The following is a 144179-nucleotide window of genomic DNA, read 5'->3' as shown; positions in this document are numbered from 1 at the left end:
TTGGGAAGTTATAAGCTTAGATTGTGTACAAATCTTTGTTTAGTTAATTTACTTCTGCAAATCCCTAACAGAAAAAAAAACAAAAAAACAACATAGATTTAATTGTGCCCCCGGTATACACATTGCCTGTATGGTAGCAAACATCAATATAAAAGGAAATAAATATTTAGACATAATTACACAAACATTGTTTCTTTGAACTGGAATAATTTCTCTAGGAAGTCACACACAAATGTTGTATTATTTGCCATGTCATATAAAAATACTAAAATAGTGTATTTGAGGTCTGCTATATGGTTCTATTTTAGTTATATGATAAAGCAATAATATTAAGCTAAAATCTCCATTTGTAAAGAAAAGCTCTGTAAAGTAACATCTGTCTACTGAAGTAGAGGTACGAGGACAGTTTACAGTGAGGGAAGAAGGTTCTTTTTGTAGTAGAATGTAACATTGTGGGGACAGCACCATGATACAAACTAATGTAAGGTCTTTACATAAACCTGACATATGTATATTGTCCATATATCTCATGTATCTATAGGCTGCTGATGGTGTGAGGAGTTCACATGTTCCCAGGATGGTGTTTGCTGTTCCGGAAATGGTCAGATTGCTATTGAGTCAGAAAGTCTGGGATTTATTGGATACAAACATAGTAGATGTCCAGTTCAGTAGGCTGGCTTTGCTCTGTGGGAAGGGACATTGTTCCCATAGTGGAGTAAATTCCAAGTTAAATGTAAGAGATTTCTTAGTGTGTCACAAACCTCAGCTTTACACTTTGGGGCCGGAACTGTGCTCAGTGTGTTGGGTAAGTGAGTAGATTTTGGGGTGGCATAAGAAGAGGTTTCAATACACCGTTGTAGGGCTGTGTATGGTGGTAATGCAAAGCTTGAATTTGGAGAGGGAACCATATTATCTGTAGTCGGTAAGTTCTGTGTTAATGTTTACCATTTACTATGTATCACACATATTTTCCTGAATTACCCATTGCAATGCCTTTGTCGGTTTGATTGTCAGGTCTTTTCTTAAAGACTTGTATTTCTGTCTAAATGAAAAACATTATCGAAACGGTAACATGCTAATCTAATGTATCTTAATCCTTTGTCTTCTTGGTGTATAGGGGTATTATTTGTGTGAGATGGAAATTAGAGGGTTAAAAATGTCCTACTCAATAATTTAATTTGGAAAGGTGCTTAGGACCAGCGTGTAGAAAGAGGGTTCAATTTATTGTTGGCAGTATCAATCTCCCAGTATCCCATTTCATTCTATATTATTAAGCTTTCAATCTCATTGGAGTTTATCTTTGGAGATACTTTACTCCAGTCTCAATAGGTACATTTATTTCACATCAATAATATACAGTAAGGAGAATATTGTTCTGTTAGGATAGAATCCAATACATGATTGCTGGATTCCCATTAGTAAGATATTTGAAATGCAAGTTAAATGGTTATATACATTGTATATTTAACTAGTGCAATACTCAAGGTAAATGCAATTTAGTCCATCCCGCCAATAAGATATTTAGAGGTTCAATATATAATATTCTGTTGTTGAAGTGGAGATATCAAGGCAGTTTGGAGTTGATCAGTTTTTGTGATGAGGGCAGATTATTATTTTTGTAGTAGAATGTAACATTGTGGGGACAGCACCATGATACAATCTAATGAAAGCTCTTTACATAAACCTGCCATGAGTGTGTAGGGCATGTATCTATATAGTGCTCAATGCCATATGTATGCAGAACATAGACCATCTATCTACAAATGGCTGGGTGTGTGTAGAATTCACTTATCTGCAGATCAGTTGTCTACCAATTGTTCAATAACTGCTTAGAGTGATATTGAATGGGACAATCTGGGATCTACAGAATCCCATCCTGACCAATGTTAAATGATGGCCTTTATATAATTGGAGAGACGTTCTCCACACTGGAGTATATAATAGGTTATCTGTAAGGGATTTCTCACTGTGACCAACACTGCTGCTTACTTTGGATCTGGGACTGTGCTCAGTGTTCTGGGTAAGTACATTTTAATTGGGGAACCGGGAAAGGTTATTATACACTGATGTGGTGCTGTGCTAACAGTGCAAGTAAGCTAGAGTTCGGAGAGGGAACTGTATTATTTGTGACTGGTAAGTTATGTGATATTTTTAATATCTCATCATAGTATCATCTTATATAATTCTAGATGCAAAGCTTGTTTTTAGTGTACATTTTGATTGTCAGCTCTTGTCTCGCAGTTTAGCATTATATGAATCGTCATAAAAAGTCAATGTAAATACTTTATCAGGGCTTCTTAAAAATATCCCAAACTGGAAAAGCTGGTAAAGTTTAGCAGACAGTCCTCAAAACAGCTAGGATAGTATGATGGCATGAAATATATTTTTCAGAATAATGAGAATGTGCTTTAAAAATTCTGTGAAAAGCATTATTCATATTTATTAATCTAACATTAAATTAAGCAATCTAGAAACCTCAGAACATTTTAAGTTTATTAAATACTGATATTATTAAAGATTTGCTTAAAACACAATGGTCCACCAAAAAATGAGCTTAATAGATGGCAGAATGTTTGGATGTTAGATAGTAAGACAGAGATTCAGTATAGAGGTTTGAGGCTGTGACCAGCGAAAGACAATATTTTGGATCTGGCACAATCTTGGCTGTTTTAGGTAAGCGAGTAGCAAATTCTGTTTGTGCTATTTTATAGCCATTCTAGAAGCATGTTAAGCTATGAAAGTTAATGGAGCAGACAATCACTATAAATTAAATAAAACCATAAAAATAACTTTAAATTCCCAATTGATGCATTCATAAAGCCTGCATTTAGTTTTAACATTTGGAGAAAAATCTCTGTTACAAAGTTCTGCTAAAATACAGAATAAAACAATATTATCAAGTTTAGATTGTGTACAAATATAATGCTGTTTGGTTGACTTGCTTCAGGAAATCCTTAACAGAAAAAAATCCAAACATAAATTGAATTGTGCCTTGGTACACACATTTATGGTAGCAAACAACAATTTAAAAGGGAATTAAATACTTAAACATAATTTATTTTAACTGGAAAAATGTATCTATGAAATTATATACACACAAATGTTATATTAATTTGCAAGGTATATATAAATACTAAAATAGTGTACTTGAGGTTGTTATACAGTTCTATATTTGTTTTATTATATAACAATATGATTAATCTAAAATCTCCATTTGTAAAGAAAAGCTCTGTAAAGTAACAAATGTTTATTGAAGTGGAGGTACGAGGACAGTTTGCAGTGAGGGAAGAATGTTCTTTTTGTAGTAGAATGTAACATTGTGGGGACAGCACCATGATGCGAACTAATGTAAGGTCTTTACATAAACCTGCCATATGTATGTAAGGCATATATCTCATGTATCTATTGGCTGCTGATGGTGTGAGGAGTTCACATGTTCCCAGGATGGTGATTACTGTTCTGGAAATGGTCAGATTGTTACTGAGTCAGACAGTTTGAGATTTATTGGATACAAACAGAGTAGATGTTCAGTTCTGAAGGTTGGCTTTGCCCTGTAGGAAGGGTCATTGTTCTCCTAGTGGGATACATTCCAGGTTATATGTAAAGGATTTCATACTGTGTCAACAACCTCAGCTTTATACTTTGGGGCTGGAACTGTGCTCAGTGTGTTGGGTAAGTGAGTAGATTTTGGGGTGAACAGTGAGAGGTTTTAATACACTGTTGTAAGGCTGTGAATACTGGTAACACAAAGCTTGAGTTTGGAGAGGGAACCATATTATCTGTAGTCGGTAAGTTCTGTAATAATGTTTACCATTTACTGTGAATATAATCATATACTATATCTAAATTATCATTTGCAATGTTTTAGACAATGTGATTGTTAGGACTATTGATAATGATTTGTGAGGAATTTCTAAATGAAAAACAGTATACAAACAGCAACATGTCTTTATCTAAATGTAGCATGTGTTAATCTAATGTATGTTAACCTTTGCATTCTGGGTGTATGAGTGTATTTATTGAGTGATATAGAAAATAGAAAGTTAAAAATATCCTGCTCAATAAATTTATTTGGAAGGGTGCTTAGGACCAGCGTATAGAAAACTGCAATCAAAAGAGAGTTCAACTTATTTTTGGCAGTATTAATCTCCCTAGACACATATTAATTTTGTATTATTAAGATTTTAGTCTCACTGGGGTCTCTTGTTGGAGAGACTCAACTCCAGGTCTTGCCTTACAGAGTCTTAATAAGTACAATCATCTCATGTCAATAATATACCTTAAGGAGAATATTATTCTGTTAGTATAGGACCCAATCCATCAATTCTGGATTCCCATTAGTGAGATATTTGAAATGAAGATTAAATAATAAATGTATATTTAACCAGTGCAGTACTCAATTTAAATGCAATTTAGTCCATACCACCAATCAGATTCGCAGAGGTTCAATATATAATATTCTGTTGTTGAAGGGGAGATATCAGGGCAGTTTGGAGTTGATCAGTTTTTGTGATGCGGGCAGGTTATTATTTTTGTAGTAGAATGTAACATTGTGGGGACAGCACCATGATACAATCTAATGAAAGCTCTTTACATAAACCTGCCTTGAGTGTATAGGACATAGATCTATATAATGTGCAATGCAATGTGTGTAAACCATAAACCATGTATCTACAGACTGTTGATTGTGTGTGGAGTTCACTTGTTGCTTTTCATGCTGGTATTGAGTGGGACAATCTGGATAATGTCCAGTGTTGAATGGTGGCCTTGTGATATACGTTGAGGGAAGTTCTCCTCACTGGAGTATATTCTGGGTTATCTGTAAGGAATTTCTCACTGTGAATGCTAATGTTGCCTACTTTGGATCTGGGACTGTGCTCAGCGTCCTAGGTAAGTGAGTACATTTTAGTGGGGGGACAGGGAAAGGTTATTATACACTGATGTTGTGCTGTGCTAGCGGTGCAAGCAAGCTAGAGTTTGGAGAGGGGACTGTGTTATTTGTGACTGGTAAGTTATGTGATATATTTAATATCCCATCATAGTATCATCTTATATAAATTCTACATGCTAACTTTGTTTTCAGTGTACCAATTTGATTGCCAGCTCTTATGTCAAAGATGAGCAATAAATGGATTTTCATGCTCTATAACCTTATTCTCTATGCATTATTTAGGTATACTACACTCAGTGACCATAATCCAATAATGTTTTAGGTATCAAACACACTTTAACTGTCTCTTTAAAATAATGTGTTGACCTGTTAGCCCATGTGATAGTAGACATCCCTTATTTGTAATGGATACAAGCTAATAAGAAAAAATATTAAAAAATTACATTGAAATTCGATTTATTTATACGTTTTATAAGTGCCTACACATACTGCTACAAAGTAAATAGAGGAACCTAACCATGATCTTACAATCTAGTCTTTGTACAATAATTTACTCATAGTTAGGGGTGTATAATTCTTTAGCTTAATATCTAAAGGAGATGGTGTGGATGTACATTATAGACCAGTCAATATATTGCATGTTGTTACTATATATACATATATATATATATTCTTTGCATAGAGTTCTTAGCAGAATATTAAGTTTCTCTCTGAAATGGTGTGAGGATAGAAAACTCTTTATTGTAGCAGAGTATAACAATGTGGGACTGGGGGAGCACCATGATTCAATCCAATGCATATGCTTTACAAAAAGCTCCCATGTATCTAGAGGCTGAGTTTTGCCATGTATATGTAGAGCATATAGTACGTTTCCATAGGCTGCTGAGTATGCAGTGAGTTCACTTGTTCCCATGTCCATGCTAGCCCATTTATACTGTAACTGGTCAGGTTAGCATTGAGTGGAACAGTGTGTGATCCATAGAATGTAGCAGAGGAGCTATCCAGTGCTGAACACTGACCCTGTGTTCCAATGAAGGACAGTTCTCACCATTGGGTAAATTCTAGATTTTCTGTAAGGGGTTTTCTCACTGTGACAGGCTCAGCTCAATACTTTGGCGATGGTACTGTCCTCAGCGTGCTAGGTAAGTGATTGCTTTTTAGGATGGCAGTATGGGGAGGTTATTATACACTAATATATGGCTGTGAATACTGGTAACAAGCTAGACTTTGGACCAGGGACTATATTATCGGTGATTGGTAAGTTGAAGGTTAATTGTTGCCACTTACTTCAATTCGTATATAGTGTAGGCTCAGGTTTTGCTTACAGTTTTTGTGTCTACCTTAATTACAGAAGCTATACCAGTTTTATTTTTTTTATGTATATTAACCTTAGTGCTTAGTGACAAACAATAAAATGCTTCAGTCGACTAAATAATAAGCCTTATGAACTGTATTCAGAAACTTGACAAAAATAGTAATTCAGTTAACATAGGTAATCTTAACAGGGTAAATCCAAGGTAAATTCATTGTGAATTTCAAATTAAGGTGAAAATAGCTTTCCCATAGTTTTGAATAGTATATGGACTTAATCATTTGCTTATGGTGATAATTGTTGTGTTTGGGGGAGATGTAGTATTGTGAACTCTCTGGAGAGACTCTACTCCCTGGAGACCTCTTATTAGATCGTCTATCTTTTTTTAACCATATGTGGAAGATTTTATACATAATACTTTTTGTGTAATGGAGATATATAACATATGTTTTTATTCATGTGAGTTTGATTGATTTACATCAGAGAGATGTATTTATTAAGCAGTCAATAACAGGAAATGGAAAACAAACATTCAAAATTAAGACTAAAAATCCAGGGTAGCTATTTTTCAAACTTGACTTTTTTTTGACACATATTTGGATATAAATTAAAATCCCATCATACAGAAGACCATACAACTAGCTCTTTGAAACAAGTACAACTAGTGATTTATGACTCGGTCGCATATGTTAAGTTTATGGAAAAAAATAAATAAAATGACATCAGGTCTTGAATTCATCAAAAAGTTATTTTAATAACAGAAAAATGTCTCATGTATTTTTTATATAATATGCTTACAGTGGAAATAGTTATTAAAATGTTTAATATCGCTACTCCAAAAATACGTATTGGTGAATTTTAATATTCACACTCTGAAAATACATATCACATTGTATAAATGAATGCCTATACGTCTTAATTAAACTGTGCAATATAATAATAGCCCAGATATATTTTTTGGTCAGTTAAAAACCTGCCTAATAATGCACATTATTTGTACATTATTAGGCAGATTTTTCACAAACCAAAAAATATATCTGGGCTATTATTATATTGCACAGTTTAATTAAGACGTATAGGCATTCATTTATACAATGTGATATGTATTTCCAGAGTGTGAATATTAAAATTCATGGTATATTGGTATATCAGTAAACTGTAAAAAGAGTTTCTGGGGTTTTACTAAGCAACAATTTGTGGTGAGTTGCCAACTGACTTACAAAATATCGGCTAAAATATCTAAGTTGGAAAAAAAATTAATTTCACCCTAATTGGAGATTTTTGTTAACAGTAATTGTAACCTACATTTTACAGGTTGTTAAATTGTTTAGTGAATATATATATATATATATATATATATATATATATATATATATATATATATATATATATATATATATATATTATAGATACACACACATATATACATAAAGAAATAAAGAGTCCTTGGAGTGCATCTCTTTATTTCTTTATATATTTTCAACGTGGGATTGCACCCAGGCTAAACTGGGTGAGTGCGAAGAAATACTTTTTGAATATATATATATATATATATATATATATATATATATATATATATATTTGTTCTGTAATATAGCAAAACTTTATTTATTAGTGATGTTCTCTCTTTATATCCAATCTCCTTCATAGGCATCCACAGCACATTGTATTACTGTGTGAACCCGAAGGAACGTGTTTGCTTTTCTTTTATATAAGTTGAGCATTCGTTGAATATGGAATCATAAGGGCTGCTTACATTTATTTGCAAATGCATACCACATATTTACTGTAGTATGAACCATTGTTTACTGTATTGTGAATAAATAATTAAATATTGTGACTTTTATAGTCTGCCAGATAATGGACAAATACAATATTAGAATAAAATTAAAGTTAGGGACATAATATGTGGACAGGGAACATAATTCTGTTCTACATAAGGGTATATGCAGAAATCCCTGGCACACTACTTGTGTATAAGTATATTACTACTATATTACTATATTACTACTATGATTAGTTATTTAGCAAAGGTTGTTCAATCTTGACAATTTCCTCCTGTTCCCCGGGTCATTACATGATACATCACTGACAGTAACTAACACGCTCACCAAAACTAAACAAAAACAGAAAAGAGAAACAATTCGTAGGAATCTCTGACAATACAGACGCATGTATATCAACATCATCATACCTCTTGCTAATGCTTTTATGGGCTCTAACAGTGGTGGAACATGAACACTAAACATAAAATAAATAAATAATATTAAGACTTTATATAAAAGAAATAAAAATAAAAATTTAAAGAACTTGAGATATCATATATGTTTAATATTAATATAACATAAAATCTTCATAGTATACTGCTAGTAACAGTGGGAAAATATAGCGATTTTTTTTCTGACAGTAAATAGCATAAAAATACTGCAGGACTGTAAATGGAAAAGGCTAAAAGTCTTGTAGAGCGTATCTCAGCATCTGATCTCTACTATTAACAGTAATGAATTAAGCTAACACCAATCATGTACAAAATCTAAAAAAAACAAAACAGTTTCCACATAACAGAAATAGGGATACTGGGGGTATATCTGTCATAATTAGGAATAATACCATTAATTGCTGTAGCATAGGACCAGCATGTCTCTTGAATCCAGAGACTAGATACCACTTTAGTAGAGGGCCTGGATTTTGACAAGGATTGGGTAGTACACACTGTATTGTGACAGTCTTGCCATGTCATCTGTCATAAATGAAGATACATTATTAGTCCTGAACTGGTATTATGTAAGAATATACATTTTAGGGAACTTATTATCCCCAGAAAAACTAGATGTCTTATCATTTTCCGAGAGTGATCCTATCCTAGACAAGTTTCATTACCGATCCAAGATCAGTTACCAAGTTCAGCCATTCGATTTTGGCTTGCTTGTTTTATTTTTAGAATAAATAAATCACTGTTATTTTTCACTTCTTTTTTTATTACATTACATTTTGTACAACTTGTTGTGCGGGTATTTTGTCCCTGATTACAAGTTTTATGTCTTGTGCTACCTATTTATATAGCTCACAAAAATCACTTTTTTTTGTCATCCAAATTAATTAAGTCACTGTTAGTCTGATAGTCAATGGCACCTGTATAACTCCATATGTGCTAATGTCAGTGCTAGTTGCATCTAGCACAGGTACAGGCAACCTGCAGCACTCCAGATGTTTTGGACTACATCTACAATAAAGCTCAAAGCATCATGGGAGATTTAGTTCATAACATCTGGAGTGCCGAAGGTTACCTACCCCTGATCTCGGATATGAAAGAAATAAGCAACTCAGTACATCGGAGTGTGATTTATAAATAAATAAATAGGAATCAATCACCATAGAAACCAATGGCAAGTCTCTCAACATTTAGCCCTTTGAACTGAGAATAGCACACATTTTAACCTGATAAATCTCCCGATCTCCTGTGCAAATTTATAATATTCACTGCAATAGTTTATCCAAGGTTTATACACAGAATACAAAGACATCTAAATGACACATTTATTGAGAGAGCTAATATTTATTACATGCTGTTATTTAGTACTCTTTAAATCCTCATCACTTACAACCTTCCTCTGCTGTCTCCCATCTACTGTACTCCCTACTTCCAAACATCCCTCCCATCCTTTCAGGGACATACAGATCATTTGATTCCCTCACTTCCCTCTGTGTGTTTGTCCCTCATCCTTTTAGAGTGTAAACTTATTTGGGCAGGGCCCTTTTCACCTACTTTTTCCGTATGTCATAAAATTTGTTAGAGTTGTTTGTATTGATTTACCTATTGCACATCACTGTAGAATGTATTGACAGTATAAAAAATAATTGCAATTGTAACTGTTTGTTTGGGCTCGCAAAATTTATTATAGGAACAGTAGATAAATTGAGAAATGGGTAATTAAACTTCTCCTTTCTTTCCTTTTCAGAAGCCGGTAAGGTGCGGAAAGAACCCGAGGTAACAATCTTCCCTCCTAACCTACAAGAATTAAAAGATAAGGGCTCTCTATCGCTAGTCTGTGTTGCTAGCGGTTTCTACCCAGAACATGTGTCTATTCGCTGGATGGTAAATGGAGTGGTACGGGTTACTTATGATCAAAACAAGCCAATTTTACACGAAAAGGACACATATTCAATCAGTCGGCGGCTCATTCTGACAAAAGAGGAATATTATACCCCATCAAACATTTTCCGATGTGACGCCAGCTTCCCGGGCTCGGAGAACGTGACAAAAGAGATTAACGGAGAAAAAAGTAAGTGGAAAATGTTTGGTCAAATTCAGTAAATGAAGCAAATTATTGGGGCCCAGGAAGAAAACAAATAATAGTTATCCCAAATTAGACGTAAATCTGTGGGAAGTGTCAGAGTTAGTTATGAGTTATTGAGAGAAGGGAACAAAATAAGAGGTGACATTTATATTTTTATTTTAAACATATATGTGGAAGATGTTATACTTAATCATTTCTATTTAATGTTTAAGACTGTTGACATTAGTATTACCAATGGAAGACTATCATAAAGTGATATTATGATATTTTAACTGATGTAGTTGGAGACAGTCCTGTGAAGGATTCAGCAATTCAGACCACTTAAACAAAAACAGAGATCAGAGCAGGAGACTGGTGAAAAGGGAAAAGCCATGTGATTTAGAAAGTATCAGGAATAAGAGGATGTGGGGACAGTTATAGTATATTCTGTGAAAATATTCTCATGATAACCATATATCTCTTCTTATCTCTTCTCAACAGAGTGCACTGGCGCTACAGGTAAGTCTGAGATGCATGGATGAATAGATGGATGGATAAATGAATACATGGATAGATGGATGAATAGATATATAGATAGATAGATAGATACATGTAGATAGATAGATACCTGTAGATAGGAAATATAGATAGATAGATAGATAGATAGATACCTGTAGATAGATAGATAGATAGATAGATGGACCGGTAGATAGATAGAATGGTAGATAGATAGATAGATAGATAGAAGATAGACAGATAGATTGACTCAGGCCCGGACTGGCCATCGGGCACACCGGGCAAATGCCCGGTGGGCCGCGGTGGCCATGGGCCGAGGCCGGCAGGGAGATCACAGGATCTGCCCTGCCGGTCTTAACAGAGCCGGCACTATCCGAGCACCGGCCCTGCAGTAGTCCATGGCGGGCCGGTGGGGAGATCAGAGATCTCCCTCACTGGCCCACATACAGTATACTGCGGCCGCCGGCGGGGAGAGAGGGAGGGAGCCAGGAGAGGACCCGGCGGAGCTCCTACTTACAGCTCCGCCGGGTTCCTCTCGCGATATTCGGAGCGTTGCCATGGCAACGCTCCGGGTCTCGCGAGAGTGAACTCTAGCCTCACAGGCTAGAGTTCACACCACTGGACCACCAGGGATGGATGCCAGCAGCAGGATTCCCCCTCCCAGGCATAAGGTAAGCAGGGAGGGGGGAAATAATCACACAGGTCACAGCAGCCTCACTTACTCAGACACCCTGCACCCTTAACACACACTGCACCCCTAACACTCACAGCACACACACACACTGCACCCCTAACACTCACAGCACACACACACACACACACACTGCACCCCTAACACTCACAGCACACACACACACACACACTGCACCCCTAACACTCACAGCACACACACACACACACACTGCACCCCTAACACTTACAGCACACACACACTGCACCCCTAACACTCACAGCACACACACACACACACACACTGCACCCCTAACACTCACAGCACACACACACCCTGCACCCCTAACACTCACAGCACACACACACACACACACACTGCACCCCTAACACTCACAGCACACACACACACACTGCACCCCTAACACTCACAGCACACACACACTGCACCCCTAACACTCACAGCACCCTCACTCACACACAAACACACTGCACCCCTGACACTCACAGCACCCCTAACACTCACAGCACCCCTAACACTCACAGCACACACACTGCACCCCTAACACTGTAAAGAAAAAAAGAGCTTTAATCTACATATTTTAACTTTCAGTCCCTTGGAGCAGCCGATAAACACAAAAGGACTAATTATTACCAGACTTTTTCATCAGCCCTCTTCACATTATGTAACTCATATAATTATCTTCCAACCACACATGATCTGTACAGTTTATAAAGGCACCATAACCACTACAGTGTCTGGCGCCAGCAGTCATTTTGGAGTTGCTGCCATGATTTTGTCACAGCCACACCGTTGACTAAAAGTTTTCTACGGGTTGTGCTATTTATTTATTTTTTCTGGTTTTTATTTTTTAATTCTTTATAGATTTTAATTGATCTGCTTTGTGGGACAATAAGCTAACCCGTATGGTGCCACAGGCATAGTATACTGTGTGCCCATGTATACAGCCCTGCTGGAGAAAATACAGAGTGGGCATTGCGTTCATACGGAATATCCCTCGTTATGCCCATGTTTATGTGAACCTCGAGCATCATGGGGCTGCAACCTTGCTTTAGGCAGGACAGTCCTGATTTCATGGTCCTGTCCTGATCTAATTCCCTGGTGGCCCAAATTTGCGTTTTTTGCTTGGTCCCTGTAGGTTAGAGGCCGACTGGGCTGTGGTGCACTAGCCCTGCATGCCTAATGCTGGGAGGACACCCAGCACTGCACCCCTGACACTCACAGCACCCCTAACACTCACAGCACACACACACACACACACACACACTGCACCCCTAACACTCACAGCACACACACACACTGCACCCCTAACACTTACATCACACACACACACTGCACCCCTGACACTCACAGCACACACACACACACACTGCACCCCTGACACTCACAGCACACACACACACTGCACCCCTAACACTCACAGCACACACACAGGCACAAACTGCACTCCTAACACTCACAGCACACATACACACTGCACCCCTAACACTCACAGCACACACACACACACACACTGCACCCCTAACACTCACAGCACACACACACACTGCACCCCTGACACTCACAGCACCCTCACTCACACACACTGCACCCCTGACACTCACAGCTTCCTCACATGCACACACTGCACCCTCACACACAGCTTCCTCACACGCACATAGCACCCTGATGCAAACACAGCACCCGCTCACACACAGCACACACACACTGCACCCATCACACACACAGCACCCTTACCCACATAGCATCCTCATGCAAACACAGCACCCATCACTCACACACACACACACACACACTACACCCATCACACACACTGCACTCCTCTCGCACACACAGTACACCCCTTACACACACCCTCACACACACTGCACAATATGCTTTCCTAGCATTTTTGTCTCCTGGTATCCCAACTATGGAGACACCAGAGACAAATTTCAAGCAAACACAGTGCAAGCATGTTATTAAATTTGCTTGCGCTGTGCAGAACAAATACAGGGTATTTTTCTCATGCCAGAGCTCTTCAGTTTTAGTGGGCCGCTGTAATTAAAAAATGCCCGTGCCAAATTTTCTTCCCAGTCCAGCCCTGGATTGACTGATGGACGGATAGAACAAACAGACTGGTAGACAAACAGACTGGTTTCAGTTTTTGGAATTGACTTTTTACTGATATTTTTAGGATAAAGGAACCAGATAGGTTTTCATGTTAGTGACCGCACGAGGAACTAAGAAGCATTTATCTTTGTCAGATAACTCATGTATATTTTATTTCTTTTCATTTCAGAATTTGTCAGGAGGAAGGTAAATGAAGGGAAGATCTCCTATATTCTAGTGTTGTGTAAAAGTGCATTGTACGGAATTATTGTAGCAGCGGTCATTTTCCGGAAGAAGGTGGGTGTGGTTGGTCCTGATGCAGTTGTACTAAAAGAAAATGCAACAAATATTGTACTGGCACTGGTAAATAGGATGTAGACCACTGGCTCTTAATCTTTTTTGGCAATGATGCAATTTACATAAATGGCAGTAGCTTGGCAAAATATTCTTTAATTTTACAAAGAGCATGATGAGGCATTTGTATATAGTACTATAAGGCAAACATATATTATGCAAAACATTATTATTAGAGTCCTCTTGTTGTCCAAGGGGTCTTCATTATATTGGGGAAAGCAGTGCTGCTGTGAGCAGTTGTTGGGCACTTAATGTGTCTCTTCCAGTGTGGATCCACTAAAATGAAATGAGAACGAAGTTTTAGAACCTGGAAGAGGAGTTAGGAACCACTGGTTAAGACAAAGCCCAGAAATACATGGTCATGATAGTTGCAGGAAATATTTATTTCCATCAAAGTGACTGCAGCAAACTACATTATTAAAAAAAATGGAAAATACTAAAAAATTACAGTACAGAAAATATTACCAGCTGAACATTTAATGAATGCATTAGCTCAATGTTTTTGACTCCAACCTATAAGGTATTATAGAGTTCATAGGGCATTAACCCCTTAAGGACACATGACATGTGTGACACGTCATGATTCCCTTTTATTCCAGAAGTTTGGTCCTTAAGGGGTTAAAGAGTTTGATCTCTTCAAAGCATCATTGGTGTTGTAATTGTTCGGAGCTTAGGCTTGTGATGGGTTGGCAACTGACTTGCAAAATTTAAGACCAGCCACAAAAGGTCTATTTCTGAAAATAGTGATCAACTTTTAGTTCAAGAAAATCCCAAGTTATGTGAGATGTGGATGTTGGACATTTCATTAGACATATATTTTGGTAGTCTGTAGCTTCACTAGTTAAAGATTGTTTTATTTACTGTTTGTATCTCTTTCAGATGATAGGAACTTCCTACTAATCTCTACGTAGAATCAGTGATTGCACAGCAGCTTCAAGACTGAATCTTACCTTTCACATTCAAAATTGAACTGTATCGAAATCTGGCAAAAATGAAGAAATCTTTGTTCTCAGATGACAGAGAATGATGAAATTATATATTATAAATGTATTTTTAGACAGCTCTTTCAATGTAGATAAGAGTATATATGCACTTAGCTCTATTTATTTCTGCATCTAGCTTTCTATAAATGTGTTCTGATTACCTATTAGCCAATAAATTCATATTTTCAGAAATAATGCTTTGCTTTTTGAGTCTGTTCTATTTCTCACAGGTCCATCCAGAAATCCAGATAGTGATATAAGCACTATACGTACACACACTATAATAATGAATCATTTTGGATACATAACATGACAAACGGATCCCTAGGAGCATTTATAAACATGCATGCTCACTGATAGGAGTTTTTATTTTAATGGAGACCACATGCTTCCTATTCCACAATAATTACTTGTGTATTTGTAAATGTCATAGAATGAACACAGTTAACATTGGTAGCCTAGAAGCTGAACACTACACTTCACGTGATGCTCAAAAAGCCTATATTCCAATATTGTTGAATGGGTAAGGCAGTGGCTGAGTGACAGACAACAGAGGGTTGTAGTCAATGGAGTGTATACAAAGCATGGTCTTATCACCAGTGGGGTACCTCAGGGATATGTACTTGGACGCATTCTCTTTAATATTTTTATTAGTGTTATTGCAGAAGGTATTGATGGTAAGGTATGTTTTTTTGCTGATCATACTAACATATGTAACAGGGTTGATGTTCCAGGAGGGACAAACCAAATGGCAAATGATTTAGGTAAACTAGAAAAATGGTCAGAGTTGTGGCAACTGACATTTAATGTGGATAAGTGCAAGATAATGCATCTGGGATATAAAAACCCAAGGTCAAAGTACAGAATATTTGATAGAGCCCTAACCTCAACATCTGAGGAAAGAGATTTAGCGGTAATTATAGCAGATGACTTAAAGGTAGGCAGACAATGTAATAGAGCAGCAGAAAATGCTAGCAGAATGCTTGGTTGTATAGGGAGAGGTATTAGCAGTAGCAAGAGAGAAGTGCTCATGACATTGTACAGAACACTGGTGAGACCTCACTTGGAGTATTGTACGCAGTACTGGTGACCATATCTCTAGAAGGATATTGATACTTTAGAGAGAGTTCAGAGAAGGGCTACTAAACTGGTTCATGGATTGCAGGATAAAACTTACAAGGAAAGGCTAAAGGAACTTAACATGTATAGCTTGGAGGAAAGACGAGGCAGGGGGATATGATAGAAACATTTAAATACAGAAAGGGAATCAACACAGTGAAGGAGGAGACTATATTTAAAAGAAGAAAAACTATCAAAATAAGAGGACATAGTCTTAAATTAGAGGTTTAAAAATAATATCAGGAAGTATTACTTTACTGAGAGGGTAGTGGATGCATGGAATAGCCTTCCAGCTGAAGTGGTAGAGGTTAACACAGTAAAGGAGTTTAAGGATGCCTGGGATAGGCATAAGGCTATCCTAACTATAAGATTGTCCCGATTCGGGAACCTAACACGCTAACAGGTCACAGAAAGTAAAGGGTGCAATACCGGTCCTTAGAATGGCCGGGATATTTACACCTCCCACTGTGATTATGGTACTGTGGCTTTAACGGCGGGTCACGTGACTGACCCCGGCGTTCGCATAAATGTGCGGGCTCCCAGCGTGCAGCTTTATACATGCTGCCGCTGGGAGGCGAGGAGGAGGACGTGAGCGGCGCATGGAGCTGTGAGGACGCCGCTCGCCGACAGGTAGGGGAAGGCGAGACCGAAGGTGGCGAAGGAATGAGGTTGAGTGCTGCAAGTGTATTGCAGCCTCCCCTTACAGCCGCCCGCGGAGCCCTGACATAACCCCCCCCGAGGACCGCCCAGAGGGCGGTAAGCCTAAGGCTTCAAAGGAAACCGTGCATGAAAGGAGCGGATCAAAGAGGGTGCGTTTAAATCAGAGACAGAAACCCAAGACCGCTCCTCAGGGCCGTAACCCTTCCAACCACCAGATACTGCAACCGACCTCGAGAGAAACGAGAATCAAGGAGAGCAGCTATTTCGCACGCGTCACTGGAGACCACGCGGAGGGAAGCGGGACGCCTGAGAGGTCCAGAGAACCGATTACAGAGCAAGGGCTTCAAAAGGGAGGTGTGAAAGGTGTTAGGTATACGCATGAAAGGATGCAAGGCCAGGGAGTAGGACACGGGATTTACCTTACGCAACACCTTATAGGGGCCAAGGAACCTGGGCGCAAACATTATCGAGGGAACCGTGAGGCGGAGATTCTTAGAGGACAACCAAACCCTATCACCCGGGGCATAAGAAGGAGCCGCACACCTACGACGATCAGCAAATCTCTTCTGAGCAGCAGCCACAGGAGAGAGAGCAGCATGGACCTGATCACACATCCTCCGTAAGGAGGTGAGGTGCTCGTCCAAAGCGGGCATTCCCTTGTCGGAGAACACACCGGGAAGGACAGAGGGTTGGAACCCATAAGCTACCATAAAAGGACTAAAGCCAGTGGATGAATGAGTCACGGTATTCCTGGCAAATTCAGCCCAGGGAAGTTGATGAGACCAGTTGTCCTGGTGTGCATTCGTGAAGCAGCGTAAATATAACTCCACAGATTGATTTGCCCGTTCAGCAGCCCCATTAGATTGTGGATCGAGGAAGTGAACGACAAGGAGACCCCCATCTCAGCACAAAAGCCCCTCCAAAACCGAGAGACAAATTGAGGACCACTGTCAGATACGATATCCTGTGGTATACCATGCAAGCGGAACACCTCTTTAGCAAACACCTGAGCCAACTGAACCGCAGAAGGTAGTTTTTTAAGTGGAATAAAGTGTGCCATTTTAGAGAACCTATCAGTTACAGTCAAAATTGCTGTCTGTCCATCAGATGAAGGAAGATCCACAAAAAAGTCCATGGATAAGTGGGTCCATGGTTTCTTGGGTACAGATAGGGGCATTAGGAGTCCCGGGGGTTTAACATTAGGGGACTTGCACTGTGTGCAAACACGACAAGCCTGCACATAATCCACCACGTCTTGTTTAAGTGAGGGCCACCAAAACTGTTGAAGGAGACCCTTGTATGTTTTGGTAACCCCTGGATGACCAGCAGTTTTGGCGGTGTGAAATAAAGCTAACAACTTCTTTCTGTCTTTCTCTTTCACGTATAATCTACCAACAGGTGTCTCAGAGGGTGCTTGTGATTGGTATGTCTTGATACCATCGAGGAAAAGAGACAAAACAACCAAACGGGTAACAGCTATTATCTTAGATGTAGGAATGGGTTCAGGAGCGGAGGCAATCGACTCCAAAGGTTCGTATTGTCAGGAGATAGCATCAGCTTTGACATTACGTATCCAGGCCTATATGTGATAATGTACTGAAAGCATGAAAGAAATAAAGACCATCTGGCTTGACGAGGGAACAACCTTTTAGCATCAGCTATATAGGAGAGATTCTTATGATCAGTTATAACCAGGATTTTGTGTCTAGCTCCCTCTAATAAATATCTCCATTCCTTAAAAGCCATCACAATAGCCAATAGTTCTCTGTTCCCGACGTCGTAATTCTTTTCAGAATCAGACAGCCTTTTAGAAAAGTAACAACAGGGATGGAGGGGTTCGGCATGCGTTTATTATACATTATCCCCCATAGCCAGTAACCTGTGTTTATTATACATTATCCCCCCATAGCCAGTAACCTGTGTTTATTAGACATTATCCCCCCATAGCCAGTAACCTGTGTTTATTATACATTATCCATCCCATAGCCAGTAACCTGTGTTTATTATACATGATCCTTCCATAGCCAGTAACCTATGCTTATTACACTTCCCCCCCCCCCATAGCCAGTAACCTGTGTTTATTATACATTACCCCCATAGTCATTTATCGTTGGACCTAGACAACATGATGTCTTAGGCCGGCCCAGAGAGTGAGTAAGTGAGTGAGTGAATAATATAATATATATGTTCAGAAACATATTAGTAATATATGTAAATTGGGTTCATGCAAAGAGGGTGAAAAGGTATTAAAGAAAAACACACTTATTGCATCAAATTTACAAAGCCAGATTTTAAAAGCTTTTAAAAGCTTTCCTCATTTCTTTCTCGGGATGAGGAATATATCGGTTGTAGACTGAGGATTTCCATCTGCCCAATCTTTTAATAATATGCACTGTAGTGTCAGTTTTGAAGGAGACCGAAGCTGCCCCTATTCTAAATGAAAGACCTGAGACATGGATACAACCCAATCTTAGGAGTAGTGTTCTGGTGTAGAAAATGAATTTAGCCGTAGTCAGAGGGATTCAGAGGGATTCAGTGAGAGTAGTGGTGAAATGTGTGTGGCATGACTGAGTGTGGGTAAGTAAGAGTCAAGTATTTCAACTGGGCACTAGTTCTAGGTGGGATAAAGTGGTATAGCGGATGGATGAGTAGTTTGGTTCGTTTTAGAGGTTTGTAGAGAAAGTATATAGTGATCATGATTTTTAGCGATATCCAATATTTTTAAGGTTGCCTCAAACAAACATAAAATGCTATATAAAATTTGTTGGAATATCGAATAGTCGTGTACAGTAAATCAGAGAGGGCTCAGAATGTCGAACCATGGGGAGTTTGCGATTGTGCAAATGGACTGTTTGCGGTTGTTTGCGTTGCTTTAAACTGGGAGTTCTGTCTGTCACTGTGAAGCGGGCGTAACCCTTACACTACCTGATCGATACAACATCATACCTGATGTTTTAAAGCACGTTATTGCAAACAATTTAGGAATGTTAGGTGATTTATGCCCTTTATGGATTAAAACCAGACTCTGCATCAACTATGTAATTTTCCATGGGAGTTTTGCCATGGATCCCCCTCCAGCATGCCACAGTCCAGGTGTTAGTCCCCTTGAAACAACTTTTCCATCACTATTGTGGCCAGAAAGAGTCCCTGTGGGTTTTAAAATTCGCCTGCCTATTGAAGTCTATGGCGGTTCGCCCGGTTCACCGGTTCGCGAACATTTGCGGAAGTTCGTGTTCGCCGTTCGCGAATGGAACATTTTATGTTTGCGACATCACTAATGTTTGTAGCTAAATACCTTACTTACATCACTGGTTAACTGCTCAAAGCAAACCTCCCACCATGTTAAAATGTACCATGAAAATTTTTAATAAGTTAATTTTTAAAATGAAAAATGTTTGTTATGAACCTTTTAAATTCGGGTACTTTGTAAGTTGTAGTGTGCTTAACACAATGCGAATATGTTTCAAATTGTTCTGAAAAGTGATAGCTAAATAGCATCATTATTTCTATTATATGTATTTAAATGTTTCAAAAGTGATATTAAAAGTGATGGTTATTTTCACAGTAAATGCAAATATTGTTTGCAGAAAATTGAGAAATTAAATAGAACTGGTTTCTGTCAGAAAAAGTAGCATCAAGATTGATAAATCCATTTAGCTGCCAAATAAAATGGCATATATTAACCGCTTAGTGACCAGACCCTTTTCAATTTTCTTACCGTTTGGGACCCGGACTGTTTTTACATTTCTGCAGTGTTTGTTTTTAGCTATAATTTTCCTCCTACTCATCTACTGTACCCACACATATTATATACAGTTTTTCTCACCAATAAATGGTATTTCTAAAAATATTATTAATTTCATAATAGCATATAATTTACTATAAAACAAATTATAATATATGATGAAAAAAATAAAAAAATAAACACGTTTTCGAACTTTGACCCCGAAAATCTGTTGCGCATCTACAGCGGCCAAAAAACACCCATGCTAAATAGTTTCTAAATTTTGTCCTGACTTTAGAAATATCCAATGTTATAATTTTGCTATTAGCACTTTGCTATTTCCAAACCATTTTTTTTCTAAATTAATGCAAGTTACATTGTAACATTGAATCCCTGAATAACTCTTCACATGTATATATTTTTTTAAAAGACAACCTAAGGTACTAAACTTGGGGTATTTTGACATTTTCACTTTTCATGCTCTTTTCAAGCAACCATTTTACCACCAATCTATGCCGAATTTAAAAAAAAAAAAAAAATGGTGATTTTTTTTACACACATAGCAATTTAAGAATACATGTACTGGGAATTTTAAGGGTTACTGCCAAAGAACACCCCAATATGCGTTCAGCAACATCTGCCGAGTACAGTGATAGGTTTTGTATAGGTGTGTCGGTTTCTCTGGGGGCTAGAAGACCTTATTTGGAGGGTGCGTATTCCATTTTTCCAACTTGGAGTTTTCACAGCTGGTCATCATGCACACATGTCCTATTTGGGAATTTTTTGAAGCCGGCCAATGTAATTTACCCCCATCAAACCATATATTTTTGAAAAGTAGATGCCTTAGGGTATTTAAAATGGTGGTATTTTAACACTTTCCATATACTAATTCTACCACCAGTCTTTGTCAAACCTTTGGGTAGTAATTTTTTTGTGTTATTTTTCTCTCACATTGCACTTTAGGCATGTATTCGCAGTTCCTGTCTGTTATATGTTACTGACAAAGAACACCCCAATATATGTTCAACAACATCTCCTGAATACAACAGTGCCCCCAATGTACAGGGTTTATGGGTTTTTGCAAACTTAACAGGGGTCAAATGTAGGGCTTTCTCATTTTCCATGTTTGCACATTGAAATTTGCCAGATTGGTTTGCTGGGTCAATGTTGCCTTTGAGACCGTATAGCTGCCCAGGAATGAAATTTAACTCCATCATGGCATACCATTTGTGAAAGTAAACAACCCACGGTATTCAAAATGGGTTATGTCTAGTCTTTTTTTATTAGCCACTTAGTCACAAACCCTGGCCAAAATTAGCATTTATATATATATATTTTCTCATTTTTCACACATAAACTGCCATTTCACGGATGATATTATCAGTATAATACATGTTACTGCTCTAAAACACTCATATTTGTGTTGAGTAATGTCTCACGAGTACAACAGTGCCCCTCACATACAGGTTTATGGTGATTTGGAAAGTTACAGGGTCAAACATAAGATTTGCCAATTTCTGTTTTTGTAAATTGCTATTTGCCAGATTGGCTATGTTGCCTTTGAGACGGTATGGCAGCCCAGAAATGAAAATAAACCCCACCATGACATACCATTTGAAAAAGTAGACAACCCAGGGTATTCAAAATGGGGTATGTCCAATCTTTTGTAGTTGCCACAAACGCTTCCCAAATTAGCGTTCATATTTGTTTTTTGCATTTTCTTACACAAAAACTGCACTTTTACTGGTGGTTTTATCGTTGTGATAGATTTTACTGTTTTAAACACTCATATTTGTGTTGAGCAAAGTCTCCCGAGTATAACAATAACCCCCATGTACAGGTTTTATGGTGTTTTGGAAAGTTACAGGGTCAGTATAGGGCTTGCCCAATTCAGTTTGTCAGATTGGTTTGCAGGGTCTATGTTGCCTTTTGAGATCATATGGTAGTCCAGGAATGTGAAATAACCCAATCATGGCATAACATTTTCAAATGTAGACAATCCAGGGTATTCAAAATTGAGTATTTCCAGTCTTTTGTAGTAGCCACTTAGTCACAAATTTGCATTTTTATTTGCTTTTTTGCATTTTTTTACACAAAAACTGCACTATTACTGGTGATTTCATCCTCGTGATGACCCCACAATCACATGGCCCAGGTGAGCTGATCGGGCAGAGGGGGTCTGCCTGGGAGCTCAGGATCGCGATTGCCGGTGGGGGAACGCCAGTGATCAGGTAAGTTGGGATTTACTAATGGACATACCAGGTACGTCCATGGTGGTTATTGTCCGTTTTTTGTCAGACATACCTGGTACGTCCATGGTCGGGAAGGGGTTAAAAATGATGGGTGTGGAGCAAAAGAAGAAACAGATGAAAAGAACAAACAGAGTTTAATTATGTATTGGCTTTAATATACGTAGCTGAATTATGTTGTAAAATGGCAGTGAATATCCAAAGTCTTATCCCAAAATGGTGTAATTCTAGTGTATTTCAACTGTATTTACATTATTTTATAATATAATAAACATTGGGGTATTTTTGTGTACTTCTGTACAGTAGTCTTTTTTTTCAATTCTCAGTTACAAAGTTAACAACAACAAGTTTAAAACTTTGCCACATTCAAGATTTTTTTCTGAGGTTCCTTCAGATTGATGAGATAGGCATCTAGGCCCGCGGCCCGGAAGGAGGAGGTGGCGCAGTAAGTTGCAGGTACTTTTTACAGAAAACAAGACTTGTTGTTTATTTTAATTGTTGTGACCTCATTTGAACAAAAACGCTATACAGAATAACTGACACGGAAATCACACGCTGAGTATAAGAAGCCACAGCACCCACATGACAGAATAAGCAGAGATGTTCGAGCAGGTGTGTGTTTTACGGAACACATCCTGCCTGATTCAACCTACAGACTGTTAGCTCTTTGCAGAGCATCTCTTTTGTCTGCAAAATGCTCACTAAACACAATGATCTGATAAATTTAGACTGGGTCAGGCGTTTTAAAAAAACAGGTGGTGTGGTACAATAGTTGCTTTAATGTGGGACTATGAATATATATGTACACAGAACAGAAACAAAGGTTTTTATGTATGTCACACAATGAGTAAAACTAAAAACTGGTTTAGTCAACCATTTTCATAAGGAAAGTAGACCAAAACACCAAATGCAGACTGGCTCTAAAATGGCAGATTTTGGAAGCATCAGAGAAACAAAATGTCTTCCTGGCAAACATTTGATACTGTGTATTTATCAATTGTTTAAAATATTTCATAAGAGATAAAGAGGAACATATAATACATTATCATTTGATTGAAGTTAAAAACAAGATAAAGCAAGATTGGCAGGTTTAAAATCGGCATTTAAATTTGTGACACCTATGCAAAATAAACAAGATTTAGAAGAAGATAAACTTTGCTGGAAATAGTAGAACCATTTTGTATAAAAGAGATGTGGTATTATTCCAAATAATCAAGAGCATAGAGTTGGCCACTTAAAATATAACTTTTACAATCTTTGGAAGGGGAAAGAATCGTGCTGCCCATATCAGCTTTGATAAAGCTGTTACCAGAGAAAATATGTGCTAATAAAATGCAAAGCAACTAGACAAACAAAATATGTACTTATTTATTTACTAGCAATTTGTGCTAGTAGTCATTTAATAATTTAAAACATTCCTAACTCTGTTAATATATCCACACACAAAATATACATGTATAGAACACTGATTGAGCTCACTATAAATGATATCGTAATATATTATGTTTACATTCTGCAAATATTTTCCCCATGTCTTCCTTGCACCACAGTTATATTAATATAGTATTTTGGCACACTGCACCCCACACACACTGCACTCCTCACACAGAAACTTCACCCCTCACACACACACTACAGACCCTATCCCCTAATATAGCCCCTACAGTTCCGGTGCCGGAACTAGTAACTGATGCCACCGAAGGCGGCAGATTACTAGCCCAATCGGGGTACAAGATGAAATCTCCTGCAAAGGGCCCCAGAAGACAGGCGGAGATCTCCCACGAATAGAACACTGTTCGCCAATCAAAATCTGCGGGACACATTATGTGATGTAATAGGCAAAGTTTGTGACCCACGCTGAATAGGTCTTGATTGTCTGAATGTCACCTTTTAATCTAAACATATGTTACAGTGGTTAAGTATGCTCTGCACGGAGGGCTGTGGGTGGTGAAGGATACCTAAATTCTCGACAGCTAGCTTTTTATTTTTGTTTCTTTGTTTTTAATTGTTATGTTTCTTAAATTATATAGTCCTATACATCACTCCTACCTGCTTGCTTGAAAAGAAGAGTGTGCCCCCTCAGAGGCACAGAGCGCTATCACCTTGAGCCAGTTATTAAGGACTCTGGAATAGGTGAACAAGATATTTCTATTGTATATCTGTTTTATCATACCTTATATACTCTACCAGAATTCTACTGGTTTCCCCACTTCTTTTTCGTTTCATATACCATATTTAAGTGAACAGAAGAGGGGATTGTGTTACCTAGTACACTTCTGCCTATACGATTTGAGCTGGTCCTGGAAGGTTCATTCCCATGTGAGTTGGACCATTTTACAGCTTAATCGCTACGTCCCAACAAAGGGTAGGTGTATCCTATAGTACACCTTTCACGCTCCACTTCTCTGGTTGGTGTATTGTACACCTTCCTGTTTTTAATTGTATTAAACACCTACCGAAGGGCAAAACCCCAGGCCCGGATGGATATACCAATCTATACTACTCCACATTTAAACACATACTATCCCCCCCAATTAGTGGAAGTTTTAGACCATGCATTACAGGGGAAATTCCATTCTAAATTCCTGTCAGCACAGGTCATTATCCTCCCAAAACCAGGAAAACTGCCAACAATATGCCAAATGCCCCATCTTACTGCTTAATGCAGATGCCAAACTTTTTGCAAAAATATTGGTGGACAGACTGAAATACTCCTACCCAAACTGATAGTAGATGACCAGGTGGGGTTTGTCTCAGAACATCAGGGATCTGACAATACCAGGAAGGTAGTAGACATTTTACGGACGATAACACAGGAGAAAACAGAGGGACTGCTGCTCTTGCTTGACAGAGAGAAAACATTTGACCTCTTAAACTGGCAATTCCTAGAGGAAGTACTTCTAAAGTATAATTTCCATAGTGAATTTGTGACAGTTATGTCTTCATCAGTAATGAACTCAGGCTTTCTCTCAAACCCCTTTACCATCACAAATGGAACCCGACAGGGATGCCCCCTCTCCCCCTGTTCTAAGTTTGAGCCCTGGAACCCTTTGCCCAAGGCATCAGAAACACCCCTGACATCCATGAAGTCTGCTTTGACACCAAGGAATACAAAATAAACTTGGTTGCAGACGGTGTCCTACATCACTCCCAAATTTCCAGAAAGAACTTCACAACTACAGCCTACAGTCGTACTACAAATTAAACATATCGAAAACCCAATCGATGGGTATAGGCATAGACAGGGATATGCTAGACAGCTTTTAACTATGATTGGAGACAAGATCATATTACATTTCTGGGAATCAAGATAACACGCGACCCACAATCATTGTTCAAAGTGAACTACCTAAAATTGAAAAAAGAAATAGAAAACACGTTGGCAAAATGGAGGGGAAAATTCCTCTCGTGGATAGGGAGATGCGCGGAGGTCAAAATGATACTGCCAAAACTCTTAGATTTATTCCGGACTCTACCAGTCCCAATATTGAGCTCATACTTCAAACAGGTGCCATCCATGCTGCTACGGTTTTGTTGGAACTACAAAAAACCAAGGGTCCCTTGGAAGATACGTATGCAAAGTTTCAAAATAAGAGGGTTCGGACTTGCTAACATACGGCGATACTATAGAGCAGTCCAAGTAGCGAATATCATTGAATGCCATTCGCAAACCTACATCCCCCAGTTGGAAACTATAGAATCAAACAGACTGGGAAACATGTCACTTATAAAGTTCCTATGGATCCCCAAGATCCACAGAAAAATCCCTACAAGTGTCCTCCCAACTACTAAGCTACTGATTTCTATATGGGATAATGCAAGACTTAAACTATGCTCAATGAGGTTGTGGTCGCCCGGGACCCATTGCTCTCATACATGCATCCAACCTGACTTTTAATTATAAACTATGGGCGCAGTGTGGAGTGTCGCATATACACCTTTTGACAAACAACACTCTAAGCTCATACCAGACTCTGTAGAAGTCTTACTATTTACATTCGCCGACCTATTTCTCATACATACAGCTGAGTCACATACTCACAAACACACCTGCTCGCACAATAAATCAACCAAACACATACAACTCATGGAATTCAAGCAAATGTGTATGAATAAAATACCCCCCCCCCCCAAAAAAAAAAAAAGAAAACTGATATTAAGAAGTTATACAGGACTAATGACGAACCACATAAACATACTTGGAAATTCCAAGTAGAATAGCATAAAGATCTCGGTAGAGAACTATCACCCGAAACATGGGCAAAAGCGTTCTGGTCCACCAAGGGTCTATCTTCATGTGCTATGTATATGGAGATGTCCCATAAACTGCTCTACCAATGTCACCTGACAACCGACAAGCTGGCAAAAATTTACCCCAATGTAGAGAACACATGTTGGAGGTGTAGTGGGGCAAAAAGGTATAACACTACATATCTGATGGACTTGCCCGAGACTGGATACCTACCGGCAAGGAGTAGAAGAAATTGTTAATCACTGTACAGGCATACTTGTACCTCCAACGGCAGAGAGCTACATATCATACATCTTCCCAGAGGACCTATCCAAACGCTTTGGTAAAATCGTATACCATACCCTAAGGGTAGCTGCCACATCACTAGCCAGGAGATGGAAGTCGTCAATGGTACCCACAGACAGGGAACTAGTGACACAAGTCACCATAAACATGAAATATGAGAAAATAGTCACATACCAATTAAGATCCAGTTTATCCTCCAAGGAAGCTGAACAAAAATGGTTTTCATCGATGGTGACATACCAGTCAGACAACACCACTAATTCAGTGTTACCTGGAACACAGGCCTGGGGGTAGAGGGATGCTCAGCTCCCAAGAAACATTTTTTTTTTTTTCGTGAACAAAACACATGCACTAACATCTCAGGGATATAGAACACACTATAGAACCTATGGGCAGCAGGGGGTAGAGGGAGAACCAGCCCAAAAGTGATCAGAAAACCTTGGCGAGAATGGTTATTGTTATGTTTTTCTGTTTCAATGTTTGTATTTCTGTAAATATATACATGCACCCCAATTTCTACTATGTGCTATAAAGTTTCCTGCCATGCATGCAGATCCCAACCCGTCTAAGAGGGGGCATTGAAACAACAATGTTTCTAATACAAAAATGTACACCTAATTGTACTGCATACACAGCAGACTGCAATCCGGCTGACTTTACGCACCGTACTGTACGATTGTTATACTGTTGTAACCATGCATGAATATTAATGAAAGCAAACAAAGACAAAAGTAAATCAATAAAAATTTCAGTTTTTTTTTGTTTTTTTTTAAAGGGTAAAAACCAAACCTTGCCTGATACCTTGGCATAACAAACTGACAAAAATGGGTAATAAGAAAATATAATTAGTGTATGTAATTAGTAAAATTACTGCTACCAAAATATAGTGTGTAAATGCAGATATATGCATTAGATGCAGTTGTAAATTGACACTGAACCAATGTGTGTTTATATTACAATGTTTCATATGGCTGTAGATATCTGGGGGTTCATTCATATTGGACACTCTCAGTAATTTATCATCTGACAAACACCTGGACTGATTTGGCTTTTGTAGCAAAAAACATGCAATGCCGAAAAAGCGGACATATATTGGTTGCATGCTTTTTGCACAATATATGGTAACTTTATTTTTATTTCTCATTCTTTATTGGTGGGACATCTTTAAGTTTAATTCAAAAATTTTTTTGATTTGAAAAATCTCCAAGTCTACTAATTAGTTATTTTTACCATGTTGTGGAATATGCACCCAAAAAGCCAACGCAATTTTTTTCCATGTTTTCTACTCGAGATTTGGACATAGTACTCAGAAAATAGATACATTTACTTAATGGTATTTTCTCAGAGTTGTAAAATACACAATACTAGTAGAGTGTCCAACTCAATCTCCAACAGCGCAGAGCTAAAGGAAGTGAGGATCATTTGCTCAAGAATCCATTTCTATTGTGCTTGGCAGGCGTTACTTGGCAAACCTGTAACATAATAATAACTGATAACTGCTACCCGTGGGTGCTACAAGGTGTTACTTAGCTGCAATTTAATAATATCACACTCTGGTAAATTAATGATCCCATTTATATGTAGAACTGTCTTTAATGGTGTTAAATCCTAACCTAAATGGGTAGACCTCAATGACTGAGGATGATGGGAGTTGCCCCAGACTAGTGAAATCCTAGAATGAAGATTACGAAGAGGCTGGGTTTGATCATCTTTGTCTAGCTTATGTTTGAGCATGAATGGTGTTATCCCAACAGACAATAGCCTATACCCTTTACCCTATGGCTAAAGAGTTACCCCTGTGTACTGCCTCTACCCAGTATGTGGTTTTAACTTATGGCTTTATCCGTGCAGACAGCCTCATTACTGATGGATGGGAATGATGGGAGTTACAGGGAATGGTACATTTCAGCCCTGGAGTTGTCTGTTTCTCTGTCAAGGAGGCCGAGAGTGTTTGCCTTTAGTTTGACTCAGATTTTTTAAGGACTATAAAAAGTGGAACATCGTAGCTTATTGCATGATTCAAGGTGGTGTCACTGTTTAAGAAAATGCAAACTTAGCCCTCATAACGTTTATGATGTAGGAGGAGGAAGTGAGTAGCACTTCTAGACTGAAACTATTGTTGGACGTAGGAGAGAAAACTGGAAATTGCATAGAAAACTAAATTAGATGAATGACATTTTAGTGGGACAGAAAAGTGGCGAAGTACTTATACAGTACTTGAAAGATACAAGGAACAGAAAAAAACATGATTTACAGTCAGATCTAGGAGGGCTATTTACTAAAGGGAGAATTGGTAGAAATTCAAAGTGAGTTTAAAGTGAATTTCAAATTTAATGCCTAAATATGGGAACCGGAAAAAGACAGTAATGCTCGGCCATAAATTTGAAATTCACTTTGAATTTCCACCAATTCTCACTTTAGTAAATAGCCCTGTAAGACAGATTAGATCACTGAGTGGAAAATGTTCAGAAGTTGTTTTTTGGGGGCAAAGTTAGAGTTTAGGCGGAGGTGGTAAAATAGCTCACAGCTGCAATGAGCCTCACGTCAAACGTGCCCACATCCCGTGCACCCGTCCTTGAGTGTCTCATAATCAACATTATAAAGTTGTTATGGTTACCTCCCACAACATCAGGTGTCTGCAACAAATAAACATTCTATTTCTCCTGTTTTGGTGAAAATATAGAGAACACCCTCCCCTCCTGCCCCCCAGCGAAATACCTTACATTTTATTTTCATCATGTAAGTGTTTTATGCAGAACCTGAGCATAATTTGATTTTGTCCACATTTCAGATTTGGTTATACAATTATAAAGATCATTTTCTAATTTGTTTATAACGTGAGCATGTCGTTATTTTATAAAACTTTTTTCTTTTCTTTTTTAAGCTGCAAAAACACTAAAATATTTCTCCAACTCCACTATGGAATGCATTTTCTAAAGAGTTAATTGTGGTGAAATATATAGTAAGCACATTTTAAAACTCGAGCCAAAAACATTGAAATTGTAAAACGCTGATTTGACCAATTTTTGCCATTTGAGTATTTTGGCCTAAATTTTATGATTTACTTGTTTCGTTTCAATTCAGTGCTTATTGAGTAGAAAGCAGGTATATCTGACCATAACATCATCCTGTTTGGGACTTTGTATATCCAAGGAATTTTAAATTGGTTTTATCCCCATCACATGATTATTCTTTACAGTATAGATAAATGTATGATAATCTTTGATTTCTTATTAGGGGCTGTTGTTCACAGAACCTCATAAAGAACTGCATTCCTACAGGTGATAAGTTAAAGGATCACTATAGTGTCAGGAAAACAAACCCGTTTTCCTGACACTAAGTCATCCTTGGGGGACCCTCACCCTCAGGGTCCCCATACCGTGGGGCTGATGGGGTTAAAACCCCTTCAGCAGCATACCTTAATCCAGCGCCGGGTTCCCTCGGCGCTGGGGACCTCTCCTCCCCCGCCGACGTCAGCTCCCGAGTGGAGCGGAATGCGCGGCAAGAGCCGCACGCGCATTCTAACAGTCCATAGGAAAGCATTTCTCAATGCTTTCCTATTGACGTTCTGCATGCTGGAAGCGAATTTTGCATCCAGCGTCGCAGAAGCGCCTCTAGCAGCTGTCAGGAAGACAGCCGCTAGAGGTTGGATTAACCCTGCTATGTAAACATAGCAGTTTCTGTGAAACTGCTATGTTTACATGTGAAGGGTTAAAACCCTGAGGGACCTGGCACCCAGACCACTTCATTGAGCTGAAGTGGTCTGGGTGACTATAGTGTCCTTTTTAAGGAGCATAACTTGCACTCAAAAAGATTAGGAGTATTTCTTATGGGAGTAATGATAGGGTGCATTCCTTCATGCACGATGATGTTGGGGTGCATTCTTTACAGAAGATACGTTTCTGTGCATTCCGTACAGAGCTAATGTAGGAATGTATTATTTCACATTGGGCGATATTGGGGTACAAGAGTTTTTGAATTTCAAGTTGGTATAGATTCCTACAGGGGTATGTTCCTTCAATTACTATGTTTCTTAGTATTTTTTTTTTTTTTTTTTTAAAGGGGGCAATGTTGGATACTTTTTTCACCATAGATGATGTTGGGATGTTTTCCTTTTTGGGATATTGATCAGGAATATTCCTTACTGAACATGATTGTCAAATCGCAAAGATTAGTTTGATGAGACTCAAACACACAAATATTTAAGCCACCAAGCAGGAAAATAAATGACTGCATAGCTATGAATTAATTATTGGGCAAGCAGCTCTTACCTTCGTAACCATTGATACTTTGACCGTTATTGTTTGTAAGATTGTTTAGCATTTTGTGTTTATGTTTTTTTTATGTATCTCTGACATTTAATTTAATTTCACGAGGGCTTATCTTTAGCTGAAAAATAAGATGGAGTTAACACACAATTCAATATAATTATTTGACCAGCTAGTATAACACTTAGTACTGCCATATCGGCAGATGATATCGTCTATAAAATAAATGCATACATTTTAACTAGCACAGCTCTCAGATGTAACATTTATAGAAGCCTCTATTTGAATCATGTTGTGCCTTTCTTAATTGCAACTGCACCTTCAGGATGCCAGTTTCGTGAGCTGGCTGTTCAAGGACTTCTGCACTACTGTGTTGACCTCTAGTGATGAAAATGTGCAAGTGTTTTTTTGTTTTTGTTTTTTTACATAAACATCCTTACAGTGATTATACGAATAAAGCATACATAAATGGTGATGTATTTATTTATATTTGAGTGGGTGGGGGGTTCACTAAGGTCTCATGTCCCTCATAAGGCAGAGTCAAATTAGGACATTATCCTAGAATTTGAAATTACAATTCTGTGCAATTAGGTGTATGCTAAAATAAAATATTCAAACATTTTCCTAATGCCACAATAATATAGGATTCCGTCTATTTCTAAATCACCAAATTCTATCCAAAGTGATTAAATGGTTGAATATTCTAAGATTTTAATTCTCCTGCCTTTCTTCAGGCGGAATTAGTAAAAAAAAATGCAAAACTTGAAGACATGACAAAATATCTAAACATTCCTCTAATGATCCCTCTTAATAATCAATAACGCTTACACAAATACACACACAGAGACACGCACACATACCCACTAATCATAGTTGCTTCTTTTTTTAGTGCAACACTGAGTCATTCATCTCCTGGACTCCTGAGATAGATGGCATTTATGAGAATCCCACTCCCAGGCTGCTTCTTTAATTTATGTCTACTGTCTTTGATTCCATTAATCTCAGACAGCCCAAGTATGCCCTTTGTCCCAATGAGAGGTAATTTCCTATGCAACACCATAGACCTATAAATACACAATATTGAAAAGTCCCAACCACTATAAAGTATTCAACCTCTACCCTTGTTATCCAATGTCAGTTCTAGAAAACAGCCTGTGTCTGCTCACTTTTGTAAGAATTTTTTTTAAAAAAGCCTCCCCCATTTAAAAAATGGCCCCATGGTGGGGCATCTATTAACTAGCGGGGAGGACATAGTGTCCCCCCAAGCCTCCACCCGAACCCCGCGAGTGAGGGCTATGCAACTAAACATGGGCCCCCACCTGCCGCTCATGGGAAGTGGAGGGGGACATGGGGGGCTTAGGAAGTGGTGGGGAGAACTGGTCCCACGTGTCCCACAGGGACTTCATCTACCCACACAAAGATGGCGGCGCCCAGAACCTAGGTCCGGGCAGAAAATAAAGATAAAAACATAGGTAATATGGGGGGCTTAGGGGCATTTGGGGATAACTAGGGGGTTAATCAGATGTAGTAGAGTCGGGAGGAGAGTTAAAAAAAAACTGGAGCCATTACAGTGCCGCTTTAATGTTCTGTTAGGTATACATATAGGGTATTTAAACAAGCCATGTCTGTCGTTTATAAAACGGTATTTAGTATGTATGGGGGAAGTTAATGAAAAACCTTTACATTTTGGCAGAAAAAACACAAATTCTAAGTTTTGATAGAGGAGATAGGGAACAAAAAGAGATTTTTTTGTTTAATTTGTGTTTATTCATTACATAGTAAGATGCATACGGGTACACAATAACATGGTGCACAAATATAGCATAAATTGACATGGAATCATATGCAAATAATGACATATGTAAAACAGCAATATAAGACAGACAATAACAATTCACAAGGTATTATGACAGTCAAAGAGCTTGCAGGAGTGTAAACATTGATGCACCTATGCACCCTAATCGGGCTCACATTTCCTCACAATTTGACATAGCAGTATAGTTACGAAATAGAAATAATACCAATAATGAAAAAAAATATTATAAAAAGGAAAGATAGAGAACAAAACCAATTAAATCACGAAGTCACGAAGGAGTATGAGAGAAAAACCTGTGGAGTGGTCAGTAACCTATAGCAGAGCTATGTAGTGTTTTGGAGAAATGGAATTCTGTAACACTAGGGGTTATGTAAAATCTGTAACAGAGGCCATTGCAAAAGATATTAAATTTAAGATAGATTCACTTGGTCAACAGGGAGCAAGCAAGCTTGAGGCAGGGACAGTTTCATCCCACAGATTAAGTAATATTATTGCTCAAACTTAAATGCAAGAATGGAAAAATAGAATGAAAAAATGGAAACCAAGAAGTGTGGTCCTCAAGCAATTTGGGTAGAATCCAACCGATGTGCTTTGTCTGTTACAACGGATTTACTATGTCGGTGTTATTAGAGTTGAGCCAGTAGTTCTACCAGGTAGCCCAGATTTTGGAGTATTCGTCCCCACGACCAACAGACGACCAGTGCAATTCTTCTAGGCCTCTAAAATTAAAGAGATGTTAATATAGGAATACACAACATGAACATTAATCCAAAACCAAATCAAATGTGTTTATGTTGTGCTGGTGTCTACATTTTGCCTGGAGTGTCCTTTTAAAAATTGCTTCTGGAATGTATCTGCAACATTTGTAAGGCAATTAAATCTTTCCTGAAATTTACAAATCAATTTTGATATTTAACTTCTTTAGTTTGATACCGTTTGAATGGTAATAATGGTTAAATCCTATGTAGTTTATTCATTAAATCGGAAAAATTAAGCATTAAGAAGCAAATTGTGCATTTCTTTAGGCCAAGAATTGAAAAAAGGACAATGTATATGATTTATCCAGTAATTGTAATGAAACTATTTGTTTACGTATTAGTAATTATTGTATAATTATTATTACAGCCTAATATTTAAAACTCTCTTGTTAATTTTTCACAATTTCCTATTTAATGATTAAACCCCTACGTAAATCCAATTTCTTTGATAATCCATGCAGTGAATGAAATGGCTTGGTGGGGTCGGGGGTCGGGACTTTGTTGATGTCCTCATCTTTAACGAGGTTTGTGATTTCTTTACCTTTTTCAGTGTCACCAACACTTTTACATCTAAAAGTCAATACATTATTTGCTCAATTATTGAAATCTGTCTTTTGTTTGTTTGCACCTAAACCCTTTTTTTTAAATACACACCACATTTTCAGAATTACAATGGATTTATCAGTCTTTCCAATTATTTTTGGGCAGAAACACGTCCTATTTTGACCCCACTCTTGACTCAATGTCCTATTTTGACTCCAGTCTTTTGTGACTCCACTCTAAATTCTTCTTATGTGAAAATGTTTGTGGCAAAACCAGTTGAGTTTCCTAAGAAAAAAAAGACACCCATTAGATCACAAATTTTCTTTTAAAGTTGTGAAGTAGATAAGTCCCTAATGTATAACCCTTCATTATGGCTTTCCCACATACCGATAAGATAACACATTAGGGAGCCGTCTACTAAAGAAAAGAAGCCCTCTTTCTTAAATTTGCTTTCTTATTTGCTAAGTAGATAGGTTCCTACTTTGGTTCCCCTTAATTATGGAAATCCCTTGTAAGGATAGGATACCAAATTAAGGAGCTGTTTACTAAACAGGTGATAGAGCAAATATAAGAAAATCAATTTTTCTTAAATTTGTTCTTTTATTTGTTTAGTAGATAAGTCCCTAATATGGTATCCTTAATTATAGAAGACAAATTTAGGAATAGCGGGTTAAAGAGCTATCTACTATACAGCCAGAAGCTAAAACTTAAGAAAAATTGACCTTTTACAAGGTCTATTAATCCACTGGGTATTTATTGAGGTCAACTAAATTTATAAATTTCCTTTCAGTTCTAGATACTCTCTCTTTCCAAGAGTTGCCAAAGACATGATAAAAACAAGAAGACAATCTATGTTAGTGGTTACATAAAAATTCGAACCTGAACAGTGGGATCAACCTAAAACAAACGTGATGTATGGCAAAAAAAAAACGCAATACAGTATCTCGAGTAATTAAAAACATTACTCAGATAACAGTCCCACTAGTCATGTGGGAAAAGCATGCTGAGAGTTGGCGATCTAGGGCGAGCCTACCTTGAGGCACTCCTAGGAAAAAAAAACACGAAAAATGAATGAAAACTAACAGCTTCAACCGAATAATGTATCACGGAAAGAAGTGATAGGAACAAGGGAAAACCCTTATATTTTCGTTAAAAAAAAATTAAGAAAAATGCCTTTTTCTTATTTTTGCTGTTTAAGCAGTTTAGTAGATAAGTCCCTAATTGGCTATCCTTTTGAAAACAAATGGATCTGAAATAATTTGTTTAAATTTGATCTGATTTCAGTCATTTTGGGTTCCTTTCAGTGTTAGTAACTTCAGAAATATGTCCACTTCCAGATTTAACCAATTAAACCGAATGCGGACAAAATGAGCTTCAGAACTAAACAAATTGCACAAGTCTAGAATAAACACTTCTGTATGGATCAAGAGCAAATATAGGTATTTCTGGTGTACATGTTGTTAATTGAGGACAGGTTTCTTCATTCTAAACCCACTAAACTGTGTCTGATAATTTTTAGAGATAAACTGCTCTAGCTTGTAGTGTGAGGTTATTTGAAAGGCGTCTGGCTCTCCTGAGTCACTGTGCTTCACTAGAAGCACAGAAATAGATCCCTTTGTCCTGGTTCTCCAGGGATTTGATTTCCAGGTGAGTCGTCTTCCCTGACTCAGTCCTGGTCATTATGAACTTGTCTTTGTCAATCCCTTTCTCATTCTCAGGTGTTTGGCCTATTAGACTCCAGGCTATAAGCTCTAGTCCTTGACCATTCCTCTGTAGATACCAGTACATATAGTTGTGATCTGTTGTCTGAGTGCAGTTCATGTGTACCACGGAACCTAACTCTCTCATGATTGCTCTGGGCCACTGATTAATGGTGGATGTCTGCGCCAGACCTGAAACGATATGAACAGCAGGTTATATTAAAAAATGTTGCATTCTTAGGAACAAATGGCAAGGTGAGATGAATGTTTAATGTGCAGACACTGGATTTAGAGTCACAAAGCATTTACTAAGGATAATTATTTTCTATAACATAGAGTCGGAGATATTCACTAAACAGTAAGTTTTGTTGCGTCGATAATTATCTTGGGCTTTTCAGTAATGGTTGGAGAGTTTCTGAGTTGGCTATTGTAAGTCTCACTATTTAGTAAATAAATCCAAAAGTGCTAACATTACACATTTCTATTCTGTGAAGATTGTCCTCCCAAATTTTTTTAATATTGTCTGTCCCTATTATATTACCACCCAATACTCACAAATGGGAATTAGAAGGCTGAAGAGACATCTCTGTATAAGGGACATGGTGAAACTGAGATGTCACTGGCAATAACACTATGCACAGTCTGACAGGAAGTTATGACAGCACCTGCAAGGGTAGTGAGGTTAACCTCTTCCTGGCCTAGATTTAGTGATACAAATGGTTCCTGAGGAACTAGAGGATGGAATGATAAAAATGCCATTAGACTTAACATTCCTGTGTTATCGAGGTCAGGGTCCTGGCATAACATTATTTGGACTCTGCGAGGACGCCCTATAATTCCATAAATGACACAGCATATCGAGTCCTTATTGTAGATGTTGGGTGTGCGTGTTTGGTTATTCTTCAAATTATCATGCTCAACCAATGACAGAAGGAATAAAGTGATGGGAACTTATTTTAGAAATCTGGTTTAAAAATGATTTGCAATAGTGCGTCAATTGTTTAGTCACCTAATTTCTATTCTGTCTGAGCAATGAAATTTAGAAAAAGAAGGCATCCAGAACAGTCCCAATCTCAATAAGTGCATCCTTTATTTATGGTGTCAGATAAATGGGTGATGTTTTCGGCCACACACAACCTTTAACAAAAACAAGGGAGAACACTCTTTCACTTGACAACCACAAAATTAAAAGTTAACCATTAAAATGCAGTTCTTAGAAAAAGGATACTCATTATATAACTGGAGAACACTATAAATACAAAAAGTTAACTACTAGTGTGTGTGTAAAAATGTTGCTCATAGATGTGATTAATTAAGTTTGTGTGGATATGTGAGAGTAAGAGACTAGTAATAATGTGTGTGAGACAGAGAGTAACTAATAGTGTGTGTAAGAGAGTACCTCATATTGCATGAGAGACAGAGATTAGTGAATAAAGTATGTGAGACAGACAGTAGCTAATAAAGCGTGTGAGAGAGTAGCTAACAAGGTGTGTGAGAGAGTAGCTACTAAAGCGTGTGAGACAGAGATTAGCTAATAAAGTGTGTGATACAGATAGTAGCTAATAAAGTGTGTGAGAGAGTAGCTAACAAGGTGTATGAGAGAGTAGCTAATAAGGTGTGTGAGACAGAGATTAGCTAATAATGTGTGTGAGACAGACAGTAGCTAATAAAGTGTGTGAGAGACTAGCTAATTAGGTATTTGCAAGAGTACCCAATAAGGTTTGAGTGTATGGCTACAGATGTTGCTTATTAGGCATGTGTATATTAGATGTGAGAAATACTTTGGTTTGTCCATAAACAAATCAATTCATCAGACTCAAAATTGTTTATTATCATTTTCAATCTCGTTTGGAAATATCTTCTGAATGGTTACAAATTGCTCACATTTTATTACAAAAAAATATGTAAAAAGTTCTAATGTTTTATGCAGTGTTTTTCTGGTTCTATAAATATTTTGCCATGGACAGATAAAAAGTCTCATCTCAAAGACCCATCTTTGAAAAGCTGCACAGTTTATGTTAATGGCACTAATTATAATTCACATACCAGCATATTGTGGTAATCTAGAGGTCGACATTTTTCTAAATGTTATTTTGACCTAAAAGTAAATTGTCAATTCACCATCTAGTGAGTAAACCCTGCGTGTGAATGGAGTGCAGATATAAATTGTGTTGGAGTCCATGTTGATGATCACCGAGGTTTCTTCATTCTTACACCCCCTTAACTGCATCTACATATTTGTGAGAAGTGAATACTCTGTCAACTATTATATCACATAGTATGAGGTTATTTGAAAGGCTTCTGGCTGCCCTGAGCCAGTGTGCATCACTAGAAGCACAGAAATAGATCCCTTTATCCTGATTCTTCACGGATTTTATTTCCAGTTGAGTCTTCTTCACTGAATCAGTCCTGGTCATTATAAACTTATCTTTGTCAATTCCATTTTCGTACTGAGGTGTTTGGTCTCGGAAACGCCAGGCTATAAGCTCTAGTCCCTGGCCATTACTTTGTAGATACCAGTACATATAGTCGTGGTCTGTCGTCTGAGTACAGTTCATGTGTACATCAGAATCTAACTCTCTCATGATTGCTCTGGGCCACTGAGTAATGGTGGATGTCTGCGCCAGACCTGAAACAATATAAGAAGATTATAAGCACTATTTCTTCCTTCTTTTGAACACTTTGAAGGGTAAATAATAATGCTTAGCATGCAGATACTAGATCCACATTCATCCACAAACAAATAGTTTTTGAAATGAACAATATTTTTGGCATTAACATTCAGTGGGCTATTCACTAAACATTGTGCTGTAGTGGGCTTCTAATTTTCCTTGCTAGATATTACCAGATCTGATGCGTATTACATACATATTTCTGCATATGGTCTGTCCCTATTATTACCACCCAGTACTCACTGATAGGAATTAGAAGACAGAAGAGACATTTCTGTATAAGGGACATGCTGACACTGAGACCTCACTGGCAATACCACTATACATAGTCTGACACAGGAAGTCACAGGCACACCTGCAAGGGTAGCAAGTTTAACCTCGTCCTGGCCTTCATACAATGGTGTGGGTGTGGATGCTTTAGAAGAAAAAGAAGATGGAGTGATAACATTTCATCAGACTCCACCTTCTTGCCAGCCAAGGCCTATGTCATTGCTAAAATAATTTGGACCTTACCTGGCCAACCTACTCTTCTTCATAATTGATCAAATGTTTGGAAATGCTGTCGGTGTTTTGGTTCACATCCACAAACAGCTGGAATAATGTGATGGGTTTGGTTTAAGTACCTTGTTGAAAATGGTAAGAATTGGCACAAAATGTATCACGAGTGTTAACCATTAAAATGTTGCATCTGGAAAGAGGACACTTAAACCAAATGAGTCGAGAACATTCTAAACACACCAAGATGGATATAAAAAGCAAACACATCAGTTCCAAGCAGGGATAGCCATTAATGATTCACCTGTCAAGAGGAGAGTCAAAATAGGACTGGAGAACCAACATGAACAGAAACATCAAAGCATAGACATCAAACTCACAGACAGTTTACATGATATCATCACATGAACCCCACATAGTTATCAAAGGGAATTGCAATAAGAAAACTGAGTTTGTTTTTACAGTGAGAAACTCCCCATGTGTTGAGAAGTAGTTTTGGAAATTCAGTTCACTCAGAATCCCAATTCTGCAGGATTTGGGCAGATTGGGGTTTGGCTGAATTTCCAACCAAACTGTACAGAAATTCTGAACCAACCAAATAGCGTGATAGACAGGCATTTCAGCTGGTTTGAAATTCATATTACTGTGCTTACTGCTAGTGTAAGAGTTGTTTTTTTTTGTCTGTTTTTAAAGGGACACTAGCTAAAATAATTTTCGATTATATATATATATATATATATATATATATATATAAAAGTAAGACTGTACCTTGCACTCAGGCTCCAGAATTACCAAACCGGGTGCAGCACCAGGGCTTGAACATCCAAATAGAAAAATAGTTGGTTGCACTCTCGGATTTCCATAAAATATAACTTTTATTCCAATGGTTAAAACAGATCAACGTTTCAGTCCATCTTGTGGACTTTCATCAGGATCACACATACATGTTAAAAACATATCATATATATAAGATGCAATAATTGAAATGTAACTCACCCCAGGTGCTGTGTGTGAAAACCGGCGTCCTGCGGGATCGTGTGCGCATGTGCGGCATTAGCTCCGCCCATTTCCTTGACGTCATCGCGTGAGGCTAGCATCGTTGCCATGGCGACACGGGTAGCTAGAAAAGGTCGTCATGGCAAAGTTTAGCAACACCCAGTGACCACCACCATGGAAATAGAGCTGTAATACGAAACAGCTCAGGTGGAAGGAGACATAACATCCCAGAGGTTATAGCTGGACGAAAAAAAGATGGAACAATTTATAGTAGTGAACTGTCATGAATCCAAACACTGTTGTCCATAGTGCATAGTGCAATTATAGGTATAATATTAGTATAGATAGTATTATAATAAAGTGCCAATATTTAAAGTGCCTGGAAATAAAGTGGCAATCTAAAGTGCCTAATAGTTGAAAAGTGCAAACTTGCAAAAAAGTGCTGGGTGCCAAGTACTAAAGTGATCAAAGGTGTTTCAGTGTAAAGTGCCAAAGAAAACCACATTATCCATAATGGCATCTAATTCTAAAATACATAAACATTGCTAGGTTATGGGTTAAATATATTACGTCACTATGAAGTGTCTAGGAAATAATTACTATACACGAGCTATTAATTATAGGTGCTCATATAGTGATTGCTATATACCAATATTTTATAGCAAATACCTTTAAAGGGAACTACTCATTTTGCAATGTTAAATAAAATAAACAAATAAAGAACAATACTAATAACTGCTTACAATAAAAATAAATTAAGTTAGGGCTAAAGCAAATATTACATAATTACACGAAGGAATGTAACGACAGGGATTCATTTAACCCTCTAGGGGACACAGTATCTAATTTGTGTATCCAAAACACTTCTTTATTGAGAAGGATCCTCCCACGGTCACCACCTCTCCTTGGTGGCGGAATGTGGTCAATGGCTACAAACATTAATGTGGCCAAAGAAGTGTTTGGCTACCGGTTTGTCCGAATGGCCATTCCTATATGCCAGTCGTATACTGGACCTGTGTCCCTGATGCGTTCACAGATGGCCGTTTCCGTCTTCCCTATATAGCACAGGCCACATGGGCAACTTAATTTATAGATTTCATGTGTAGTTTTACAAGTAATCGTAAATCTGATGGGATAGACTTTGTTATTATGGGGATGGTTAAACTTTTTTGCTGGAGTCATATTGTTGACGAGTAAACTAACAGAAGCCAAACACAGAGAGATGGATGCAGGTCTTCAGGAAGTAAGAAGTCTTTATTAACATACCGATCGGGTCTCACACTGAACTACGTACAGGATCATTATGGACCAGAAGGTCTTGGGATGTTATGTCCCCTTCCACATGAGCTGTTTCGTATTACAGCTCTATTTACATGGTGGTGGTCACTGGGTGTTGCTAAACGTTGCCATGACGACCTTTTCTAGTTACCCGCGTCACCATGGCAACGACGCTAGCCTCATGCGATGACGTCACAGAAATGGGCAGAGCTAATGCCGCACATGCGCACACGATCCGGCAGGACGCTGGTTTTCACACACAGCACCTGGGGTGTGTTACATTTCAATTATTGCATCTTATATATATGATATGTTTTTAACATGTATGTGTGATCCTGATGAAAGTCCACATGATGGACTGAAATGTTGATCTGTTTTAACCATTGGAATAAAAGTTATATTTTATGGAAATCCGAGAGTGCAATCAACTATTTTTCTATTTATATATTTATTAAGGCCTGTATTTGTGGGAGGGGCTTAAATTATCGCTCATATCGCTTGAGGTCAGCATCAGAATGATTTCTATTTCCGGGTCATCCAGACACCATTTTACCTGATTACTCCATGAGGTTTTCTAAGCTGAGCTGTGTCAGGAATCCAGCCACAGGCTTTTCCGACCTACCACCTTCTTTCTTCAATACATCGCCGTGGATGGTGTCCAAGTGACTCACAAACCGTAAGTCGACCTACCCGTTACGCCAGGCATCAGTCCCACGGCACCATGCACGGGTCAGGTCCTCACTTTACGGCTGCATTTTGTCTAAGTATGTTCTAAAACCATTGCATGTTCATGCAAATCATTCGTTTAAACCCCCTACCGGTCATTTGGTGTACTACAGGCTTCTCAGACATTATTGTATTTCATGTACAAATCAACGAACCACTACATTTTCGCCTACACACTGACCCCTACTGGTCTTTTGGTGTACTACAGGCTTCTTAGATATTATCGCATTTCATGTCCAAATCAACGAACCACTGCATTTGCGCCTACAAACTGACCCTTACCGGTCATTCGGTGTACTACAGGCTTCTCAGACATTATTGCATTTTATGTACAAACCAACAAACCACTGCATTTTTCACCTACACACTGACCCCTATCAGTCATTCGGTGTACTACAGGCGTCTTAGACGTTTTTGCTTTTCATGTACAAAACAATAAACCACTGCATTTCACCTACACACTGACCCCTACCGGTCATTCAGTGTACTACAGGCTTCTCAGACATTATTGCATTTCATGTACAAACCAACGAACCACTGCATTTGCGCCTACACACTGACCCCTACCGGTCATTTGGTGTACTACAGGCTTCTCAGACTTTATTTCACTTCATAAGCAAACAAACTAAATACAGCATTTTCACTTTTATATTGACTCCTATCTGTCAAACGGTACGATTAAAGGGTATTTTTAACATATAATCAGCATTTCTGACCCCTACTGGTCAACAGCAAAACTGTCTTCACATGTCATATACAATTTACCAGCCAATATAAATTACACATAAGATTGTTTTAAACATAACCATAAATTAAACTCCAGCACTGGCTCAACTTCAGGTTTAATTCACAATAATTTACATTTCACATCAAGACCAACAGTGGTTCTATCAACACTGCCACCTACAGGTCTGTCAAGTACATTGACAATTTTCATGGTGGTTTTACAAACACCAAAACACTGACACCTATAGGTCAAAAGACAAACAACAGTTCACATACCAATCAGTATCCAACTACACTGCCACCTATAGGGCACTCTGCAGATCTCCAGTTCACTTGCATTTTGCAACACCATGTTCACTGACCCCTACCATTCAATAAGACATACAACAATTCACATAGCAAGTACTATATCAACATCTGGTATAAATACATATATTATTACACAGTAGCAGACGCATCTGTATATACGTAACTGGTAATATAGTTCACATCCATTTTTCACAGCACGCTGCTCACACAACAGACTTCCCCCTAGCAAGGGGACATACAACATACAAGGTGGGGACAGACCACTTTTTCACTTGTACATACGGCACTTAATGGGTTAAGATTGATACATATTTAACCAGTATGGCTACGATGTTTAATATTTACACATCACGGCACTTTACTTTTCACATATACTGTACGTATTAAAATAAGCTTGGTCTATGACATATTTCCTTATGCCATACGGTTTTATCCATTCAGGTTACAGTTACTACTAAAAAACCTATACGGATTGTCAGGTTCAATACCATACTACCAGGTACATACACCTGCTCATGTAGTTATACATCTCTTACCTTCCCTGGAATAGTAATAGTGTACTGGCAATTAGGATTCTAGGGCCCAATAGGTATTACCACCTTTTTTCTCTGCATTATGCTTCGGTTAGTGGTCCCGCGAGGCCAACATCCCGCCTCACACTCTGAGGCATACACCCCTCGGTCCACTCGTGAGCTAGCCGCCTCGCATTGTATCATAGAGAGGGCCTCACCTGTCCCCTTCCTATTTTCTGGTTACTGTCACCGAGAGGCCAACATCCTGCCACAACGTTCGGTGGCCATACAAAATCCCCTTGCGCCAAGCATAGATAGAGCCTTTCAAGCCACTTGGCAACTAGCAGGGCCTCACCAGTTACCAAAAAACACCAAGCCTAATCGTTTTGCCTTATGGCTTAGCTAGCAAGCCAGTACAAGACCCCTGGGTACAAATAATAATTGCAATCTTTATTGTTATTTAAGTATTTCTCAAAAAGATGGTGAAAAATCGCCTCTTCCTAGCACCCCGGCTAGATTTGATACACCTTCAAGCAGAGGAGATGTTGCTAGTCCAGCAGCAATCAGATCATGGACGATCCCACACATTACCACCGACCGAAGGAGGTGACAAAACCCCTACACTGCTACAGCAAGGAAAGCAGAGTTATTCAAACTCCTCCATACATCAACGGACAACACGGAGGCAGGGGAAGGCCCAGCTACACCAACTCAGGTGACACCCAGGCCATGCTAGCCTCACTCATAAACTCATGAGTCAAATAAATTTCTGACAGACTGGCAATCTCGAGTTGGTCACCACAGCCCTCACAAGGCTGGGCCTCACGCTACTGTACAACCAGCACCAACCGAAACTCGGTTACCTGGTACAATCAATTCTTATGACACACAAGACGTTAACCCTGCACGTATGATCCCAACACATTGGGGAAGCAAGGCACATATATGTATGATGATGTATCTGTGATGGTCAGATCCAGGGATTCCAGGTAAATCAGGAACTGACCATCCCTTGGTTGGGTTGGCATTTGGAATATGTATAGATGTTTATTTGTGCAGGTACCCATACAGAAGGGATTGTGTCCCAAACAAATGGACGAGCACTCTCAGGCTCCAGGTACCAGCACCTCTGAACTATTGATATGAGTAGTTGCATTGCATGTAGACTGTTGCATATATGTTCAAATGGTTCAGGGCACATGACAAACCATGTGTCCCAATACAACTTACAAATAACGTACTCACCATCTGTACACACCAATGCATTTTCAACACTACTGACTCATCACCATTCCAGACTTGTAGTAGATTTACTAAAGCTCTGGAGCTTCAAATGGCTCCCATACAGGTATCATAAATACACCTTCAAGGAATATAGCATGCCCTCACTTACAGTCAGCACAACAGAACCATTGGCTGTAAACACACTCATAGCCAAGATTTGCAGAGGGGTCTTCCAATCTCCACCATTTACAGCATGGCACCAAACACAAACACATTGGTATTGTCACAAGGAATCTTCCCTTAAACAAAGACTAACCATAGACTTATTGGCACCACACACCTCAGCTACCCCAAGTCTCAACTCCCTCATACCCTGCAAGGAGTTTCCTTACTATACAACACCATTGATCTACTTTTACAGCTATCACTCAAGCATGGGTTGAAGCTTGGTTAAGTAAGACCAATATCATCAACGCAGTAAACGGCTACCATCTACCTTACACACTGGCACTTACATGGCATAAAATGGGCAATCCTTTCCCAGCTCAACTTTCGGGCTACAGATTAGCCTACTATCGATATTTGCAGATACTCTGTGCTGGTTATGATAACATATCCACAGGCCTTACAGTCATACACTATCTAGAAGACTTGTTGTTGATCAAAGATAACATATTTTTCACTAGAAGCCTCACGGCAGCTTAGTCTGGTTGACCACTTGGGCGTCCCAGTACCCCATAAGAAACAGAAGGCCAGACACTATCATCACATTACTGGGCATCCGACTTGAGTCGGCATCCATACACGCAAGTTACCAAAAGACAAATAGGGAACATTCTCAACGACATCAATCACTATCTCCTGCTTAGTACTTACAACTGCAAGGAACTACAGTCCCTACCAGGTTAATTCATTTTGTCATGCCAATCATACCACAAGACCACGCTTTCACATCCAGAGTACTTTCCCCTTTTTTCCACACTTCCAACATGACGATCAGAGGATGTCCCTATGTCCCTAGACACCCCAGCAACAGCGGACCTGCACATGGGGGGGGATTTCTTAACCACTTGGCATGGTAAAAGCATGTTCTTTCCAGGATTGTCTGACACTTCTCCAACCAGATGGTCAGACGCGGCGTCTACCACGGGTTTGGCAGCGATCTACCGGGAACAATTGTTTTGGGGCTGTTGGCCATGGCATCCAGGTTTGGAAATGCTTCCACCACCTCAGCCCCTTTGGGGGATCTACCCCATTGTAGCAGCTGCTGTGGCATGGGGTAAATCATGGTCAGGGTCATCAATCCGTTGTTACTCAGACAACTAAGCACATGTCATATCATCAACAAACGCCACTACTCATCCATAAGGTCATGATATTTCTGGGGAACTCACTTGGTTGGCCACTTATCACATTTCTTTTACTTTCATGTACCAGGTGGGGGTATACATCCCTGCCGACAATTGTCTCATTTATATTCCAGGCATGTTCATCATACGCTTCCTACAGCCGCCCATACAGTCACGGCCACTCTTTCGTTCCAGAGACAAAATCATGGATTAGACATACTCATGCAGCATAGCATGCACTATCCCACCTAGCACTTTCGTCCCATACTTGTAGAACGCATAATACAGCTTTTCACCTGGCTTAAAGAATCTCATTGGAACACGACATAGCTCAACCTGTGTCATAACATTTCTCCTAGGTTTTGCTTCTTTTTGCCACCTTAAACTTAAACTATCTCACACACCATTAATTGTATATTTTACAGGCATTCAACAACACAGGATAACCTATGGCCAAAACTACCATAACTTCATGCTATCATACCAGACAAGAATATACTCAGAGATTTTCAGGAATCCATTCCCCCACGTTCCTCTTAGAGATTACCAATAGCCATCCAACTTTTCATCCTTATCAAACCTATTAGATCTACAACCATTCAAATATACTACCAAGTCGGCCATTACCAGCCATGCACATTGCCTTTTATGCCTTTCTCAGGCCAGATAATCCACTACCATCACCACCACTCAGACAGATCATTGTCTTCAACGATCCCACGTACGTAAACACATATATCATTACCTATTGGCTCTATCACATTCCGAAACGAGTCAACACACACCAACAGTAGATAACATACTATCCTACCTACAACAAATGGTGTCTACTTTCGGTCCTAGATTCCTACCTTCAAAATCCTTCCAGGAATTAAATACTGTAATGCATTTAAGGAAATGTCTGGTTAATTTGTATATATTTGTTGGCTGTATTAAATCTTTGATTATTCATTTTTGCCCTCTTTATTTACAGGCCTACCGTATCGTCGGACTCGGCACACCACAACCGACTTGCTCCCTTTATACTATCCTACGCTTATGCTGGATCCTTACTCCATATACGGCTATTTGCCCCTTACACAAGTATTAAGGCCGTTTGGCCTGTATTTGTGGGAGGGGCTTAAATTAATTAATTCCCCTATATAAGGGACACCCCTTACCTGACTCATATCACTTGAGGTCAGCATCAGAATGACCCTCCCACCCACTCCTCATTTCAACACTTTCTCTTTTCTTTCCATTTACTTTACTTTCTTACTCCTTGGTGGGCCCTTACAGGCCTACCGTATCGTCGGTCTCGGCACACCACAACCGACTTGCTCCCTTTATACTATCCTACGCTTATGCTGGATCCTTACTTCATATACGGCTATTTGCCCCTTACACAAATATATATATATATATATATATATATATATATATACACATTATGCTTATAAATGATTTTATAATGCATAACATTAAGAATCCTGGTTGCATGGATGTGTACGTGTCTTGATTTTACTTCATCCGAGAACGAAATGGAATTTGATGGGTGTTTGCGTGAAACACCTCATTCAAAGATGGTACAAATTTAATCGTTATTCTAATTTTTATTTCCTATTCAATATAAAACATTGGACACATACTCTATGATTTGACACCCACAGCAGAGTTAGCCATTAAAATGCTCCATCTAGAAATAGGAAACTCAAGGAACATGGCTGAACTCTGCAATATTGCTATTGGGGTTTTCCTGGTTTTTATCTGGACATCCATATTAACTCATGCAGACGTTATAATGAGTTATACACACACTTTTCCTACCTTTTCCCTTCCTTCCCAACCAGGCTCAGAGTGTGCACATGCACTCAGAGATAGGCAAACAATCCATGAGTCTATGAGAACAATTTGATTGGACCACGACCGGGCACTGCTGACATCAGATGGGCGTGAAAGGCAGTACTGGGATGTTTGGCTGACAGTACATTAAAGGTGAGTTTAACCCTTTATTTTGTATCTGGTACATAATGCGTAGTGTGGCATTATAGACTAAACACACTATCAGAGAAAATATTAGAGTAACCCTTTAACATTCCTTCTCTGTAAGAAAAGGAACCTAATTAAGTGATTTGTTCAATAAACTTTTAATTGTGACAAATGCAAATCTGATTTGCAAAATGTAGACTAAAAAAAATGAACTAAATTGTGCCATTCAACTTTCAATTCACTATAATTCATCATGTTCCAATTCTTTTTGGTAAACAAAAATTCACAATTTGGTGAATAACTTTGGAAATAGATATGTGATGCTATATGTTGAGATGGGACTCTGTAGAGCATGGATTATAAAGCAGTTATTAGATTTTCCTTTTGTTGATTCTGGCCTCACCTTTGAGCCTCACATCCAGTCTGTTACCAAATCCTGATGATTCTACCTTAAAATCATTGCCCGCATCTGCCCCTTTCTTACACAAGATGCTACCAAGGAGCTTGTCCATGCTCTAGTAATCTCTTGCATGGATTATTGTAACTCTCTCCTAATTGGTCTTCCCAATAGCCGTATCCTATAGGAGTCAATTCAAACTACTAATCCATAAATATACAGCATTGAACAATTCAAGCCCCTCTTATATCTCTTCACAGATCCATAGGTAGCCCCCTTCTTGGTCTTTCCGATCTGTCCATGACCTTCTCCTGTCCGCTGTTCACACTTGGAAGGCCAACTCAGAATTTCTCTCGGGTGGCTCCCTTCCTTTGGAATTACCTGCCTACCACCATCAGACTATCTCATAGTCTTCAATCGTTTACAAAGTGCCTTAGAACCCATCTCTGTAGGAAAGCTTATGGCCTCCCAGAGTAACCTCAACCTTACATACCTGTCCCTTGCTTTCTCCTACAGTGGATCGCTCTACTCTCTCCTCCAGCTCTGCTTCACTCCCACCTTGCTTGATTGCTATGTCTTGTCCTATTGTGTTTTATACCCCACCTCCACTAGACTGTAATCTTGTTTCAGCAGGGTCCTCTTCAACCTATTGTTCCTATAACAGTTTGTAATTGTATAATTTATTGTTAAATCTACCCCTCCTGTAATATTGTTAAGTGCTTTGGAATTTGTTGACTCCATATAAATGCCAATAATAATAATAATAATAATAATAATACGATAACAGGCAGAATATGGCTACCCATAATGCATTCTCCCTATAACAGTTGTAATGATTACCGGTACTAATTTCCCTTGTGCTTGATTAATGCATGACCATGCTATAAGATATGTTTTTAACATATAAATCACTATAATTATATGATCATCTGATCCAGTTTCCTTTATATGGATTTTCTAATTCTCCTCAGCTGTCAGCCCGTGGTTTAGAGAACTGCAGTGCTGACCTCTAGTGATGAAAATGTACAACTGCAAAGAATTTTTATAAATGGAAAGTTGTGTTTGTTGAAGTTATTCCTGCGGTCTGAATGCTCCCCATAGGGTAACATTAGGGTAAAATGTAAAAACCTGAATTTGCTTGTTTCTTATGTCTCAATATAATAATGCAAGTGATATAGCATGTTGCTAATTAGACATATTAGTGATATGTGAATAATTTTCTAGCAACCTAGTTTTCTACACTACCCTTTTGTGTCACTATAACCCACTCCCTCTAGCATGTAAGCTGATTGAGCAGGGCCCTCAATACCTTTGTTCCTGTGTGTTTAACTTGTCTGGTTACAAATACACCCATTGTACACCCAAAATATATACATAAGCATAAACCCACCCATGTATAATTTATAGGACTAAATACACTGCATAAAATTACAAATGCAACACTGCCCCCATCTTTCATGAGCTGAATTCAAAGATCTAAGACTTTTTCTATGTACACAAAAGGCCTATGTCCCTCGAATATTGTTCAGAAATCTGTCTAAATCTGTGTTAGTGAGCACTTCTCCTTTGCCGAGATAATCCATCCACCTCACAGGTGTGAGATATCAAGATGCTGATTAGACAGCATGATTATTGCACAGGTGTGCCTTAGACTGGCCACAATAAAAGGCCACTCTAAAATGTGCAGTTTTATCACGCAGCACAATGCCACAGATCTCGCAAGTTTTGAGGGAGCGTGCAATTGGCATGCTGACTGCAGGAATGTCCCTCAGAGCTTTTGCCCATAAATTGAATTTTCAATTCTCTACCACAAGCCGTCTCCAAAGGCGTTTCAGAGAATTTGGCAGTACATTAAACTGGCCTCACAACCGCAGACCACGTGTAACCACACCAGTCCAGGACCTCCACATCCAGCATCTTCACCTCCAAGATCGTCTGAGACCAGACCCCCCCAGACAGCTGCTGCAACAATCAGTTTGCATAACCAAACAATTTCTGCACATCAGGGTCTCAATCTGACTGCAGTTTGTCGTCGTAACCGACTTGAGTGGACAAATGCTCACATTTGATGGCGTCTGGCACTTTGGAGAGGTGTTCTCTTCACGGATGTACCGGTATTCACAGTACAGGGCAGATGGCAGACAGCGTGTATGGCGTCATGTGGCTGAGCGGTTTTCTGATGTCAACATTGTGGATCGAATGGCCCATGTTGCAAGGATCTGTACACAATTCCTGGAAGCTGAAAACATTCCAGTTCTTGCATGGCCAGCATACTCACCGGACATGTCACCCATTGAGCATGTTTGGAATGCTCTGGATTGGCGTATACAGCAGCGTGTTCCAGGTCCTGCCAATATCCAGCAACTTTGCACAGCCATTGAAGAGGAGTGGACCAACATTCCACAGGCCACAATCAACGACCTGATCAACTCTATGTGAAGGAGATGTGTTGCACTGCGTGAGACAAATGGTGGTCACACCAGATACTGACTGGTTTTTGGACCCCCCCAGGTCCCGCCGGACCCACCTGGATCTACCCAATACAGTAAAACTGCACATTTTAGAGTGGCCTTTTATTGTGACCAGCCTAAGGCACACCTGTGCAATAATCATGCTCTCTAATCAGCATCTTGATATGACACATCTGTGAGGTGGATTATCTCAGCAAAGGAGAAGTGCTCACTAACACAGATTTAGACAGATTTGTGAACAATATTTGAGAGCAATAGACCTTTTGTTTACATAGAAAAAGTCTTAGATCTTAGATGAGTCTTAGATGAGTTCAACTCATGAAAAATGGAGGCAAAAACAAAAGTGTTGCGTTTATAATTTTGTTCAGTGTATATATATATATATATATATATATATATATATATAAACAAAAAATGAGTAACCTTGCACTCTGACTCACAGTCTTGTCACCCTGTGCTCGATATCACTACATTGTATATCAAGTAGTAAATTATCAGCACAGGCTGTCGTGAGGAAAGTTCCTATGTGGAACTGAAATGTTGGCTGTTTGTGACACTTTTTCAAGTAAAAACCTGTTTCTGCAATTCTTGGAGTGCTGATAATTTACTACTTGATATATATATATATATATATATATATATATATATATATATATATATATATATAGTATATATATATATATATATATGTTAAAGGATATTTGTTTGTTTATGTGTGTATGTATGATTTGTGTATGTTTGTAACTAAATACAGTAGTTATGTATGAGTGCCTAGGTGCTTAGGAATGTGAGCTCCTAGTAATTTATGAGAATGTGTGTGTCCAGTTAGGTCTGTATGAGTGAGTATGGCTTCTTATGTACATGAGTGTGTGATTAGATATACTTGTGAGTATGAATTGGACTGCAGAAGTTATACACGAAAGTCCGAGTGGCCCCATACCAAGTAGTGCATTCAGACTGCAAAACCTAGACATTGTTCCTGCTTTTCAGAAATGTTTGGACGTTGAAACTCAACCTGAATTTGATTCAGATTTGAGACAGACCGAACGCTGTGGCTTGAAATCTCTGATATTTTAATCTAACTATTGCAAGTAGGTGTCCATTCACTGTTTAGTGAATAAACCCATGTAGTGCAAAAATAGGATGTGTTGGGGTCCATGCTGATAGTGTTTCTTCTTTCTGAAACACGCTGAACTGTGTCTGCTAGTTTGTGAGAGATAAACACCCTGTAAACTGCTCTAGCTCATTGTGTGAGGTTATTGAAAGGCTTCTGGCTGCCCTGAGTCACTGTGCATCACTAGAAGCACAAAAATAGATCCCTTCATCCTGATTCTTAATGGATTTGATTTCCAGTTGAGTCCTCTTTGCTAAATCAGTCCTGGTCATTATAAACCTGTCTTTGTAAATATCGTTCTCGTACTCGGGTGTTTGGTCACGGAGATACCGGGCTATAAGCTCTAGTCCTTGACCATTCCTCTGTAGATACCAGTACATATATTCGTGGTCTGTTGTCTGAGTGCAGTTCATGTGTACCACGGAACCTAACTCTCTCATGATTGTTCTGGGCCACTGATTAATGGTGGATGTCTGTGTCAGACCTGAAATGATAGGAAAAGAAGATTATATGCAATATCACAGCATTTCTGACTGATTGGAAACATCTGGAAACATCTAAACAGTTTGTGTACGGACTTGTTAATCACATTTCCAGATAACAAACTCCTAACAAATGGTCGAAGATGATTTTCTGGTCTCTGCAAATGTGGGATTCCGTTGCTGATGCACCATAGCTCATTTATTAATAAATAATCACCCAAGTAAGTATAATAATTAAAGATTTGTTTATTTAAATTTAAATATTCTCCAATTAGGGTAAATTATCTCCCAATACTCACTGACGGGAATTAGAAGGCAGAAGAGACATCTCTGTATGAGGGACATGGTGACACTGAGACCTCACTGACAATAACATTACACACAAACTTACACAGGAAGTCACAGACACACCTGAAAGTGTAGCGAGGTTAACCTCTTCCGGGATTTCATTCAGTGATGCATGCATCAGGAAGAAATAGGAGATGGAATGATAAAGTCTTCAGACATCCAACTGCAACAAGGCCTCTTCACGATGTTATATATAGACTACTTGTTTTCAAGTGATTTAGCTTAGTAAATTAACTCGTAGGGATTGTTTCCAACCTTGTTTGTAAATAGGTGCTGTAATTTGTCACTGTTAACAAGGGTATTTGCACTCAGCATAAATTACATTTTGAAGATGTTTCCACTCATCAGTGGTGAGTTCATTTTAGTTCTGCCCATACTCAGCGAAGATGAGTATCTTCCAGAGATGTTTGTACACGGCATTTCTGGGTTTACTCTGGAGGTCTCTGACTGTAGCAGCTCAAAGTTTCCTTAAGAACTTTTTTTGCTAAGTCCATATAACAGAAGGTGTCCTTCACCCTCCCTCGATTTGAGGAATATATGCCATTTATCCGTTTTTATGTTCACATATTGCATCCAAGGATGAGATTAAAACACAACACATTATTACTAGGTTTGGCATTGAGTTTTACTGATTTCTATATTGAAAACTATCCCAGTGCCATTTGGTATTAGTGATACATTTATGTTTCTTTTATTTATTTTTGTACAATTTGTGCGTATTGCTGTCCTAGTAGTGTATTATGTTGTATTGATAGTGTTTTCTGTGCTGGTAGTGTGTGATGTATTGGTAATGTGTCCTGCCCTGACAGTGTGTGTTGTATTGGTAGTATGTTATGTTGTGGTACTTTGTACTGTATTGGCAGTGAGTGTTGTACTGGTAATATGTCCTTCCCTAGCAGTGTATGTTGTGTTGGTAGTGTTTTGTTAGCTGGTAATGTGTGACGTCTTGATAGTGCATGTGGTTCTGGCAGAATGTCACAAACTGCACCCTTCACACACACCGCACCACTTACACACACCCACACTGCATCCCCCCACACACAGCACCCTTCATACACTGCACTCCTCACACACACACACACTGCACCTCTCTCACACACACAGCACCCCTACACACAAACACATACACTGCACTCCTCATATCAGTCTGTATGTATTCAGCAGTCTGTGTGTGTGTGTATTCAGCAGGTTCTCTGTGTGTGTTCAGCAGTGTGTATGTATTCAGCAATCTGTATGTGTGTATTCAGCAGTCTGTATGTATTCAGCAGTCTGTGTACGTGTGTGTATTCAGCAGCCTGTGTGCATTCAGCAGTCTGTGTGTGTGTATTAAGCAGTCTCTATGTGTGAGTTTGTGTGTGTGCGCATTCAGTGTAGTGTGTGTATGTAATCAGCAGTCTGTCTGTATGTATTCAGCAGTCTGTGTGCATGTGTGCATTCAGCAGCCTGTGTGCATTCAGCAGTCTGTATATGTATTCAGCATTCTGTGTGTATTCAGCAGTCTGTGTGTGTGTGTATTCAGCAGTCTCTATGTGTGTGTGCGCATTCAGTGTAGTGTGTGTATGTACTCACCAGTCTGTCTGTGTTTACTCAGCAGTCTATGTGTGTGTACACAGCAGTCTCTCTGTGTGTGTACTAAGCAGTCTATGGGTGTGTACTCAGCAGTCTGGGTGTGAATGTGTTCAGCAATCTGTGACTGTATTCAGCAATCTGTGTTTATGTATTGTATGTATGTATATATTTCATTTGTTGGAGGTACCTATAAATATAAACTTAATTTAATTGATAATTAAACATTTTTTTCCTGTGAGTTGTGTAGGAAGGGCCCCAGTGCACTGCTTTGCTCGGGGCCCATAACGCTGTTAGACGTGTGGTCTAACATAAGACACCAAAAAGTTGTCCTGAAGTGGAGACCCGAAGCGGGATGTGACCTCCACATACCAACGTAGGGTAGACACCACGCAAAGTTGTGGATCGGTAGGGAAAAACGGGTAGAAGACCGACATAGAGTCCGATATCGTACGCTGCGATACTTTAAAGGTAACACCCTCAGGGGAGACCGAAAAAGCGTCAAAGTCAAACGCCTGCACGTCCAAAACCCGACGGAACGAGACTAGGCAAAGCAGGAGCGGCAGTTTAGCTTAGAGTTGTCGGAGAGAGAGTCTGCCGTTATCCAGCCAGTCTCTCAAGAATTGTAAGACAACCTTGTTGTCCCATAAGCGAGAGTACTTGGGTCTCGGAGGTCTCTGTAATCGAATGCCCCTCAGGAGTCGGCATACCAGTGGGTCCTTTCCTACAGGTATCCCTATGACTGATACGTGGGCTGCCGAAATCGCAAAGCGCACGACATTGAGCGATCGGGTGGAGCGACCCGCAGAGAAAAGATAGGAAAGACAATACAGGATGGCCGTTATAGGTGCAGTAAAGGGATCAAGGTTCCGTTCACTGCACCAAGAGGACCAGGAGTTCCAAGCCGATAGGTAGCATCATCTGGTTCCTGGTGCCCATGAATTCCATATGAGATCTCTTGCTGCTCGCGATAATTCGCTGGTCTGCCAGGCGCACCTGAAAGAGTCCAAGCCAGCAAGGCGAGACGGTCCTCCAGGATGAGAGGGTAAGGGATCCCTTTCGGATCTGTGAGGAGCGTTGGATAAGATGGTAAGAGTAGGGGATCCATGTAGGACGATGCTAGGAGGTCCGGAAACCAGGGTTGGCCCCGCCATAGGGGAGTGTTGAGGAGCAGAGACCCGCGTTGAGTCTTCAAGTACTAAATCGTCCTCGCTATCATGGTGAACGGGGGAAAGGCGTACGCTCCTATGGTCGGCCATGGTTGGAGAAATGCGTCCACCAAATTCCTCGTGCTCGTAGATGTGCAACTACTACACCACAGGGCCGAGCTGAGGCCGAAGGGAAGGCACATGCATTGCCAGGGTAGGCCTTGCCACTGGAACCTTAGAAATTGGCGACAGGTGAGGTGGACGGGTACTGACAAGTATTCGTCCTTGAGGTCCAGTCTTGTGAACCAGTTCCTGTCTTGGAGGAGGTCTCTTAGAAGATGAATGCCTTCCATATTGAAATGCCTGTACATCACATAAGCATTGAGTCTCCTCAAGTTTATGACGGGTCGGAAAATTCTTTTTTCACCAGAAATATATTGCTGAAGAAACCCCCTTCATTGTGAGCGGATTCGATCGCCCCTTTTGACCGGAGCTCTCGGAACTCGCTATCGATGAGCTGGTGGTTCTCCGCAGAGCACTGTATGGGGTGAGGGGGAATGCCTGGTGCGGGGGGTCCACGAAATTGATGATGTAGTCGAAATCGAGGATCCATGTGTCCGCGGAGATGGTTGTCCAGTTCTGAAAAATAGAGCGATACGACCTGCAATATGTGGGGTAAGTGGTACTTGAGTCAAAGGTTTGCTTATCTGTGGGGAAGCGTGCTCTGCCACGGCCACATGGTCCTTGATCTCTCTCAGCTCCTCTGGTGTCTACCCGGAAGGGTTGCCTGTAGGCCACTTCCGGATAGAAGGGCTGAGGTCTTTGTGAGCGGGGATATGAAGGCCAAAAGCGGCTAGCTGCATGGCCCCTTTGGCGGCCAGCCCGTCCAAAAACAGACTCATTTCATAGAAGTCTGAGCCTTGTTAAGGGACGTGAACACATTGACATGTCTGTTCAGTTCTTTTAGGAAGGCGTCCCCGAAAAGTCTGCCCTGCGCCAGTGGTCCTAACTCCTTGGTGCCCAATTCCACCAGCTTTCCGTCTATGCGGAGCAATGCTGCCTTATGCCTCTCAGAGGAGAGGGCTACGTTGGCATTACCAACGAAACAAAAGCACCTTTGTGCCCATTCTCTTATGTCATGTGCCCATTTTTTTACCATGCTGGCATCGAATTGGTCAGCCCTTGCAAATGCGTCATCCGCCAAATACATGATGCAGGAAAGTGGGCCAATAGAGTCCAGTAGCTTGTCCTGAACTCCGTGAAATCCTTTCTCCACACCTCTCCGGGGGTCACGGCCACCCCGAGACATGAAGGTGGTCATGACCTGGTCGAACTCCGGAGACTGAGCCCTGAGCCACATGGTCTGGAAGTGAAGGGCGAGGGCATTCGGAGCATAGACGGTTGCGCACTGTTTTGTCCTGCGGTTTGCGGAGTCACAGATGCATGAATTTAGAGAGGTGTTCGGGGGGATTCCAGTCCCCTGAGCGTTGGTGTCGGATATTTAGAGGGTCGAAAAGACGTTGTCCCATGGGGTCCAGGATGGTTTCCCCTTCTTCTTGGGCGGGTGTAAGGTCGTCCGGCAGTTGGATGTCGTCCAAGAAAGTGCCTTGTAAGAACCCAGTGTGGAATCCGGTATCTGAGCCCCAGTCATCGTCCTGCGAATCAGAATCCGCGGCCTGCCACTCGTCCAACATGGCCATGGAGCGCGTGTGGTCGGCCCCCTCATCCGAGGAGTAATGGTGTCGTGGGGCAGGTGGGGTCGGCTTGTGGCGTTTGGCTGGTGCCTTGCCTTTGCCTGGGTTGTCGTTCCCCTTTTTGCCCTTCCAGTGGCGTTTGCTATTCTGAAGCTTCAGAATCGTATTCATGGTGTTGGGCTTTTGTGACTTTCTTGGTTTGATCAGCAGATGCCGTCATTACCCTGGAAAGCACTTTCTCCATTGAGGCGGAGATGGCTTCAGTAATCATTGCCTGGAAGTCCGCAGGGTTCTGGGATGCTTCCATAATGTTTAGGAGCAGGACTGGTATAAATCAAATTACTATATTGGATGATGGCACAGGGCTTAACTATTTGGCTAGGGGTCAGTCTGTAGCGTAATTCCCATCAAGTGATGGTACCAGCAGTACCCAAATAACCCCAGCAGGGTGTAAATATATAATATATATAATAGTGGTAACAGCAGTACCAACAGGATAACCCCAGCAGGGTAGATAGTGTAGTAGTACCAGCAGTATTAGACACCCCAGCAGGGTGGATATGTAATTTCAATGTATGTGGTATCAGCAATACCAGTCACCCCAGCAGGGTATATTATGCTTTGTACTGGGCCTTACCCAGTTATATATATATATATAGGTGACACGAAATCCACCTAACAGCAGCAATATTATAGGGGCCTCACCCCAAATGCACAGGGTTAGCAAACCCTATAGTGCAGGCTACAGTCTAGGCAATTGACCTGGTGACCCCTGCCTGAACGTGAGGAGTATGTGTCAGGTTGCGGAGCGATCAGGAGCCGGAATAACGGAGATTGTGGGTCTACTAAGATGGCAGCCATGGGTCTCGCGAGACGCGAGATCCAAGATGGCCGCCTGAGACAGGAAAAAAGCTTCCCATCATGCCGGCTGGCGTGAGTGCAGCTGTGGAGCCGCGAGGGAGAGAACGGGTGGAAGAGGGTGATCGTTACCCTCAGAAACCTAAAAGAATGAGGCAAGCACAAAACGATCCGTCGGTGAAAATAAAGACCGACGGGTCGGATTGGCGCCAAAAACAAATAGGGAGCAGGGAAGTTAGAGTCCCTGAAGAAAATTATACTAATGTGGGAAAGAATCCCTAAGACAAATAGAGAGAACACAGTGTGTACATATATGATAAGAAGCATACACAAAATCGCTATAAACAATAAAATAAAGGGAAGAGCCAAAAAGCTCTGACCTGTCTGCAGTCCTTTAAGCAGTATGTCCTGGAAATCCTGCCCAGCAGTTAACAGAGGCTGGAGCAGCCTGTCTCCATACAGGAGTACAGTGTAGTGAAATATATGGCGGGGTATCACCCCAGGTGCACAGGGCATGAACCCTTCAGTGCAGGTCACAGCTCTAGCAGAGAGCACTAACCTGTGCTCAAACCGTTATTACAAGGTTATGGGAGATATTCCTAAGCAGTATGTCCTGGAAATCCTGTCCAGTAGTTAACAGAGGCTGTAACAGCATGTCTCCATACAATATCACAGACTGTATAAATATAGTAGGGGGCTCACCCCTTGAGTGCTGGGCACAACCCTGACAGAGAGCACTAATCCATGCTCTTATAGTTAAAACAAGGTTATGGGAGAATGGGAGATATTCCTTTAAGCAGTATGTCCTGGAAATCCTGTCCAGCAGTTAACAGGCTGTAGCAGCCTGTATCCACTCAGGAGCAGAGTGCAGTAAAAATACAGCAGGGGGCTCACCTTTTGAGTGCAGGCCACAGTCTTGACAGAGAGCACCAATCCATGCTCTAATAGTTAATCCAGGGTTATGGGTAAAATCCATTTAAACAGTTGATGTAAATGGCTTAATTCAATATTAACATATAACCCCAGTAAGACCTCAAACCCCAGAGAAGTGAGAGCAAGGAGGGGAAAGGGCAGAAACCATGAATAAGGTACAAACACAATAAATAACATAGAAAAAACACAGCTGCACATAGTACAGAAGCACAGCAAGAACATACAGCAAAGTATATAAAAAAATATAATATAGAAACAACCTCAAAGAGGCAATATAAACATAAAGTAATGGAGAAGAGTAATACTCTGACCTGTCTGCTTGATGGAGCAGTAAAGAAAGAGGGGGAAGAGCCTCATCACTGTGAATACTATACTTCCTATTGCATTTTGATTGGTTAATGTTTTCACTTTTCTTTACTGCTATGTGGAGTTAGTAAAGAGAGTTTAATGCAAAATAGGAAGCCTCCTGTCATGTGGTAAAATTATAAAATGTACCTGTCTGATATAGATGCTGTGCTGCAAATGTATATTGCATACCAAGTATGCATGGTACTGTTGGTGGGATCTTGGTGTTATAAAGGTCTAATCAGTAAAGAGAGAATTCCAGGGTATTGAGATGGGAATTTCAAACTTTAGGTCAAAATAGTGCTGCTGAATTGGAGATTTTTTTCAACTCGTCTACTTTGGCCTTAAATTTAAAATTACTATCTCAATTCCCTGTAATTCTCTACTTATTGAGTAGACCCTGTAATCTGCACATGATAAGTAGGCAGAGATTAATTATGTGGGTTGGCCAGAGTGGGTGGAGCTTTGTGGCAGTGGGCGTGGTACATTTTCAAGGTAGTAATTAATAGCTGTGCTGCAAAGTGTCCCTTGAAATATTTTTTTCAAATGTTGGCAACTATGAGATAGTGTTTCTACTGGCATTTTATGTTGTCCTGGCTATGTAACTATATAATGATGTGACAATGTATGTGTTTTCTGTCTGTCATTGCAGGCAATGTTTTTGTAATGTCAGTGCATTGCAGTTTTTGTAGTGATATATCCTGCACCTGCTCCTCTGTGCGGCTCCAAGCACAGTAATAGACACTGGTATCGTTCACACCAATTTTCTCAATGTTCAGATTGAATTGGGACTGGCTGTTTCTTTCTGCTGTGAAATGAGTGTGCTCAGGCTGGTCCACTGAGCCCATCCCTATAGAATAACAAATGAACTCCAGGGCCCCCCCACTTAGCCCCTGTCTGTACCAGTACATGTAGGGATCTCCAGCATTGGTCACATTACATGTCAGGGACACCTTGTCTCCTGGGTGAGCAATGCGAGTGAGAGGATACTGTTGGATGGTCTGAGTCAGGCTGGAGGGTAGTGTGAGGAAAAGGAGGTGCACTCTCACTGTGAGTGCGAGGAGTGAGCGAGATGCTGCTTTCATGATCACTGTCATAAGATGACTTCTTCCTTCTGCTCTAATATAAAATAGGAGTCTGTCACATGAAATTCTGTTACACACTCACCCAACTGTCACGTGCCACCTTGTCCCTTTATTGTTGTGTCATATACAACACTGTCCCTTTACCACACTGTTTGTCTCTTTGTCAATCTCTTCTTTGCTTTGAAGTCTGTCCCTGTGTGATTCCACCTGCCCCTTTGTCACAATGTCACTGTGTCATTCTGTCTGTCCCTGCAGTCTGTCCCAGTGTCATGTTGTCTGTTACTGTGTCACTCTGTCTGTCCCTGCAGTCTGTCCCAGTGCCATGTTGTCTGTCACTCTGTCTGTCCCTGCAGTATACGCCAGTGTCAAGTTGCCTTTTACTGTATTACTCTGTCTGTAAGTCCCTATGTTGGTCCCTGAGTCACTCCATCTATCTGGTATCCTGCAGACTGTCTCTGTATCAGCCTATCTGTTCCTATGTCCTACTGTATAGTCCTGTCACTCTGTCTAGAGTCACTATATCTGTCCCTATCTGTAGCAGTCTCTTCCTGTCACTCTATCTTTTCTTTATCAGATAGTAAAAGTCACTGTCACAGAGAAAAGGGCACTGGGGGTATGGTAGTCCTCCCCTCCCCAGACAACTTTGTGGGGGTCAGATCCTTTGCAACCATGGTGTTCTATCTGATGTATTACATTGTAAGAAAAGTATAATATACATTTTTAGTAGGAGATATGTATCATCTCTGCATAGGTCTTAAAACTCTGACTCAAAAAGAGTGGGAAAAATTGAAATATTTAGAAAAATATAGTATAATATTTGTTTGATACATTTTTTTTGTATCAATAAATTATTTCTATATTGATTTGCTTCAAAGTATGAGGCCATGCCGCTTAAATAAACTACAGAACAAAATCTAAAGCTTGTTTTGTTTTTTAAATTGTGTAATATTTCTCAAAGTAAAAACAAAACACACACACACCTCATACCTGATATATACAAACATATATGATAAGGTGCCAAATCATGTGGACTGCAATATGCTCTTCATAGTTTTTAGGAAAGGTTCGCCAATCACATAATTTTGAGATTCCTATGTAAGTGAATAATGTTTGCAAATATCTGGGTAAAAAAGATTACCGTCCACTGCTGAAACAACTTTTTCAATTATGCTATTCTGGCTTTATGTGATCTTACTTAATGTAGTATCTGAATAATGATAACGAGGCTCGGTTTTAGTGCCCCAGGCAATATCATTATTATAAAAGCTAAGTAAAAGGGAATAAAGGACAGAGCTCTGATACATTGCATAAAGTATATTTGTATAGCATAATTTAACAAATAGAAAAAACAATACTAATAACATCTCTATTCCTTTTATCTACTGTCTGAGAAAACTCCCTAAATTTGCCTTTATTATTTGTTCACTAACCTGTAGTATAATTCTAAATAAAAGTAAATGTTTTAGTAATTGTTTAATCTTGACTTTTTCTTATTATCCACCTCTAAATAGATACCAAATACACCCAATCACAATTTGCAATAATAGTTCTAATAATAGAAAGAATAAAACATATTATTATTATTATACATAATTTATGACTGATTGAAGTTTAGCATATTATGTTATATATTTAAAAAAATCTTATCCAATCACACACATTACACTCCATGCTTTATTATTGTATCATAGTGACACCTAGTGGATAATAATGGAATTCTTACTGAAGAATTTAAATGTAGAACTACTCTGCTATGTATGTATCATTTTTATCAATACCTTTTAAAAATGATGAAGTTTGGGATACAAAATAAAAAAAACTCATGCATTGGAAATTGGAAACCTTGCCTGTGACAATCAAAAATGTTCTAGCATTAAATACATTAGCTTTTAATTTAAAAGCTGTTTTGGCTTACACTTTGCAAATCCCTGGTTACGTCGACAACATTCCCAGTTTAGCTGCTAGCCCTATTTGTTTGTCAGATAGAAACAGACATACCCAGTAGTATATAAGAACTTGCAGTTTAAAAGATGCTGTTGAATAAATTATCTATAAAGAAAGTATAACTATAATTCAGACAAGATTGTTGAGTTTTACTAATTTAGTTTGCACCATTCTAATAAATATTGAAAGTTGTTCAGTTTAAGACATGCATATTTTTATTGTGTTATACAAGATATTTTTTTTTCACATAATAGCTATTTCTTGTGTAATTAATTTTAAGAGTGTTTTCTTGTGAGTTTAAGGAACACTACAGCGCTAGGAATACAAATATTTCCAGCACTATAGTGACCTAGTCACCGTTTAGGTGAGCGGGCCTCCGCTGCCAGGTTTAATAAGGTATTTACTTATCTTTTCACCTTGCAGCGCCGGTGTCATTGGGGAATCTTGAAATTTTTAGCTGAGGACATAAAGATCAAAGATCTCAGCCAATCCAATGCTTTCATGTAGCAAAGAATTGGGAGGCGGGTGTGCATGCATGGCAAACGCTGCGCTGCTCCAGTCATACAATTTCTCTGAGACTCCACTATATTGCGGAAGCACCTCTTTTGACTGGCTGAGTAAACTTTGAAGAAATAGTACATTTAATAGCAAACTTTTACAGGGTAATTACTAAAGAGAGAAATTATTAGAAATTCATAGTGACTTTGAAATTTGAATCCAAAGTAGCCAAACTGAAAAAAATGCTCCCAGTCCTCTACACTTCCAGTTCAGGTACTTTGACTGACCACCCCCACTTTAGTAAACAACAACTCTGTTTGTATTATGTTGTGTTTAAATCGAGGGAGTACCTTTTTAAGGTAGAGTCACTGTTAAATAATAAAGTCAAATAAAACTGAAATACTTGTAGATCAGGGGTGCCCAAAATGTAGATCCCCCAATGGTTTAAAACTACAACTTCCATGATGCTTTGTCATTTTAAAGGCATTATAAAGGCATGCAAATGATCATGGGAGTTGTAGTTTTACTATATCTGGGATCTACCTATAGGGCACCCGTGCTGTAGATTTACCACTCTGTCATATAGTGTTTTAATAAGTAGAGTTACATGGAAGAATTTTTGAACCACGCGTCTCTTCTGTTACGGGAGAAGAAAGATATTGTTGCGTGCTGATACGTTTTGAACTTCATTTTAACAATCAATACTTAGACATTTTTTTAAATAAGAAATTAGGCATTTATAAAATTCTAACAATAACTTTTATATACATACTCAGCTAAATGACATACATTTCAACGGTAACAGAAAATATCAATAGTGACAGTAAAATCAAAGTTCCATCAATGCAGCTGAATTTGATATTTATAGTCTGCTGTAAACATGACACGTAACAAAAATTCTGATATAACCTGTAGGTGCAAATCTATACTTAAATGTTTAGGTAAATCCCAGCGTAAAGGTAGAGTTTTTCATTCTGTATGTGCCACATTTTGCCTCCATTTCTTTTTTTTTTTTTGTTACTAAATCGCTTACAGTACATTAAACAGGTCTGTTTGTACACAGTTGCAAGTTGATAAAATGTAGGCTGCGATATCTGATTTATTCTCCAATTCATTTAAGTTTGAGGTGTTTGTTGCATATCTCTCTAAGTGCACAGTTTAGTGAATATTCTGTTTTGCGTTTTTTTTGTTTGTTTGTATGTCTGTTTTTTGTTAGCTGGAGTACCAGGGTGTAACAGTAGGTGGAGATCCTTTATTGCTAGGATGGTCAAAGCGCTCACAGGATAATTCACTAAAATGAGAATTGTCAGAAATTCAAAATAAATTTCAAATTTAATTCCAAATTAGCCAAACTGGAAAAAAGCAGCAATTATTTAACTTCTGCCACTTTGGACTTAAATTTGAAATTTAATTTGAATTCACTCCGGATTCCCTATGATTTAGAAATCCACACAAATTTGAAATACACTTTCAAATCATTTTAGATTTCCTACAATTCTCACGTTAAGAAATAATCTTGTATGTTATTGAAGTCATATAGTTCCCATCAGGGACGTTTTAGCCGCGAGGCAAACAAGGCATTTGCCTTGGGCGGCATTTTCCAGGGGGTGGCAAAAAAAGCCGCCCCCAAATGCCAAAGGCAAATGTCTTGTTAGCCTTGCGCAGGGCTGCCATCAGAAATTTTGGGGCCCCTGACAAAGCACAAGGTCTGGGCCCCCCCTCCCCCGCCCCCTCCCTCCCGGGCCCGCCCACGCCCTACCTAGTCCGCTGACAATGATGCGGGACTGAATGTGGTGTGTATAATGTAGTGAATTAGAATGTGTGTAATGGATGTAGTGTTTGTGTGTATTAGATACTGTTTGTGCAGTGAATGCAGAGTGTGTGTTTGTGTAGCGGATGCAGTGTGTATAGTGAACGCAGAGTGTGTTTGAATAGTGGATGTAGTGCGTGTACAGTGATGTAGTGTGTGTTTGTGTAGTGGATGTAGTGTTTTTATGTACTAGATTAATGTGTTTAGTGGATGCAGTGTCTGTAGTGGATGTAGTGTGTGTATTAGACGCAGTGTCTGTGTATAGTGAATGCAGAGTGTTTCAATTTGTGGTGGATGTAGTGTGTGTACTGTGAATACAGGATGTTTGTGTAGTGGGTGCTGTGTGTACAGTTAATGCAGAGTGTGTGTCAGTATAGTGAATCCAGAGTGTGTGCATAGTTTAGTGAATGCAGAGTGTGTGTTAGTGTGTAGTGAATGCAGTGTGTCAGTGTAATGAATGTAGTGTGTGTGTTAGTGCCGTGAATGCAGAGTGTGTGTAAATGTGTAGTGAATGCAGAGTGTGTGTTAATGTGTAGTGAATGCAGAGTGTGTGTTAGTGTGTAGTGAATGCAAAGTGTGTGTTAATGTGTAGTGAATGCAGAGTGTGTGTTAATGTGTAGTGAATGCAGAGTGGGTGTTAATGTGTAAGGAATGCAGAGTGTGTGTTAATGTGTAGTGAATGCAGAGTGTGTGTTAATGTGTAGTGAATGCAGAGAATGTGTTAGTGTGTAGCGGATGCAGAGTGTGTGTTAGTGTAGTAAATGCACTGTGTTAATGTGTAGTGAATGCAGAGGGTGTGTTAGTGTGTAGCGGATGCAGAGTGTGTGTTAGTGTAGTGAATGCAGAGTGTTAATGTGTAGTGAATGCAGAGAGTGTTTGAGTAGTGGATGTAGTGTGTGTACAGTGATGTAGTGTGTGTTTGTGTAGTGAATGTAGTGTTTGTATGTACTAGATGAAATGTGTTTAGTGGATGCAGTGTCTGTATTGGATGTAGTGTGTGTATTAGACACAGTGTCTGTGTATAGTGAATGCAGAGTGTTAATGTGTAGTGAATGCAGAGAGTGTTTGAGTAGTGGATGTAGTGTGTGTACAGTGATGTAGTGTGTGTTTGTGTAGTGGATGTAGTGTTTGTATGTACTAGATGAAATGTGTTTAGTGGATGCAGTGTCTGTAGTGGATGTAGTGTGTGTATTAGACGCAGTGTCTGTGTATAGTGAATGCAGAGTGTTTCAATTTGTGGTGGATGTAGTGTGTGTACTGTGAATACAGGATGTTTGTGTAGTGGATGCTGTGTGTACAGTTGATGCAGAGTGTATGTTAGTGTAGTGAATGCAGTGTGTGCATAGTTTAGTGAATGCAGAGTGTGTGTTAGTGTGTAGTGAATGCAGAGTGTGTGTTAGTGTGTAATAAATGCAGAGTGTGTGTTAGGGTGTAGTGAATGCAGAGTGTGTCAGTGTAATGAATGTAGTGTGTGTAAATTTGTAGTGAATGCAGAGAGTGTGTTAATGTGTAGTGAATGCAGAGAGTGTGTTAGTGTAGTGAATGCAGAAAGTGTGTTAGTGTAGTGAATGCAGAGAGTGTGTTAATGTATAGTGAATACAGATAGTGTGTTAGTGTGTAGCGGATGCAGAGTGTTAATGTGTAGTGAATGCAGAGAGTGTGTTAGTGTGTAGCGGATGCAAAGTGTGTGTTAGTGTAGTGAATGCAGAGTGTGTTAATGTGTAGCGAATGCAGAGAGTGTGTTAGTGTAGTGAATGCAGAAAGTGTGTTAGTGTAGTGAATGCAGAAAGTGTGTTAGTGTAGTGAATGCAGAAAGTGTGTTAGTGTAGTGAATGCAGAAAGTGTGTTAGTGTAGTGAATGCAGAGAGTGTGTTAATGTGTAGTGAATGCAGAGAGTGTGTTAGTGTAGTGAATGCAGAAAGTGTGTTAGTGTAGTGAATGCAGAGAGTGTGTTAATGTGTAGTGAATACAGAGAGTGTGTTAGTGTGTAGCGGATGCAGAGTGTGTGTTAGTGTGTAGCGGATGCAGAGTGTGTGTTAGTGTGTAGCGGATGCAGAGTGTTAATGTGTAGTGAATGCAGAGAGTGTGTTAGTGTGTAGCGGATGCAGAGTGTGTGTTAGTGTGTAGCAGATGCAGAGTGTTAATGTGTAGTGAATGCAGAGAGTGTGTTAGTGTGTAGCGGATGCAGAGTGTGTGTTAGTGTAGTGAATGCAGAGTGTGTTAATGTGTAGCGAATGCAGAGAGTGTGTTAGTGTAGTGAATGCAGAAAGTGTGTTAGTGTAGTGAATGCAGAAAGTGTGTTAGTGTAGTGAATGCAGAAAGTGTGTTAGTGTAGTGAATGCAGAAAGTGTGTTAGTGTAGTGAATGCAGAGAGTGTGTTAATGTGTAGTGAATGCAGAGAGTGTGTTAGTGTAGTGAATGCAGAAAGTGTGTTAGTGTAGTGAATGCAGAGAGTGTGTTAATGTGTAGTGAATACAGAGAGTGTGTTAGTGTGTAGCGGATGCAGAGTGTGTGTTAGTGTGTAGCGGATGCATAGTGTGTGTTAGTGTGTAGCGGATGCAGAGTGTTAATGTGTAGTGAATGCAGAGAGTGTGTTAGTGTGTAGCGGATGCAGAGTGTGTGTTAGTGTGTAGCAGATGCAGAGTGTTAATGTGTAGTGAATGCAGAGAGTGTGTCAGTATAGTGGATGCAGTGAGTGTGTTAGTGTGTAGTGTATGCAGAGTGAATGTTGTATTAGTGAATGCAGTGTGTGTATTGTATTAGTGTATGCAGTGTGTTTGTTGTGTTAGTGTATGCAGTATGTATGTTGTGTTAGTGTATGCAGTGTGTGTGTTAGTGTATGCAGAGTGTGTTAGTGTATGCAGTGTGTGTGTTAGTGTATGCAGAGTGTGTTAGTGTATGCAGTGTGTGTTGTGTCAGTGAATGCAGAGTGTGTGTTGTGTTAGTGTATGCAGTGTGTGTTGTGTTAGTGTATGCAGTGTGTGTTGTGTCAGTGTATGCAGTGTGTGTTGTGTCAGTGTATGCAGAGTGTGTTGTGTTGGTGTATGCAGAGTGTGTTGTGTTGGTGTATGCAGAGTGTGTTGTGTTGGTGTATGCAGAGTGTGTGTTGTGTTGGTGTATGCAGAGTGTGTGTTGTGTTAGTGTATGCAGTGTGTGTTGTGTTAGTGTATGCAGTGTGTTGTGTCGGTGTATGCAGAGTGTGTGTTGTGTTGGTGTATGCAGAGTGTGTTGTGTTGGTGTATGCAGAGTGTGTTGTGTTGGTGTATGAAGAGTGTGTTGTGTCGGTGTATGCAGAGTGTGTTGTGTCAGTGTATGCAGAGTGTGTGTTGTGTCAGTGTATGCAGAGTGTGTGTTGTGTCAGTGTATGCAGAGTGTGTGTTGTGTCAGTGTATGCAGTGTGTGTGTGGTGTGTTAGTGTATGTAGTGTGTGTGTGGTGTGTTAGTGTATGTAGTGTGTGTGGTGTGTTGGTGTATATAGTGTGTGTGTGTTGTGTCAGTGTATGCAGTGTGTGCTGTGTCAGTGTATGTAGTGTGTGTGTGTGTGTGTGTTGTGTCAGTGTATGCAGTGTGTGTGCTGTGTCAGTGTATGTAGTGTGTGTGTGTATTGTGTCAGTGTATGTAGTGTGTGTGTGTGTATTGTGTCAGTGTGTGTTGTGTCAGTGTATGCAGTGTGTGTGTGTGCTGTGTCAGTGTATGCAGTGTGTGTGCTGTGTCAGTGTATGTAGTGTGTGTGTGTGTGTGTGTGCTGTGTCAGTGTATGTAGTGTGTGTGTGTGTGTATTGTGTCAGTGTGTGTGTGTTGTGTCAGTGTATGCAGTGTGTGTTGTGTCAGTGTATGCAGTGTGTGTGTGTGTGTTGTGTCAGTGTATGCAGTGTGTGTGTGTGTTGTGTCAGTGTATGCAGTGTGTGTGTGTGTGTTGTGTCAGTGTATGCAGTGTGTGTGTGTGTGTTGTGTCAGTGTATGCAGTGTGTGTAAATGTGCTGGGGTGAGGGGGAGGGGGGCATTTTAACATAATAAAAAAATATATATATTTAAATTGTTTCTCCCCCCTCCCTGCTTACCTGTGTCTAGGGAGGGGGGAGATTCCATCCCTGGTGGTCCGGTGGCATGGTGGGGCCCCCCGGCTCCCTGTTACCGCAGAGGGGGCCCAGGCAGCACACAGCCTCTTCTCTTCTCTCTCCTCCAATAACTCTCGCGAGACCCGCGGAGCGTTGCCATGGCAACCGGGTCTCGCGAGAGTTATTAGCAGAGAGGAGAAGAGAAGAGGCTGTGTGCTGCCTGGGCCCCCTCTGCGGTAACAGGGAGCCGGGGGCCCGCGGCTGCACACATAGATAGCGATATTCGCTATCTATGTGTGCAGGGAGGGAAAGTGGGGCCCAGGACTGCCAGAGCAGTCCGGGTCCCCCAGGGCCGCCGGGCCCGTGACAACCGTCATGGTTGTCACCCCCTGATGGCGGCCCTGGCCTTGCGGCTAACAGAAATTCCGGCAGGCTGCTGGGCAGGCAGGCGGGTGGCTGGCGAGGGAGCACTTCCTCTGAGCTGTCTGCTCAGCTCCCTCGCGCGCCGCAGAGTGAGGCTGGGAGACGGAATATGACGTCATATTCCGGCTCCCAGCCTCACTCTGCGGGCGGCGCGCAAGGGAGCTGAGCAGACCACTCAGAGGAAGTGCTCCCTCGCCCGCCCGCCAGTGCCGCCCGACCGCCCAGCAGCCACTGGACCACCAGGGAGAAAGATGACCCCCCCCCTAGGGCAGCACAAAACCAGGATACACCACTGGTTCCCATGCTGCTTTGCCAGACCTTAAGAAATTTAGTTCTACAACAGCTGGGGCAATCTTTGTTCAAATTTGAGTGTGTCTCTGTATCAAATAAAATAAATACTGGATTCTTTATTAGGGAGTTTATTCACTGAGCAGCAAAATGTAATTAAGCAAAAACAAAATTGCCAAATTTAGGATGAAATGCCAAGTGATGACATTAACAGGGGCAGATAATTTTTTTTAAATTTTACAGTTCGGTTTTCACTTTGACAAAATGTATTGTTTAGGAAATAAACTCTACAGGAAAACAACCCAACATATTTCACTTTATATTGTTTGTGACTGATTTTAAAACAAATAATTCAAAGTTGAATATTTTGTTATGCCATCCCAACTATAATCCTAACATTAATTGCTTGAAATGTTATTGAAAGCCAAGATGTACTTACCTAGAAGAATACAATATGTACAGAACTCACCACATCTGATATGTATTTCCTCTGTGTTGAGAGCACTTTATATAATGCAATTGTTTTTGAATGTGGTCATAGTTTAGTGGTGGTTACATTAGTTATGAACAGAAAGTAACATATTAGGCTATGGATCCCAAACAAAAAACTATGGTTCCAGTACTTAATCTGAATTATAATACACTGAACAGGGCTCATTGCTGCACACTACTGGGAGATAAGGGTTTCTGTAGCAGTGCATAATGAGACATCTTATTTGCCCTAACCTAGAACACCAACATGTTTAATAATGAGGTGATACAAATGTATTTGCAAGACAGGGACATCACATACAATACATTTAAAAGACAATGCCGTAATCATTTCACAATGTGACAGGAGGCAACATTGAGCTAGATGTATAGTTGCCATTTCACTAAAAACCGCCAGTGCCATCACATGTGTTGTGTAATGTATTATATGAATGGACAGACAGAGCTACAAATCACTCGAGAGAACAAGACTGGGCATCATTAATGAATATCCTGCAGCTATTTCCTGCACAGCACATTTGCATTGTACCACTTCTTATCATGTTGCGTGGTGATTTAATCTGTGTAACTACCTTCCCAAGAGTCTGTTCATCATGCCTTTACTTGTATCCCTAAATTAGTTAAACTCTCTACAAATATATTCTGACATGAGCTAAAGTCTCACTGTCTACGTATCAATGATAATCAGTCATCAACTACTCATCTGTGTCTGCCAAATGTGTCAGTCAATGTCCCACATGCTGCGACTATGCGGCAAACAAAATAATTTATCTCCCTGTCAGCCAATGTCTACTCATCAGAGTTACATGTTAACCAGTCTTTACTCATGAGTGTCCATGTGTTAGTTAAACTGACACTCTAAGCAGTTTTGAAATGGTTGTGGTGTTAGATGTCTCTTGGTACTATCCCACTGTTCACTGTAAATCCAACCTAGATGATGAATGTGCATATGTTGGTTCTCCCTTCCAAACCCACTGCCACTAGAGGATATGAGTAATATGAAGGATATTGTTCTACCAACTCATACCAGCCATCAACTGCAACATGCAAAACATTAGTCTGAGCAGAAGAGAGAGGGTTGGCACCCAGTGACCCTCATTCAGTGTCCAACCAATTGAAAACAGTTTAACAATGAACAGTGGAACAGCTCCAGGTGGTCGCAGGTACAATTAACACTTTAATAAGATGAAGTGAATTTGGTGCCTAGAATATCTTTTGAAGTCCTCCTGAAATAAATCCCAACAATAGTCAATACCTTTTCATCAACGCTTTATTCAATAATTTATCACTTGTCCCTACGTTGATCACCTTGACTGTTGGTTAATGCCTTGTAAAATTGTATTGCCTTCATGTTTATACCATAATGTTGTCCACTAGTCTGCATCTTGTGTGTAAGTCATATTGTTGCTGCATCTGACTTTGTTTCTCAGACTTCGACGGGCTCTAGAGGCTGAAGGTGAGCTTTCAAGAGCTGGATGCTGCTCATGATTTTCTTCTGGTGTCCAGAAAGTGTTACTCCAATAAGCCTGATATCTCTAAAAAGTGGGACAGAGAGAAGAAATAATAAAGGTTAGATATTGGAGGAGAGACAGAAAAGTCACCTAAGAAATGGTCATCATTAATTAAAGAACTACAGTTTTTTTACACAAAGAAGAAAGGTCTCACATTTACCAAAGGCTGTACCAAACAAAGACACATGCATGGATAGTGTAATTAAGATAAACAGGTAAGTAACCATGAAAGAAAAATAATTACTCTGCAGTAAGGCGTGAAATAATTTCTAGTGTTGTATAACCAGCTTTGTCAAAGTTTTCCTTGTATTTTTCCATCTTGATTGCTTCAAGCCACTCATGTGGAGAGGACAAAGAAGGGAAGTCCGGCTGGCAGTTACTGAGGAGTGGCTGTGATGGTCTGATGAGAAGAAGAAATGGATGAAAGATCATATGTATCATAACAGACTATTTGAGGTATTTTCTCATGCCTATGTATTTCTAAAATTAAATTAGGTGGCCTGTTGGATTTGTTGACTAACAAGGTTATTCACTAAACATGAGAATTGCAGGAAATTGAAAGTGAATTTCAAATGTGAGGCCAAAATAGCCTTCAATTTGAAATATCGACCTTCAATTTGAAATTTCAACCTTCAATTTGAAATTCACTTTGAATTCACTCTGCCCTGCAATACTCACTATGGTAAAAAATCTTGTACAAAGACAAAAACAAATTCCTAATTAATTGCTATTTGCGTGTTAGATATCTCCTGCAAATTTATTGAAAAAGCAAGCTGGGGTTTTCTTTTTTTATTGTTTTCTTTACAAAAGATGACTGATTTGGCTTAAGTGAATAATCAATAGATTTGTGTTAAGGCTGGTTCCATATTCAATGTACAAATCTACTACAAGGTTAGTGCAACTTAACCTTGAAAGCAGCTCTGTCACCACAGATATTGCAAAGACCCCATTCATGACATCGTCATTTGGGGTGCAGTGATCTGGGGTTGCAGTTATGGTGACTTGTATTTACCTGATGCTGTCATCTGCCGGTAAGCAATTTTCTTTCTTAAGCTCTTGGCACTTCATCTACCAAGAACCCAAATTAGTGCTGTATTCCCATACGTGCATTAGAGGACAACATCTATGAAGGATCCTGCGAGAACGTAGGAGCCAACATAGATATTATATTGCAGTGGTAATATAGAGATAATATCCAAATATATTATCTCACAGAAGCTCCACCTTTTGTCAAGTTTTGGCAAGGTATTATTGGTTCCGACCACAGATGAATATATAGGAATTACTTGATCTCAAAATGGTGCAGGGCTTATTTAAAAGTAGGATTTCGTTGGAAGTACTATTTTAGTAGATTTGTTAAACAAATAGTCCTCAAAAGCACACTTTTCTAGAAATATACCTTCCTGAGAAAAGGTATAATGACAGCTTGTTTATAATGAACAATCTGACTGTTTAGCTAACTTTCCTGTCCAATTAGATTTGTGAATGTGCTTCCTTACGATGTAACATCCTGTAAGACAGGTAGATGAAATTCTTACCTGCTACTTGAAACTCCTACAGTTTTTAAACAATTAGGATTCCTAATCATTCTGTCCAATGAGCTGACAATCTGTTCAAAACGAGGTCTTTTTGAGCGATCACGTTGCCAGCAGTCAAGCATTAATAGATGCAGGGCACTGGGGCAGTCTGGGGGAGGTGGAAGGCGATATTCCTGATCCAGGGCATCCAAAACCTTGGAAGCACAGTTAGGAAAAATATATTACATCATAATCAAAAGATAGGCTGATGTTACTGGATTGCTATGTACATTCCAACACACCTCTTGGTTGCTCATGTCCCAGTAGGGTCGCTCGCCATACGAAGTCACTTCCCACATAACAATTCCATAACTCCACACATCACTCGCACTGGAGAACTTGTGATGTTTATGGGCTTCAGGAGACATCCAACGTAAGGATTGTCTCCCACCCTGAAACAAAGTTAGATGTCAACAACATGACATTTACATTTCAAGACCCAGATGTTTTTTTTTTTACGACCAAGGCTCTCTGTTAGTCAATAATTTGGAATGATTGGTGTTCCATTAAACATTTTGGGGCTGAATTCTAACAGCAGTGTTCTATGAAATCATTTTACCCAGTTCTATTTAAATATATCCATTGAACTAGCACATATTTACAATAAAAACATTGGTTCTAGCTTTCTGTAAAATAATTTGAGTTGACTGGAAGGATTTAGGATACTATGGTGATGTGATATTTGGAGTGCAATGAAATATAAATCTCTGAATGAAACAAGCCTGAAGCTAGTCTCGATCACATAGAGCAATGTCTGGTTTTCAGACAGAAGTAGGTGACAAAAACACATATTAAGAGCAATGACATTTTGAGATCCATCAAGTGCTTCAACTGAACAGTGAAAAAGTTTACATTTGTTGAACTAGATATATATAGCCGTAAAGCCCTTTTAACTCCTTAAGGACCAAACTTCTGGAATAAAAAGGAATCATGACATGCCACACATGTCATGTGTCCTTAAGGGGTTAAGGGGTTAATATTGTATATATCTCACTTGTTACTTTCCATACCATAAAACTACAGTATAGCACATCTGTCAATAAGCTAAATGAATTATAGGAAAAAAATATGAAATTTCAACATCATATATTTTATTTAGAATAATTTCTCTGAGCAATAGCATAGGACGTCATGACGTCATTATTGATTATTTTGAGTTACATGGCATGCCCTTTTAGGGGCACGTATGCACCTTATCTTGATGCTCTGTTTTTATCTCAGTTTATCTCTTTCTCTCTCTCTCTTTCTCAAAATTGCATGATTACCCCATTTCAGCTTCATGATAATCAGATGGAAGGAAAATCTGAAATGTTTCCACAACCCTTAATTTATTTTATTTTGTACATTCCTATATGTATTGTTTATTACTCATGTTAAGAGTGCATGGCTTGGTGTAAGAGTTACCACGTCTCCAGGTCCACGAAGTCCAGACACTTTGCACACCAGCTGTCCATTCACCAAGACACTCTGAGCAGCCAGATTACGATGAGTATAATTTCTATCTGAAAGATAACGCATACCAGATGCTACACCACGTAGCATGGAGACCATCTGCAGAGCTGAGAGGCCACCCTCACATTGCTGCATGACACAAGAAAGAACACTCAGAGACTGAATGAACAGAATAATTACAATACAAACATGCTGAACATGGACAGTGATATTGACAATATATCCAAGACTGTTTGCCATATAGTTACGTAGTAAGCTAGTTTGAATAAAGACTCAACACCATCACGTTTAACCTTTAAGCCCTTAAGGACCAAACGTCTGGAATTAAAGGGAATCATGACATGTCACACATGTCATGTGTCCTTAAGGCGTTAAACACATCTTTACATGTCGATGATCCAAAAGAAGGCCAAAAAAACAAATGTGAAGTGATTACCTATTTTTGCAACAAAAAGGGAAAAGATCCTTCAATGGCCTCAATAATGGCAGTATGTTTCCATAGATTTTATACCTTTTAATATTTTTTTTTTTAATTCTTTATTTTATTTGTGCATAGTGGGAACAACCGTTTGCACTGCCACAACAGCTGGTGCAGACAAATACGTAAACATCTTAGAACATTGGTATTGTTTTTTTAAAATAAAAAATAAATAAATAAAAAAACACATCCAGACCCTTTTTAAAAAAATCTACAGAATCTGACAAGATGACATTTTTGTGAAAATAATTCCACAGAAGCAGAAGCCACATTATTAAAACCTCAACCGTTTCAGCATTGTAAAATCTGCATGGCCCATAACTGTCTCTGGTCCAGCTATTCATAAAGAACTAGAAAGCTGGGATAAGACCACATAACACTTTGACTTCAGTCATTAATGGGTGCGACACCCAAGAGAACATTAAGAACATTGACAATATAAGGTAATTCTGCAAAGAGGGGTACTGGTGGAAAGGTTATGGAGAAACTGGGATATGTAGGGTGGGAAGGATTCAATAACGATTTCTAAGAAGAGTAGTGCAAAAAATAAGGAGCATTGTAAAAGTAAAGTAGACTGTTGAAGAGGTAGATAGTTGCAGAGAGATTGAAAGAGATTGTACAGAAGACTAGTTATAGGCAGGTAAGGATACAGAGACCATAAGAATTTGATAGGGAATGTAAAAATACTTGGGAAGAGACAGGTGAACAAAAGAGGAGAGAGGAATTTGATAATCCATCAGGGTGAGAAGCCCAGGAACAGGAGAGATTCAGAAAACTGTAAAAGAATTTGGAACCACAAGGCATGTAAAATGTATTTTTTTACAATGGGTTTAAAATATCTTTGCGCTCTGCTCTGTGCACAAATTACATAAATAATTTTATTCCAGGATTTTACATTCCAGAATGGGAAAGTGTATTAGTAACCATGCAAATCAGTGATCTGATTCAATCCAAATGTCAGCATCTAGTTATTATTAGCATATTATTCAAATTGTGCTGTCAGTGATCTAAATCAATAATCCATCTTAGATTATACACTGAAACATTTACAATGCAAGAGATACAATTGTAATACCACAGGGTGATATTATTAATAGTTTTTCTTTGCTTTAGACTTTTTTCTTTTTTTTCTTTTGATTTTTTATTTTTGTTGGTAATTTATACACTTTTGTCACATGCTAAATTATCAGAATAAACAGAACCAAAGTTAGTGATTAAAAAAATATATGTAATTATAATCCACCTACTACTGATGTGGTGGCTACTGACTTTGAGAATCTCACCCCCCACTCTGTGCATTTACCCTAAGATAGGCATCAAGTGGGCCATGTTCCATATGTTCAGTGAGGATCATGATTGGACGGCTCCGGGTCACAGCTCCTTCGAGGCGCACTACATTGGGATGTTCAAATTGACCCATGATGCTGGCTTCACTCAGAAACTCTCCCTTCTCCTTGTCCCCACTTCCTGTGCGCAATGTACGAATGCAGACGGTTTGCTCTCGTTTACCTGGAAGGCACAGCCGTCCCCGACACATATCGCCAAAATCTCCTAAATGACATAGAGACAATGGTCAAGATTGTGAGACAAAAGTTGACATTTAATTTTCCAAACAGTATTTCATGGATAAAAGAAGGAGACATTTCACAGACACGAGTCACAACGCGTCATGTTTCAGTCATTTTTTATTTATCTATGTTATTCTTGTGAGTGTAAACTTGTATTCAATTAAAAAACTCGACAAAATCAAGCTGGAATGTGACCTTCATTGCGGAAGAACGCGCAATTGCTTTTAGAAACCAATTATTTGATTAATTTGAATTACTTTCAGCTCCTTATGCCATAGCAAGCAATGATGCTTCTCTTGTAGGGCGTGGGTTCTTTATTTAGGCCTAATATAGATACTTTTTCCTAAACTTAAGGAAAATTCAATACTGCGTACGTTTCTGCCAAAGTGGATTCTACAGGCTCAGTAACAATGGGGTACATTAAACTGTCAGTTGTTCTTGCTGCAAACTTATTTTCTGGCAAAAATATCATCTAAAATTATTAAAGAATTATTAAAGAACATGAATTTTGAGGTTCCATTTTTAAGTGAAGCAATACGAGAGAATATAACGGCATGCTTGCAGGTATAGAGTACTATTTAAAAAAATGCCAAACAAATTGATCCATCAAAGGGGCGTAAAATGTAATATCCAGATACCTTCACCAATAACTTCCTCAATCTTCACAAAGGAAACATCAATCTCACGAGCAAACTCCCGAACGGCCTCTGCAGGGTCTTCATATGTAGAGGGGTCAATGTAATACTTTACACCCAGCCCTGAAAATATAGTATACACAACTTTTAACAGGTAATTGTATTTGTTAGAAAACAGCTGTAGTACAAACATAATGTTCAAATAAATGTTGGTATTTGGATTCCTAGCTCAACACCAAAGTGAGAGGTCAAAGCGAATTTTAAATTTAAGGCTTAAAGAATGTTTACTCTTCAGCTAGTTTGACTTTTTATTTGAATTCACTTTAAATTCTCACGTTAGATAATTATCCTGGCAATAAATTACTGCAGGTTTCAGCTTGCCACAATCTTACCTTCTGGTGGAAGAGATAAAAAACAAGGAACGTTTGTGCTAACGGTGACTAGTTTGTGATATGACATTTATAAGTATCACGATCACGAATTACTCTAGATCAGGGGTGGCCAAATGGTAGATCCCCAGATGTTGTAGAACTACAACTCCCATGATGCTTTGCATAACTGTAGAATGCAGTTTAAAAACATCTGGGAAAATGTCCTTTTGGTTGATTGTCTGCTCTAGATAATACTCACCTCGGGAACTGATGTAATGCTGCAGTCTATCTGTATATGGAGTCTCTCGTCTTTTACTGGAACAAAACAGAAATGATCATATGTGAGACCAAAAGAAGAGGTAGCTATGGGACGTATGTGCTATTTATCATGTTAAAGGGACACTCCAGACCCGTAAAGCAGTTTAGCTTGCTAAAGTGCTTTATGTGCGAAGAGAATGTCCTCTTTTTTTCATTTCACAAAACTGCCGATTTCAATGGAAATTGACACTTTTCTAAATTAACTTTGTTACACTCCCTGACTTTCAATCAGCCAACAGGTCTTGCTTCTTCCTGATTGTTTAGCTCAGCGAAAATAAACTCACGAGGCAGTAATTGCATAGAGAAATGTGGCTTGCAAAGACTTCTCATTGAACTGCATTGGAAAGACCTTGATTTGACAGCCACAGAAAAGCTGGGTTGGGGAAGAAGGGGATAACTTGCAATGGTTGCAGAAGAGAGATTTGCTGCTTGTTGCAAGATCATTGAAGATACACCCAAGTGAAAAACTCAATAATTAAATGCATGCATACTTTCACTGGGGATATATCTACTAAATATATATTTTTTTTAATTTGGGAATTACTTTACTAAATTGGTTCTACAAAGGAAAAAAAATATATTGCTCCACTTAAACTACATGGGTTACTATAAAAAAAAATCCAAGTAACGTTGATGATAACATTTCAGAGATTATTCACTTTATTCATTATTCTTTAAATTTTTCAAAGTAATTCACAAACTGCTGCAAATGAGTTGAAAATTTAACACATTCAAATTACGGTAATTTGAAATGGCCTTTAATAACCCAGAAGTAATTCCAAAATGAGACCGGATTGCTTAAAAAATTGCTTGCCAATAAAGTCCACATCATCATACAAATTAGCCCCAACATATTCAAATGCATTAACCAACCACTAAACAGCTATTTGTGCAATTAATTAATTAATTGTATTAACCAGGAGGGACAAGGCACTAGCTTCCATTCACACAATGGACACAATAGGTAGCAATGTGATTGTTGCGAGCGCTGTGTAGGAAAGCCAGAAATTGCCCACCTGCTTTTTACCGCATCTCACGCTATAATACAGATGCTAATTAAATGAATGCAGGGCCAGCAGACCATCTATCAGTTTGGATTTGCCTAAAGTGAAAGAGTCGATGGTTTTGCCTGGTGCCTCCTGGGAGTTTGTATAGTCCCATTAGCAACAAGGGAAAACTTACAAGGCATCATGTATCATGGCTTTATGAATAATGAGTTGGTAGCATTGCAATAAAGGAGTTACATACGGTATCATGACTTTTCTAGCCAATCACATTGGTTCATTAATGCCCCACTTTAGTGACTGGCAAATTCACAATTTTTAAACTGTAATTTGTCTTGTACTACACTTTATGTTGCCATTTTTTATTTTGCTTCTTAATTTTTATGTTTTAAGTAAGTGGAAACTGCATGGATGACAGAGTATGCCCACGGCACATTAAGGATAGGAGTACATGCTTATAGGCACTCCAACGCTTTCTAGAACACCATATTGCCTCAAAAAGAAAGTTGTCATATTGAGTTACTTTCTGAGGTTTTTCCTAATTCTTGAAATTTGACAGCACATTAAAGCTTAGAGAATGAGTACACGTTAAGGACATTCTAGTGTGTCTGAAGATGTTAAATAAGTAATACCTTCTAGGACAGGAATATTTATTTTTTCCCTCCCATGCCATTCCCTTCCTTTCGTTGGCTCTTATATGTATTTATTTGGTCTTATATTTTGTTCAAGCAGAGTAAGTGGTGAGAACCGCACTCAATCCCAGCGGCCAAGGGTGCTCCAGAGCAGGACCAGCAATCCCAGTACAATAATCCAAACAAAATTGGAGTGCCTGTGAGTTTTTTCTGTTTGGATTATATTTTGTTCAAGGCAATATCTCCAGATTTTATATTGTTCAGCCCAGATACAAAATAAATAAATAAATAAATAAATAAGAATCAATTTTTAGAAGATATACACCCAATCAACATGCTTGCATTTAATTACACATTTTTAATTGGGACTATATCGGGAAGTCCTCCTCTTCTAACCCCTGTAGTTGCTGATAAAAGGAACTGCACTTTACCATAAGCACAATTTAGGTGCACCCAGACCAGGAGCTGGCACCCAGCCCCTCAAAGTGATTTGTAATCACAGGAAAAAAGGATCCAGGCACTCCAAAATTAAATAAATGCAATATCATTGGACCCAAGTGTCCAGCATTACAAATTACTTTCTGTAGTAGTAATAGTAGTAATAGTTCCAATCAAAGACTTCCCAATGCAGCTCAATGAGAAGTCTTTGCAATGCAGGTACTGTAGGGAATTGCAGCTTCTTGAGTTTAGCTCCACTGAGCTAACCAAAGCAGGAAGTAACAGGACAGGTTGTCTGATTGACAGCTGGGGGATGTAGCAAGTTTCACACAAAAAAGTGCCAATTTCTATTGTAAAAGAAAAGTGGCAAGTGCTTTTGGGGTTTGGAGTGTCCCTTTAACATCTTCAATTAAATATATTTATGGTCAAGTTTTTCAGTAGTTAGAAGTAAAATTAACCTTTTGAAAAGGAGAATTAGGACAAGAATAATGGATAACCCGATAAAAGCTAAAGCACCAAGACAGGAGCCCACGATGAGAGGGAGTTTATCCTGTGATAGCTCTGTCTGTACTCCACCTAGGAAATGAAACAAGGTTCAGAGTCAAAGTAGTAACATCACACGGCTTGATCTGGTACATGCAACACAATACTGTTCATACACAATGATTCACAACACACCACAGGACCAGATCCTTGGATGACTGTATAAGAGTGTACCCAAGTCCCTTCCTTAGTGAAATGACTTGGAGATGTATGTTCCACAATAAAAGGTATTTAATTTTAATCCCTACCCATGTAGCCAAATGTCCCCTGACATTACCAATCTCTAATATTTGCTATACAAAAAATAATAATAATTGGAAAGAGAGATTGGGGTACTTAGGGTAGTGACAACCAGTACAAGTCAAACAACAATGTACAGCTAGAGCCAAGAAAAGTACTCCAAACTAAATAGTATATAATAATAAGAGCAATAAAAGCAATAAGAGCAATAAGAGCAATAAAAAACACACAGGATATAAAAAGAGTCCACAATAAAACTTGAAAGAATAAAACATACCAAATGGTACGACACAGTCTCAAAGGTGGCAATAGATCTTCTAGCCCTGGTATGGGACTTTCTTGGTGGCTTCGCTTAATAGCAGTATATGAAAAGGAAGCAAAAACAGAGACAAACCAATAGTGCAATATAGTAGTACGTAGTAGGACAAATGACACTTAGATAAGATGTCAACTCACATATGGTAGAGCTATAACCAGCTCTATGTAAAACAGAATGCAGTGGTATACAATCACCACTTGGTAAATAAATATATAAGGTAATTAAAAATATACTGACAATAGAGTTAGCAGACTAACCACTCTATGTATCAACACTGGGCGGTATTGCTGTTTTACCTAGAGCTGGTTATAGCTCTACCATATGTGAGTTGACATCTTATCTAAGTGTCGTTTGTCCTACCACATACTACCATATGGCACTATTGGTTTGCCTCTGTTTTTGCTTCCTTTTTATATTCTGCTATTAAGCGAGGCTGGCAAGAAAGTCCCATACCAGGGCTAGAAGATCTATTGCCACCTTTGAGACTGTGCCGTACCATTTGGTATTTTTTATTCTTTCAAGTTTTATTGTGGGCTCCTTTTATATCCTGTGTGTTTTGTATTGCTCCTATTGCTTTTATTGCTTTTATTATTATATACTATTGTGTATGGAGTATTTTTCTTGGTGCTACCTGTATATTGTTGTTTGACTTGTTTTAGTTTTCTTGGGGGGGTTGGAGGGATTCCCCTATTATCAGGTGTGCTGCCTCCCATCCTAGTGTTCTTAGTTTGTTTAGTGCTGCTCTATTCCTTGTTCAGTTTAGTGACAACCAATGAATGTTGCCTTTGATGGTCTGCTATGTGCTGGTATGTAAACAGGTCAGTGAGAGCAAGTCCACCTCATAATATCAATAACGAGCTTTATCACCAGTTAATACATCTAGGACATCTGTACCAGATATCTCTCAATGCAGATTTAATCTCTAGGTGATTTGGTTTCTGTAGATCCATAGGTACCTAGTCATTGCTAACCTTGCACAGGTTCCACTGACTGTACGTCTGCATAGTTAAGCGCCCATTGTTTGTATAATTCTGTAGTGTGTGGATTATTCATGTTCTGCTCCAGGACTTACCTCCCAGCAGAGTCTGAAAGTACATGTTTCCGCTGTAGGCTCCGTAGCCACGCTCGGTTCTCGCTCTCACCTGGAAGGAATAAATAGCCCCTGGGTTCAGACCTCCAACTGTTGCAGTGTTTGTTTCACTGATTAGAGAGAGCGATTCTCCTTCATCTGCCTGAGGACAAACAGACCAAGTTAAAATGCATGCCTCACAATTTGTTTCCTCTATTATTAATGCTTGAGAAATTGCCTTTAATGAATATTTTGCTGCTTCAAAATGATTATGGTATTCGGAAGTAAAAATGCAATTCCTGATTCTCTGTTTGAGCATAGTTGTATTTAAAGTGCTATCTTTTTCCAGTTAAAAGAACACTCCAAGCACCATACTCACTACATTATTCTGTAGTTGTAATGGTGCAAGGAGTGCCCTTTCACCCCTCCATCTAATGTAAGTAGTTAGCTAAAGAATGAGGACGTAACTCCGGTGGTGGACTGGCCATGACCATTCTGCAACAATAGTTTTCCTGGGTTATTCTTTTAATGGACTTGTAGCTGCTTCTGATTTGCCAATTTGATAAAGTCCAGGGGAATAAAACCCAAAAGATTTATACCTGAAGTTACATTATTGTTTTGGAAGAACAAAACCATGCACTGTACTATGCTAAAAATCTATGAGCTGTGACGGACATTTATTTCCCACTCACAACAAAACCATGGACAGAAGCTATCTATAATATCACCAGGCAACCTTATGGATGCATTCTTCTCATGAACGAGATTTGGTGGGTGTATAAGTTAGAAAAAAAGTGGCTACCTACTAGAGATGTGCACAGGGAAAATGTATTTTGTTTTGTTTTGTCTTGAATTGTTAATTTTTACATTATTTCATGCAAAATTCCAAAAATATCAATTCAGACGAGTTAAAAAGTTAAAAAGTAACAATTTATGGAGTTATAGGCTAAACTGCAGAAAGATAAAAATTAAGAATAGCCCTTTTCTTAATTTTTGTCCTTCAATTGTTTAGTAAATAGTTCCCTAATTTACTATACTTCAACCCCTTAAGGGCACATGACATGTGTGACATGTCATGATTCCCTTTTATTCCAGAAGTTTGGTCCTTAAGGGGTTAAAATGGCAATGTCATGCAAGGATAGCAAATAAGGATAATTGCCATATTTAGGACTGCAGGATCTATCTACTATTCTGCTGATAGATCAAATAAAGAAGTCATTTTCTTAATTTTGATTTTCAGTTGTTTACCAGATAACTCCCTAATTTGATGCTGTGCATGTCTATTATCTACATGTAAAAAATATAATATAAAAAAAATTCCAATATAAAAAACAGAAAAAAATTCTAGAGAAAAACTATAAATAACAATGGTATGAAAGAGCACTCATTTGAATTTTTCTTAAGGGTGCAATGACTGCGGCTCCACCTTCTCGGATACGTAGTATAGGAACTTGATGCACACACATCATTTTTTGCACAACCCAACAATTATCTAGCAGGGTTATTTGCTAAAGTGAGAATTTAAAGTGAATTTTTAATTTAAATCCAAAGTAGCAAAACTGACAACATAAATGATTTAGAGTATTTTAAAAGTTTGTCTATTTTAACCTTAATTTTAAAATTCACTTTGAATTCTCGCTTAAGTGAATGTTTTTTTTTTTTAATTTGTTTTCTATTCTTTTGTGTAAAAAAAAACATTTTTTTATATATATATATATATATTTGTGCTCGGAATTTAAATACGTAATGGATAGTAACTGTGAGCAAAGTTGGTTGTGGTGTGCCGAAACCAACGTACGAGTGGGCCTGTAAATAAAAGAGGGCCCACCAAGGAGAATGTAATTATAACAGGGTGTAGGTGGGTGGGAACAATCAGCTGAAAGGCAGAGGTGAGTAGGGGCTGGGAGTTTAAGTAGGGGACTTACTCCTCCCACAAATTCAGGCCTCCACAAGTTCAGGCCTTTTAACTTGTGCTCGGAATTTAAATACGTAATGGATAGTAACTGTGAGCAAAGTTGGTTGTGGTGTGCCGAAACCAACGTACGAGTGGGCCTGTAAATAAAAGAGGGCAAAAAGATAAATTCGAGAAATACACACTTAATTGCATTTTTTACAAAACCAAGTTGCTGAAAGCTTGGCGAAGCTCTTTCTCCGGCTGTGGAATATATGCAGTATATATGGAGGATTTCCACCGCCCCAGTCTCTTGATGATATGGACCGGTGTGTTAGTGCTAGAGAATGCAATCGGGTTGTGTCCGAGCTTAGATAACAGAATTCTGATATGAACCATCAATTTTGCTGTGGTTAACGGGTGCCCTTGTAGTGTTAAGAGCGGAGAGTCCAGTAGGTGACCGTGCAGAGTTGACCGTAGGTGGTCTAGTACTTTTACCGGACACCAGGCATTATCAGTAGGGAAGAGAGGAATTATAGTAGGGTGTAGTGACCGGTTGGTTTTAGCTGTAGGGATCGAAAGTTGGTAGTGATCCTCTATTTTAGTGAGGTGTGATATTTTAAGTCTTAGCTTCGTATCTCCTTGAAAAATTACGGTGAACTCTAGGTCTGAGAAAACCGTAGAAAGCGAGATATAAAGCAGATTTGATCACCGTATTTGTGCCGATGTCGAATGGGGCTGTGTCAAGGAGATTGCTAAGTGACCTGAAGATAGGCCCATCTATAGGTAATCTAATGGTAGAGAGTGGAGGTGAAACCTTTGATATTCCTTTCAAAACCTTTTTGACGGGGTATGAAGACAGGAAAGGTGTGTTAGGAAAAAAAGGTGAGGCTGTGGTGCTGGACCCCCGTGAGATATAGTTTAATGGTGTTGTGAGATAGTTTAAGGTGTAGGTGGAAAAAAGAGGCAAAAGCCACCATGGTTTGAATAGAGAAGTCACCTTGTAAACCGAACTCTGCTGTGAATTTATTAAATATATTAAGAGCCCTATTGTAAGTGATAGCCGTGTTTGGTGATAATGCTTGGTGAGTGAGTGCTCTAGCGTGGTTCAAGAGTGTGCTTAATCCAGGATTAGATCGTGGAACCGTGGTGTCCTGGATGGTTGTAGGTGAGCCGTTGGGAGTGCCTGAGAAAATGCCTGAAATTGAGAACGAGAAAGAGCGTCAGCGGCCGTGTTGTGAATACCCGGGATGTGAAAACAAACTAAGTGAAACTGGCCGGATGCTGCCAACCAGGTCAGCTTGCGAATCAGCCGCATGATGGTCAGGGAAGATGATCGCCCTTTGTTCACGATTTCGCAAGCTGCCGAGTTATCAGAGTAGCATTTGACTGCCTTGCCAGACCAGAGATGACCCCAGGTGTGTGCGGCCGCCACAATGGGATAAATTTCAAATAGTGCTGAGGTCTCTCTGAATCCTGGCAAGGCATTCGTATCAGTGGGCCAATGGCCCCTGAACCAGTGGTTCCCAAAAATGGCTGCAAAACCGGTATTGGCTGCTGCGTCTGTGTGGATGATGGGTGAAGAGGTGGAGAGAGGGGGAATAAACATGGAGATTCCATTCCAGTCCTTCAAAAACTTCCCCCACATAGCTAAGTCAGCCTTGGCGTGGGGGTCCAAAGAAACTGTGCCAGAGTCCGGAACTCCGTGCAGCAGGCAAAGGAGTCTGGATATGAAAGACCTTCCCTACGGAATGATGCGCATCGCAAAGTTCAGGGATCCGAGAAGGGACTGAAGTTCTTTTCTAGTGCAAACATCATTCCGCAGGAACAAGTCATCTCCCCTCTCAAACGTGACAGTTTGTCGTGGGGGAGGCTAGCTCTGACGTTAACCGAGTCCAGTTCTATCCCCAGAAAGGTCAATTTAGTTGTGGGGCCTATAGTTTTGGCTGTGGACAAAGCGACTCCAAGTGTGGAAAATAGTGCAGTAGTGCTTCTGATTGCTGTGGGTGAAGGTGACCCTGGCTCTATTAGTAAAAAGTCGTCGAGGTAGTGGATAACGGAGTGACACCTGGTGACGTTCAGAAGCAGCCAGCATAGTGACTCTGCGAAAATGTCGAACAGTTTGGGGCTGCTTCGAGAACCGAAAGTGAGTCGTGTAGAGAAGTAATATTTCCCTCGCCATTTAACACCGTGTAAGTGCCAGAGTGAGGGGTGCATGGGTAGTAATTTAAACGCGTTTGTGATGTCCGTTTTGCTAAGCCAGGGTCGATTACCAGATGATATGATGGACTGTATGGCGTCGTCGATGGTTACGTACTGAAGTGAGAATTTGTCTGCTGCAATGAGTGCGTTTATGCTTGGAACAAAAGAGGAGTGCGGTGCCGATAAATCAATAATTAGACTTTTTTTTTTTTTTTTTATTAGAATATTTGTGAATAGCAATACCAATGGGGTTAGTGTGCCAGGAGGAGAATGGTGAAGAGGTGAAGGGGCCGATCATGAAAACGTTGGTGATTTCAGTGGCAATGAGAGTGTCTATGGAGACTGGGTCTAAACGTGCTGACTGGAGATTAGGGCATTCTAGTGTACCTGGGGGAATGGCTACAATACCCGTGAGAAACCCTTTAGTGAACCCTGTGGTGAGATAATCCACCAGATGATTAAGCCTGGGATCCCTTGTCTTGAGCACCACAGAGATATCACCATAATTGAATGCCTTGTTCTCAAGTACATCCTGTGAGGCTATGAGCAAGGACACCAGACACACATCCTTCCCGTCTAGGATATCTTTCCTGATAGAGTCAGGGACGGAGTGTGCTGGTGACTCAAATGGTGTAATGGCTGTGCCCGGTGCTGGAGGGGGGAGTATAGGAGGGCATGTTGGTATAGTAGGTACAGCCGTGAAAGCGACTGGGACTACCGTGGTAGTACCTGGGGAGGAGATGGCGCTTTCCACCTTAGATAGCCTGCTATTGAGGGTCTGTAGATTGGCCAAGATCTCTGCCAGGGTATCCTGGGTGGCCGTGCTGTTGCTTGGTGGTTGTCCTTGAGAGCTAGTCCATGGCCTGGGCTCGGGGGCTTGGTGAGTAAGTAGCCTATAAAGTTCAGCCTTCCTAGCTGTGGCCGGAAAGGGGATTCCCCTGAGCCTAAGCTCGGCCGTAATTTTGGGACTAGTCCATGCTCTCAAGGACGTGGGGGTTGAAAGAGTGAGTGATTCGCCTGGAGACCCGGGTCTGGTAGGCGTGAATGGAGTTTCTTCTGTCAATTCTTTGGTTGGAATAGGTTCTTGGGACATTCTAAAAGGAATGATTATGTGAAAGATATATTAGAAGGGGCGTAAGGTAAGTAGGCGGGGTATGTGGGGTGGTGTATATGGAAGAACTGGACTGTAATGCTAAAAAGCGAAAAACTTAACTGTTGAATGTTTGGATAGGTGAAGCCCTGCTAATGCCAAGTGGCGGTGAGAGGCTCTACCTATGATTTGGCTTATGACGTAGTTGCCACAGACGTGGTGGCGGGATGTTGGCCTCTCGGTGACAGTAGAGAGAAATCAAAACGTGTGGCCGTGACAGGTGAGGCCCTGACTAGCGCCCTGTAGTAGGGCATGCGAGGCTTGTAACTATGATTTGGGCGTGGGGCCGTACCTCCGTGTTGAGGTGGGGGGGGATGGAAGGCCTCGCTGGGACGAGTTTTCTGATAGGGTGCGCTAAGGCATTAGCCTAGACCCTGTAGCCAGTTCGATTGTATATTTAAGGATAAGGTGAGAGGACTGGAATGTTGTGTAGATACTAACCTTGACTTCTTGCGAATGGTATCTGGAACCTTCTGGTGGTAATAAGTGTGGTAAGTCTCGTCTTATGCGGTCCTTGAGGAAGAGTCCTGAGGCTTTAAGACAGATGTTGACGTATTTATGCGTATCGTGGTGGCGTATGATTTGAATTGGGAGTAGGTTGTTTGTTAGGGGCGCAACGTGAGATCCTGCATTGAGGGATCTGGAAGGTTTAAGTGTGTGACTGGGCTGAAATAGATATTTGTGAGAAGGCTGGATGAGGCCTTGGGGTGACGATTGGACGTATTTGGGTATAGACGTAAGTACCTGAAGGTATGGCTGAGTACCGGGTCAGGTTTTGGTGTTTTCCGGAGCCTGATGGCTGTATGACCGTATGTCTGAGTAGAAATAATAGTAAAGAATTAACGTACCGTGGGCGTAAGCCTGTGGAAAAGTAGTAATGAACTTGAGACCGTGATAGGTTTTATATGAGGTGTAGTAACAAACGAGTTGTGAACTATACCTTGGTTTGACATAAAGAAATTACGTTATGCGAAACGGTTTAACTGTGTAGAACCGGGGGAAGCCTAGAATAATACTGGAGCTAAGTGTTAACCGAAGAAAAATTCCATAGTTAACGACAGGTGTGGAGGTAAGTAATAAAACCCAATATGTAAACATTTTAGGCCTATGGCTTTATAATGCAAAGTGATAAAATACAATACCTGTTCCTGTAATAAAAGACCTTGAAATAAACAACTTTAGCGCAGAAAAAGCGAGAAACCGATGCAGTCTGTAAAGCCAAAAATATGTGACAGCGTGATTATATGGAAAATGAATAGTACAGACGTTTATGTGCCGGATATTGTGTTTATAAACAGTATTTATTAGTATATGTGACAAAATGAAGTGTTTAATAGGTAAATATGTGTTGTGGCAAGGTCATAGAGGCTTTCTATGTTAGCAATAGATTGGAGTGCTCTATTCCCAGCATGATGAGGTTAATTGGTGGGAGTCACCCCTTGAATGTTATATACCAGGTGAATGTAATTAACCAGCACTAGCAGGGGAGGGCTGGCAGCCTCAGGCCTGGGGGGCAAATCCAGTCAAGTGGCCCATTGCACCCCTGAATTAGCTCACCATCCATGGCCACCTTTTCCTGGTTTTATAACGGATATTGATATTATGCTAATTAGTAGCTCTTTGCCATACCCACTCCTTTGCGGCTCCGACTTTCAATGTTGTTAGAGCGCAGGCTGAGAATCTCTGAGCCTGTGCCCTGACTCACTAACTGAGCACCGGAACCACAAGGGATATGATCTGACTGCACCTACTGCTGGTGCGCACCAATGGACCACCAGGGAATCGTTTAAATTAAATATGCTGGTGTCCAAAACTTGTGAGCTGTGTTGGCCGCCGGGCACCTCTGTTGTTATTGCGCCCTACATGACCCCACAGCTTGCATACCTCAAAGGCTGGCCCTGCTGACAGACACACTGGCCCTCACTCTCAATAACATACACACACAAACCCTGACAAACACTCACTGACAGGCAGACACATACACACACACACTGACAGGCAGACACACACACACACATTCACTGACAGACACTTACTTGACAGACACACTTGCTGACACACACACACACTGACAGACACCAGTGCCATCTTAACAACATTATGGGTCCCCGGGCAAAGCAGTGCACTGGGGCCCTGCCTACACAACTTACAGGAATAAAAATTTAAATTATAGATACAACGAAGATTATATTTAGAAGTACCTCCAACAAATGCAATGCATACATTCAATACATACACACAGACTGCCGAATGCAGTCACACACCGACTGCTGAATGCATACACACGACGACTGATGAATACACGCATACAGACTGACGAATAGACACACACACACACACACAGACTGCTGAGTACACATAGAGAGTGCTGAATACATACACAGTCCGCTGAATACAAACATACACAAACATACACACAGACGGCTGAATACATACACAGACGGCTGAATACACACACACAACAGTGAGGGGTGCAGTGTATGTGTTTGTGTGTATGGGTGCGGTGTGTGTGGGGTGCTGTGTGTGTGTGGAATGCTATGTGAGTGTGGGGTTCTCTGTGTGTGTGTGGAGTGCTATGTGAGTGGGGTGCTGTGTGTGTGTGTGGAGTGCTATGTGAGTGGGGTGCTGCGTGTGAGTGGAGTGCTATATGTGTGTTGGGTGCTGTGTGTGTGTTTAAGGGGTGCAGGTAGCAAATATTTTTTGTTTTTTAATACTACTATACGTTAAATAAAATCTATATGTCCCCCCCACCCTTCTTCTTACCTTTGGTGAAAGAGGCTGGGACACAGCCAGCCCTGGTGGTCCAGTTGTGAATTCTGTACAGCCTGCAGCTTGTCTGGCTGCAGGCTATCTCCTGTCCTACTGCGCGCAGAATGCTGTGTGGAGCATTGCAATGGTAATGCGCTGCAACGCTCCACACAGCCTGCTTGCGGGACCTTACAGGTCGGCCTCTCCTGCAGCCCTGGGTCCTAGGCAGCTTCCTCTCTCCCCGATTGAATTGAGATCTCCCTCATCGGCACAAGGCCAGAAAACAAGGCCACCTCTCCGTTGGCTGGCAGGGGAGATCAAAGGATCTCCCCTGTCGGCCGGGCATGCTGGGCAGTACGGTAGGGCCCCATGCGGAAAGACGTCCCTGACAGACACACACAAACACTTCCAGACACACACACACTTCCAGACACACACACACTTCCACACACACACACTTCCACACACACACTTCCACACACACACACACACACACTTCCACACACACACACACTTCCAGACACACACACACACTTCCAGACACACACACACTTCCAGACACACACACACACACTTCCAGACACACACACACTTCCACACACACACACACACACTTACACACACACACTTCCAGACACACACACACACACACTTACACACTTCCAGACACACACACACGCACACACACTTCCAGACACACACACACACTTACACACTTCCAGACACACACACACGCACACACACTTCCAGACACACACACACACTTCCAGACACACACACACACTTCCAGACACACACACACACACACACGCACACTTCCAGACACACACACACACACACACACTTACACTTCCTGACACACACACTTCCAGACACACACACACACACACACTTCCAGACACACACACACACACGCACACACACGCACACTTCCAGACACACACACACTTCCAGACACACACACACACTCAGACACACACACTCTTACACTTCCTGACACACACACACTTCCAGACACACACACACTTCCAGACACACACACACACACACTTACACTTCCTGACACACTCACACACTTACAGACACACACACACACACTTACAGACACACACACACACACTTACTTTCAGACACACACACACAAATTTATTTTATTTCTTGTTGCTCCTACCTTTAGGAGTGCTCTGGGTCCTTTCCCCGGGGTCCAGTGACTTCCTCCGTGATATTCCTGCTCCTCTCTGCTCCCTCGCGCAGTTTAGTGATGCGGGGCCGGAATGACGTCATATTCCGGCTCCCGACATCAACAGAGAGGGCGCGCGAGGGAGCAGGAAGATCATCAGCAGAGCTCCCTCGCTGCTGCATGCCTCCTTCCTCACCCGGCCGGTATATTGCTGCAGAGTAGGCACCTGCCATCTGGGACAAGCATGTGCCTACTCTGCCTTGCTACTGGGGCACCGTAAGTGTCCAGCTGGCCACCTGCTGGGCTCCTTGTGACAGGCTATCAGCCTGCTCCGCGCGGCACCCCCTCCTCCTGGCACCCAGGACCGGCCCTGCAGTGGCCATTTTTCTAATTACTTTGGGCGGCCTGGGGGGCAATTGCCTCCCTGCCCCCCGGCCCAGCCCGCCCCTGAGCACTAGGGTTTTAAAAGGTTAGCCTCTGAAGATATCAGAGAGTCTAACAGCTGGGAGAGAGGAGGCAGTTAAGCCTGAGACAAAGGTACTGTGTGAAACCTGCTTAAAGTGCTGTATTTCATTTTGTTTAAAACTGGGAACTAGATTAGCTGGCCAGTTGGATAGTTAGTAACACTGTTGTTTAGTAAGTCTCCAAGTTGGAGTAGGATTTATTTTCTTTTTGTTTTATTTTGTGGGAGAGCACAACCTTGTATATATTGTGGAAAGTGACAATAAACTGCAGTACTATTTTATCCTGACTGTTGCATTTGAAGTTTGTGACGAGCCTGGCCATCTTGCCACAGTGTATAGAAACCGTACGTTTATGATAGACGTGGATATTTTAAAAATTAGTAAAACAAATTAACTGGTTAACATAGAAAGAAAATCACAAGGCAGATTTTTAAACAAGCTAATTATATCCCCAAACGGACAAAAAAGGTATCAGTAGCAATATGACCGAACAGGGAATATACGTAAAGAAAAGTAGAATTCGTGAAATAGAACTTAGTGCATACTGTAGCCTATTTGAATAAGAACTAGCCGAATATGGATTTAGAGCAAGGTGTTTTTGTGTTTTAATCGTACGAAATAGATTGGTCCTGGGTGACCAAACGGAAATAAGAGAATGCCCGTAATAATATTACTGTGTATATAAATAATAGATTCGGTAGTTTCCGTACGAATATGTAAAAGCAGTGATAAAGTGCCGAGCGTTCGTCTGTTTTGGCGTGAACACTGAAATCGGTTAAAAAAGCGTGTATTTGTACGAATATGATAGAGGGAGCCTACCCCTACGTTTTTAGGCCCGAACGGCGGGAAATAGCGGGGAGCTATTTCCTACGCCTAACTTACGTGAACGTGCCGGTCTCGTGACCGGAAACCGGGTACCTTGACCGGGAACCGAGTGGAAGGCCTCAAACGGACGGAGGACTGGTCAGGACGTCTGACTGCTGGAAACAGGAAAAAATTCTGGAGGGAAGCTGGACAGGAAGTGCTGGTTGCTATGGGGACAAAACAATCAGCTGAAAGGCAGAGGTGAGTAGGGGCTGGGAGTTTAAGTAGGGGACTTACTCCTCCCACAAATTCAGGCCTCCACAAGTTCAGGCCTTTTAACATATATATATATATATATAGGATGTATATATATATATAGGATGACAGGTTGTCTTGGCACAAACAGAGCATAAATCCATATTACTTTAAACTCCATGGATCTTTGCTTGTGGTTGTCCATACATGCGTGACAAGGAAGAAATTACAAAATGAACATGCACTCATCCATCATGCCCTCGTTTCTTAACAGACTAACATACGCTCATGGGTGTATGTCAGAGAAGTTGCAGTTTGTCTTAAAATAACTTCAATCCACGCTGCTTTATATACACCCCCACTCTCCATTGTATTGTATTTATTATATGGACACATCACACACATAAAGCACTTCAGCTAGCTGAAGTACTTTATGTGTCTGAAGTTTGTCACATTTGTATATTTGTTGGCAGAAACAGACAGCCAGGAAAGTTTTTTTCCTGTTCTATTAGTGTCACAGAGCTAACAGAAGTGTGAGCTGCATTGTGCTTGAAGACGCCTGCCATTTCCTCTTCCCAGTGAGCTATATTACAACTTTTTGTGATGCATTGAAACGTTCAGGACCACTAAGCACAGATAAGTTTAGAAATGGCGTTCCCCCAGAATATAGTTTAGGAACAATATTCCCTTTAGTTTCTACAGCACTCAAGCACTGACTTAATTTGACATTAAATATGAATATATAAAATCGCCACAGGTACTATGAAAATGTAATAGGTTTGTATAGAACCAACTATATTGTGTGTTTTTTTTTCTTTTCTTTTTTTAAATTAAGGATTCCACTCACAAGTTAAAGATAAATAAAATTGCACTTTCTCACGAAACCAGTAGTATTTAGCTGTATTCCTAGAAATAGCAGATGAACTCTGCACTAATTAAAGGATTGACATAAGACAAAGTGTCTATTTTTATATTGGTTGAAGATAATGAAATTGATGCAATGGAGCCTTAAGCTGGATTTTAATGGGAAGAATTAGCCAGATGTCGGTGGGAACAGATGTTCCAAGGGTTTATGAACTTGTGGGTCATCACTGAGGATTGTGATACCTTCTCCCGGTATCGCAGCTGGTAATCAAGGATTTTCCCATTGGGCTGTTCTGGTTCTGGCCAGGATAATGTGATGCTCTGCGTAGACCGACTAACCTGATGTATTAAAGGGACAGCAGATGGGACTGGAAAAAAAAAAGCAATACAAATTAGGCAAAACAAAAAAAGTTTGAGGAAAACAGAGAAAGGGTCAAATGGGAAAGGGAAAGAGAGAGAGACTGAAAAATAAGATTGTGATAGTTGCATGAGGATGGAAGGGAACCATATAAGATAGAGAGATGAGTTAGTAAACAATGGGAGAGAGTAAAAAGAAGGTAGTGAAGGACTGAGAAAGTGTACAAGATATTGGTGGGAGTGACCTTGAGAAAGAGAGTCGAGCAGAAATGAGAGATTGAGAGAGAGAGAGGAATAAATAGAAGTGGCAAACACTTAAAAAAAAAGAGGGACAAGGAGGAAAAAACAGATTATAATAGTTGAGCACAGAAATGATTGTGATTGAGAAAGAGGGATGATTTGTGAATTAATCAAAACAGGAGAAAGACTATAAACAAAAAAAGAGAGAGAGAGGAGAGGATGGAGGGTGAAAAAGACTTTCAGAGGAATGGGGTTGGGAGAAAAAAAAATCAAAAGAGAAGCTGAGTAAATGGGAGTGATTGAGATAGTGATACTGTGAATGTCAATGAGAGAGGTAAAGACTGAATAAGAAGGTAAACAGGTAGAAATTAGGTGAATTAGGTGAATGAATGAGGAAAAGAAACAATGTGTAAAGGAAGAGAAGGAAAGATGCACCGAAGAGAAATTCTGAGAGGGGAAAATAAACAAACAAAAAAAGACAAAGAAAAAGAAAGCAAACAAGCGAGACTGAGATAACGTAGCATGAAACGTAAGAGATACAAAGAGGTAAGGTAAGGCGAGATCAGGAGAGGTGAGAGACTGATAAAAGTTGGATGAGTAGAAAAGAAAAAAATAGACAGAAGAAATCAGAGAGAAATGCATCAATTAGTTGAAAGAGTGAGGAGAAACAGACAGTTATTTAGAAAGAGACACAAAGAGACAAGTAAATATGGAGATATGAGGAGGGAGAGTGGGGAAAGTGATGAGTAGAATAAGGGAGATGGGGGAGGAGAGAGGTAGAGAGAGAAAAAGGAGAGACCGGGGAAATGAGAGGAAACATATTTTTCTGTGTATCATAAAAACACATACAATGCAAACACACGGATGCCGTGTGCTCTACACTGTGACATGTGACTGGAGGATAGTGACGCTTGGCCGGAGCTGTCACTGGGAATTTAGGTCACCTCATCACCGCCTCTTACGAGACCCTCACATGCAGTACAGAGAAAGCGTCACAGACACAAACTCAATAAGAGTGCAGTGCCTTAGGGAGAGAGACATTCAAAGAGGGAGGGTGGGGGGAGGGTGGGGGAGGGAATGTGAAAGACAAGAAAAAAATGGAAAGAGTTAAAGAATTAAATCTCAAAGAGCCATTATTTTTATTAAAAAAAAAACCACACTAAATGAAGAAAACAATGCTCATCTTAAAAGGGGAAAAAATATTTAAATGCATTATTAACAGCATTATATATATCAGGGGTAGGCAACCTACGGCACTAGTGCCATGCACGGCACTCGAGGTGTCTTTCCACGGCACTCAAGGCTGCTAGAGCCAAACAGGGTCTGGCCTATCAGGAGTCTCAGTGAAACTTCAGATATCTGCTAATACAAAGAGGTAGTGAAGGACAATCCTCAATTTATGCATTGCAGTACTTAGAGGAAGTGATCTCAGATCACTTCCTCCCAGCACTTGTGAATTGGAATCCACACTGTAGTAGAGCAGCCCACAGCTGATGTTGCAGCTCCTGTCCTTGACCTGTACCTGCCCAGGCTGGTCCCCACTGGAACCCAGGGAAGCCACCCACACTGCTAGATATACACAGACCTGGAGAATAAGCCTCCCCTCATACAAATAATACGAACAGCCCACACACAAACATACACACAATCCCCACAAACGCAACACCACTAACAATCTACATACATGCACACAATCCCACATGCAGCCTCTCACGTGCAAAACCCCAAACAGCCCCCATTCACTACCTAACACACAATGTGACATATCCATCTACACACAATTCCACAAGCAGCCCTCATACACAGCCCACATTCATATGTATCATACACGATACCATAAACTACTAATGAACATATACAATATAATAGCTCATATACGCACAAATACAACGATACAAAGCAATTACAGTATAAATAACTCAAGCAGAATACGGCAGCACACACACCTCAATTTAAAAAAATAGGATCGGCAGGGCCGTTTGAAGGAATTTGGGGCCCCAAGCAAAATGGACATGGTGCCCACCCCCCCACCCCCCGCACGCACAGCCTACAAGAACCACAGCATAGTCATACAGTTTAAGTTCACCCACACTTTATATAAATAAAAAAGGTTTACAGTGCAAATACTGCTGTTGCATATAATGTGCATAAAACTTGAACATTTTCAACAATTGAAAATTCCCTGTGTTCTCCTCATCTTCCCTTCTCCTCACCCCCTCCCTGTGTTCTCCTCACCCCCCCTCCGTGTTCTCCTCATCTCCCCTTCTCCTCACCCCCCTCCCTGTGTTCTCCTCATCTCCCCTTCTCCTCACCCCCTCCCTGTGTTCTCCTCATCTCCCCGTCTCCATACCCCTCCCTGTGTTCTCCTCATTTCCCCTTCTCCTCACCTCCCTCCCTGTGTTCAACTCATCTCCCCTTCTCCTCACCCCCTCCCTGTGTTCTCCTCATCTCCCCTTCTCCTCACCCCCTCCCTGTATTCTCCTCATCTCCCCTTTTCCTCACCCCCCTCCCTGTGTTCTCCTCATCTCCCCTTCTCCTCAGCCCCCTCCCTGTGTTCTCCTAATCTCCCCTTCTCCTTACCCCCTCCCTGTGTTCTCTTAATCTCCCCTTCTCCTCACCATCCCCCTCCCTGTGTTCTCCTAATCTCCCCTTCTCCTCACCTCCCCCCTCCCTGTGTTCTCCTAATCTCCCCTTCTCCTCACCTCCCCCCACCCTGTGTTCTCCTCATCTCCTCAACCCCCTGTGTTCTTCTTACTCTTCCCCCTCCGTGTTCTTCTTACTCTTTCCCCCTCCCTATGTTCTTCTTTCTGCCCCATGTTCTTCTTACTCCTCCCCCCTCCCTATGTTCTTCTTACTACTCCCCCTATGTTCTTCTTACTACTCTACCCCCTCCCCATGTTCTTCTTACTCCCCTCCCTATGTCCTTCTTACTCCCCTCCCACCCTCCCTGTGTCCTTCTTATTCCCCTCCCCCTGTGTCCTTCTTATTCCCCTCCCCCTGTGTCCTTCTTACTCCCCTCCCCCGTGTCCTTTTTACTCCCCTCCCAGGTGTCCTTCTTACTCCCCCGCCTATGTTCTTTTTACTCCCCCCCCTCCCTCCCTCCCTATGTTCTTCTCACCTCCCCTTCCCTGTAGCGTGGCCGAGCTCAGGGTGCACTTCCTGTCAGTCCGGCCGGGAACAGGAAACTAAATCTCCTGTACCGCGTGGTACCCAGCCGGACTGACAGGAGGAAGAGGAGCTCGGCCACGCTACAGGGAAGGGGAGACGACGAGAGAGGCAGTGCTGCAGCCGCCTGAGGCTCTCTATAGAGCGCTCAGGCGGCTGCAGCCTTATAGAAATGGCCAGCCCTGCTTGGGGGCCCAGGCCAGCTCGGGGACCCAAGCAATTGCTTGGTTAGCTTGCCTGGTAGCAACGGCCTGAGGATCGGCACGCTACGGGACATCACAATCCTATATCGGCACAGTGCTGCCAAAAGGTTGCCTACCCCTGATATATATAGTAGTAAAGCACAAATCTCATCTATTTAAATTTAACTTTTACTTATTTTCAGTCTGAAAGCAATCAAGAATGCTGAAATATACAGTGAATTGGTAAAATGTGGAGATAAATAAAAAATTATATATATACATACATATTTACTGTCTCTTTTAAACATTAAGTCCTGCTATGGAATTGGTTACAAAATGCTAGTACCATTCCTATTAAAACTTGTGCTAACACATCTAATACACCATCAAGCAGGGAATGTGAGACAAACTATTCACACCTCTGATCATAGATTCCTGCTCCTAAGGCGACATTCGCTAGTGTGGAAAGTCCACAGTAAATACAATAAACAGCTAACGAAAAATGAATAGTCAGGATGACACATATACAGTCATTTCACTTCTAGAAACAGGATAAAAGAAACAAATATAAAAAAATAAATACATAGCATTTGTAACTGTCTTGTAATTGTATCTCAAATTCCATCAAAGTAGTTATGTGATTAAAGGGACACTCCAATGCCCAAATACAAAATAAAGGAATTCACGGTTGCATTTAATTATGTATTTTCTCATTGGGGTTCCATCTAAAACAGATTGTAAAATCTGCAGACTTCTTGTTTGCAGTCTTTGAAACCCCTCCCCTTCTAACCCTGACCAGACTTTCTGTGGCTGTCCAATCACAGACTTTCCAATGCAGCTAAATTAGAAGTCTTTGCAGGCAGGTGCTCTGGGCAATTGCTGCCTCTTGAGTAGTTTAGCTCCATTCAGCAACCAAACCAGGAAGCTGTCTGTTGTCTGGTTGTCTAATTGATAGCTAGGGTCGGGGAAGGGGGGTGTGGGTGTGTGAGGAATAAAAAAAAAAAAAAAACACTTTTCACACAGAAAGCTTTTCAGCAAGCTAAAGTGCTGTAGCAACCAGGACTGTCCTTTTAAGACTGCTTTTCTATTTGGGTGATATTGCCCTACAATCATACAATCTCTTCTAATTTATTCACACATTTACTGCACCCCAAGCCATTTAGAGTGCTAGCTAATGCATACCTACCAACTGCAGCTTCCAATGAAGTACGACACCACTGGTAGGGGTAAAATGGGGTGGCCAGTGATGATATTTGTACCTCTGGCTCTTCTTAAAGAGGGCTTTCCTGCCTGACAAGTGGGAGGGTCTGCCTATAGAATTGACAGGATGCATACCATGTTACATGTCAATGAAGTAGTCAGGCCCACCAAGGGCAGAAGGTGCCAATAACACTGTTCCAGTGCTCTTTGAATGTTCTGTTGCCCTGAGCATTGGGCAAGTACATCTAATGATGCTTTGCGCTATGCTTTTTAGGACACAAGAGCACAAAGTCAAGATAGAGATCTGAAAATCGGGACTGCATTGCTGAAATTGGGATGGTTGGAAGGCCTGGCTCTTGTGATCAGGCACACTGTCAACTCATATATCACTGTACTTCCACTTCCTTTAGAGTGTAAGTTCATACAATGAGGCCCCCACTCACTTCACATCCAAATTAAACCCTACTTCCTTTAGATTGCAAGCTCATTTGAGAATAAACCTCCCTTAAATTCTGTTTGTATATATGTGTATTGCCATCAATTATTTATCTGTTACGTTCACCACTGCAGGACAGGATGCTGCTAAAACCCAAACAATATTTCCATCCTATTAAAATCTGACCTGATTGGCTGATACTGAGGTTCAGTGATGCGTGCTTGGGCTGTTCAGGACTCAGTTCGGACACCTGATTCACAGCTTGGATCTCCATAGTATATGCCACGCCGGGCAACAGTCCGGAGAGGTAAACTCTAGTTTGCAGTATTCCTACTTGACCAGGTCTGAATGTTACTCCATCACCACAGCGCAAACAACGTCCAGTCATACATTCCTTGCATGCTACAGAAAATAAGACCTCTTTCCGGCCACCCATGTCTTTTGGGGTCCTCCATGTAAGAGAAATTGTCCCGGGACCTGTTACTTCATAATTTAAATCCCATGGGGCTGAAGGTGGTCCTGGAAGAGAATTGTGTAGGTGTTATTATTCATAAAATGACAATTCCTAAAGAGACTTTAAAAACCTTTGGGATTTTTTTGAAGTGGTAAATATCTTATAAACTACATGCTATTTTCTTTCCCAAGTTTGACTTACCCACTTAAATATCTAAATAGATCAAGAATCAACAGTTTGTCACTATTCTTAAATCTCATCATAGCAAGTCAGTGACTTAAGTCAGTGCAAATTGTAAGTGGTAGAAAGATGAATTGCAGCCCTGTGTGTTAAATATACACAGTAATAGCATTTTATTTAAAAAATACATATTTATTTCATTTTATCCCATCAGGATGTACAGCTTACCCCATAATAAGAAACAAATGACTCATTTCCTAATAAATGTATACAACTTAACTATTTTAATTAACTCTGCTGCACAAACTATATTCACATGTTTATCTTAATACACTAATATTTCTAGGAAGAAAAAAATATAATCTCCTATTTCAAGAGTCCAATCCTTTATGTGATCCTTCAATGGTAAAAATTCTATTTGTGTCTTTCATGATAATAAAAGAGTATTATACATGGTGTGAAAGTAGTCACAATCACTGGGGATGGAAATCAGACACTTTATGAAGGTCCCAGATTGCTCTTGTGTTTTGGTCACTCTGTGCACAGTATATGTATTGATTGTCCAGGTTGCATGTGCCTTTTCCCCTCCCCCTTTCCCTGTTTTATTGTTTACCCAGTAGGGTGTTGTCCCATTGTTTCATGGACACTTCCAGACCAATCCAAAATGCAAAATGGCTGCCCTGACATTCCTTTAAATCTACTATGTGGTACTCAGCCCTTCACAGACACTAATATAGTGAAATTCAGTAAACATGTCTAAAAAATATGACTGTGGGATTGTGGAATTCCATATCTAGGCATTAAAAGCTTGCAAAATAGCATATAGTAAAGGTACGCTCTAAGAAACATAACAACCACAGCTTGGTGTAGTGGTTATGTTCTGTAGAATCTCTTTATGGAATCTAAGGTTTTATGATAAACAGTTTTGAAGCAGGTTGGCAAAAAACAACAGCACCCTGGAAAATGCCACCTCTAGAGGGTGATGTAGTGGTTATGGTACAGTGGCACTCTTCCATTGTAAGAAATCAAATATTTTAGAGTGGTTTGACTTTGTTTCTTGGACCTCTACCCACCTCCATTACCTCAACCAGAGAGCTGGAATCTCCTTATATGAGCTAAACCCTCTTAGCTGACCCTATACTGGAGAGCACCTGCTTCCAGCTCCCCGGCAGAAGTCATGCAGATAATTAGCTGTGTCCAGCAGACCCCAAGTAAAAAGTCAAACAATTCTAAAATTATTTGACTGCTTACACGGGTAGGGCAACATTTATGGTGCGAAAAACAGATGCTTTTACTGTGAGCAAGATATTGTACACTGATAAAAGTACACAGAATTTTCTCAGATTCACAGGACTGTCCAATATAGGGATGTATTCACTAAACAGCGAATTATAGATACACAGAATCAGAATTACAAAATGTAGCTAAAGATAGTTATTTTTTAACATTCTCCAGCTCATCAATAGTCACTGCTTGGATATTTCAATCTCAATCTCAGTCTCAAATTTTAGATTTAAATTCACTACAATTTTGCATTTAGTGAATAAAACCCTTTAGGATTTCTAAAATAAGGACACTCAATTTTTGCATAAATAAAAAATGAGATTTAAAAAAAATAAAGTTTAAATGAAATAAATTCTTTATGATAGTTAGAGTTTGGCTTGTTTGTCCTTCAATAGTCATGGTTATGTTTCTATATTTTGACCATTTATATTTCCTTTTATTTCTGATTACAAGAAAATAAAATGTCTGTCTCAAATTTTTAGAGTGCTTTTCTGTCTATACCAGTTGTAATATTTATTTGCACTGACCCCATTGACTACTCCAGTCTGGTGATTTACCAATCAAGATCTCTACATTTACTTTTTTTGTGACTTGGTCTATTTTTGACTTACCAGTGCAGGGGGAGTGTGGGAGCTCCTCGGGGGTGCGGTGAAATCCTGGGTTGCATTGGCAGCTAAGCGCCCCAGAGCTTGTTGTGTTGCTGTTACTGGGGCAGAGATGGCAGTGATTGGTCGAAGAGTCAGGGGCATTGTAGGACCCAGGAGGACAGGCTGTCACAAAAGAAGAAGGTTATTACTTTCAAGCATCAGAAAGTTTGCGTGTCAAACACAAATACAATTAAAAATCAACAAATCTCTTTAACTCTTAGGATACAAAAACATTGAGCAGCACTTGGAGCCATTTTGTGCCATCGTTAGTGTTACATTTAGCTGATCTATAAAACACAATAATGTAAAGAAAGTGTTTCAATAAAACTAATTAAAGAGAATTTCATTTTTTATTTATACAATTATTTTGAGATACTTTTTAAAGGCTTGCCAAACATGGTGTTTGTTTTAAACTTGTTTCAAGGTTATAGTTGCAGTTTTAATGTATGGCAATTTACCAGGAGACCTGTCTCAGCTCACTCTCTGAGCAGTTACTAGTCTTTATTTTTATATATGGTAATACTTTTTTAGATTTTTGTTTATTATATTTTGGATTCTATGCCACAGCATCCTTTTGAAAAGGCTCAGATATATTTTGATACAAATGTTCTTCCCTTTTTCCATGACTCCTAATATAAGCGTGCTAATAAAACACTTAATGGGCAGAAGTCCAAAAGCAACTTTCAAGAAGAGTCCACTTGTGTTACATAATCCCATGAATAAACCACGCAAGAGAAGATATAGAAAATATAAATGTCAACCCTTCATAGCAGGATGCTAATAGGGGGTTTCTGGTTGTTTAGTGTAAAAAGAAATTGTAATGGGTGAGAAAGTACTTTAGCCTCTTGTGTAATGTGGACAAAAGCTTTAAGCCTACTTAAAGGGTCCTTTTGGAAAATTGTTCCAGTTTAGTCTAGTGTGAAATGAATGGTCAGAGAGGTGTTATTGGGATCATTAGCACGGTATCCTGTGAAGAAATAGTAACACTAAATATAACAATCAGCCAATTCCAATAACCTATTAATGGAAAAGATAAGGCACGTTTTTGGTTTATGTTTTTTATTTCTTTAATTAAATTAAATTTATATTTTTGCCAATTACGTAATAAGACAGTTTACATAACTCAGTCAATAGTAAATACACACAACGTACCTAACCACAAATTATCTTATTGTAGAAGAGACCTATTATATCACCAAGGATATGCCCTTCCAACAAGCATAATAAGATTATGCATCAATCAAAGATAATCACCAAGGTGCACTAATGAGCTCCTTGTTTAAAAAAAAAAAAAGAGAGAGAGCATGCCCCTTTGCAGTATGCACTGTCGTTCATTAATGTGACATATAAAACATAAACACAGAAAAAAGAAAGGGAAATGAAAAAAAAAAAGATTTTATATATATATATATATAAATATACCTTAATGTTTATTTTAAGATCATATGAAATTTTATGTAAGATTGACTATTTTTCAATTTGAGTCTCGAGTAATATCCTCATAAACAAATAATTTTTGTTCATTCAAAAACTAGTCCAGGTTGATGTTTACAGTTTCTAACAGTTAGTAGTATTATCATCTTTATTATTAATTCTACTTCAGTAAATTTCTACCTACAGTGATGTTTTATAGAGTCAAGCCAGTCATTGTCACTCACCCATGCTAGTGTTACATTTTCCTGGCTTCATTGAGTTTAGGAATGTTGAGTGGTGGATTCTAGTAGAACATGTGTACAAATGGAAAGAGAACCAGTAATGAATGTGTTAAGAAGAGCCTAGACGCAGCATGACATATGGATAGGAGGTAAGGGACCAGTAGAACATGTGTTACGATGGGAAGAGTTCTAGAGAGAAACTTGTGTTAAAGGCAGTTAATATTCCCAGGTCGGCTAAAAAGGACACTGCTATTGCAGCATGTAGCCTTCAGAATCATGACATATGGAAGTAGACTTGGAGATTTAGTTTAGTAAAAACTGCAATTCATCCGCATTTCGGCTGCTCAGTTTATCGTACATATTCCCAATTTCCGAACCTCCATTTAAACTAATCATGAGACAAATTACTAGAATAATGGACAAGCATGTTCAGTTGATTTATGATTTGTTACTTCATCACTCGTGCCAATAAAAGAGACGATTGACACGAAAAAGACATTTGATGTCGAGGATAACATAATGTGGATTTTGTTCACAATATAAAGTGAGACGTGAACTATAGAGCAGTAAAAAAAAATCTCTTATATGCTAATTGTAATGCAACTAAACTTTTTTTTTTAGGACAAAGTGATTTGACGACTTACATGGTAACAGAAATAATTGCTAAAAATAAGAATGAAGTCTTTCACGCTCAACCATTCATGTATCTCTGTTACCGCTATCAATCCAAAAATGATAAAAAAGAAGAAGAATCTGAAGTATTAGTTCCCTCTAGCCCTTCCTCCCCCAATAAGTCATTTTCTCCGAAAAAGTAATTGTGCTTGTCTATGGATGAAACATTTAGTAGATAAAATCTTCACTTTTTGTAAAAATGAAAAAAGGTACTTAGAAAACACTTCAGCAATGCTTTAAAAGTTTGGAGCATATCTCTTTTAAAAATATTAATATGTATTATCATATATCTGACTAGTAGGTCTCCTCCAGTATCCAAAGTATCTAAAGTTTTACTAATAAAGTTGGTGTTTCATTTCTGTGTTATCTCTACAAATCCCCAAAAATATGGACAGCTAGTAGCACATCCACAGACTCCTTGTACCATAAATGATATTATGAACTGTAGTGGCTATGGTGAATAGATTGCCCTATTAAGAATACTGCTACCAACAGAATTATTCTACCATCCCCATTCTATGAAGGATTAAAATATTATTACCTAAATGATTATTACAAATATGCTGGGTTCCTAGATAACCTTATAACTAGGAAAACTATTTTAACTGAAAGTGGGATAATATTCTATTACAATATTTTCAAACTACCAGTGACTAACTTGTATCTGCACTAGCAACCTGAATCAACCAGAGACTGGATGAAGACTCAGAGCTTTTCTTTTACAGAGCTGAGGTGCCCAAGGTTTCTCACTTGACCTATGTTATCTTTGCTGTCATGTAACTGATTTTACATTCCATTTCCATCCACTGCCCCTCATGCCTCATATTCCCAAGGCTTTGCTGTTTCGCCAGAAGAGAACAATTGTGAAGCATACTTAACAGATTGTGTGCTGTTTGTATCAATTGCAATAATCAATAATGCAGATTTAAATTTACAGATTCATAATAATAAACATCACTGCATCAAATCTGCATTTTTCTATAAAATGTAAAAACAAATATCTAAATGTTAATCTTACTGCAGGGTAAGTGCAACCATTATCAGTATTATTAATTGATACAAACAGCACACAATCTGTTAGATATGCTTCACAATCTGTTAAATATGCTTCACAAATATATCTATGTATTTGCGTATGTAACACTTATTGTATGGCAAATATAAGTTTTCTATAATTAAAAGACAATACATGCTACAGTAATTTCTAAAAACAAAGTGCATCCCCTTTTAAAGTCAAATGAAGAAACACATATAAACAGAATATGTACTTAAATGTAAATAATGTTAATTTTAATGTAGGTATTCCTTAATCTTTAAACAAAGCTGCTGTTATGACCTACATTAATGTCCTCACTTTTCCACCCATGTCTCATATGTGATGGAATTAATGCTTATTCAGTTTTTTTCTCGTCAGATAATAAATCTCTCCCAGTGGCACAAACAGTAATCCTTACTAAGACTATTTGTGCTCAAATTGCAAAATCTCTCGGTGTGTAAATGAGGCATCGGTGGTTATGAGAGCTTTCCTTATTACACTATCACAGTTATTTACTACAGTGAGAATTCAAAGTAAATACAAAGTGAATTTCAAATTTAAGGCTAGATTAGCTGAACAGAAAGACATAGCTGACAAATTATTTTTCAGTTAAACTACTTGGACCTTAAATTTTAAATTCACTTTGTATGTACCTTGGATTTTCACTTTAGTAGATAATTCTCTCGCTTTCTATATAGCTTAGCAATTGCTCTTTAAATTATTAGTTCTCTGCAGAGTAAACATCATCTCTTCACCTTTGACCCTCTGAGCATGACAAATAGCCCGATGCATTGTTTTGATGTCTACTGGTGAGGTATACGATACTCAAAATGTTAAGTGTTTGTTAAAACAATGTCTTCTCACCCAGCTAACACCCAGAGCTAGTTAAAAGTTTGCCTGGGAAATTCCTTAACAGTGTCTTTGACTAATGCTGCCTTAATTGATGCTGTGTCTCGAGTCGTTACTGTGTGAAGTCAGGGTGACAACACTCAGTAGCCAGAAGATAGAGATGGAATCCATTTTTCCAGCTGAATGCCACATCGCTGATTTTCGTTCAGCGTACATGTAATTACAGAGCATCAGAGAGCAGGCATCAACACTCTACAGATTTGTTGGAAACCCTCATCCCGCACATACGGACGGCTTGCTAATGCATTAATGTGTTTAATTATTCAATGGTTTCCAATTTCTAAAACAAGAAATAGCTTGAGCGGAAAAAAACTAAAAGAAGAAGATCTCACTGAATGAAAGTTAGATTTCCTATCACTGCTGAGGTAGCTCCTGATATCCACCAAAATTCACTGATTTGCCAAGAAATGCATAGAGAGAAGGCAGTAAGCTGAGCAATTAAGGCTTGAATGTTTGGGATGCCATCTTCTGCTTTGCTGATTCCAGGACATGTTTGTTAGGACATGACTGAGAAGTGTCAATTTTCATAACTTTATGACACAAGTGTTTTTTTTGTTATCTTCCGTTCTGCAAAAAGTTAGAAAAGTTAGATAGTTGTGAGGTTCAGTAATTAGATAAGGTCTAATCCCTAACAAAGTTGTCTTAAGTAAGTTGACTTAATACATTACAGTTCCTGCTAAGGATCCCAAAGTGTGCACATCAAATTTTGAAATTTGTTTGGTTCTAAACTACAATTCATCTGAACTTGGGTGAATTGGGTGAATTTTTGAATTTCCGAACTTGAACTTCATGGCAAAATACACTAAACAAAATTATAAATGCAACACTTTTGTTTTTGCCCCCATTTTTCATGAGCTGAACTCAAAGATCTAAGACTTTTTCTATGTACACAAAAGGCCTATTTCTCTCAAATATTGTTCACAAATATGTCTAAATCTGTGTTAGTGAGCTCTTCTCCTTTGCTGAGATAATCCATCCACCTCACAGGTGTGGCATATGAAGATGTTGATTAGACTGCATGATTATTGCAAAGGTATGCCTTAGGCTGGCTACAATAAAAGGTCACTATAAAAATGTGCAGTTTTACTGTATTGAGGGGGTCCGGGAGGGTCCGTGAAGAGAACACCTCTCCAAAGTACCAGGCGCCATCGAATGTGAGCATTTACCCACCAAGTTGGTTATGACAACGAACTGCAGTCAGGTCCAAACCCCGATGAGGATGACGAGCATGCAGATGAGCTTTCCTGAAATGGTTTCTGACAGTATGTGCAGAAATTCTTTGGTTATGCAAACCGATTGTTGCAGCAGCTGTTTGGGTGGCTGGTCTCAGACAATCTTGGAGGTGAAGATGCTGGATGTGGAGGCCCTGGGCTGGTGTAGTTACACATGGTCTGCGGTTGTGAGGCTGGCTGGATGTACTGCCTAATTCTCTAAAACGCCTTTGGAGATGGTAGAGAAATGAACATTCAATTCACAGGCTCTGGTGGACATTCCTGCAGTCAGCATGCCAATTGCACGCTCCCTCAAAACTTGCAACATCTGTGGCATTGTGCTGTGTGATAAAACTGCCCATTCTAGAGTGGCCTTTTATTGTGGCCAGCCTAAGTCACACCTTTGCAATAATCATGCTGTCTAATCAGCATCTTGATATGCCACCCCTGGGAGGTGGATGGGTTATCTCGGCAAAGGAGAAGTGCTCACTAACACAGATTTAGACAGATTTCTGAACAATATTTGAGAGAAATAGGCCTTTTGTGGACATAGAAAAAGTATTAGATCTTTGAGCTCATGAAACTATGTATATTTATATAAATATATATATAAATAAATATATTACAAAATAATACATATTTACTGCTCCTCCTTGTTTTCCCTCTTTTGGTTACTTTTTATTACTTGATTTGTGAACAGAATAGCAGGAAAATGATCCTATCAGTGTACTGCAAAACATATATCTAATATTTACATTATGTATATATATTTTTCAGGATACTGATTGGCCCATCCACTTTTGGTTCATGTGATTTTGGGTACAAGAACACTGTGGAGCTAAACTGACATAAAACAGGCTGAGGGTGAGCAAACAACACTCAAAGTCAAAGTGTTGAATTCTGTCTCACAGAGCTGACAGTCAGTAGAGTCATCAGTATTACATGTCTCTTACTAGCAGCACAGTGGAAGGGATTGAATGAGGCTAGTCTGTCTGGTCTTAGTTAAAAGACACTGGTCACAAACTAAACAATTTATGATAATGTCAGAATTCCTAAGAGACCCAACATGCAGCATGTAAAAGAAGAATGTATACCGGACCTTAGAGTGGCTGGGCTTTACGTTAGATAGAATAAAGAATGGTCGGGGACAAGCCAAAGTCGAGGGAGCCAGAAATCACAGAAGTGAGGAATACAAGCCGGGTCAGGGGAACCAGAAATCACAGTAACGAGGTACAAAGCCGAGTCAGGGGTATAGAAAGGAGAATGGTCAGACAGTCGAGATCAATACACAAGATAGACAAGAATTACAAAGCACTATTGAGAACCGTAGATAGAACCACAACAGGGCAATGTGCTATAGGTGAACCAGCCTTTTATAGTCTGGTTCTTTAAATTTGAAGCTACACCCCCAAAACGTTCGCATTCTGACATTTTGGCGGGCAGTGACGTAATTTGCATTATGACATCAGTGCCGCATCATAAAAGGGGGTGGGGCCACAACAGCCAGCGTTGGTACTGCTTGATAGAAGTCTGGGACTATGGAGAGGTTCCCTCTCCATCTGCTGGCATTTCCCAACTTGGGTAAGCATGACAGATCGTTAGTCTGAGAATAAGATTCTATCTATACATTGTGCTAGCAATTTTCCTAGAAAATGTGTAGATTAGGAGCTGTCAATCAATGCCTCAACATGCTGAGAGAATATATCCCACAGGATGTCCTTCTGCTCTACTCCAATAGCAACGATAGTGAATGCGCTGCAGCTCGTACATCTTCTGCTGGCTTAGACGCTGGCTTAGGACATTATTGCGACTCATCACATAGAATGTTTCATCCGTCCAATCAACTTCCAAATTTCCAAACTAAAATAGAAATCTGTATCATCTCCATGAGATACATTCCATAGTTGTGGTGAATCTGATGTTTAGGTGATTGTTTTTCATTATTTTAATTTGATGATTGAAAGAGACACATGTCAGACAGATTAATACTCAATCTGAGCTAAAGAGCATCTCGAGGCTCTGAACTTAATTTTAATTGTTTAATACATTAATTTCTTAATTATAAGTGACTGCAATTAAGGTTAGGTTCCTACGTATGTTGGTTACATCCTCTTGGTGCTTTGTATGTTATATATTTTGCTTATAGTCCGTTCAAGTTTATAAATTGATATATTGTAGATAAGCAGTGTTATTCAAAAACAGTTCAAACAGGGTTATCCAAAGAACGTCAGGCTTTAGCAAAATAAATCAGTATGAAGTAGACAGTACGGGTAAAATAGGTGATGTGGAAGATTTCTTCAACTCTGATTTAGTCACAGACATATACATATAACAAGACAGTGTAACATTCAGTAGGGAAACCAAACACGCAGACAGGACACAACCGAGAGAATTGCAATACCGGTCCTTAGAATGGCCGAACTATGCAATTTGAAAAGTTGGCCTCCAAGGACAAGGCTTGCTCATGTGAAGCACTGTGTACAGGGCCGGTGCTACCATTAAGGTGGACTAGGCAGCCGCCTAGGGCACCCCTTGGGAAGGGGCGCCGGCAGGAGCGTCGGCCCCCCTAATGCTGCAGCCGCCCGAGCGCTCTGTAGAGAGCCTCAGGCGGCTGCAGCTTCGCCCAGGCTGGTGCGTCCATGAGGGCGCACCGCCCGGGCGCAGCATGAAGAGAGGAGCTGACAGAAGGGAAGCGCTCAGCGCTCCCTCCTGTCACTCCCTCACTGTAGCGTGGCCGAGCCCTGTATAGTCCGCCGGTACAGGGAGCATTTGTCTCCTGTACCCGGACGGACTAACAGGAAGTGAACACTTCCTTTTAGTCCGGCCGGGTACAGGAAACAAAAGCTCCCTGTACCCGCGGACAGTACAGAGCTCGGCCACGCTACAACATAGGTAGGGGAGGGTGGGGGGAATAAAGGGAGGGGGGAAAGAAATAAATGGAGAGGGAGGGAGGGGGGGAGAAATAAATGGAGAGGGAGGGGGAATAAATGGAGAGGGAGGGAGGGGGGGCAGGAGAAATAAATGGAGAGGGAGGGGGGGAATAAATGGGGGGGAGAGGAGAAATAAATGGAGAGAGAGGGGGGAGGAGAAATAAATGGAGAGGGAGGGGGGAGAAATACATGGAGGGGGGGGAGAAATAAATGGACAGGGAGGGGGGGAGAAATAAATGGACAGGGAGGGGGGGAATAAATGGACAGGGAGAATAAATGGACAGGGAGGGGGGGAATAAATGGACAGGGGGGGAATAAATGGACAGGGAGGGGGGAATAAATGGACAGGGGGGGAATAAGTGGACAGGGAGGGGGGGATAAATGGACAGGGAGGGTGGGGGAATAAATGGACAGGCAGGGTGGGGGGAATACATTGAAAGGGGGAAATAAATTGACAAGGTGGGGGACGAAGTAATTGACAGGAAGTGGAATTGACGGGGTTAGGAGGGGGAATGAGAGTGGGGAGGGGAGAAGAGAGTGACAAGGGAGGGGGAGAAGAGAGGGACACGCAGGGGAGAAGAGAGTGACAAGGGAGGGGGGAGAAGAGAGGGACAAGAGGGGGGAGAAGAGAGGGATGAGGGGGGAGAAGAGAGGGACAAGGGGGGGAGAAGAGAGGGACAAGGGGGGAGAAGAGAGGGACAAGGGGGGGGAGAGAAGAGAGGGACAAGGGGGGGAGAGAAGAGAGTGACGAGGGGGGGAGAGAAGAGAGTGACAGGGGAGGGAGAGGGGGAGAAGAGAGTGACAAGGGAGGAGGGAGAGATTGACATCCATCACACACACACAATGCACCCCTTGCACACAGAAAAACACACAATGCATTACACACACAGACACACACACACAAGCAATTCAACCCTTACATACAATGCATCCCTTACACACACAGAAACACACAATGCATTCCTTACACACACTCAATGCACCCCTTACACACACTCAATGCACCCCTTACAGACGCACACACTGCATCCCGTACATACACAGAAACACACATTGCAGCCCTTACACATACAAACACAGATTCACACAATACATTCCTTACACACATATCAGGACATCCCCTACTCCTGTGAACAAACAATTTGGTGGAACATGAAGGTGGGCCCTGGGGCCCAGACCATGAGCTGTGTAAAGGGCCTTTAAAAAAATGGAGCTGCTTTCCGTTCTCCTAGAACACAAACAGCCTCCAGAGAGCCTGTTCTACACCAGACGAGTGGAGCCAGACTGCAGCTAGAGCCCATCACCATCCTCATCTGATTGTAAGTAGGCAATCTAGTATATTATTTGTGGCACTAATCTCTAATTTACCTCACATTAAAGGGACACTTTAGTCCCCAGAACCACTGCAGCTTAATGTAGTGGTTCTGGTGTCTATAGCCTGTCCCTGCAGGCCTTTTAATGTAAAAGGCACTGCAGCACTTGCGTTAGTTAACATGGGGCATTGTGATGCCATATGGGTGGGGGGGGGGGGGGGGCGGCAAACTTTACTTTTGCCTAGGGCGGCAAAAATCCTTGCACCGGCCCTGACTGTGTAGATGGATAAAAATGCATTGGCATTGACTTTAATGGCATTTTCTGGAAACGTGTTACTCATGTTCCCCCACTGTTCACATTGGTGTCATATTAAGGTGTCCAAGTACTTCATTGGCCTGAATAAGCAAAGTGTTATCCATAACAAAAATTGTGCTGCCTTCTAAAAGTTGTGTTTTTCTGTTTTTTTCTATATAAAACGCAGTAGTATGTACTCTAACTCTAGTGAATATCTTAATTGTTGTATTTTAGAGAAATGACTTGTGCACGGCAAAAATATTTGGTTTATCTGTACCCATTTGTTAAAACAAATAATATGAAAATTGTTTCAAGTGATTCAGCTTTCATTTCATTTGACGTTTTGGTTTGGACAAATTTTGACCATGCAATAATTTTGGTGAAAACTATTTGGACAAACCAAAAGATAGTGAAAATGGGCCAATATAGACTTATCATTATTTATTGTTTAACTACTTCTCCTTTTTACCCCTCTATTGGTCATTTTTCACTTGATCTGTGAATAAAATCAACATTTAGTCCAGAGTTCAGGACTTTGGACAATCCACCAATTGCCCAATATTTGAATGAGTCACAATTTGTTTGAAACCAAATACACAAGTCTAGCATGCACTGCTAAAGACTATAAACTATGACTGTAGTATTGGTTGCTTCTTCCCTACGACCATTCTTTTGCCAGTGTAACATATGGTGCTATACCCCTCTGGGGTACATGACCCAGTTTCTGCAAAGAAATGAAAAAACAATAAAGCATAGTTTTCCATTTACTTAATCTCTTACTGAAATGACCAGAGAGACAGGGAGAGGAAAACTAACCGACAGACAGAGGGGCAGACAGACAGACAGACAGACAGATTGATAAATAGAGGGGCTAAACAAGAAATGTAATGAGGAAAGTTTTGCACATATCACATATATCACACAATAGTGACTTACTGTCGAGAACAATAAGGTTCAAATATGCTTTCAGGAGCTTGTAACCTTGAATATATAATAATACTAAATACTATATAGTATACCAGATTAAATGCTCCAGGCTAACTTTTGCTGAGTTATTCATTATTTTGAGAATTAACAGAAATTGACAAGGGAACGCTAAACTGTAGGTGTAAAGCTAGATTTTGGTTCCAGCAAGATTTTGGATAGTTAGAAATGTATCACAAAATTAAAGCTATATCCATATTAAAGCTAAAGTCTCCTCCATTCTGCGCAATATAGAAATAAACAATAGATAGCATGACTGTGGTAGAATCAATGGGTGCTCGTTCAGTCAAAGCCCAGATTTGGAAAGTCAATTCCTTTGCATGGTATGGGGGAGTTTTTTTCATTTTTTTTTTTATTTTTTTTTACAGAACTTGTATCCCTGGATTGATAGGCCAATGATAATCATTGGATTCTAGTTCTTTTGGAAAAGGTTTTAGAAAATAAATTTTTGGGGCATCAATGTGCCTGTGTTATTTCCAACGAGTGTTTAAGACTTTATCAATGGTGTTTTACGAATATTATTCTCAGGAACTTTTGGTAGATTGAACAAATGGCTGTTGGGCATTATTTCTGGTTTGTACGAGTATGTAAAAATGTGCAAATCGTTTACAGTTATTTGGACCAACATCAGTAACAGAGATGTGATAAATGTTTAACTTGATGAGTTTTTTGAAAACTACATGTTAAACGTGGATTATATAAGTCACAAGTGGGAAAAAGTTATTGTATCAAACCATTAGGAATGCGATTATTAAATAGCTAAGCATTTCTCAAAACCTACGCTTGTGTTAAGGAACAAGCAATTGTAATTTGCAGAATTGATAATCAACAACACACAGAATCATTTGTTTCAAAGGTAACTCCTTTTAAAAGGACCTGACATTTTTTTTTTTTTACTAAATCAATAAACTTATATTTCCAATTCACTTTTTCACCCAGTGTGAGTACCATTCTACCCGTCTGCATCAATGCAGAATGACTATAAATAGCAGGCTGTCTTTCTTCTCCTGTACTCCACAGTCACATTTGTGGTCAAACTTTATGGATGCTTGCCTTTAAGAAATGAAATGCATCACTGGATACCAGCTCATACCAGCTGGCTAAAACTACATCACTATTTGCTGTTTAATGATGTATCTTGAAACTACATGAGGACTGGGTGTATAATACTTTTGTCGATTGAGTAGGGACAGTAGGGAATTAATATGCTTAGCCTTCCCTCCCACCTTCATTCCCTTAGTGAATCCTTTAGTATATTCCCTCTTCATAGCATTCCTTTCTACCTCCTACATCCACTGGGATATATCCCTTTTAGCATTTAACAGAACACTATAGTGTCAGGAATACAAACATTTAGCTTTACTTTCATTTTCTCCCACACCATGCTGGTCTCACTGCAGCTGGCCTGGTCCTGCCTCTGTGGCTGAGATCATCAAACTTGATGATCTCAGCCAATCCACTGCTTTCCCATAGGAAAAATGCCACACTGCATCAATGAGTATCTTCTCATAGAGATGCATTGAATCAATGTATTTTTATGGGGAATGTTCAACGTCTCTATGCACGGCGTGAAGTCGCTGAACACCAATGTTGCACACTATCTCACTGTGCAACACTGAGATAGGAAACACCTCTTGTGGCCATCTCAGTGAATGCCACTACTGGTGTTCCTAGGCACCAATGTAAGCACTGCCTTTTCTCTGAAAAGTCTACAGACACCAGAAGATATGCATTAAACTATAGTGGTCCTGGTGACTATAGTGTCCCTTAAACCTTTTACTTTTATTACATCATACAGACCCTTCCTCTCACATTTATCCTTGCTGCCTCAAAATCAGTTGTCCCTTTTGGCCACATTTCTCCTTTCGTGTCCATCCGTACAATATCCTATACCCCGCACCTATATTTCATGTTCTTTTCTCTGGAAATACATTGTCCCTCTCCACATTCTTTCTCTCTGCCCCGAATACAACCCTCCCCCACATTTCTGCTCAGTCTCTTAGTAGGAATGTGACATTTGAAATCAATTTGCCTAAGTTCTAGGTCAGTTGGAAAATCTGTGGAAACACATTCAAGGAAGTATATAAAAAAATTGCCTTGGAGAATGTCACGTATTAATCAACAGAAAGAGCCTGTTAAAATTCATAAAGAATAATGTCAACCATTGAAAATATGTTTATTTGTTCCTACTAAATGTATTAGTTTTATTTAGAATTTCTGTATTGAAAGGGTTCCGTGCTATGTGTCCATAAATACAAAGCAGAAAAAAATTAAAATGTGAATAGCTAGAGGGGCAAATAGATGTATAAACATGACAAGGAATGAAGTAAAAATCACTTAGAACAAATACCCCCAAGCAAGATTGGGCGTTAAGTGCCTTTTTATGCCATGAATCTATTTCTTCAACCTATTAACTCACTGGGGACACAACACAGGTCTAAACAAGGAATAATGTAAAAGTGAAACTGTAAATTAATCAGAAACAAGGATAGAATTGTGTATATATTGACATATATGAAAATGGGAGTCAATTTATCCCAATATGTAAGAGAGTAATGGGGGGATTATCTACATCAACAAGGCTCCATTTCTATTTACTAAACACCATGAGTTGAAATATCCTGGAGTGTATTATCTTTTCAATCTCCCACCCAAATAAAGAAGAGATTATCTAGAAAGGGGTTTAAGGGATTACTGAGAAATAATCATGAATGGATCCTTCTTACAAAAGCAAATTAAGAAAACAGGAAAACTGAAGGGGTTAAAACAAAGAACTCAGGTATTCCTAACCAGCTTTACATTTGGTTTTATCAAGTGCTAGAGCAATACATATAATTACTGCCCAATTTTTCAGTTGATAGGTAACATGGGGGAATTGTAATGTATTGCTTTATAAACATATATGTATCACTTGAGTTGATAATTACAGCCAAAGTATAGAGATGTCCCGAATAGTTCGCTGGCGAATAGTTCCTGGCGAACATAGCTTGTTTGCGTTCGTCACGGTGGGCCAACATATGCGATGTTCGGTCCGCCCCCTATTCGTCATCATTGAGTAAACTTTAACCCTGTACCTCACAGTCAGCAGATACATTCCAGCCAATCAGCAGCAGACCCTCCCTCCCAGACCCTCCCACCTCCTGGACAGCATCCATTTTAGATTCATTCGGAAGCTGTTTTCTTAGTGAGAGGAGGGACAGTGTAGCTGCTGCTGATTTAATAGGGAAATCGATAGCTAGGCTAGTGTATTCAGTGTCCACTACAGTCCTGAAGGACTCATCTGATCTCTGCTGTAAGGACAGCACCCCAAAAAGCCCATTTTAGGGATAGAACATCAGTCTGCCTTTTTTTTTCCTGTGTAATCTAATTGCAGTTGCCTGCCTGCCAGCGTGTGTGTCCGGCTCACAGCGTATACTGTGCCCACTTGCCCAGTGCCACCACTCATATCTGGTGTCACAATAGCTTGCATTTAAAAAAAACTAAAAAAAAAACTTGTTTTACTGTAATATAATAGCAGTCAGTTTCCTTCACACGTGTGCGTTTCAGGGCCTGCCAGGGCACAGTGTCACACCAGTGCAACTCATATCTGGTGTAACAGTAGTGTACATTTAAAAAAAAAAAAACACTTTTTTGACTGTGAAATAATAGCAGTCAGTTTCCTTCACACGTGTGCGTTTCAGGGCCTGCCAGGGCACAGTGTCACACCAGTGCAACTCATATCTGGTGTAACAGTAGTGTACATTTAAAAAAAAACAAACAATTTTTTGACTGTGAAATAATAGCAGTCAGTTTCCTTCACACGTGTGCGTTTCAGGGCCTGCCAGGGCACAGTGTCACAGGAGTGCAACTCATATCTGGTGTAACAGTAGTGTACATTTAAAAAAAATAAAAAAATTTTGACTGTAATAGATTGAATAGCAGTAAGTTGTCTGCAAGTGTGTGTGTCAGGCCTACAGCGTCTACTCTGCTAACTTCTGCCAGTGCAGAGTGCCACTCATATCTGTTGTCACAGTAGCTTGCACGCATAGTACCACTAATCAAAAAAAAAATGACAGGAAGAGGCAGGCCACCCCGCAGGGGCCAACGTGGTCGTGGTGCTGTGATTCCCTTAGGCCCTAGAATAATGGCCAGTGTTCAGAGGCCACGTACCCTGAACTCGAAAAGTTCTGAGGACATAGTTGACTGGCTAACACAGGACACCCAATCTTCTACAGCTTCCGCTCGGAACCTTGACGCACCATCCTCCTCCAGCTTAGCTTCGGGCACCTCTCAAGTTACCACTCGCCCTCCTGCCGCCACCACCAACACTAGCACCACAGCCGCTTCACTTGATCTGTCAGAGGAGTTATTTACACATCAGTTGGAAGAAATGAGTGATGCACAACCATTATTGCCAGAGGATGTAGATAACAGGGATATGTCTCAGTCAGGCAGCATTACACACATGGACGTACGGTGTGATGATAATGATGTTGTACCCGCTGCTGCTTCCTTTGCTGAGTTGTCAGATACAAGTGAAGCGGTTGATGATGACGATGCATCCGTGGATGTCACGTGGGTGCCCGCTAGAAGAGAAGAAGAACAGGGGGAAAGTTCAGATGGGAAGACAGAGAGGAGGAGGAGGATAAGAGATGGAAGCAGGGGGAGGTCGTCGCAAGGAGCTAGTGGCACAGTCAGACAGCATGCATCGGCACCCGGGGTCAGCCAGACAGCACGCCAATCAAGGCATGCTGTTGCCACCACCAGAATGCCGTCATTGCAGAGCTCAGCAGTGTGGCATTTTTTGTGTGTGTCTGCCTCTGACAACAGCGATGCCATTTGCAACCTGTGCCAAAAGAAACTGAGTCGTGGGAAGTCCAACACCCACCTAGGTACAACTGCTTTGCGAAGGCACATGATCACACATCAGAAACACCTATGGGATCAAAACATGTGTACAAGCAGCACACAAACCCAAAGCTGCCATCCTCCTCCTGGTCCAGCATCTTCAGCCAAGTCAACCACTGCTCTCCTCCTTGCCCCCTCTCAACCATCCTCCACTCCGTCTCTCGCCTTGAGCAGTTCCTGCTCATCTGCCCACAGTAAGGTGTCTGTCAAGGACATGTTTGAGCGTAAGAAGCCAATGTCACAAAGTCACCCCTTTGCCCGGCATCTGACAGCTGGCTTGTCTGAACTCTTAGCCCGCCAGCTTTTACTATACAAGCTGGTGGAGTCTGAGGCGTTCCAAAAATTTGTAGCTATTGGGACATCGCAGTGGAAGATACCCGGACGAAATTTCTTTGCACAAAAGGCAATCCCCAAACTGTACTCGATTGTGCAAAAGGAAGTAATGGCATGTCTGGCACACAGTGTTGGGGCAAGGGTCCATCTGACCACTGATACCTGGTGTGCAAAGCATGGTCAGGGCAGGTATATCACCTACACTGCGCATTGGGTAAACCTGCTGACGGCTGCCAAGCATGGAATGCGTGGCTCTGCAGAGGAGTTGGTGACACCGCCACAACTTGCAGGCAGGCCTGCTGCCACCTCCTCTACACCTCCTACTCCATCCTCTTCCATAACCTCCTCGGCTGAGTCCTCTTCTGCTGCTGCGTCTTGCTCCACATTAGTGATGTACCGAACTGTCCGCCGGCGAAAATTATCGTGTTCGCGTTCGCCACGGCGGGCGGACACATGCGCAGTTCGATCCGCCCCCTATTCGTCATCATTGGGCAAACTTTGACCCTGTGCCTCTCGGTCAGCAGACACATTCCAGCCAATCAGCAGCACTCCCTCCCTTCCACACCCTCCAACCTCCCTCCCAGCATCCATTTTCGATTCATTCGGAAGATGCATGCTTAGTGAGAGGAGGGAAAGTTTAGCTGCTGCTGATTAGATGGGGAAATTGATAGCTAGGCTAGGGTATTCAGTGTCCACTACTATCCTGAAGGACTCATCTGATCTCTGCTGTAAGGACAGCACCCCAAAAAGCCCTTTTTAGGGCTATAACATCAGGCTGCTTTTTTTTTTTTCCTGTGTAATGTAATTGCAGGTGCCTGCCTGCCAGCTTCTGTGTGAGGTTCACATTGGATACTGTGCCTACTTGCCCAGTGCCACCACTCATATCTGTTTTAACAATAGGTTAAGCTTTACATTAAAAATAAATATTTCTTTTTCACTGTAATAGAAGAGCAGTTGCCTGCCTGCCAGCTTCTGTGTGAGGTTCACATTGGATACTGTGCCCACTTGCCCAGTGCCACCACTCATATCTGTTTTAACAATTGGTTAAGCTTTACATTTAAAATAAATAATTTGTTTTCACTGTAATAGAAGAGCAGTTGCCTGCCTGCCAGCTTCTGTGTCAGGTTGGATGCCTTGCCCATTTGCACAGTCAGTGCCACCACTCATATCTGTTTTAACAATAGCTTAAGCTTTAGATTTTAAAGAAATCATTTTTTTCACTGTAATAGAAGATCAGTTAGTTGTCTGCAAGCGTCTGGGTGTCAGGCCTACTTCAGCGTGTGCTCTGCAGACCTGTGCCAGCGTGCTTTGACAGTTGCCAATCATATCTGGTGTCTCTTTAGCGTGCTTTTACAAAGAAAAAAGGTTTCCAGTGTAAGCTACTAGCAGACAGTCAGTGTCCTTCAAGCGGCTCTGTCAGGCCTTCCTTCAGCGTGTGCCCTGCACAACCCTGCCAGCGTACTTTGACAGTTGCCACTCATATCTGGTGTCTCTATAGCGTGCTTTTACAACCAAAATTTTGTTTACACTGTAATAGAAGAGCAGTTGCCTGCCTGCCAGCTTCTGTGTGAGGTTCACATTGGATACTGTGCCTACTTGCCCAGTGCCACCACTCATATCTGTTTTAACAATTGGTTAAGCTTTACATTTAAAATAAATATTTTTTTTTCACTGTAATAGAAGAGCAGTTGCCTGCCTGCCAGCTTCTGTGTGAGGTTCACATTGGATACTGTGCCCACTTGCCCAGTGCCACCACTCATATCTGTTTTAACAATTGGTTAAGCTTTAGATTTAAAATGAATAATTTGTTTTCACTGTAATAGAAGAGCAGTTGCCTGCCTGCCAGCTTCTGTGTCAGGTTGGATGCCTTGCCCATTTGCACAGTCAGTGCCACCACTCATATCTGTTTTAACAATAGCTTAAGCTTTAGATTTTAAAGAAATCATTTTTTTTCACTGTAATAGAAGATCAGTTAGTTGTCTGCAAGCGCCTGGGTGTCAGGCCTACTTCAGCGTGTGCTCTGTAGACCTGTGCCAGCGTGCTTTGACAGTTGGCAATCATATTTGGTGTCTCTATAGCGTGCTTTTAAAACCAAAATTTGTTTTTCACTGTTATAGATTGAATAGCAGTTACTTGTCTTCAAGCGGCTCTGTCCGTCCTTCCTTCAGCGTGTGCTCTGCAGAACTGTTCCAGTGCACATTGCCAATCATATCTGGTGTCTCTATAGCGTGCTTTTAAAACCAAAATTTGTGTTTCACTGTTATAGATTGAATAGCAGTTACTTGTCTTCAAGCGGGTGTCTCAGGCCTACAGTGTGTGCTCTGCAGAACTGTTCCAGTGCACATTGCCAATCATATCTGGTGTCTCTATAGCGTGCTTTTAAAACCAAAATTTATTTTTCACTGTTATAAATTGAATAGCAGTTACTTGTCTTCAAGCGGGTGTCTTAGGCCTACAGTGTGTGCTCTGCAGAACTGTTACAGTTCACATTGCCAATCATATCTGGTCTCACAGTAGCTTGCACGCATAGTACCACTAATCCCCCAAAAAATGACAGGCAGAGGCAGGCCACCCCGCAGGGGCCGTCGTGGTCGTGGTGCTGTGATTCCCTTTTGCCCTAGAATAATGCCCAGTTTTCAGAAGCCACGTACCCTGAACTTGAAAAGTTCTGAGGACATAGTTGACTGGCTAACACAGGACACCCAATCTTGTACAGCCTCCGCTCGGAACCTTGACGCACCATCCTCCTCCAGCTTAGCTTCAGGCACCTCTCAAGATAGCACTCACCCGCCTGCCGCCACCACCAAAACTAGCACCACAGCCGCTTTACCTGGTATGTCAGAGGAGTTATTCACACACCCGTTTGAAGAAATGAGTGATGCGCAACCATTATTGCTAGAGGATGTAGATAACAGGGATATGTCTCAGGCAGGCAGCATTAAACACATGGAGGTACGGTGTGATGATGATGATGTTGTACCCGCTGCTGCTTCCTTTTCTGAGTTGTCAGATACAAGCGAAGCGGTTGATGATGACGATGCGTCCATGGATGTCACGTGGGTTCCCGCTCGGCAAGAAGAAGAACAGGGCAAAAGTTCAGATGGGGAGACAGAGAGCAGGAGGAGACGAGTTGGAAACAGGGGGGGGTCGTCGCAAGGAGCTAGTGGCACAGTCAGACAGCATGCATCGGCACCCGGGGTCAGCCCGACAGCACGCCAATCAACGCATGCTGTGTCCACCACCAGAATGCCGTCATTGCAGAGCTCAGCAGTGTGGCATTTTTTTTGTGTGTCTGCCTCTGACAACAGCGATGCCATTTGCAACCTGTGCCAAAGGAAACTGAGTCGTGGGAGGTCCAACACCCACCTAGGTACAACTGCTTTGCGTAGGCACATGATCTCACATCACAAACGCCTATGGGATCAACACATGAGTACAAGCAGCACGCCTACTCTAAGCCGCCATCCTCCTCCTGGTCCAGCATCTTCAGCCACGTCAACCACTGCTGTCCTTCTTGCCCCCTCTCAACCATCCGCCACTCCGTCACTTGATAGCGGCATTGAAGTTGGGCAAGTTGACACATGTGCCGTGCATGGCACATGTGTGTAATCTGATCGTACAACGCTTTGTGCATAAGTACACAGGCTTACAGTACGTCCTGAAGCAGGCCAGGAAGGTGTGTGGCCATTTCAGGCGTTCCTACACGGCCATGGCTCACTTTGCCGATATCCAGCGGCGAAACAACATGCCAGTGAGGCGCTTGATTTGCGACAGCCCTACACGTTGGAATTCAACACTCCTAATGTTCGACCGCCTGCTCCAACAAGAAAAAGCTGTTAATGAATATTTGTATGACCGGGCTGCTAGGGCAGCCTCTGGGGAGCTGGGAATTTTTTTGCCACGTTACTGGACGCTCATGCGCAATGCCTGTAGGCTCATGCATCCTTTTTTTTTTTTTTCAACGCATATTAAAATTTTTAGTATACAAATGTAAAAACATATCCTATGCTTTACCCATTTTACAGTACAACTGTACACATGCAACATAAAATAAATCACTGAAATTCAACAACACAAAGCTTACATGGGCTTTGAGGTGTTTGCCAAAATGCATGTATTTGTAGCCCAGATATAACAGTGGCTATAATTAACCTATGTAAACTTGTCACATCTGGCACACTTATACATTACTAAACACAGAATAGTAGTGAACTAAAAAACAAATTAAAAAATTCTGGTATTTGAAGAATATATTCAAATCATTCGTTTTCTGCCTACATTTTGTCATTCAGTTTTCAATTCAGTACAAATAAATGTTCAGTGAATAAACAGCTTAATATGGGGTTGTTGCTTGCTAAAAACAGACAGTTATGCTTTCTTCAGAAAACAATTATTGAACATTTGAAACTCCCATAGAAAGTATGGCTTTCAACTTACCGAGACAAATTAAAATTTCAGCTTTGATGTTCAGCACATTACATGTATTTTTTTCAATATTTCGCTAAAACATAACAGTTAAAAAAAACCAAAAAACGTAAATATAACAAAACTACAACATTTATGCAAAAGGTTGAGGTCCTGCAGTAAAATGTTGATCAGATAAGAAGTTAGGTGGTATTATTTGTGAAAGCGGGTAAGAGAAGAGATTGGCTGGGTCAATGGACAATGGATTTACTGCATGAGTAGGGGGCAACATACCATGCCAGCCAGGGTAGGCTGCTTCTGGATACAATGGAAAAGATGGATATGGGGGACCTGCTGGAACAGTATTTGGCACATGGAGTGGTGGCATAATATTAGCACCCTGACTCTCTCCTATAATTACAGAGAATTCTCCTGGGAACTGAAGGCCATTGCTCAAATTTTGGAGCATATTCATGATCTCAGGCATGCCAACTTTCTCTCCTGTATCCTCAGAATTCTGATTCCACTGCTCAAAATTTGGGAAACCTGGAGGAGGGAGCCCTTGCTCGGCCATTTGTCTCTCCTCTCGTTCAACATCTGCTAATATGTCAGAGAAAATATCATCTGGGATATCCAAACCTTCTTTATGTTTCTTGGAAGATTTTTTGGGATAAGCTGTCCCGGAAGGATGGCTTGGAAGAAGCAAGATCAGAAGCAGAATAGGATGGTTGTCTTCCAAACCTGGACCTCCCAAAGGACGCAATCTTTGAGGGATGGGTTGGCCGGCAGGTAGAGGCACTAGGAACGCCTCCATGCCATGACTTCTGATGATTGCATATCTCAGCTTCCGATTAAGATAAGAATACAGCTGAGCATATGAAACTGCATCACTTGACGTTCTTTGATTCAGTCGGATCACACACATGTCCTTGGTGCACTCTGGCCAGATACGATCCACATATTCCCAAACAGACTCTTGCAAAATGCATCCTTCGGATGTTAACACTTTTGGTAAATCCTGGCAAAGATGACTGCTATAACCAGACTCTGGCGTGGCTGTAACTTTAAACTGCTTTATAGAGAACATGTGAAGGAATCCCTTCCACACACTTGAGTCTGCTGGATCTGTGAGTCTAGTATCTGGATCATACAATTTCTTGTTCTTCTTTTCAATGCATGAAGAATGTTGATTGCCATTAGTTATATGGTGTTTCCATATTTTCTCTGGTTTCTTGGTAATTACCCATTGGCTTAAGTCAGCATCACCTGGGGGGTTTATCAGCCCTTTGCATATAAGGCAGTCCTGATCTAAAAGGTGGCTCTTGTCTTGGGATGTTGTGTCCCTTTTCTCTGAGATGCAATCCTGCTGAGAATCCTGAGGCTGCCACACAGAATCAGACAGATCCTCTAGGGTCAAGTTCTGATCGGGCACGGTATCAATTTCAATTAACCCCTTGTGTGTCAGCTTTGTCTGAATCTGGTATGGCTGTCTTTCCTCTTTCTCGATTAGTTCCAGTGCATGTTTTCTCTTTTGAATTCTCCAGTTGGCCAGCTCCTGTGCAGCCATTTACGTTGCACTCATTAGAACCAAACACTGTGGGGTGATTTATGGCCCCCACCCACCGCGCAGGGGTGGGGGCCGAGGGGGGGAGGACAGTAGGTCCCCCCATTGTGATTTATGGCACCCACCGCGCAGGGGTTGGGGAGGACAGTAGCTCCCCCCAGTGTGTATCATGGGCTTTGAGGACAGGTGTCAATCCATACCTGCCAAGTGACCCTATGTAGGGGTAACAGTCCCTATTCTGCTCTGTGTCAGTGTGTATCATGGTCTCTGTGGACGGGGAACAGTCTCTATTCTGCTCTGTGTCAGTGTGTATCATGGACTCTGTGGACAGGGAACAGTCCCTATTCTGCTCTGTGTCAGTGTGTATCAGGGGTTTTGAGGACAGGTGTCAATCCATATCTGCCAAGTGACCCTATGTAGGAGGAACAGTCCCTATTCTGCTCTGTGTCAGTGTGTATCAGGGGCTTTGAGGACAGGTGTCAATCCATACCTGCCAAGTGACCCTATGTAGGGGGGACAGTCTCTATTCTGCTCTGTGTCAGTGTGTATCATGGTCTCTTAGGACGGTGAACAGTCTCTATTCTGCTCTGTGTCAGTGTGTATCATGGTCTCTGTGGACAGGGAACAGTCTCTATTCTGCTCTGTGTCAGTGTGTATCAGGGGTTTTGAGGACAGGTGTCAATCCATATCTGCCAAGTGACACTATGTAGGGGGAACAGTCCCTATTCTGCTCTGTGTCAGTGTGTATCAGGGGTTTTGAGGACAGGTGTCAATCCATATCTGCCAAGTGACCCTATGTAGGGGGAACAGTCCCTATTCTGCTCTGTGTCAGTGTGTATCAGGGGTTTTGAGGACAGGTGTCAATCCATATCTGCCAAGTGACCCTATGTAGGGGGGACAGTCCCTATTCTGCTCTGTGTCAGTGTGTATCAGGGGTTTTGAGGACAGGTGTCAATCCATATCTGCCAAGTGACCCTATGTAGGGGGAACAGTCCCTATTCTGCTCTGTGTCAGTGTGTATCAGGGGTTTTGAGGACAGGTGTCAATCCATATCTGCCAAGTGACCCTATGTAGGGGGAACAGTCCATATTCTGCTCTGTGTCAGTGTGTATCAGGGGTTTTGAGGACAGGTGTCAATCCATATCTGCCAAGTGACCCTATGTAGGGGGAACAGTCTCTATTCTGCTCTGTGTCAGTGTGTATCAGGGATCATTAGGATAGGTGTCAATCCATATCTGCCAAGTGACCCTATGTAGGGGGAACAGTCCCTATTCTGCTCTGTGTCAGTGTGTATCAGGGGTTTTGAGGACAGGTGTCAATCCATATCTGCCAAGTGACCCTATGTAGGGGTAACAGTCCCTATTCTGCTCTGTGTCAGTGTGTATCATGGTCTCTGTGGACAGGGAACAGTCTCTATTCTGCTCTGTGTCAGTGTGTATCAGGGGTTTTGAGGACAGGTGTCAATCCATATCTGCCAAGTGACCCTATGTAGGGGGAACAGTCCCTATTCTGCTCTGTGTCAGTGTGTATCAGGGGTTTTGAGGACAGGTGTCAATCCATATCTGCCAAGTGACCCTATGTAGGGGGAACAGTCTCTATTCTGCTCTGTGTCAGTGTGTATCAGGGCTGGGCTTTGAGGACAGGTGTCAATGTTAGGTGATTTCTGCCCTTTATGGATTAAAAGCAGACTCTGCATCAACTGTGCAATTTTCCATGGGAGTTTTGCCATGGATCCCCCTCTGGCATGCCACAGTCCAGGTGTTAGTCCCCTTGAAACAACTTTTCCATCACTATTGTGGCCAGAAAGAGTCCCTGTTGTTTTTAAAATTCGCCTGCCCATTGAAGTCAATGGCGGTTCGCGCGGTTCGCCGGTTCGCGAACATTTGGGGTAGTTCGCGTTCGCCGTTCGCGAACTGAAAATTTCGGGTTCGCGACAACACTACTCCACATCAACGGCACCCCCCCCCCCCAAATCCCCAGGTACTATTCCACATCCCGGATACGGCAGTGTCACGCCGTCTTGGGGTTGACTTGCCTGAAAGCAGAGTCACACCGGACCAGCACTCCTGTCCGCCCTGAACGCACAGGTGGATCAGTGGCTGACTCCGCACCAACTGGAGATTGGCAAAGTGGTTTGTGACAACGGAAGAAATTTGTTGGCGGCATTGAATTTGGGCAAGTTGACACATGTGCTGTGCATGGCACATGTGTGTAATCTGATCGTACAACGCTTTGTGCATAAGTACCCAGGCTTACAGGACATTCTGAAGCAGGCCAGGAAGGTGTGTGGCAATTTCAGGCATTCCTACACGGACATGGTGCACTTTTCAGATATCCAGCAGCAAAACAACATGCCAGTGAGGTGCTTGATTTGCGACAGCCCGACACGTTGGAATTCAACACTCCTAATGTTCAACCGCCTGCTCCAACAAGAAAAAGCCATTAACGACTATTTGTATGACCGGGGTGCTACGACAGCCTCTGCGGAGCTGGGATTTTTTTTGCCACGTTACTGGATGCTCATGCGCAATGCCTGTAGGCTCATGCGTCCTTTTGAGGAGGTGACAAACCTAGTCAGTCGCACCGAAGGCACCATCAGCGACAACATACCATTTGTTTTCTTCCTGGAGCGTGCCCTGCGAAGAGTGCTGGATCAGGCCGTAGATGAGCGTGAAGAGGAAGAGGAAGAGTTGTGGTCACCATCACCACCAGAAACAGCCTTATCAGCATCGCTTGCTGGACCTGCGGCAACGCTGGAAGAGGATTGTGAGGAAGAGGAGGCAGAGGAGGAATGTGGCTTTGAGGAGGAGGAGGAAGACCAACCACAACAGGCATCCCAGGGTGTTCGTTGCCACCTATCTGGTACCCGTGGTGTTGTACGTGGCTGGGGGGAAGAACATACCTTCAGTGAGATCACTGAGGACGAGGAACGGGACATGAGTAGCTCGGCATCCAACCTTGTGCAAATGGGGTCTTTCATGCTGTCGTGCCTGTTGAGGGACCCTCGTATAAAAAGGCTGAAGGAGAACGACCTGTACTGGGTGTCCACACTACTAGACCCCCGGTATAAGCAGAAAGTGCCTGAAATGTTACCGAATTACCGCAAGTTGGAAAGGATGCAGCAGTTCCAAAATAAATTAAAAAGTATGCTTTACACAGCGTATAAGGGTGATGTCACAGCACAACGGGAATCTAACAGGGGAAGAGGTGAAACTAATCCTTCTCCTCCCACGACCACGCCGGCAAGGACAGGACACTTTACAGACGTGTTGTTGATGGAGGACATGCAGATCGTTTTAAGTCCTACGCATCGCCACAGCCCTTCGGGGTCCACCCTCAGAGAACGACTCGACCGACAGGTAGCAGACTACCTCGCCTTAACTGCAGATATCGACACTCTGAGGAGCGATGAACCCCTTGACTACTGGGTGTGCAGGCTTAACCTGTGGCCTGAGCTATCCCAATTTGCGATAGATCTTCTGACCTGCCCCGCTTCAAGTGTCCTGTCAGAAACGACCTTCAGTGCAGCAGGAGGTATTGTCACTGAGAAGTCGCCTAGGTCAAAAAAGTCTAGATTAACTCACCTTTATTAAGATGAATGAGGGATGGATCCCGAAGGGACTGACAGTGGGCGATACATTCGACTAAAAAAGGCCTGATGAGGGGGACATAACAGGGATTAAACTGATAAGAATAGTACTACTTAACACACCACTCCTATCTGGTGGCACATTAGATTGCACGCGCAGTGCCCCAAATTTGAAGTAGGTGGACCGACCAAGCATCTTTTTCCATCTCCCGGTTCCTAAAATCGATGCCATATACACGTCCCCAGATAGGGGACGTAACAGGGATTAAACTGATAGGAATAGTACTACGTAACACACCTTATAATAATGCAGAGAGAGGCAATGCAGAGAGAGGAGTCTGAAGAAGAGGAGTCAGAGGAGGAAGGTGGCTTTGAGGAGGTGGAAGACCAAACACAGCAGGCGTCCCAGGGGGCTTGTTGTCACCTTTCAGGGACCCTTGGTGTTGTACGTGGCTGGGTGGAGGAAGAGACCTTCAATGACATCAGTGAGGACAAGGAACGGGACATGGCTAGCTTGGTATCCAACCTTGTGCAAATGGGGAGTTTGCGGTTGTGCAAATGGACTGTTTGCGGTTGTTTGCAGTGCGTTAAACGGGGAGTTTGGTCTGTCACTGTGAAGCGGACGTAACCCTTACACTACCTGATTGATACAACATCATACCTGATGTTTTAAAGCACATTATTCCAAACAATTTAGGAATGTTAGGTGATTTAGGCCCTTTATGGCTTAAAACCAGACTCTGCATCAACTATGTAATTTTCCATGGGAGTTTTGCCATGGATCCCCCTCTGGCATGCCACAGTCAAGGTGTTAGTCCCCTTGAGTGGGTTTTAAAATTCGCCTGCCTATTGAAGTCTATGGCAGTTTGCCCGGTTCGCCCGTTCGCGAAAATTTGCAGAAATTCACGTTCGCCATCCGCGAACGTAAAATTTTATGTTCGCAACATCTCTACCAAAGTAGCATCAACGCTGGTTTCACCTGAAAAGCAATGCTGCCATAAGAAAAACATAAATATATAAATATATATATATATATATTATTATTATTATTATTATTATTAACTGTTTTTACTTTTTTCTAACATTTAGCACACTTTCTACAACAGATAATTCAACCTGTGCACTCAAATGTTTTTAACGCATATATAGAGCTTCAGAAGACTTTAGCTGCCTCGTATGTAATAATATGAAATCAATCTATTTGTCTTCACTGTACTTCCAAAGCAATCACCTTGCCTACAGCATTGATTTCACACAAGGAGTATGCTACATACAGTCAAAGCAGCAGTTTTTTTTCTTACTCGTGCTGGTTGTATTACTAAATTAGAGATGACTATGCACAGTAAGTATCAATGTAGTCATGTCTAAAATATTTAAAAAGTTATTCACTAAAATGATAATTCTAAGTGAATTCAAATTTAAAGGCACACTATAGTCACCAAAACAACTTTAGCTTAATGAAGCAGGTTTGATGTATAGATCATGCCCCTCCAATCTCAATGCTCAGTTCTCTGTAGTTTAGGAGTTAAATCACCTTGTTCATGCAGCCCTAGGCACACCTTCCTGCATGTGACCTGCCCAGCATTCCTAAACACTAATTCATCTAATGTTTACACTTTACTAAGTCATCTAATGTTTACACTTCCTTTATTGCAAATTCTGTTTAACGTAGGATTTCTTATCACCTGCTCTGTAAATAGCTTGCTAGACCCTGCAGGAGCCTCCTATAAGTTATTAAAGTTTAAATTACAGAGCAAGAGAACTGTTTAAGTAAGTTACATCTCATGAAACCATTTTGTTTTCATGCAGGCTGTATGAGTCACAGTCAGAGGAGGTGTGGCTAAGGCTGCAAAAAGAGAAACAATGTGATTTAACTCCTAAATGGCAGATAACTGAGCTGTGAAATTACAGAGACATTATCTATACACTAAAACTGCTTCATTAAGCTAAAGTTGTTTTTAGTGACTACAGTGTCCCATTAAGATCAAAGTAGGCAAACTGAAAGCATAGCTAAATTAGAGAATTTTAACATATTGGCTATTTTTTTTAATTTTCACTTTGAATTGTCACTTTCTGTGAATAACCATGTTAGTGTTAAAATATTGCTTAAGATGAGTTTAATTTAGAAGGTGTACTGTACACCAAGCATACCTCGACATTCAGTCCCATCTTCGTTTTCCTCTCTTCCAGGACTGCAGGTGCAGCTCCCAATAGAAACCATCCATTCTCCCTCCCCTCCACAGTGTAGACTGAGGCGAGTTGCACCCACTGGTTGGGCTCCAATAACACAAGTTCCTGTGGCTTCTGCCAATGATGCCCCTCCATCCCCACTTGAAGGAGTATCTGGAAAAGATGCCAAGCTCCTTATTGTTGCTGGACACTTATTGAAATAGACTTTTACACCAGCTAATGAGAGGCAAGCTCCTGAGTCTACAAAGGCCAAGTAGAATCCATTCCTGTTAACTGGTCCAAAGTCCAAAGTCTTTTCGTCCATTCGAGGTCCTAGGCCTCCCTTCGCTGGGTCCCTTGTGAAACTTTTTCCGGCTCCAATAGTATCCACTTTAACCCATGCATCTTCAGTCCATTCCAGTTTCTCATCCTGCATTTCTTTGTCTACCTGACGATAATAAAGGGTAAATGTTTCCCTGCATGCCAGATGATGTCTTCTGGGGGGTGGCCGCAGACTAGCACAATCTCGGACAGAAAAGCGCAGCTTTATGAACACTCGCCTGGCTCCTTGACTTTTAATATATCCAGTGCGCAGCCAGTTAGTCTGGTTAGAACGTTGTGCATATGAATTGCAGACTTCATAAGTCCTCAGGAGTCGTCGTTGGCCATCTAAGACACTAACTTCATCCCACTATGACAGAGAAAATACGTTATGCCAGAATTATTGATATCATACATTTTAGCATAATTGTGTGCAAGTCAGCTAAATCATGTGTGTATTCTTCATTGAGTATGTCTGGGCTTTTGCGTCAGTGAGAGCTCAGTTTGTATCTGTCTGTGTAAATATGTGTCAATTAGACTTGGAGATTTGTTTTGTTTAAAACTGCAGTTGAAATTAATTCAGGCCGGTTGGATGATTGTTCGAATTTCAGTACTGTGAGCTGAAATGTAGCTGAATCACAAACCAAATGATACGCACAATAGAGTTTTGGTTCATGATTCTGATTAAGAGATGATTTATAGTAAAAAAACAAAAAACAAACGTAATTGATGACTAGGGGGCAGCCAATAAATGTTGATTTTATTGACAAATCAAGTGAGAAGAACCGAATAGAGGGAAACAAAAAAAAATGTTTATATAGTATTTAATAAATACCCAATATATCAATATATGAATATAGATTTTTTTTATGCTCCTTTTATTTTTCCCTCTATTGGTTACTTTTTATCACATCACCTGTGAACCAAATAACCATCAGTGTACTCCAATAAATATATTTACTTTATTTCCCCATGTATGCCTGCATACTACTCAAGTGCTATTATATTATAGGGCTGTTATAACAATTTTCCAAGGCTTTTTTTTTTTTTTTTTAATGCTTCAAGTCTTGAATGTTAATATCAAGTACATGATTCAATATGATTTACTCACCCCTCCCTCTGGGTAGGTGGTCCAACCAATTTCTGAGGTTTCCTGAGTTGTATCAAGAAGAATTTCTGTATAAAAATTACAAACATGAATGGGATATATTAGCACTTTTACTATATTTAACATGTTATCCATATGTATATATTTTTTTGTTTTAAAAGGAAACTATAGTGCTAGGAAAAAAAACTTGTTTTCCTTGCACCATAGCCCCCCCCCCCCTTGCCCCCCCCCCCCCCCCACATTAGAATTTCCCCATAGGAAAGCATTATTCAATTGGAGTCCTCATGCTACTTCCAGCATCATTTAGGTGACCAAAAGTGGTAGACAGCCACTAGATGAGGCATTAACCCTAGCAAGTAATTAATGCAGTTTATAAAAACTGCAATAATTACATGCTCAGGTTTAAGAGTGATGGGACATTGCACCCAGTACACTTCAATGAGCTGAAGTGCTCTGAATGCCTACAGTGTCCCTTTAAGTTTCAGTTCAACAGAAAGAAATTACCAGTTCCACCAAATAGTTGAATGAATATATGTGTGTAGAAGCAGAGAAGATCATTTTAGGTAAATTTATATTTTTTTTTTAGGTGAGGTATTACTAGAGCTTGTGGGGTGTTTTCCCTTATATTTCTGCCCTATTGTTTACACTCAAAGCATTGATCAGCTTGGTCAGTAATGGATCAGATTGATACTCCGAGTTTTATTCATTCAGAGTCGCAACTGATTTCCCCTCTGGCTTCAACAGCCAGACTTTGGGAATTAAACGTAGGGTTCACTCACTTGACCCCAGAGAAGAAAATACACTGTATAAATGTCATACCATCTACTAGGATCACAGAAGGCCTGTTTGGATGATGTTAAACAGAGAGAGCAACAGAGAGGCATTGACTATATCAGAGCTAGAGTCCAGGATGTTTATCTCATCCAGTGCTGGATATCTATACTGTTTCTCTGAAATCTGTCATTTTCCATGTCATGATCAGTCATGAGACTGTCTATCAGTCTGAAACACCAGGATATAAAATGTACTAAAGTTTTATAAATTCAGCACATAGCACCATGCATTGGAGATCTCAAATGAAATAGCATGTGGATATCTGTGAAGAAGGCTATGTTTATATATAATTTAGAATCCCAGCTGATTTGAATACTACATGGCCTGAAATGTGAAATGCCCTGATACATTCTAACAATTCCAAGTTTACTGTATAACTTGTGTACTTTAATGGACATGCATCACTTGATAATTATTTTTGCAAACTAGCATTTAACACTTTTGAACAAAACATAATAACACAAGAAACTCTTTGACCAGTATGTAATAAACATTTATAAACTTACTATAAAGCTGGTCAGATTGCATTTGTGGGTATGCCTCTCAGCTAGGGGAGTTTATTTTAACCTAATCCCTCCATCTTTCACAACCATTTCAGTTTCAGACCAGTCCACTAAAGGCAAAAACAGGCCATCATTGTGCAATAGCAGGAGAGAGAAACCTGACACCAGAGCTGGCCTGCAAGGTTAAGAAATCTTCCAACTGTACATGCGTAAATCTGTCAGGCATGCCCAATGCACTTTTTAAGCGTTCCTAAGGATAGGACACTGATTGGTTAGATCAGTGTCTCCCATTGAGTGGGTGTGAAAAACATAAGAAAGAAGAAGCAGGTTAATATGAGAAAAATATTGCTTTTCTGGAATGCAGAGCGAGGCAACCGGCCAACTCATACTAATGAGTTGTCTCAAAGTGATGCATTTCACTTTAACTGTTGATTCATCTTTCATCCTCTATGCTTTTCTCTCTGTCGTTCTTGTTCTCTTTCAAATTCTAAATTTGGACCTCAGTTTAATACATTGATAAGGTTTTTAATTAATTTAATATTTTTGGATAACCTTTTAATATGATTGCTTCAAATTATTAAAATATTTTACAAAATATATACTATATTTAAAAATATATCACTATATAAAAAAATATAAAATTATGGTAATATTATAATATTTGTTCAAAATATTAAATACATTTACCAGTTTATCCAAAAATATTAGATTGAGGCCCAAAATTAAATCAAAGTTAGCATTATGTCATTCCACGAGTTTCCTACCAGTTTGCAAAATATTTTGGCCAGATTTTCCAGGGCAGATGTCCTCTCACTGATCAAGAGATTCTATTTTTGTATGTCTCTGTATTTTTATTATCATTCTGACAGTCTTTCCTTATGGAATCATCAGTAAAAACCACAATGTACTGAACTGAACACTAAATTGCAAAAAAAATAAGCAAAAATAGCCAATTTGGAATAATTTTTTAACTCTGCTACATTCACAGCTTGGATAGTTTTACCAGCATTTTTCATTTTTTCATATTTTTTTTTCAATTTACTATATTTCATTGTTTATTGAATAAACCATTTAGCGTTTCTCTGCATCTTTTTCATTCACTTATGAGTTTGGGATTTTGTTATTTGCAGAGAAAGAAAGTAGGTCACGAGCATTTAGCAGCTGAGATCTAGCGCTGACCAGTCACGCATTGTGTGACTGTTGGCCGACTGTACACTGTGTGTGACATGCAACATTCATTGTGAGTGTGACACAGAGACACTTCCTCACTAATGAGATCTTCTCTTATGCAAATCAACTCTCAGCAGCATATCTAACCCCCATTTCAATGCCATTATCTAGAAACACCAGGGACAGAGCACAAAGTTAATCTTTAATGTGTGAGAACGTGAACTAAAGGTGAGGATGGAAAATTATCGCAAATGATCGGGGCAGTTTGGGAGAGAAAGAAATTTCCTGTATTTTCATCCAGTTGTAATTGGGAGAACAGGTGTAGGTATATATGTTTTGGGTAAATAGTGGTTCTGCTTAGAACAAGTAGAGGTTTATGATTTTGACCAAGAAAGCTGTAGATGTAAAGGAGCACTGTATTCACAATTATAACTTCATTTAGATTACGTTGTTATAGTGCCTGATGTTCTCCCACCTGCCTTATCAATCCCCAAATGTCAATATTTACTAGTTAAAAGGCTTGGATGTGAGTTACTTCCTGGTTGTCATATCCTACCATACCGTGATGCGACGTGCGCATGTGCTGTGCCATCACAATCTTACATTGAGAATCATTGCATGTGACTACTGTCTATGAGACATGCCTCCAGAATGACATCAAACTAGGAGTGAGCCAAAGCCAAACAGTGTCAACATATGATAATGATAGTGATCTCCCCCAAGCCACGTGTGACGTTATGACACATTGCGGGAGGTGGCGGGGTTGCTAGGATACCCACAAACAAACCTCACAGTGCTGCTGTGAGAAAAATGTGTAGTAAAAACAGTGTACATCTAAAAAGTATAAATCTAAAGAAGAATACCCAGCCACATGGAGGAACTATATAGCAAAATACTAAAGAATATAGTACCAGCTATACACAAGAAGGGTAACGAAGTGAATCAAATATGTGATAAAAACAGTGAAACAGACAAATATAAGGTGAAATACATGTGAACTACATGTAAACATTCACTTCCTTACCCCATTTTTCTCACGGCAGCACTGTGAGGTTTGTTTGTGGGTATTCTAGCAACTACGCCACCTCTCGCGAGACGTCATGACGTCACACGCGGCTTCCCGACAATTCTGGGTGTAATCAGTTTCTGGGGGATCACTATCATGATTGGTAAGTGTATTTCACTATTTTATTATATATTTACACTGTTATAGTTGCAAGAAAAAGTATGTGAACCCTTTGGAATGATATGGATTTCTGCACAAATTGGTCATAAAATGTGATCTGATCATCATCTAAGTCACAACAATAGACAATCGCAGTCTGCTTAAACTAATAACACACAAAGAATGAGATGTTGCCATGTTTTTATTGAACACACCATGTAAACATTCACAGTGCAGGTGGAAAAAGTATGTGAACCCCTAGACTAATGACATCCCCAAGAGCTAATTGGAGTGAGATGTCAGCCAACTGGAGTCCAATCAATGAGATGAGCTTGGAGGTGTTGGTTACAGCTGCCCTGCCCTATAAAAAACACACACCAGTTCTGGGTTTGCTTTTCACAAGAAGCATTGCCTGATGTGAATGATGCCTCGCACAAAAGAGCTCTTAGAAGACCTACGATTAAGAATTGTTGACTTGCATAAAGCTGGAAAGGGTTATAAAAGTATCTCCAAAAGCCTTGCTGTTCATCAGTCCATGGTAAGAAAAATTGTCTATAATCGAGAAAGTTCAGCACTGCTGCTACTCTCCCTAGGAGTGGCCGTCCTGTAAAGATGACTGCAAGAGCACAGCGCAGACTGCTCAATGAGGTGAAGAAGAATCCTAGAGTGTAAGACTTACAAAAGTCACTGGCAAATGTTAACATCCCTGTTAGCAAATCTACAATACGTAAAACACTAAACGAGAATGGATTTCATGGGAGGATACCACAGAGGAAGCCACTGCTGTCCAAACAAAACATTGCTGCACCTTTATAGTTTGCATAATAGCACCTGGATGTTCCACAGCAGTACTGGAAAAATATTCTGTGGACAGATGAAACCAAAGTTGAATTGTTTGGAAGAAACACAGAACACTATGTGTGGTGAAAAAGAGGCACAGCACACCAAAATCAAAACCTCATCCCAACTGTGAAGTATACTGGTGGGGGCATCATGGTTTGGGGCTGCTTAGCTGCATCAGGGCCTGGAAGGATTGCTATCATCGAAGGAAAAATGAATTCCCAAGTTTATCAAGACATTTTGCAGGAGAACTTAAGGCTATCTGTCTACCAGCTGAAGCTCAACAGAAGATGGGTGTTGCAACAGGACAATGACCCAAAGCATAGAAGTAAATCAACAACAGAATGGCTTCAACAGAAGAAAATACACCTTCTGAAGTGGCCCAGTCAGAGTCCTGACCTCAACCCGATTGAGATGCTGTGGTATGACCTCAAGAAAGCGATTCACACCAAACATCCCAGGAATATTGCTGAACTGAAACAGTTCTGTAAAGAGGAATGGTCAAGAATTACTCCTGACCCGTTGTGCACGTCTGATCTGCAACTACAGGAAACGTTTGGTTGAAGTTATTGCTGCCAAAGGAGGTGCAACCAGTTATTAAATCCAAGGGTTCACATTTTATGACCAATTTGTGCAGAAATCCATATCATTCCAAAGGGTTCATATACTTTTTCTTGCAACTGTACATTATATTATCTTGAAAAAGACCCGCCAAGGTCGAAACATCGATCTTTTTCACGGAAGTAATTTTGTTGTTTTCATATTATTAAATCACTACTGTATAGTCCTGTGAGTGCACCCTGGATTTATTATTTCGTATATGTACTAACATGGCTGGCACCCAGGCCAGTCATTTGATTTTTTTCCTAGAAAGGAGAGTGCCGAGCATTTCTAAATTATATAAAACTTGGCACTCCACCTTCCACTTAAGTAAAGGTTGCAGCTTGCCTGGGTGCCAACCGTCAACGTTGAACATTAAGAAAGCAAATGAACAATGATGCACTCACAGGTCTTGAAAACAGGAAAACTTGTTTTTTAAAATCTCAAAAAGCTGTGTACATTCAATCAACGTTTTGACCCCATTCAGGTCTTTTTCCAGATCATCTTGAAAAAGACCTGAATGGGGTCGAAACGTTGATAGAATGTACGCAACTTTTTTATTATTTCAGTTGCATTTTAATGCATTGCTTTTACAATGCCCTATAAAAGAGGTCAGCTCTAGCCTGCACTAACCCTTTAAAAGGTTCCCATGTCACAGTGTATGCTATAGATATGTAAGGTTATCTGAGAGAAACATAATAATTTCATTTAAGTGAATAAATATTGTATAAGCAGATTTTATAGCAGGTTGTTTTCCTGGTTTATTGATGTAACTGGGAACAAGGAGCTGATTTTTGTCTTAGGGATAACAGGAGAAAAACAACAAATCCCTTACTTAGTCATATATAATACATGCCGCAGGAGCAGATATTTATAGATTTCAATTTACACATACTTACATCACAGCGAGTTACATCTTCAACAGAAGTGAAAAGTAATATCAAGTAATTATTCCTACATTCTGCCCAGACACGGTAATTATCATAAACATACAAGAATAGCATCACTTCAAGGAACAAATTATTGTATTAGTAACTGATTTCTTGGGACAGACTTGAAAAGACTACAGTAGTGATAAATATTAATAAAAGGGTATATTCTCTGCTCTAATGGATACTGATTGGAGCAACTTAAAACTTAGACAATATGTATTTTCCTATGTCTAATTTAGTATTATCATTTCTTGCTAATATTATTAGTTTTGTATTGTTCTTTGTCTTTACTTCTCTCCATAGAACAGGGGTAGGCAACCTTCGGCACTCCAGATGTTGTGGACTACATCCCCCATAATGCTCTTACACCCATAAAGCTGGCAAAGCCTCATGGGAGGTGTAGTCCAAAAAATCTGCAGTGCCGATGGTTGCCTATGCCTGCCATACAACATAGACCCTGATTTAGTATTATTGGCAAGGTCCATCCAGGTCCAGTTGCCAATAAGCCATGATTCCTTTTTCTTTTGTGTACCTATTTTCCTGTTTTAAGTCAACTATTTTTCTAGTTTGCCTATTTTAGCCTGAAATCCACTTTCAATGTATGACAATTCTTACTTTTGGAAAAACCCTGTAAAAAATGTGTTCTTAAAAAAGTGCAATACAACATAATTTTAGATGGTGTACTGACAATTAGAAAAAGTGCATTAAAGCTGTAATTAAAGGCTACAAAAGATAACAACAAAGTGAAAATCTATAACATTATTGGCTCTTGTATTCATTGGTCTGGTTGTTTTATTCTTTTGTCTCTTTCAGCTTATTAACTAGAAAGATAAAAACCCATCCATAAACATTTGCAGAATTCACTAATAGCCGGACATCTTGAGCTGCCTAAGAATAAATACATTTCATCATTTTTGGCTATTTGTTGTCAGTTCAATTCTTCTGCGGGAATAAAAAAAAAATACTTGAATAAATACATAGTAAGAAGTGAATAAACTTACAGCTACACTAAAATAAAGCAAAGATTTAAAAAAAAAAAAAGCATTGTAGAAATTCTGAAACACAATGCCTATCTGTGCTCATTTGCATGTCAAGCTGGGAACTCTGGGATGGTTTGCGGAAACATAAATTCTCAAGTTCTGTAACCGACAGGGGTTTCACAAAGCACAATTTGAGATATAAAGGTGAAGGTGATCCATAACAGTTATTTTTGTATTTGCACTGTGGTGAGTTTTACTTACCTGGGTCCTGGGTCTCACCACATTCTTTTTGGTTATTAGCTATATGTTCTCAGAGAGACTATAACTGCCAAACCAGGACTTGCTATTCTGACGAGACCCAAATTTATAAATTTATGCACACGCACATAGTGGGACTTTTTGTCATATTTGATGTGCATGTGTTTAGTCTGAAATGGCAATGAGTAAGGAAAGTTTAGTCCTACTGAATACATACATAGTGTTCCTACTTAGGAGGGACAGTCCCTAATTTCAACCCAAATCCCTCTGTCATTCTTTTCTTTGCTAATGTCCCTCTTCGTATTGTTGGTTTATCTGAGTGTATAACAGAACTCTGCAGCAATAATACTCCCAGTAATGTGTCTTTAAACTACAATAGAAATCAGTCTTTGTAAATAAGATACATCGTTCTTATTCTAAATTACGTTTTAGTTCCATAAAGTGTTATCAATAACTCACCTACAATTTCTCAAAACAGCTCCGCCCCTGGTAACCGCCTCCTTCACACCCCTACAGTAAATGTGTCCCTCTTTGTCCATTTGAAATTTAGGTGGGTATATTTACTGCAAGGGGTGTTTGTGCTTCTTAATTAATAATGGTTTACACTCACACTGTGATTTTCTTACACACACATACAAACCCAGCAGCCAGTACTAAGTTCAGATAAGGACGTCCACTTAGCCGTAATCAATCAAATATCCAGTGAACAAACAGCCTGCAGGTGTAGTATCTGTGTGCATGTATCTGCATGGATAAATGTATTCAGTGCTCAATCACTATGATACACGCATGGTAGGAAGCATTAACTATTTATTGTTTAAAACCAAGTACTTTTAACACTTTTCTATAAAGTAGGATCTTTGTCCAACAAGTTAAAAAAAATTATGTGAGATTACAATAAATAGAGGTTTATTTACCAAACTTCCAAACTGAAATCCAAATAGCAATATGTAGGCAAAACATGATGCTTTGGAAAGGAAAATGTTTTGCCTTGCTTTGGCCAATCTGATTACTGTTCTTTACATTATTGAATAAATCATATATAACTAAATTCAGTTAGATATGATAAGATTACCTTTTGCAATTCAAATGCAGTTTTCTCATTGAAAAACTATTCAATTACAAGAGATAAGCTGATCTTACCCACAGAGCCAGAAATACAGGGGAGGTTATTCTCAAAACTCTGAATTATAAAACATTGAAAACGATATTGGAAAATACAGGCAAAAATCACCACCGTATGATTTTGGGACATTCTCCAGCTAAACTATAATCACATCATTGAAGACTAATGTTGCCTACATTTTGCAGTTTGGATTTCAATTCATTACATTTCAGCATTTGCTGATTAAACAGCAATCTATTGAGGCACTGTTTCAGGTTTAAATGGAACATTACACTATTAAATTATCTTTTATTATTGTATATATCGCAATGTGTGTCATGAGTTACATTGTATCTTGCATACATGCATATATAGATAAAAAAGTATATATATGAATCTCGTGTTATAAGGGCAGAAAAAAATGCACAGAACCTTATAGCTTAGTTGCCAAAAGTGAAAGATCTTTCCTTGGTTAAACCCCAGAAAGGCTTCCAGAAGAAGATTAAACTAATGTGGTTGTTGCAGGTACCATTTACTCACCCTCCAGGAGGGATGCGAGAGGCAGTAGACAGGAGATGCAGAGAAGTCTCCTAACAGACATAGTGCAATCACTGTCCTCACCACACTGGGCATTGGTCCTCAAGAGTTGTCCAGTGCTCCGTCAGCACACTCACAACTTAGTCGCTGGGAAGATCATGACCTCAAAATCACTGAGAGGGAGATGGGTGGGACACAGTGGGATTTTGTTGTTATCCATTTTCTGATGTTCTTTTTCTTTCTTTTTTTTCTTGCCTTGTCTTACAGTTTCTCTGCCATGTTGCCCCTATGGGGTGCTCACTGTGGCCCCTCCATGCAGTTGCTCACTCCCCAGAGTCATGCAGCTCTCTCATGCTGCTGTTAAAAGATCAGTGTGTGGCTGTGATTCCTGAAACCACACTGCCCACCCCCTCCCCAGCTGTCTGTCTAATCTTCTTTTTTCCTCCCTCTGACTTTCTCTTCTTCTACTCACAATACCCTTTGCATCCTTTCTGCACGTTTCCATCTATAAGCACGTTATCAATTATTTTCCCCAAGAAGAGACTCACAATTTATCCAGTATCTGTAAGAATATACTAGGAATACTTACAACTCACTGGCTTTAATTCAGGCACATAAATATCACAATTAAATAATCCATTAATTATTTTTTTAACCTTACTGAACACTTTTATTTAGTTTTTTTTTTAACATTAATGATGTCAGAAATGTTTACAGTGTTTTGGTTTTGTTGCTGGAGGGGATTATTTTAATAAGCTTCTAAAACATATTCATTTCATGTTCTCAGAATTGTGTAAATACATATTAGGATTCATTTTAATTGTCAGTATTCGTTCTTCTTAACTTTTCTATTGGAAGTCATCGCCAGGTATCTACCACTCTTGCACAGACATTGTTCCAGGACGCTAGCCACAATGCATTGTGCAGCGCCTGAGAGCATCAATGTTGGGGGTATCTGTGCTGTGATTATTGGCCAGTTAATGGGTTACAATTATATATTTCAAGGTAATTGGTTGACTTTTTTTTGTGATATTAATAAACATGTATCTGGAACCTGCATACTCCACTAAATGAATCAATTATTGTTCACACATTTTTCTACCTCTGCTCTAATGAAGTAAATTAATTTAACACAACTCGAACTGTCTCCTCGGCAATCACAGGCTGCAATCACCATGTATATCTCTGTCATTTCTGTCTATCTGTATCTATCTGTATCTTATCCTCTCGTTTAATCTAATCAACTTTATAAAGCTTGTCGAGAATGTCCATAGTACTAGCGCTAGTTTTAATCTCCAAAACGTTTTAAAAAAAGTGCAAGTGCTTGAGTTAATTATTAAGCTGCTATAACACCATGTGCAATTGATACCGGAGAAACTGACGGAAGCCAAGCACAGAGAGATTAGTCTCCCGGTCCCTCCGACCTAGCGAACAAAATATACACCCTAGAACGCTAGTCTAGACAAGACACCGGTGTCCGGCTAGGGCTATTTACACCAGAACCCCGCCTGACTAACCAAATCAAACGGTCTTACTAAAGAGCGTTCGATTGAGCGGTGCGCCTTCGCTCCTTCCCTCCGACAGAGGGGGCAGATTCCATACACAATTCAAACCCCTTATGGGCCTACCGCACAATCGGTATACCCCTAGTGGGTCTGCCGTCTAAAACAGCAGTTGTCTTACCTCCTCGTTCCTGAACCTGAGTTCACACTCATTGACGGGGACACCCCAGCACTTCTTACGTAGAGGCCGATGATCTCCTGGACAACAGACCAGTGGCGCCGAGACGAAGGGAGGTCCACGCAGAAGTTCAGGGGTGCAGCCGTAGAGAACGTGGGCAAAGATAGACCGTCTCACGCCTCTGCCTCTCAGCTACCGTTGAACGATGAGATTCCCGGCCAACGCACCAAATGATACCGGAGAAACTGACGGAAGCCAAGCACAGAGAGATGGACACAGGTTTCTTCAGGAAGGAAGAGATTCTTTATTGGATCACCGATCGGGACTCAGAGGGACTAATGTCACCAAAATACAGCAAGTTCTGAGCCCCGGACAATAGTGCAGGCTCCTTATATAGGCACATAACTCCTCCCATATTAAGCTCCACCCGCACATTCTCTTGACCAATCAATACAAATAAGAATTAACTTCCTGCTTGACCGCATGGCTTGTCCAGCACAATGGAGGAGGGGAATACTACATCCTGTATTCTTGCACATGCTCCGTACACTACTGATCGTATCTTGCCTCGTGCAACCAACTGATCGATACGTCAGCATATGCACATACACATGCCACGTGGTAATCTCGGCCTACTAAATTTATTTTTACCGAGATTCCACCACATTCCCCCCTTTGATGCCTCTTGATATTTCACAATTACTTGAGGCATCACTTAACCTTAGTTTGCATACACCGCAAGTTACCTTGAACCAGACCAGACTTATCTTATGATGTGAATCTTCAACATTCATCTTCCTGCATTGGTTCTCCCTGATCTAGAGCCTTATATTTATAAATTGCCATTATCTGTGCAGCAGCCTTCCTCTCTGCTATATTTTCTATCAGGCTTTGCACAGACCTAACTACTAAGGGTATAAGACACGGCAGGAGTAGACACAACATTAAAATCAGTAGGACTCCACCTACCACTGCCTTAAGCCCTCCAAACCACTCATACCAGCTACCAAACCAACTGCTTGGATTATACCCTTTCCATACCTGAGTAGGCACATGCGCTAGTTTAACCATATGGCTAGTAAGCTCAGCTATTGCTTGCCCTTCGTCATCTATTTGAAGACAGCAATTGCTCAGGTTAAACTTCCCACATACACCTCCCTCTACTGCCAAAAGGTAATCCAAGGCTAATCTATTTTGGTATACTGCTGTCCTCATCCTGGTATTATGCTTCGCTAGAAGATTGAGCGCTTGTGATGTCTCGTTAGTAATGATCTCAACCACCGCCTGTAATCTTATAATACAGTTGAGTATATAAATTGGGGTTCTATAACCAAAGGTACCATCCTCTGCCCACGTGGCTGGCCCATAATAATCTATAATACGCTGGGGAGGCCATTCATTATCTTCCCAGGCGCCTATCTCTATGGGTCCCCTTTTCTTCCTATGATTCACATCATACACTTGAACACCTAAAGTCTCACCTGTTTCAATAGGTAACAAGAAGAAGGATGGTTTGAGCATACCCAAGACACATGCCCCTTCCCAGTCCTGTGGCAACTCCGAATAGGCTTTCTTACCACAGATCCAGTACAAATTTGCTGGGGCTCTCCAGGTAGATGTGATGGATAGATCAAACCAC

The 144179-nt window shown here is 40.5% G+C and overlaps 2 protein-coding genes and 2 gene segments (V, D, J or C); 1 reads left to right on the top strand and 3 right to left on the bottom strand.

Moving 5' to 3' along the window:
* LOC134575343 (T cell receptor beta chain MC.7.G5-like) overlaps window positions 1–11088 on the top strand; it is a 12498-nt gene extending 1410 nt beyond the window's left edge. Inside the window, exons 2-3 of the mRNA XM_063434622.1 lie at window positions 10163–10486; window positions 10982–11088. Coding sequence (XP_063290692.1) covers window positions 10163–10486; window positions 10982–11022 — 365 coding nt within the window. The 3' untranslated portion in view covers window positions 11023–11088. The remainder of the gene's footprint in view (window positions 1–10162; window positions 10487–10981) is intronic.
* Window positions 11089–35836: 24748 nt separating this feature from the next.
* Window positions 35837–37113, bottom strand: LOC134575035 (T cell receptor beta variable 12-5-like). The segment is given in 2 exon segments: window positions 35837–36681; window positions 37045–37113. Coding segments are annotated over 2 exon segments (360 nt in total).
* A 15768-nt stretch (window positions 37114–52881) lies between these two features.
* LOC134575457 (T cell receptor beta variable 12-5-like) lies at window positions 52882–53581 on the bottom strand. The segment is given in 2 exon segments: window positions 52882–53210; window positions 53508–53581. Coding segments are annotated over 2 exon segments (360 nt in total).
* Window positions 53582–71385: 17804 nt separating this feature from the next.
* Window positions 71386–141243, bottom strand: LOC134575585 (ephrin type-B receptor 5-like). The gene is made up of 16 exons (XM_063434905.1): window positions 140864–141243; window positions 131940–132004; window positions 130490–131198; window positions 102521–102679; window positions 100178–100510; window positions 94655–94779; window positions 82857–83016; window positions 81141–81258; window positions 78550–78605; window positions 77923–78042; window positions 77020–77267; window positions 75191–75367; window positions 74029–74178; window positions 73748–73941; window positions 72454–72609; window positions 71386–72233 (listed from the first exon to the last, which is right to left on the bottom strand). The coding sequence occupies exons 1-16, from the start codon at window positions 140922–140924 to the stop codon at window positions 72125–72127; spliced, it is 2940 nt and encodes a 979-aa protein (XP_063290975.1). The 5' UTR covers window positions 140925–141243; the 3' UTR covers window positions 71386–72124.
* Window positions 141244–144179: the final 2936 nt, after the last annotated feature.

Source organism: Pelobates fuscus, chromosome 10, assembly GCF_036172605.1.
Source record: "Pelobates fuscus isolate aPelFus1 chromosome 10, aPelFus1.pri, whole genome shotgun sequence".
Lineage (NCBI taxonomy): Eukaryota > Metazoa > Chordata > Amphibia > Anura > Pelobatidae > Pelobates > Pelobates fuscus.
This window is presented reverse-complemented; position numbering and strand designations above follow the sequence as displayed.

Coding starts and splice junctions, on each gene's coding strand:
- LOC134575585 (XM_063434905.1), bottom strand. CDS start 140,924: ATGTCTGTTAGGAGACTTCTCTGCATCTCCTGTCTACTGCCTCTCGCA. Junction 81,259..82,856: donor CTTTCAGACTCTGCTGGGAG/GTAAGTCCTGGA, acceptor TTCATTTCCTAG/GTGGAGTACAGACAGAGCTA. Junction 73,942..74,028: donor GGGACATGAGCAACCAAGAG/GTGTGTTGGAAT, acceptor TGTGCTTCCAAG/GTTTTGGATGCCCTGGATCA.